Source organism: Tauraco erythrolophus, chromosome 2 (assembly GCF_009769465.1).
Source record: "Tauraco erythrolophus isolate bTauEry1 chromosome 2, bTauEry1.pri, whole genome shotgun sequence".
Taxonomy (NCBI): domain Eukaryota; kingdom Metazoa; phylum Chordata; class Aves; order Musophagiformes; family Musophagidae; genus Tauraco; species Tauraco erythrolophus.
Genome location: NC_141466.1, coordinates 13,452,338 through 13,596,516, shown reverse-complemented (window position 1 = coordinate 13,596,516; position 144,179 = coordinate 13,452,338).

Sequence of the window (144,179 nt, the reverse complement as noted above, 5' to 3'; positions counted from 1 at the left end):
AACATCCAGTTTCTTAAATCTAAAACTATTGCAACTTTATCCTTCTACAGGTTGCACATGGTAGGTGCCTCAGGCTGCAACATAAATGTTCAGTTGTTCCCTATGACTTTAGTTTTTCCTGCCTTAACTGACTTTTTCAAGCCTCTTCCCCAAATTAGAGGATCATTACAAGGTGCCAGAGTTTCTCCTTGTCCTATTCAAGCTAGCCTCTACGATCTCCTAAGTATATAGTGTGCCTAAATATATGCTTATTTGTCATGTTAAGGTAAGCACATGACACTTGTGCAGAAGTCTAGAATAATACCATTGCATTCCTTTAGATACAATCCATGAAATCTTATCTCTAGCAACTGATACTACAACATTCTCAGCAGTTTACTGCTAAATCTTCACAACTACATTACAAATCTCAATGTCACCTTCCTCTAAAATAAGGTAATCAACAGATTTTAGACAATAGGACCAGCAGAGGAGAGTCAAATAAAGACCTGGGGCAAACAAATTCTTCTTTTAAATGTTCAATGATGTAGAAAACTGTCTCTAAAACCCAGGTGCAGTTCACTTGCTCATTTTCTGCCTTCCTTTGTTACCAAGAAGCAGCAAAATCAAACACACATCTGATTTCCAAGGTGTCTTAAAATGACAGAGAACATCTGAAGTGGTGCTGCTCTAGAGACACCACAGGTCAAAACATTTCCAAATCTAGCTCTCAGTCGTCTTGAGTCACCCAGAAAACCAGTTCTTCCAATCAATATATAGGGCTACACAAATCTTAAATAGCAGAATATCTGTCTCTGATAAGCTTTCTGCTTTCACAGTGTTGCTGCATGGATTCGTTCAGTTTGAGCCCATTTTCATATAGAATCATAGAATGGTTTGAATTGGAAGGGACCTCAAAGATCATTTAGTTCCAACCCCCCTGCCATAGGCGGGGACATCTTCCACTAGATCAGGTTGCCCAAAGCCTCATCCAACCTGGCCTTGAACACTTCCAGGGATGGGGCAGCCACAACTTCTCTGGGCAACCTCTTCCAGTGCCTCACCACCCTCAATGTAAAAAACTTCTTCCTTGTATCTAATCTAAATCTCCCCTTTTTCAGTTTAAATCCATTGTCTTTTGTCCTATCACTACACGCCCTTGTAAAAAGTCCCTCTCCACCTTTCCTGTAGGCCCCCTTTAAGTACTGGAAGGCTGCTAGAAGATCACCCCGGAGCCTTCTCTTCTCCAGGCTGAACAGCCCCAACTCTCTCAGCCTGTCTTCATAGCAGAGGTGCTCCAGCTCTCAGATCATCATTGTGGCCCTCCTCTGGACCTGCTCCCACAGCTCCATGTTCTTCTTGTGTTGGGGACTCCAGAGCTGAACGCAGTATTCCAGGCGGTGTCTCACGAGAGCAGAGTGGAGGGCTAGAATCACCTCCCTCAACCTGCTGACCATGCTTATACATTTTCTATTGCTTTTATCAAAAATATCTGACATCTTGGCATTGCCTTAATTTTATTGCGTGTATCTCCCTCCAAGTGTCAGTTTGATAGTTAACCTGCATCAGTGTCCGTTTAAACGTGCTCTTTTCCAGAAGTTGCTTCAGTAACTTCAGAGTATTTAAAAAAATAAATGCACCTGGGTTTGAGGGACAAAGATCTTCGTCACTGAATATTTAGGAGGAGAATTTATTCAGCTCAGCTTTTTATTTGCAGTTGCCACTGCCCTACAACATCACAGTGGTGCTGAATCCTCTCTATCATACAGCCATACAATCCTTATTGGCCTCTGATGTACTGTTACACACGTGTACATGATGCACAAAATAAAAATACTGATTTGGCAAATATGAAACATTTACCAAAGGTACCTGTGCCTGCTATTCTATGGCTCTTAGACAATCTTGCCTAGGAGTGGAAAAGAAGGTCCCATCAAAATCTCCGTTAACATCTTTTGCCAAATTTTTGGCTGCTCAAAGTGTCCAATTTCCAGGGCTGCAAGACAATACAGTCCACAAACATCTCAGCAAACATCAACAGCAAGCTTGAAACCCTTGATTTCAGAAGAGCTGACTTTCGCCGCTTCAGGACCCTCCTTGGTAGTCCATTGTTGTTCAACATCTTTGTCAGCGACATGGATGATGGCATTGAGTGCACCCTCAGTAAGTTTGCCAATGACACCAAGTTGTGTGGTGCCGTGGACTCACTTGAGGGAAGAGATGCCATCCACAGGGACCTTGATAGGCTTGAGAAATGGGCCAGTGCAAACTGCATGAGCTTCAACAAGTCAAAATGCAAGGTCCTTCACCTGGGTCGGGCCAATCCTAGGCACAGATATAAACTGGGCACAGAGTGGGTTGAGAGTAGCCCTGAAGAGAAAGATTTGGGGTGTTTATAGATGAGAAGCTCAACATGAGCCGGCAGTGCGCTCATGCGGCTCGGAAGGCCAACCGCATCCTGGGATGTATCAAGAGAAACGTGGTCAGCAGGTCAAGAGAGGTGATTCTTCCCCTCTACTCTGCTCTTGTGAGACCCCACCTCGAATACTGCGTCCAGTTCTGGTGTCCCCACCATAAGAGAGACATAGATTTGTTGGAGTGTGTTCAGAGGAGGGCCACAAAGATGATCCAGGGGCTGGAGCACCTCTGTTACGAGGACAGGTTGCGGGAGCTAGGATTGTTCAGCCTTGAAAAGAGAAGACTTCGGGGGGACCTAATAGCTGCCTTCCAATACCTGAGGGGAACTTACAGGAAGGCTGGGGAGCGACTTTTTACAAGAGTGTCCACTGATAGGACAAGGGGAAATGGGTTTAAGTTGAAGGAGAACAGATTTATATTAGAAGAAATTCTAATTAGGAAGAAATTCTTCAGTACGAGGGTGGTAAGACTTTGGAATAAATTGCCCAGAGAAGTTGTGGATGCCCACTCTCTGGAGGTGTTCAAGGCCAGGTTGGACGGTGCCTTGAGTAGCCTGATCGAGTTGAGAGGTGTCCCTGCCCATGACAGGGAGGTTGGATTAGATGATCTCTGAGGTCCTTTCCAGCCTATGTCATTCTATGATTCTATGATCTCCAGGGTTTCCATTATATAATGACCTCAGGACAATGGACTGGCATACAGTTCTCCATTCCACAAACATGAGAAATTCTAAATTGTTGCTTTTCACCTCATATTGAGATAAAATCTAATGTCAAAATAGCAAAAAATCTCCACAACATGGAATGACTTTTTCCACTGATCTCCATCAAAATATCAACTTCCCAGAACTATGTTGGCTAACTGTTCCTTTGTCCAGCATGACCTTTATCCAATTTGAATCCTAAAAAATGTTCATCTCTGGTGTTCTGCAAGACAGTCTTTTTTTTCTACTGAAATGTGGAAGTAAAAACATGAGTGAATTTACCTAAATTACATTTCACTTCCAGTTTGAAGTCATCCAAACAGTGAAAAAGCCAGCGAAAATTCATTTTCAGGGTAACAGTTTTGGCCTCTAGGTTTGCATTTGCATAAACTCCAAATTAATATAAATGTATGCAGGAGGGGATTAATATTCTTGTACATCAAAGGTTCTGCTAGGTTGAATACTTGATATAGGCCTGTCATGATCTTTACTATTTTGATATAGCAATACCTAAAACACATAACTGCATCTCCAGATACTGTTATTTTCAAAAGGTTTCATTAAACTTCTAGCTTTTTTTTCTATTGCTTTTTCTCTCCTTTTACAAAGTCCCACTATTAGAAAAGCTAGATTTTTTTCTTGTGATGTGAATAAGCCTTGCCAAAAAGTTTTCATCAAACCAGATCTGTGAGCCTTGTTGCAGAGTTGGTAACATCTTCAGATTGCTTATAGATTTTTCTTGAAGAATCATTACTTCCAGTTCCTCACATCCATGTGACCTACCTCGGGCACAAGAAATCTTCTCAGGTGGAATTCTTATTGCTACTCACTTCTGCCATTAACCTAACCTATTTTTTCTTAGAGAGGAGATATAGCTGTGTCTTTGAGCTTTTCTTTCTTCATTTCATCCTTCTTTCTGAAAGGCTTCGGCTAATACTGGACATAGAAAATTTTACTGATGGTTATCATCCTATATAGACACTTTTGCCAATTCACACACAAATGTCCTGTGAGTACCTGCATTGCACTCTGTAGAATATTTCTGTATCTTCTGATATCTTTGGTACTCTCCTAAATTAAATATCCATTTTCAGTTGTATTGCTTGAAATCAGCTTCAATATCAAAGATGACATCATGATAAAAACCTGTTATTTCTGTAAAGATAGGGATAGAAAATTTAAGACAAAATACTTGCAGCCTTTCCTTCCTTCTCAGACATGTTTTTACATGCACTCTCGATGAGGAGCTGGAAAAGACAAAGAGAAACCCATAAAAAGGTGCTGAAGAAGACAAGATTATCTCCCGGATGCCTTTATTTGAGGACAATAAAACTGTTTATATCCTACCAGTCTGAGCAAACATCTCTTGCTTCACTGAGATGTGGGAGAGCATTGTCTGCCTTTCTGATACATGAATTTACATCCACAACTAGGAAATCACAGATTCAGCCTCCTAGTAAATCATGCATTCGTATGAAAGAAATTTTTATTTATATAAAAAGAACATGTGTAATTTATCTTTTTAATAAGTCAAGTCTCCCAAGACAATTTGGCAGGGAACTGTTATTCTAATACTTCGGCTATCTTTGCAAGATGATCATCTTGATAATTTAAAATGTCAGAGCATGTTTGCAGGAACAATAGGCCAGATTCCTGAGCTGGTATAAATTGGCACAACTCCACAAACATCAAAGAAGCAATGCCAGTTTACACCAGCCCATCAATGTTCACAAATTAAATGGATGTTTTGTGGTTTACTACATGTCAGAAAACTTGTAGTGCAACTCAAGTACTCATAAGCTATTCCGTGAAACTGTTTGATTTTTAATAGAACTGCAAAAACAAACTTTCGCATTGGAATACTGACCCCAAACAGTTCTTTAACATCAGAATGAAAAGCCACATCTTTAATGCTTTGAGGCTAATGACTGGATACCCTGAAGCACGGCCAGATTTGTTCCAAACACATGTGCATGACAAATGAAAATGCAATGCTTTTCAACACCTTGATCATGAGAAAGTATCTTTAAAATTATTCTGGGTAATGTTTATCTGAAGTTTTTTCTGAACCAGCTCCCTCTCTACTGACATTAAAATATTCTCTTAAGATGCACATTTTAGGTTTGAGAGTAAAGATTCCAGACTTGAAGAAAATCATCGGCTTTTAAAAGTAATGTATGTGTACACACATACACACACTCAATGTAGTATTTATGTATTTTAAAATAGAAATGACATAATGAGGAACTATGACGAGGGAGCTTTTCTAGTGTTAATTATACATGATACTTTCACACAAAAATAATAATGACACTTAGTAAAAAATTATTAATTGAAGGGTTGAAAACATCCTGTGAGCCTCAAAACACTCCTCTAACACAATTGCATATGATTAGACCCATTGATGGATCATTCAGCCATATTAAATGACTTTCCTACATTCAGCCATGTTAGGAATAAAACCAGCAACAAATACAGTTCATAGCATTTCCAACAGCACAGAGGAGAGGTGAGTAGAAGGATGGGAAGGGCACTGTGGGACATGACAGGAAAGCAAGAGCATGAGTTAGAAGAGAGGGCACAGCAGTTTTGTTCACAGCAGCTGAGCAGGAAAGAGGAAGATTTTTCCATACAGTAAGCCAGCTCCTCATAACCTAGAGTTGCTTGCACCTAGAAGTGTCTCATCTTTTTCTGAGAACCTCCAGTCCTGCTAATTCCCCCCAAAAAATCTTGAAGTTCACCTTATTTGTATTTTCCCCCGTCTGGCATTACATGTCCAGACATTCTGACTGCCAGTCCTTTCTCACTTTCCTTTCCACACTTTAACTGGTGACTGATAACTATTGTGATCCTCTGTAGACCACTTACAGCTAGCTGAGCTGGAAGCCTCACCTGGGGTATTTTGTTGTGGGTTTTTTTTTTTTTAAGAAACAAAATCCTGGCTCCTGCTTCAGTAGGGATTTCAAAAACATGAGTTGCACATGCTAAAAATCCATCTGTCTCAAATGTTAAGGGCAGAAAAGGAGTCATGTCTGGTGAAACACAAGCCATGGCAGCCCAAATCAAGAATCCTGGATCACCTTATCTTTACCAGTCCCTTTCATTGTTTCTAGATGGAATGAGATAAGGATGTTATTGTTTCCTTCCGCATATTTATTATGATAGAAAGCTGTGCAGAAGTTGCTTTTGTGTTAATCCATCATATGTTGGCTCTCACAAATGTTTCAAAACCTGCCAAGTAGAAATAGACTGCTACTATGACAGACTATAGTAGGCTCTGTAATATACTAGTCAAAGGACTTTCCAAGTGTATACTTTCATTAACTCCCACATAAGCAAAGAGAGGAAAATCTGGTCCTCATTCCTTTTCCTGTCTGCAAGAAGTAGAAAATCACACCCATAAATTTACAGCAGAATGGAAGTCTCACTCCATAGCTCTAGTTACAGTGCTCTCTAAAATCAATAGAAATTGAGTTGACAGAGTACTTGCAAAAACAGCAGTGTGCTTGGCACTAAAGACAAAGCTGAAAACTGAGGTAGTCCTCTGGAATAGCTCACCCCAAGAGATAACAGGCAGTAACATGGATAAGAGGCTGCAGAACAAGCACTGCTAGGCAAAGTCACAGAGTCTGCCTCAACCCAGTGAACAGTGTAGAAGACACTTTTTGATTTGGGTCAGATGGAAGTAGGTAGTTATTTTTCCTTAGAGCAATTGCCCCCAAAATGTGCCAAAGAACTGTAAAAGTTAGGAGCTCTAATAATGTGCTTTAGTAGAAAACTGTCACATTTACAGACAGTAATACAAAAAGTCTGTACAGAAAAGATTTCTTTATAATTATCACGAAAAATAGTCTGCCACAGCAATTTATGCAACTGAAAATACTATTTTTTCTTACAAATGTTTCTTTCTTATGTTTTGCTTTAAGATATATTTGCAGTGAACAAAAAGGGCGAGAAAAGCTCTTAACTTCCAGTTGAATAACAAGTAGTTCCTAACAGACTAATGAACAAGGACAACAAAAAGCTAGGCCATTATTCACAGCCACTGCAGCTAAAATGCATCTGCCAGCCCTACCGAGAATATTCGGTCTAAGATGCATGCACACTGTGCAGGGGTCTCAAAGTACAGGTGTTAGTAAAAGATATATATCTCCTGTTAGAATATATGAAAACATTTGAATTAACTATATCCAGCAAGACATTGCAATAAATTAGTAACACATTTTAAACACTATTTACACTGTTCCTTCTTCCCTTGGAGGAAACTCATTGTGTTTAACTGAGGAAAACATCTGAGATGCCAAGAATGACAGCAATTTATGGTTTCACAGTAAAAGTCAAACACTCCTCTGAAACTTGAATGACGAAATAATGCATGAGCACTGAGAATATATTCCAGAGATATCATTCAGCTTGGTCCTGAACTTGGAAGACGTTTCCTGTCAGTGGATCCTTGTTCAACCCAGAGTACTCTGCAGAGCTGTGGACTGAAATACTGGAAGAGCTATATTTCTTTCAGGCTGCTTTTTATTTCATCTTATCTAGCAAACGCACCAGGGAAACATCCTACATGTTTCTACACCATCTAATGCAGCGGAAGGAGCATCAGGCCTGGCTGGATCACTTGACCTCTAGTGCTACTTAATACAAAATAAAATGATGGTAATTGAAAACACCATTTGGCAGGTTGCTATTAAATATGTATTGGACTATTGCCTTAGACCCGTGTTTCATTTAATGCTCTTGTTCATAGGTTCTGGTTTCTATTATGTTTTCATTTATTGACTGCGGACCAAGTATGAGTTGCAACACTTTCCGCAGGATCCCGTTCAGCAAGGCTGCCTGCCGCAGGCAGCGGCAGCACTGGGTGCCCACCAGCCACACCGTGCCACCGTGCCAGCCACACCATGCTGCTGTGCCATGCCAATGCACCATGCAACACTCGCCCACACAGCCCAAACCCAAGGGTCAACCCTGAGCCTCCTGCAAGGAGGGTAAGGCACATCTCCTCTGCCCATGCCAGCTCTGCCCACTGGCCCTGCCTCCACAGCCCCTGAGGCCCTTGAGGGCAGAAGAAGGAGCTGAGAGGGTGAGGGACAGTGAGGGGATATGGACCATGGGTGGCAGACCTGACCTCCTGTGGTCCCAGCCTGGAGATGAGGGCCCAGTGCGAGGCTGACGCCGGGTTTTTGCAGGCATGCAGGGCACGTAGCACACCAAATCATTAAAGCGATGTGCAGCGAGTCACTTGGCACTAGATTTACACCAGTCTAGCCACATCTTCTCAGTGCATCTGCACTGTCCCACCTATAACCACAGAGGGGTAGAAAAGCCTAAAACGGGGCTGTTTTGTAACTGAGGGGACAACGAGAGACTGTGCTCACCATTTGTTCTCATGGCAGGGAATGGGAGATGGTAAGGAGCATGGCACTGCTGAGCCTTACTCAGCCTGACTTATCCCCGGCCCCTCTCCATGGACCAGGCAGAACAGGACTCAGCAGTGAGGCTGCTCAAACATTGCCCCTCCAAATGAGTTCTGCCATTGACTCAGAATTTCTGGTTTCATGTCCTAGTAATTCAATCAAGTGTCCTTTGGGGCTTTCACAGAGGGGCTTTGATTTCATTTTCTTCCCTTTTTTGCTATTTCCATGCTTCTTTTTTGTTTCAAAAAGTGAATAAAAGCCTTTCATTAAACACTTAAAGAAACCTCCAGGAAATGTATCAAGAAATGTTTCTTACTAAAGAGCTCTACTCTTCTGTCCCAGTTATTGGACATCACTGACAGGAAACATAGTTTCAGTTTCACAATACTCTAAATCGTGAAATGTTAGTATCAGCTGAAATATTTGAAGTTAATTCTAAAAAATCCCCTCAACTTTTTCCTATGTGGCTCTCACGCTTGGTCGCCATGTGGCTGTGGACTTGGGGAACCTTTCTGCTCAATGGGTGGGAGGAGTGAGGTCATGTAGATTGGAATGGTCTCACACCTCATCTTCATCTTTGACATTTACACGTTGTATAAGATAGTTATATCTCTTCTGTTTGCTCATTTTAACAAATTTTTGCCTGTCTCACCTTCAGGAGTTTACGGTGGAACCCACTTTCCTTTTAGATAATTTAATAGACTTTAGCTACTTTAATAGATATTGTGTAGTCTTGGTTAAATATGTTCACCATAACCTATAAAATATGTTGTCATCTATAGAAGCAAGAAGCTCTTGTTCTATTCTTTAAACTTCTCTGAAGAAAAGTTGGACCTAGTTTAAAAGCTATGTGTCTCAAGAGTGTGGAGAGAGAAAAGTAGAGGAAGGTATACAACAACTGTAGCTCCAGGATGATCAACTTCACAGCTCCTTTCTGAGAAAGCTTATATCAGATTAAAGAAAACGTGAGCCATTCTAATCTGTTGTAATCCAAACCACAGGCAACAGTAGTCTGAGGTCCTAAATTGGTGATGCATTGTTATAAAACTGTAAACATAGCAGCTACCCAGAGAGGAGGGAGGACCTGGGAGATTAAATTCTGGCTGGAGACCTGGTGCCCATGTCTCTTCTTTCTGCTATGCTTTGGCCTTTGTGAAGCACCCACATTTACACAAACTGATAGCTATCCTGGGCTGTCTGGAGTAGGAAATCTCTCAGTGCTGAGGTTCTGTTTATAAATTGCTATAGATCTTCTGAGTACAATGCAGCTTTTTTATTACAACTTTCTCTTTAAAATCTTAAATTGGTTGTATAAGAAAGGCAATAAAATTACAATGTTTGCCAGAAGACTATCTACCTAAATCCACTGACACTGCAGTGCAGGCTTTCAGGCTCCAGGGAGCTGCTTTGGGCTGGAGAGCTGAGAAATAGTGGATGCTGCATACAACCTGATTTCCCAAAGGAGACAATGCTCTGATCTCTTTAATTATATGGGATTATCACCCTATCGGAAGGTAGAATATTTAGAAGAACAGATTATTCTTGTTTGATGGCATAATCTAAGTTTTGAAGAGCCCGTAACATTCAGAAGAATTCATCAACCACCAATTGTATTTCTTGCTGTAATAAGTCTGTTTTCCCCATTTTTTTCATCCAGTGCAATTCACATATTCAGTAATCAGCCACCTTTTTCTCTGGGTGTGGTTTTTTTTTTCTTGCTTTTTTTTTTGGACTTCTTTCGATATTTATTGGACTTTGACACTGGTCATCAGAATGTATTCCTGGCACAGCAGCCCAGTCAGCAATCACAAGGCACAGGGCATGCCCCTATGCTGTGAGTACAGAGGCACTCATCCTGGCAAATGAAATGCACTGCAGAGTCACTTTAGCTTCTGCTTTAGAGCAGACAGAGATCGAAGCCTCCTGACTGATGCTTTGCAGCATAACATAGATTTCATAGATTTCTAGGTTGGAAAAGACCTTAGAGATCATCGAGTCCAACCATCCCTAATCCCCATTAAACCATATTCTCAAGTAGATCATCCACCCTATTCTTAAACACATCCAGGGATGGGGACTCAACCACCTCCCTGGGCAGCCTATTCCAGTGGCTGACAACCCTTTCAGAGAAGAAATACTTCCTAACATCCAACCTGAATCTCCCCTGACTAAGCTTATACCCATTTCTTCTTGTTCTATCACCCAACACTAATGTAAAGAGCCCTTCCCCCACCTCCCCACCATCTTTTCTCAAGTATTTGTAGGTCGTAATCAGGTCTCCCCTCAGCCTCCTCTTCTCCAGGCTAAACAGCCCCAACTCCCTCAGCCGCTCCTCATAAGTTTTATTTTCCAGCCCCTTGACCAGTTTAGTCGCCCTTCTTTGGACTCGCTCCAGGAGCTCAATATCTCTCTTAAAGCGAGGGGCCCAAAACTGGACACAATATTCCAGGTGCGGCCTCACCAGTGCCAAGTACAGTGGCAGGATCACTTCCCTGCTCCTGCTGGTTACACTATTCTTGATACACGCCAGTATCCCATTGGCCTTTTTGGCCACCTGGGCACACTGCTGGCTCATATCAAGCCGGTAGTCAACCAACACCCCCAGGTCCTTCTCCGCCAGGCAGCTCTCCAGCCACTCTTCCCCGAGCCTATAGCAATGCTTGGGGTTTTTACACCCCAAGTGAAGGACTCTGCACTTGGCCTTATTAAAGCTCATGCCATTGGCTCAACTGCTCCTGAATCCAAGTTAACATTCCATTAATCCTACTTAGGTGCAGGTGGGTTTACTTTATCAGGTGTCTGCTCCACTTTGCCATTTGATATCATGAGGGATTCCCACCTCACCCAAGTTTCCAGCCATGGGTCTGTTATCCTTAAACTGGGTCTGTGCATGCAGCAATACAAATGTGATCTGGATCCCTCTTGGGCAGAAGACTGCATTGCTCTTAAATTAATGAGTGTATCTAATAGAAAGATCAGGCTATTGGTAAACTTTTATTTTATTTCTTGCTGGGTGTGATAGAGCAAATACCAGAAGCGGCATAGTAGTTTGAACAGATGATATATGATACAGCACAGAAGCTACCTACATTAGGATGATCCCTCCCAAAATTTTGAGCACACTAGGACTGACAAATTGAGTTTATATTGTTTTATTCATTTCCATCTTGTAGTTACACCTGTTTTAATATAGTTCTCAAAGCCATCAAGTATGATTTACTGTATTGCGGAACCATGATCTCAGTTTTACCAACTTGCTTCTCCTAGCAATTTCCTTCTCTTGAAAGTCTCAAAGCACTAGTAAAAGATAATTTGTGCTTTGCATAAATCTTTGAAAGCATATGATATTTCTGTATCATGTGCCACCTCATTAGCTGTCGTAAATCCATTAAAAACCAAGGGAGCTGGTTCACAGCTTACTCCTGATGAGGACGTGACTCCACGTATCATACCTTTTCACAAACCAGCACTGTTTCAGTTCTCTTTCTGTTAAAGGTTTCTGTCAGGGGAACAATAATATCAAAACCTATTATCCACATTCAAGCAAAAAAATTATGTTACAGAACTGAAAACAACTCAATAGTTTAAACAACTAAAGGATCTACAATGTTTTCCAGAAAGTAAAAGATGTCATTAATTTAGTGCAATGAAACTCCTTACAATGATTAGTATTAAATTAAGCTGATTTTTAATGGCATATTAGCTGCTTTTTTGAAGGAGCTGGTGGTTTATTCTTTCGTTTTCGTCTACTATGGTGTCACTTCAGGACAAAGACAAGTTTGTGCAGATGTCCTGCCTCTGCATTTTCATGCCGTTAAATGCTGTGACTTTTTTTTAATCACATACTTATCTCTGAATTTCCTGGAATTTTAATGCTAGAGAACAATTACAAGATCCTATTAATGTAACTTTCTCCCTCCAAGGGACTGATGCACACATTCCAATATTAGTCCTTCTTTGTTTTTTGCCTTTAAGAATGTTTAGTAATATTTGTTAAAATCACTATATCGATGAAATAGATTGTATCAGAGCTGCGAAATATATCTAACGTGTTTCATGAGATTTATAATAATAGAGTTAATAAGTGGCATGATCACTTCATCTTAATGGGCTGTTTATGATGGAGAGGACGCAAATTTACTTGTAAATTACCCAATTTTTTTCTTGCCTTCTATAAGGTCATCCTTCTTTTTTAATTCTGTGCAGAAATCATGTAATGTTGGTGTCTGGTGACTCCATTACTGTTAGCATCTGAGCATTCATCATCCCATCAGCTTTCCCATTAGCTGTGCACACACCTACAAAACGTAACAATTCTAACTGTGATGGGCCATTAAAGGTTTGAATGGTTGGTTATGTTCCCAGGATTGTTGAAATCAATAGAACCAGCTATTCAGCTTAATGGGGATAACTAACACCATTAAAGCCAGTGGCAGATGAGCCAGTACTATTGTTCCCAAGCACATGTTTTCAGATAGGAGCATCTAATAATTTAAAAATAGGACTGCCAGTACACATTTAACCAGAATATTCTGTAAATCCATGTAGTATTATTTCATTTATTGGAAAGCTATGGCTTTTATTATTGTCTTTTCTACAAACATTTCATCTTTCTACTGTGAAACAAATCTGTTTTCTTAAAATCACAGCACCATGTACTACTCCAAGCATTGTTTTTATTTAAACGTCATTCAGGCCTTGACAATACCAGGCCTCCCTCTTCAAAACCCTGTTTTATTTCAAAGGTAATGTAGCAGAAAGACTTGCTTTGGAGAGTTCTGGTACTGTACTACAGCAGTCAGCTTTTCTATTTGTGACTCTTTTCTTAACCAGCATTTTTAACATCGTAAGTCTTTTTATCTCTCTATTTTAACTTTATAATAGTTCTTAGTGTTACAGGGAGAATTACACTGATTCAGACTTAGTCATAGACTATAAAAGGCTGCAATTCCACTGTTCTTCCATTCTTGCATGTGCAAAAATTAAATTCTTCTGTTACTTCACAAAAAGCGTACTTTACACAGTTATGTTCTATAGCTCCTGATCTACATCACTGACATAATTTGTTTTTCTCTTGAATATCCCGTCTCTTTATACTTGTACCATCTCACAAGTCAACACTTTTCATAATTACAGTAGTGTTAATCTTTTTGTGTTTGCCTTATAGTCAGTGCACAATTTGAGGCATTCATCCTGCAATTTATTATCTGTCTATCAAGGAAAACCATCACACTAGAGTCCTCGGTCTCTTATAAACACCAGCACCTTTTTCAAGCATCTTGCAGAATTACATCTTTTTCAATTTAAGCTCTTGCTGCATTGTGTACTGTAAGGCATTTTATTAGTTGTTCTTATCAACTTTGACAAGAGGACTCAAATATTGGAGGTTCACAGCCTTGGAGTTCTAGTTAGCACAGTCAAATTGGCACTGGCCTGGGTCTTATGGTATTTCCTAAAGAAATATTTAGAGAAACTATGAAGAAAAACATATAGAATCACTAGCATAAGACATTCACATTTGTGACCTTGCACAAGCTTTCACCAGTTAAAATCCATTTCTCTTGAAATCATGAAACACTCCTTGGCAGTTCGCTTTAGTTGTGTGCCCTTGTAACAGCGTTGCTAGCCTAGGAAAAAGCAGTCAGGGCTAATTTATTAGTGACCACGGATCTACTGTTATTTAGACTCCAAGAGTATCTAGAGAAAAGTATTGCTCACCAGCACAGGCTGCAGCTCCAAGGATGTCATTACACCTCCCACAGCCAGGAGGAAATGGCCCACCTTTTGTAGGCAGGGTCTCAACCTTAATTAGGAAAATCAATCAATTCAACTCAGCTGGGCAATCTGGGCAATAGCCACAGTTGCAATAGCCATAGAAAAGTACTGTGAAAACTTTTAAATTAAAACCCAAAACAAACTAAAAAACAACTCCTACAAGAAACTATTTTTTTTCCTGATTTCAGAAACAGATTTTGTAGATAAGAAGACCTCTGTAACTGTCTGTGGGTCAGGCAGCTTTCAAACAAAGTTTCCCACCCTGGTTGGCAGTCACTACTCATATCTCAGCATGTACCTGGTTAGGCTCAAACTTTTGTCCATGTCAAGGCCCTCCTTTTGCTGTGTGACACTCTTCTCTTGACAAGACTTAGGTGATCTCCAAGACATTAAAATAAAACCTGCTTATGGTATGTAGGGAAGGGAGAGGACTGGCCTGCATTTTAGGGATACCTTTCAAGTTGTATCTGCACAGATCTTTCAGGGCTGGAATGATGCAGGCCTGGCATTCAGACAACCCACAATGCCTATCTGAGCAAATCATATTAATTGGTTACTGTTAACTTTTTAAAAAAAATGCTTTCTTTTACTGAAAAGTTCCTAACCTTTGCAAACTAAAAATTGGGAAAATAGCAGCTTACCTTCCTCCTGCTGAGTAATTTTTCTGTTTATTGGTATTAGCTTTCAAATGACAGTACTAAAGAGCTATAATGATCTGTGCTGAAGACACTTAGCAAAGGGCTCATTAACAGCTGAGATGAGCTGTAAAAGAAACACATAAAATGTCAAGCTAATTTAAAAAATCACGCTACACTGGGGAACGGGCAATTAAACAATAACACTTACACAGCACAGGAAGGTCTGAAAATGAACATAGCAGAGCAACAGACACTGCTATCGCTAGAAATCCAGCTCAGCTCCCATAGCGCATAACAGGAATCAAAGTCCTGGCAATGTGAGAAGAGAGGCATGCAGATCCTACATGAAAACTCGGTAACGACGGCCCATGCTTCAGGCTTACCATGTAGATTGTGTAAGAGGGCACTCTGTCTTATAATAGACAACATGGGATGCCAGCCTGTATTCCTCAATGACAGGCCATCCAAACAGATGTATAATAGCAGAGCAGGGACAGCTGTAAGCCATCGTGATACTACTGCCAGCTCTGTGGGGAAACCTGTGACAGAGTGGAGTTGGCCAACAAACATGGAGTCTTGAGCTGAACTCATGAAATGAATTCTGACTTAGGTACCTTGTGTTTGCTCAGATTTTAAACATCTACGGAGGCAGTTCTAATGTAAATACCTATATTCCCTATACAAACAATGGAGAACTCCAGATGGGTGACCCTGTTCCTGCTGAAGTTTCAATAAATAGGTCAGGAAAAACAGACGCCGCAGCACGTTTTTTTTGCTTGCAGTGCTTGGACTATCCCTTGTAAAGTTCTAATTATTTCTCAAAAGAATCAGAAGTATCACAGAAAGACTGTGAATTACAGAATCACTAAAAAGGGAGAATTAAAAGTGTTGATATTTAGTCCTTGCAATTTGGCTGTTAGCTCACATTCTACACCCAAGTGACCTTTCTGTTTCTATGTTCATAACCCTTTCTCATGGTAATTTTTTAATCATCATGAAATCTCTGTAGTTCAGAGTGCTTCTATCTTTTATTTCACTGCTCAATTGCTCATATGAGCGAGCTGCTTCATAGATGTTCCGAAAAAGTATTTGAATAGTCACAAAATCTTTTGGAAGTACAGATAAAGACTTTAAAAAATGTGACTCATGTTCCTGAACTCCCACCAAAAGCTTGGATACCATTCTGATTTTTTCACAGATTCCTATTGCTTTTTCAGCCCTAATTCACTTAAAGAGTGATTATGGATTTCTATGGAGCTGCTGAAAAATTAGAACGTACAGAATAGGGCTTCTTGTCAAGAAAAGATCATTCATCTGCCGCTGAAACATTAAGAAGTGCACAGTTACGCTTCCCTGTGATTTCATGAGTAATCAAATTCAGAAAAATGCAGTAGAAGTACTAACTTTTTCATGGCTTGTTCACTTGCTCACTATCTGTTCAGAGGTTGTTTAGGGTTTTATTTCTAATGTTTCTTTGCTCAGGAGAAGCAACTACTTAGAAGGATAAGTTGGTTTTATTTTCCATTTCCATTTGAGAAAGCAGTAATTAAAACATAAAAGCAGCATTCAAACTCCTCAGTCCATAGGTCATGCCTATGCTTTGAGAAGAACTTTGTCACTCTTGAATCCCCATTAGTATCAAGGGGCTGAAACATCATGTTTAAGTTGAAGCCAATTTCTAAAGTCCCTTTAGAAAAACTGATGGATGATGTGATATGATACTGTAACCATTCATAAAAATTTCCACTGAATATGACAGAGAAGACAGGATGACAGCAGAAAAATTGCCTTAAAGAAATCAACTTTAAAGCAGAGTAGAAGTAGGAGTGTGGAATTGGAGCACTGAGGATAATAAGGGAGTTCACCTCCTAAGTTACTTCTAGTCATACTGATCTCACACAGCTGGAGAACAATCAGGTAGTTATGGCAGTTCTTTATGTACATTTCTATTCATGTCCCAGAAACTCGCAGTCACTTAATACAGTAGTGGTGGTGGAAAGGAGGAAAGAACATTTATCATTACTAAAAAAGAAGCTAGGCCTCAGAAAACATGTTCCTTTTTTAGTTCAAGGATGGATTGGACATTTTTGGAAAGCACATATTCTAAAACAAGGAAAATAACAATGATTATGTCAGCTGTTCTAATAAAAATTATTCTGACAAAAAAAGTTTCTGTCATGGAAAATAGTCTTGAAACCAGATTCTGTTTGGTTTTTATAAATAATGGATTTATTAAGGGTTTTGTTTTTTTCACTTCTCTCTTTGATGGCAATGTGGAAACTCAAATCCAATATTCAAACTGAAAAAATGACATACAAAAATAAATATTGGTGCTGTTGAAGGAAGATATTTTTGAAATAGTTGTATGGCTCAGGCAGACAAAAGCTCATCTTGAGCCCATTCTTAAGCATTTGCAACACATGGGATACATTTGAGCATTCTTCATAAAGTACCACCAGCGTGTTAAAGTGCACTCCAAGTTTAAGCCAACCCCAAAAGCTTTTCTTTTTATGAGCTTCCTGCCAGTTAAAATAATATGTTCTACCACACACACACATATATACATCTATACACTGTAATGTATATGAAACCAGTTTTATATGTTGAAGTATGGTTTTGTCTAAATTCTTTAGTATTTTAATGCACACTTTTAAAGTTCTTAATAGTGGAGTGAAGGTACCCTGGTGGTATATAAAGTCTGGTTTATTCACCAATTTGCTGTCTACCTTCACAGAAAAAAAAAAAAAGTATTCTCTTTGAGGCACCACATGGCAATTCACAAGTTATGCCTTCATTTTCTGGCTCCACCATTGGCTTCATGTATAACGCTTGGCAGAATATTGAATCCATTTGCTTCGTAAAATGGGAATAAGTCTTTTCTGTAACAGGAGAAGTATCCAAAGGAATTAGAGAAGACCACATACTTAAAAATAAAACAAATTTTGAAGGCAGCTTGTGGCTTTATACAGTAGCATCTCTCTGTCCCTGTGCTGCTGACACATCTTCCCACCCACCAGAGGAACATTTTATTGCAGCCCCTTCCTCGCTCCTAAACCCTGCTGCAGTTGGTGGGAGTGAGGCAAAAGACCATTAGGGATCTATGTTTCTTGGGGTTTATCCGACTTACCTACTTATATTACAAGACCCAGGCCATCATAACCACCTTCTTAGGCACTAACTTCTGTGAGAAGTAGGCACATAAATGTCTTTATGGCTCTGAGTCCTTAGGGTATAGCCATAGCCTCGCCATATGTCTACATGGTGCATAAGGCACTAGGACTATAAGGTAACACTGAAACAGGAGGGACATAAAGTAACAAACTTTATAATCAGACTAATTTAAATGTCACCCTCAGTGGCGACAAGTAGGCTGCAATTCTCATAAAATGAGGGTTGACTTTATTTTTCCCTTGTGTCTCTCTCTATCTCCTCGGCAAATGCAACAATGTTGCCTTGTAGTTTTAATTTATTTTAATTTATTTTTAAAGTAGCCCCTAGCACACTGCATCACTGAATGCCCCTCCCCTCTTTTTTGGTTTCTTTTATAAAACAATGTCGAAAAGTAGATATTTTACTGAATGTCTTACATTTGAGTATATTGAGGTATGCTTTACTAATATCTGGTTTTAGCAGCACTATTGCGTTAATATCTCTCATGTCATCTGAGAAGCAGCTGGTCTTTTAGAATATGATAGAAGAGAGACATTTAAGCAAAGGAAAATATATATTACTTGGTATAAATGTATTTCCTAATTCTGGATTTAATATTCTGATTCTCTTAGAGTCAAAAACCAAACTGGGACACACGCTCGAGATCACACTGGCAAACAATAAGCGAACAAATAATCCAGAAAACAAGCCTCACTTCTGCGATAACGTTTTGCACACTGTAGCTTGCTGCTGTTGTCCCACTTTAAAGCTGATTAATTTTTGTGACATTCATTGGGGAAACTCAGCATAGCCAGGTCACTGAAGTCACCAAATATATCGGGACAGCAGTGATGGTCGCAGTGTCAGAGCCATTCATCTGTGTGCTGGCTAGGAGAAAGGTGATATCTCTCATTCCTCTGATGTTCTGTTTAAGATACTGGACGAATGAGTACCTGTGAGGGTTCACCTGGGACATAGGCAGGACTCATTGCGCTGGGTCGGAGCAAAGGTTGACCTGGTTTGTTTTCCTGGCCTCAACAATAGCTGGAAGCAAAGGTTGAAGGAGGGGTTCAAGAACAGGGCAAGTGCATGAGTTATACTTTTCTAGGTGCTCTCCTGGCCTCTCAGTCTGTGTTATGTTTCTATAGGAAGAAGACCCAAGTGGACCCAGGGGGAAGGAGAGTACTCTTTTCCATAGAGTAGCACGACCCGCTTTGGAAAGGGGAGTGGGACAAGAGGGGAGAAAAAAAGCATGCAGCAGCAGCTGTGTGCGGAGGAAAGGAAACGAAAGAGTGGGAAGGAGCCGCAGCGGGGAGCAGGAGCCTGCTGCTGGTGGAGGGGGGCAGCGGGACTGCAGCGAGAGCAGGCAGCAGGCGGTTTTGGTTCGCTCAGTGACTTTCTTGGTCACAGCAAACTCTGCCCGGGCCCCTCTGGCGCCCAGAGGTTTGGGGTTTTTTTCATCTGCTCTAGGGTCTGGCTGGCTGTTCCCTGGTCTGTTCCCTGGCCAGACCAGACCACAGGGGACTGGTAAGAGTTTGTTGAGACTTGAAAAATCACTGAGTGAATTAAAACCAAGCCTGGAAGCAGGGATTTACTTGCAGGGTATGTAGGGGGAGAGTTAGCTATAAGCATTTCCTATTTCTGTTCCACCTGTCCTAATCGCTTGAGTTTTGTCTATTTACAAAGCTAATTGTCCTATTAGATATTATAATAAAAAATGACTTTCTAGTCATCTTTATTTAGGTTGCCAAAAAGAGAAGGTATGCATAGGTCTAGCACCAAGCTCTGGACAACTTGTCCCACTACACATTCATTTTGGTTTTTTATCTTATGTTTTTCCTTTGATTCACTACTGAGGCCCTCATAACAATTTCCAATAGTGCATTAAGCAGTATTATCACTGAAATGTAGCTGTATATAACAACTGCTGTACGCATCACATTCGATAGTAAAAGACATAAGTAAAATGCAGTACTAGATTCTGCTCTTAGTTGGACCAGTGAATTTAAACACATCATTTAGTGGCTTAGAGGAAAGCTCTATTGATTTTTCATATCCCAGAAGGCGCCCATTGCTATGTAGAGGCCTTGAATACGCTTGTCTGCTTTCTGATGTAGACAGCTTAAAGAATATTGAGTCCCCTGCAGCTGTGGGCTGTCACTTACCCCCTGCTAGAGAAGTACCAACTAGTATCCATCAGGGAAGATTCTCTTTTAATGCTTTCTCTGCTTAGTTCACTCAGTTTTCCCCAGCAGTTGCAGTTCTGAACGTGCACTCTCCCGACAGGTTTGTCAATAACTGCTGTGCTCTGGTTCCTCACGCCTGGGGAAACCTACGCATTTCCAAATTGCCAGTATTCTTTCTGAAAACTATACTAGCTTGAGAATGAAGCAGGAAGTTTGTTCTAGTAAAGAAAGATTTTTTTTTTCTTGTTGTCACTTGTTATTTGGTTTCAAATTAATTAATAGCAGAAGGACTTTTGCTTATAGCCTTTTCTATTCTAGATTATTTGTAACAATAACAGTTCTTTCTTGATTGTCCTTTGAGGAAAGTGAGAAACATTCTCATTTCACCTAAAAAACTTCAGATCTTCTCTGCCCTTTTGTTCTAGGAGGAACTTTCTACTCTCTCATATGGTTTCGTTTTCACACTGAATTTTCTACAAATGTAGCTAATTAAGGCCCTAATCACTGCCTAGAGTCCTATGACCTTCTAGGTGGTCAGAGTACTTTTAAGATTATTAAAACATTTTATGAAATCATACATCGTGAACAGTATTCACCATGTATTCAACTCCGGACCTTGAGTTCACGTTTAGTTAAGCTATGTTTGTACTGCACAGTGTGACCTGCCATACTGCTTTCTGACTCCTAACCAAGGATCATGTAAAGTGAACCTTCCTACCCACACACTTGGATTGCCATTGCATAAAAAACAGAACGTGGTTGTTCCAAGCAGACCCCATTGCGGCCCACATCTAGATCTAAGAATTTGGGGAAAGTCGTTAATAATATGAATGATAATCATATCACACCATCTCAACTGTTGCGTAAAGTAGAATTACCAACTGGAGAACCTGAAAATACCAGTGGACAGTGAAGTTCTTGAGATGCAGTGGCATTAGCCTTCGTGCTCTATAGCAGCATGCTCATTCCATGCTAGCTCTCTTAGCTATTGATCTTAACATTAATACTCTGCTCAGAAATGTGGTAAAGTCTTTTCTGATCCTTTCAGGACCAAGGATGAAATAAGTGTGGCTTTCATGGCCACCACAAGAGAATATTATAGGCATTTGTGTTGTCATTGTCCCTATTCTACCTTAAATACAGTATCATAGAATTCAAGCAGCTTGTCAAAATCCAGTCTGAGCAAGACGGGCTTTCCTCCAAGAATCTTTATTCCTCTGATAAATTTAATTTTACTTCTTGATTTCTTTTTTCCATCTGGAGTGCTCATCTGCCAGTTCAGTTCCCTGACTGTTTTGCCACTTGACGATTTCTGTCCTGTCTAGGGTCTTATTGTAGGTCTTTCATGTCCAGGCCTCTGAATTTCCCAGTGTTTTGGCAGTGACATAGTCTTCATGGTTACCTGCCTCAACTGCAGCACCTAAGTTCCTTTTCGGGGGGAGGTATTTCTTCTCACTCTGTCTCTTTTCTTAATCTCTTCTGACGTCTAATTTAACCTATTGTATAGCAACACTTTTCACCTCATACCTATTCTGTTCCTGTAGTCTCTTCCTCACCCTGAACACAGCAAGACAAAATGTAATTCAGGACAGGCTTCAGTCTTGAACTTTTTGGTCTTTGTTTTTTTTTTTCCCCTTGGAAAAAAACCAGAAAACTAGCAACAGAAAAACCCCTCTTCCCTCCTGCCCCAGAAAACAAATAGCTCCTTTGTATCTAAGACGGTGCTGTGCTATTGGCACAGAATTTCCTACTAACTAGTCCTTGGCTAAAGAAAAATGATACTCCAGGCCTGCTTCAGTTGCCTAAACATAGTGCTGTTTTAGACACCCTAGGAACCTTGCCTCCAGCTACTGACTGTCCAGAAGGCCAAAGTTTCTCATAAATCCTGTGTCATGCCGGCTAGCCCCATGATGATGTTTTGGATACTGTAGGGCATCTCAAATGGTACTGAACTCCTATATTTAGGCAACTGGATCATTTCCCCAGCAGCACAATTGTTCTGGGATGAAATGAATCACTCTCTGGAAGATGCATCCTCTCCATTGACTGAAGAGGGAACCTAAACTACTTGTTTACATGCTTAACTTTCAGACATCTAACAATGAGTGAGAACTACATCCTGAAACTATATCTGCCCAGCAAAACGATGGATGACTGTGGCAGATCCCTGCCATGGCTAGCCTAATCTTGGTCCAGGTGAGAACAGCAGGAGAAGATGGCATACCACGAGGCTAGCATATGAAAGCATCTATGCCACTGACCTAGATCTCCCAGAGAGCTCAGAATCTAGTTACTAGCATGTGCTAAGGCTGATACTGTCCTGTGCTAGTTTAGATTAGGTGAATCAAAGCATGACAGCACATGGTACCTTCATTTTCCTTATTGGCTCCTTATACCGGTTTAACTTTCTTCAGTGTAGTGCATTTTTTTTGAATGTCACAGTCATTTTTTTCTCCAGAGAAAATGTGGACATAGTTAATGATCCATTATTATCTTCCAACATTTTTTTGCATTTGTTTTTTATTATACTGATTTGCTTTCCCAGTCTATCCGTACCACTGTACTTTGGTTCATTCCCTATTAAAACAGTCTAAAACTTCCTGCAATAACATTCTCAAAGCATAGTTACTCAAAAAGGTTTTACTACAAGAGTCGTCATAATTACCCTATCAATATGACTATTGTACACCGCAGTGTTTGTGATGATTATTGAGGAATTCTGTAACAATTTTAAATAAGAGCGGTTGGTTTGTTTGTCAGTTTATTATGTCCTTCTTTTATTGCCACAATCACATCTGCAAACAATAATCCTTCTATTTTGTCCTCTGAGTGTTCAGTTATGGTTCATGAAAAGCTGCCATTTTATTTCTCTTTTCCCACTGCTCCCATATTATAAACTGCTCCATTATTTAGAGTGTCTTCAGTCTGCTTTGTTTTCACACATGTACCCCTGTAGTATACACAACAGTGATTTCTCTAAAAACAGCTATTCCTCTTACAATAATGTTAAGTGTTACAACAGGATTTTAGTCAGAGCCTTTTAATGTTATGTTCATATGATCTATTTTCATTTACAAAGAGACTTGCAGCATTAGCAGAGTCAAAATCTCTGTATTAAGGCATGCAGGGGTAAAAGAGGGCATGCTGGAGAGTGGGCTACACCACCAATGTTGACAATGGTAAGGGCATGTGAGCCGGATTCTGCTCTGTCTCAGGCAGAATTGTTCATTTCCACCGAACTGCAAATTCTTCCTTAATGCTGAGACATGAGTGGAAATTATATCATCACGGCATGTTTATACTGCACACAGAGACATGATAGCTTGGGTGAAAACCTAAAGTTATCAGTCCAAAGACATAGAAAGCCTATGGCCCAATGCTGCTGTTTGTTAGAAGTTGTGCTCGGATTGTGTGTCAAATAATAAGCTGAAACTGAAAACAGATCAGAAACGTGGAGGCATAGAGACAGACTAAAATGCAGTTAGGCTGAGGCATTTTCTTTTGACTTGCTATTATTATTTGTTTAGTAAATTCTGAAAAAATTGCAGGGTAACATCAATAGGAAAGTATTTGTGATTAACTGACAAAAATACGGTTGTGTTGATGGAAACTCTGACTTAACCTTATAAAATAACTCATTTCCAGAAGCCAGTATTTTCAGCTGATGCATACCTTCTCTCTGTTGAAGCCCAGTTTCCTCCCTATAGTCACTGAACTCATTCTTCTGAATTAGGTCTGCCTGGTTTAAAAAAGAACCAAAACCAGATAAAAATGTATCTGTGACTGTTTAGCTGCGCTTCCTGTAGATTTTACTGGGCAAAACCAGTAAAAAAAAATGAAGTCAGGCAAAACCACCAGGAGGCCTGCATGGATGAACAAGTTGCTCCGGGACAAACTCAAGCACAAAAGAGAAGCCTCCCTCTTTGTTGGAATGCACCACTCCTGAGCTTGGAGGAGGTGATCCCTGAATATTAACCAGCTTTCTTGGGCCCCTCTTCCCTCCAGGACTTTATCCCATGGTATTCTACCAAGCAGATCCTTGAAGAGGCCAAAGTCTTCTCTCCTGAAGTCTGGGGTAGTGAGCTTGCTGTGCACTCTTCTCGTTGCCCAAAGGATCTTGAACGCCACCATTTCATGGTCACTACAGCCAAAGTACTTAGAATGATGCTTATCCATTACACTGCCAAGAACAGCTTAAAAGTTAATAACATTTCTAAATCGTGAATTCTGGTCCAGGACAGATTACAGATACTGAGCATTATAAACTATGGTAACGAAGATGCCCAGTAAAATCTACAGGAAGCACAGCTAAGCAGTCACAGATACATTTTTACCTGGTTTTGGTTCTTCTTTTTTAAACCAGGCAGACCTAATTCAGAAGAATGAGTTCAGTGACTACAGGGAGGAAACTGGGCTTCAGCAGAGAGAAGGTATGCATCAGCTGAAAATACTGGCTTCTGGAAAGGAGTTATTTTATAAGGTTAAGTCAGAGTTTCCATCAACACATATTTTTGTCAGTTAATTACAAATATTTTCCATTGTCAGCTCATGTTGAGCTTCTCATCAGTCAACATCCCCAAATCCTTTTCCTCAGGGCTGCTCTCAATCCATTCTCCGCCCAGCCTGTACTTGTGCTTGGGATTGCCCCAACCCATGTGCAGGACCTTGCACTTGGCCTTGTTGAATTTCATGAGGTTCTCACAGGCCCACCTCTCCAACCTGTCGAGGTCCCTCTGGATGGCATCCCTTCCCTCCAGCATGTCCACAACCACACAACTTGGTGTCGTCAGCAAACTTCCTGAGGGTGCACTCGATCCCACCATCCATGTCACCGACAAAGATGTTGAACAGTGCTGGTCCCACTATCAATCTCTGAGGAATGCCACTCGTTACTGATCTCCATTTGGACATCGCAACTGATACTTCCAAAGTATTTGTGTTTAAAGAGCACCTGTAGAACTAACAGAGTTCAATCTGAAATACAGGTCTAAGGTAGATGGACACAAATTTTCTGAAAGGAATGATCTGCCAAGTGTTTGTTATATCTTGACACCAGCCTTCAACAGCTCAGATCAACAGCAGAAACGTATCACTAGCACAAATTTAGGCTGACTTTGCAGACTAACAAATTTGATACAGACTGTACTAAATTCTTCCAAGTTTTTAGCTTTGACAAGGGTAGGAGGAAAGATAAAGAAGGTTTCTTCTCCCTCCCTTATGACTTCCTTCATATCCTTCAGAAAGAAACTAAGACATATTCAGGGACTACCATTTAAACTGGTTTGTCCGTTCTCAATAGCCCTCTGAGAGGATTATACCCATGTAACCTACTAAAATTAGTAGGCTTCTTTTTTCTCTTTTTTTCTGGGAGAGGACAATTGCTTTCCAGAGATATAACCATATTGTTTATCTCATATCTGCTTGCAACCTCTATTTTCAAATGTGTTGTGAACCTCCTGAGCAATTTATTTAAAAGAGGCATGCAAGACTCAAAATTCCTACAAACTAAATGAGAGGTTAGGGAGAAAGACCCAAATTAGTGTCTCCACTAAGGAAAGGCAGGCAGAATTAGTTCCATTTGGCCACAGTTGCATGGCCAGAGGCTGTACATATTTGCCAGCAACCTGACCACATATAAATAGCTCCGTACGCTGTCTTTGACCATTGAAGTGTCCATGGGACAAAAGAGAGAGTTCACAGGAAACTGAACATTAATTTTGCTGCTTACAGAAAAACTTGCTATTATAAAGTAGAAGATAAAATTTAGAGAGTGGGGGGGGAAATAAGAAAGAGCATTATATAGTCTGGCTTCAGAACAATGGTCAATTTATTAATTTAAAACAGACATTCAGTTCTTGATACTTCATAAAGAGATAAAGAAGGAAAAGGGAAACTTGTGCTTGAAAAGTGGTGAACCTCTGTCCTAACACATTGGTTCATGTATGCACTTGAAGATTTGGATCCCAATCCATTTGATCTGCAGCACTGGTCTGGAAATCTCATAAAAGCACCCTCTTCATGATATAGTTCGAATGCTTCCCATTTCTGGTATCAGCTGAACAGCAGAATTGCTGAGACTTGAACATTAAAATTAATGGGTCATGGGAGGGGTTCGATCAATCACATTTAGACTCTTTTAAAAGTTTGTTTATTTTCACTGGCATGTTTTGGATTTTCAATATCCTTGTTTACAGAATCAAATTTTCCTTGAAAAGGGGTAGCTCAGCTATGCACCAACACAACTCAGGTACTATGGACTTGCCTTGGAAGTAGTATTCCACCAAGTTCGATGGAACTGGCGAATGGACACAGTGTTTTTTCCACAACTATTTCAAACTAAGTATCAGGGCCCTCTCTCACTTTCAGGCAAGCAGATTTTTGAGCAGATAAATTGTCAATTTGGGGAGGACAAGTCAAATCTGATGAGACTGTTGAAGCCAGCAAGTGATGTTCTCTGAGTCCAAGGGGCTGCGAATCAAGTACACATTCCCTCCATCTCAGGCAGAGGGACTGCAAGAAGCTGCCTCAGCAACTTTAAGATTTTGTTCTGAGTGGGAAACAAGGAATGCGAGGAGGCCTCCAAAGCAGACAGGGAATCAAAATTCCCAGGCTGCACTGTCTCCCCTCTCAGAGGACTTCACTCTAGACTCTTGCCAGAACAGATCTCTTTGGAAATGTGTTTTGCCAGATCATTTTGTTACTTTCTTAAAGAAAACTAAATAAAAAAAATAAGCACAGTCTTACGACACCAGGCACATAAGTGGGGTGAATCTCCGCTTACATAATTCTTGTTTCATATGAATTCCTCTAGTTATTTCATCCACACACATGTTTTTATCTGTTCATACATTTTTGTTAGGCATCTTGGGGCAGATTTTCAACTTCTCTGTGAGAATCTATTACACTATGCATTTAATGTAGTTCATCTATGAAGAAAAGTAGATGATGACTTTGGACTTGGATTATTTAGCTTGGGAATACACCTGACCCACAAAGCTGTTATCCACATTTAGTCCCTGAACTATGGGATCTATGAGATTATTCACAAGTTTGAAATTAAGCATATGCTTCCACACATTGTTGGATCAGACGTTAGAGTTATGGCTGATCTGTGCCAAGATTCATATTTGTTCTCTTTGGGAAATAGAAACAAACTACAAACCTTACATCTGGAGGCTAATTTGAGCTTCCTTCACATTCAGGAAACAAGGATGGGATTTGATTGAATCCTTTCTCTTATTCACTGTTAGAGGAATCTATCAGCTATTTAAGAATACATAATATTTTCCCAGCTTATACTACTGCAATTAGTAGAATTTGAGTTCACTGTGTTCATGACAATTTTATGCATAATAAAATACTGTCAGTAAAAGAAGCAGATAATACAGCAATCAGAATTTAAAAAAGAAAATTTCTTTTGTATTATAGATGTAAAGGTAAGCAGCTGTAAAGCAGAGCTTTCATTTTCTTTCATTTAATCCAGAAATACTTAAATAGAGTAACCTCTTAATTCTGTTTTTAATCAGCTTTTACAAAGGACATTTCAGGTGAACAAAGAGTATCAACTAAGATGGTGAGAAACAAATATTTATGAGCATTATGACTAAACACAGTGTTACGAAAATATTACTGAAGGTACTCTAGTGCCTTTTTCCTCTTCCCTTCCCTTCCCTTCCCTTCCCTTCCCTTCCCTTCCCTTCCCTTCCCTTCCCTTCCCTTCCCTTCCCTTCCCTTCCCTTCCCTTCCCTTCCCTTCCCTTCTTTCTTTTCAATAACATTATATGTACCTTATATGTTTCCTAGTCAGTAGACTATTGATTAAAAGAATATGAAGTTGTGATCTGAATTGTTACACTGAGATAGTGATTTAAGGAATTATTTTTTTAATGCATTCCATGTTTTTTTCATAATTAAAAGGAAAATGCAAGGAAAAGAGGAAGTCTCAGGCAGCCCACAACAAAGAATCCTGTTTCTAGCTCTGTAAGTAGAGCATTCAGTTAGTTTAAGTCCAGCTCTGGGGTCTCCAACACAAGAAGGACATGGAGCTACTGGAGCAAGTCCAGAGGAGGGACACAAAAATGATCTGAGGGCTGGAGTACCTCTCTTCTGAAGACAGCCTGAGAGAGATGGGGTTGGTCAGCCCGGAGAAAAGAAGGCTCCGGGGTGATCTTATAGCAGCCTTCCAGTACCTAAAGGGGGCCTACAGGAAAGCTGGAGAGGAACTTTTTACAAGGGTGTGTAGTGACAGGACAAGGGGCAATGGCTTTAAACTGAAAGAGGGCAGATTTAGATTAGATATAAGGAAGAAATTTTTCACTCAGAGGGTGGTGAGGCACTGGAGCAGGTTGCCCAGAGAAGTTGTAGATGCCCCATCCCTGGAAGTGTTCAAGGCCAGGTTGGATGAGGCTTTGGGCAACCTGGTGTAGTGGAGGGTTCCCTGCCCATAGCAGGGGGGTTGGAACTAGATGATCTTTGAGGTCCCTTCCAACCCTAACCATTCCATGATTCTATGATTCTATGATATGGGTACCATTAGATCTAGAAATAGGTTAATGTGTTTTTATGACATTTTGGTAACTGTTCTCCACTTCTGAAAACCAAAAGCATGTACATGGATCCTGTAAGATCATCTGGCCTGGCCTGAGGAAGAATTAGACTCTTTTATCTTTTGTTTGGGGCTAGTAATAGATGTTAGGGTTAAATGTAAACTAACTGGTGTAATTAAAATGAAGATCAAGTCATTTGTTTGGGACAAAGGAAAAGAGAATGAAGGTCGGCAAGTTGAACTGCTGATTCCAGGGAGCTGCATAAAAAGGATGAAGCAAAATCATCATAGAACAGAGAAAGTAATGCAGCAGCAGCAGTGATGGTGGAATGGAGAGGTTAGTGTGTCATGATTACTCAACTTTAAATGCCAAATGCAATGCACACAGAAAGCCTTCTGCGTTCACGGGCACAGATCTAGAAGCAGGAAAAAAACAAAACAAAACAATTTACATAGAGTTTGCGTCAAGGGTGACAACCACATTGCTACTAAGTATGACTCACATCTGCTCTTCTGTAAGATATTTAGGAAGTAATTTTACATGTGTTAAGCACAACAATACTTGTCCAGTAGCTAATATGTACACTTTTTTTCAGTGGGTCCAGAGCACTCAATGCTGTTAAGAACTGTGCCTTTACAATAAAGACTGCTGGGATTGTTCTGTAATACAGACCAGAGGCAGTCCTGTGCTGAGCAGGAAATGTTATAAATGAAAATGCAATCAAGATGTTGGCTGATTATTAGTGAATACATTTGAATGTAGAATGTGCTACAGTGAGTGCCCCCTTCATCAACTCATTTTGGTTTATTTCTCATTGTCTAGGTCCTGTCTGGACTTGATCATGCACAATAGAAGTATTGGTCTCGCACTTACAAATGAGAGCTTAGGGGACCTGGCTCTGCCAGAATGACCAGTCTCTGGAGAGAGCTGGGAGCATCATTGTGATTTCTCACATGGTTGTACTCAGAATGTCCACATTTTAACTTCTGGAGTAAACATCATCTGCTTGTTGAGGAGCAAATATGACCGTAACTGCCCTCAAGAATGTTCCGTTTTCACAAGGCTCAGCTGTGAAAGGACTGTGATTGATCGCCTGCAAAGCCTTATCCAATAATTTCTGCATTATTTTTCTTCTACTTGCTGTAGACCTTGTTTCAGGGCTCAAGCTTTAGGTGTTCAATTATTGCAAGTTACCACATATCAATAGAAAACACCTGGGTGCACAGTCTTAGCCCTCAAAAATAATCTTTGGATAAGGATGATGGAAACAAATTCTTTTTGCCTATTACTGATCTCTGCTGTTCAAATCAATCAGAAATAGTCCAAAGTCTGACTTTCTGGATACGTGTTCATAGAAGATTTCAGAACGGCATAATGTCCCTCATGCTAGAGGTAAGTGGAGCAGCCTACTTCCAAAACTAATCTACAGTAATCAGGAGGGATCTTTGAAAGACCCAATTTACTCTACTTTTCAGGTTGCATCTCTGTGGGGACCTGAATCCACAACTTCAGCAGCACTGCCAATTGTGGCTGGTCCAAGGAATGACATCTTGAGCTGAACAGCAGTACAAAGCACAAACACATCATCAGACTGGCTCTGACAGAAGTTTTCCATGTTTTCTAACTTCAAAGCAAGACCACTAATATCAGTCTGCGGCAGCAGTTCTAGAGAAGCTGTGTGGGTTTTTGTTAGCTATGGAAAAGATATTTTAAAACAAGAAGCTGTTGGCTCAGCTCACCCTCATAAGGACAATCAGAATGGCAATCTAGAGTCCAAATTCACCGTTTTATAAACCAGAATAAAATCTTTACAATTGACTGTAGCCAGAGCTTCATTTACCTCAGGCTTCTGGCAAGCATTTTCTACTCACCCCATTTCCATCTCTTGCATTTCTTTCCTCAAAAAGGAGAAAAGTGAAACTTGGCAAACCCTCAGTTAGCATGCTGGTACCCCCTTTCTCCTCCACCTACTACAGCTATCTGAAAGCGCTAACTGTCAGTGCTTGTAAAGAAGTAATGTGCTAACCTTTTATTTTGCAGTATTTTCATATATTACTAAATATGGACTTTTTTCTATAAGAAAAGTTCTATATGTTTTAACAGCTTGAGCTCAGAGCATTTTAGAAAGGAGTGGTTTATCCTCATTAAGTGAAAAAAAGAAATGAAGCTTACAGTTGAAAAGCAGGTTGGACTTTTTCAGCCAGTCAATTGATAGCAGAGAAATTCTTTGGAGTCCTCTCTTTGCTCAGAGACTGCTGTCTTCACAGTTCAAACACTCCTTGACACTGCTTGGTGACTTTTGCTATTCTGTAAAAAGATGTAGGAAGTCACGAATGGAATAATAGTGGTTTGCAATGGAAACTTCATCGCATATTTCAGTGAAATGAAAACAAGTCACTGCGTAATTCCAGACCTATAGAGTGTGATAAAATTCCATAAAAAGACGTGTCTGGTACCATAGGTTATCCAGGACATCTGCACGGGGATGGCAGACAAGACATAGGACATATGGGGAGACCTGTGAGCTTCTGGACTATCATCTGAATGCCATGCAGGGTATCTTGGGGCATCCAAAAAAGCAAAGCACACCCATATTTAACTAACTGCATTGAGATCATGACATCCGTCTTTATATTTCAAGGGTGGTGTGAAAGGAAAGGGACACAAAAAAAATCTCATGTCTGTGTTAAATACAGTCCACAACTTATGTCTACAATATGTGCTTTGTACAGTCAACATTTGCCAAGAATTAGCTCTGAGAAAAGACAATAATTGTCATAACTAAGATAGCTCTAGGCAAGCTTTGACTTTACAATGAGACCCACTGCAACTCTGCTGCCTCAGGGTTTTATTTTGGGTTAGTTTTTTTTTTGTTGTTTGAATTATTAAGTATCTTTTGTACAATACTGGGAGAAAAATCGAGCTCGGAAATGCCAGTGTGTGGGTTGCCCATGCAATCTTAAATCATCTTCCCCATTTTACAATGAAAGCTTTAATTACATGACCATGGAACATTCATGTCAGAAATCCCTTGCCTCATTGAAGAAAGATTACATATAACAAACAAGCAAGGCAGAGTTCGTAATGTTTTCAATACACTAGCTGATGTGCTTTCTTAAACTATTGGACTAGAACCTGGACTTGCTCTGTCACACCTATCTTCAGTCATGCAGGGCATAATTCACCCAAAAAGGGGTATCAGAATAAAATTGGATTAAGATGGTTTGAGAACCAGAATTCTCATATCTTCTGCCTCTAGGTCTTCAGTTTGAATCTGATCGTTGTTTTCTTCTTTAGTCCTTTTATTAGTAAAAACACAAAGCAAGAGTAGTAAAGTCTCTGCCAAAATTATGCAAGACTGGAGTATCACTGAATAATTGAGTTAATCTAATAGTTTAAAAACACTGGGTTTTTAAGTGTCTGCTTAGTGACATTTGGAAATTGATCTGCTTTAATGACAAAGTAAAGCCTAAAAGCCCTGTTACGTGAAGCTGATGTTACAACGAAACATCTTCACACACAGCAATGTAATCTTAATCACAACAGTTTTTCTCTCAAGTAGTATAACTGGATTTCTGTTGAATATGGTTCTTTTAGGTCATTAAGCTATATGCTGGCATTAGGCATGTACTTGCATTGTGTCATTATCACCCTGTGCATCTTTGCCATCCTGTCTTTACTCACTAATTATTTTTGGTTTGTGTATAGACTATAAAGCTTGATAAGGCAGACATCAGGCTTCTGTCTTATGTTTCCACAGAAATCAGCCTAAAGGATCAAGGACTTAGTTTGCAAGACATGGTCACAAACGATAGAAAAATCTCCTTCATCATAGCCCATACAGAAACCAATTTGTAACAGATCCTTCTCCAAAACTGCTTGAGCAGGGGACATCATTATTCAAGTTTTCTCTGAGCCTGAGCCTGACTGTTCTGCCTAGTGAAGCCTTCAAGAGGAATTGCTTTCCAATGGAACACGTCACTTGTTGCTTCTGCCCATATTGTAAAAGAGAAATTATGTTGCGCATCTAAAAGTATTGCCTATCTATAAAAGACAATGGTTACTAAATGACCAGTTAGTGTATAAATACCAACCAGAGCTACAAGAAATGGAAAAGGAATTCATATAAAGGGTTTGTATTCATCCATTCTAGATAAAAGCAGGTGTAGTGATCATATTGGGACTGATGGCATTTGGCTTGCAGAAAGCATAAGCAGCCCTCTGTTGTGATACTGCTAGTTCTGGCAAGGGTAGAGCTGCTTATTTACTGAGACCAAAGTCTTCTGAAACTGTGAGAGATTCGCTTCTCCAATTAGATGTGCTTAATTTACTCTCAATGTACTCTTTGTCTGTAAGGAATGGCCCATCCATCCAGAAAATCTTTCTGTTATGTTGAGTAAAACTCAACTGAATTTATACTAGGAGATGTTCTGCATCGGTTGTCCAGTTAAAGATGAACCAAAGAACTGCATTGTTTGCCAAGATCTGAGTTCAAGGAGCCTGTGTCCCCCATACAGTTGTTGATAGTGTTTTTAGCAACCAGAGTGGGAAGTTGTATCCTTTGTTCTTCTTCAAGCCATAAGCTGTGCAGATGTAGGTCTGGTGATGCTATAAAAAGGGTACTACAGCTCTCCTTATGATTTGAATTTAAATTTAGGATTGAGGACTAAATTGGCCAATGGAGTATTCCATATCATGCAACATCAGGCCCAATATAAAGATGAGGGTTAACCAGAAAGAAGGGCTTTGCTCTTCCAGGGGCTCTCACTCTCACACTCTCAGAGTGTTCTCTTTCTCTCTCTCTTCTCAGGCCTCTCGCTCATCCAGGTTTGTGGTGTTGGGACTTAAATGCTTTGGGATTGTTAGCTGGGACGGGACAGGCGCTGGTCACAGGGTGGTGAGCAATTACACTGTGCATCACTTGCACATATTATTATAATTATACATAACATATATAATCATATATTATTATAGAATCATAGAATCATAGAATCATAGAATCATAGAATCATAGAATCATAGAATGGTTAGGGCTGGAAGGGACCTTCAAAGGTCATCTAGTCCAACCCCCCTGCAAGGAACAGGGATATCTCCAACTAGATCAGGTTGCTCAGGGCCTCATCCAACCGGGCCTTGAACGTCTCCAGGGATGGAGCATCCACCACCTCTCTGGGCAACCTGTTCCAGTGTTCTACAACTCTCATGGTAAAAAATTTTTTCCTAATATCCAATCTGAATCTACCTCCCTCTATTTTAAAACCATTACCCCTTGTCCTATCACAACAGGCCCTCCTGAACAGCCTCTCCCCATCTTTCCTGTAGGCCCCCTTGAGGTACTGGAAGACTGCTATAAGGTCACCCCGGAGCCTCCTCTTCTCCAGGCTGAACAGCCCCAACTCTTTCAGCCCGTCCTCATAGGAAAGGTGCTCCAGCCCTCTTATCATCTTCGTGGCCCTCCTCTGGACCCTCTCCAACTGGTCCATGTCCTTCTTATGTTGGGGGCTCCAGAACTGGACGCAGTACTCCAGGTGAGGTCTCACGAGGGCAGAGTAGAGGGGGAGAATCACCTCTCTCGACCTGCTGGCCACACTCCTCTTGATGCAGCCCAGGATGTGGTTGGCCTTCTGGGCCTCAAGAGCACATTGCCGGCTCATATTGAGCTTCTCGTCCGCCAGTACTCCCAAGTCCTTCTCCTCAGGGCTGCTCTCGATCCATTCTCCACCCAGTCTGTATTTGTGCCTGGGATTGCCACGACCCAGATGTAGGACCTTGCATTTGGCCTGGTTGAACTTCATGAGGTTGACACGGGCCCACCTCTCCAGCTTGTCAAGGTCCCTCTGGACGGCATCCCTCCCTTCCAGCGTGTCGACGGCACCACACAGCTTGGTGTCATCGGCGAACTTGCTGAGGGTGCACTCCATGCCACTGTCCACGTCACCGACAAAGATGTTGAAGAGGGCCGGGCCCAACACGGACCCCTGAGGGACGCCACTTGTGACCAGTCTCCACTTGGACATCGAGCCGTTGACCACTACTCTCTGAGTGCGGCCATTGAGCCAATTCCTTATCCACCGAGTGGTCCATCCATCAAACCCATGCCTCTCTAGTTTAGAGAGAAGAATGTCGTGCGGGACAGTGTCAAAAGCTTTGCACAAGTCCAGGTAGATGATATCCATTGGTCGACCCTTGTCCACCGATGCTGTCACCCCATCATAAAAGGCCACCAAGTTGGTCAGGCACGATCTGCCTTTGGTGAAGCCATGTTGGCTGTCACCCACCACCTCCTTGCTCTCCATGTGCCTTAGCATGGTTCCCAGGAGAATCTGCTCCATGACCTTGCCAGGCACAGAGGTGAGGCTGACCGGCCTGTAATTGCCCGGGTCCTCCTTGTTCCCCTTTTTAAATATGGGGGCTATGTTCCCTCTCTTCCAGTCATCGGGGACCTCGCCAGACCGCCACGACTTCTCAAATACAATGGCCAGTGGCTTGGCAACTTCATCCACCAGTTCCTTCAGGACCCGCGGATGGATCTCATCAGGTCCCATGGACTTGTGCACCTTCAAGTTCCTCAGATGTTCTCGAACCTGCTCTTCAAGTACAGTGGGCAGTGGTTCATCCTCACAGTCCCTGCTAGTTCTTTCCACAGCTTGGGTGGTAAGACAAGAGGCTTTATCAGTGAAAACTGAGGCAAAAAAGTCATTGAGTAACTCAGCCTTCTCTATGTCCCGGGTAACCAGACCACCAGTATCCTTCCGGAGGGGGCCTACGTTCTCCTTGGACTTCCTTTTGTCCCCTACATACCTATAGAAGCTTTTCTTATTGCTTTTTATATCCCTTGCCAAATTTAATTCCTTCAGGGCTTTAGCCTTCCTCACCTGATCCCTGGTCACTCATACAACTTCTCTGTATTCCTCCCAGGCTATCTGTCTCCGCTTCCACCCTCTATAGGCTAACCTCTTCATTTTCAGTTGGTCCAGGAGCTCCTTGCTCATCCACGCGGGCTTCCTGGTCTTTTTGCCCGACTTGTTCTTCATCGGGATGCACCTCTGCTGAGCTTGGAGGAGGTGCTCCTTGAATGTGGACCAACTTTTCTGGGCCCCTCGTCCCTCCAGGGCCGCCTCCCACGGCACTTTACCCATCAGGTCCTTGAAGAGGTCGAAGTCCGCCTTCTTGAAGTCTAGGGCACAGAGCTTGCTGTATAGTTTCCTTGCTGCCCCGTGGATCTTGAAGTCCACTGTGTCGTGGTCACTGCAGCCAAGGCTATCCTTAAGTTTCACATTGTCCACCAGTCCCTCCCTGTTGGTGAGCACAAGGTCGAGCATGGCACCCCTCCTTGTTGGCTCCTCTATCACCTGCAGGAGGAAGTTGTCATCCACGCATTCCAGGAACCTCCTGGACTGCCTGTGCCCTGCCGTATTGTCTCTCCAACAGATGTCAGGGTGGTTGAAGTCCCCCATGAGGACCAGGGCTTGTGACCGCGAGGCTGCTCCTATCTGTCTATAAAGCTCCTCATCTGCTCTGTCCTCCTGGCCAGGTGGCCTGTAACAGACCCCTACTGTAACATCGCCTATCCGTCCCCGTCCTCTAATCTTGACCCATAAGCTCATTATTATTAAATTGTTCTTATCTCAACCTATGGGTCTCCTTCCCTTTCCCCCTTTAATTCTCTTCCCCATCTGCTGGAGGTGGGGGAGGATGAGCAAGAGGCTGTGTGGCATTTCGTTTCCAGCCAGGCTAAAGTACGACACTTGTCCTTTGCTCAGTGCATATAATCCATATGACTCAGCACCTACATCACATTGATTTGGTACACTAATCCCTTTGATTTCAGATGCTTTCCTTACTGCTGGTGAAAGCCACAGGAAGACCCTTATGGCATAAATCGATAGAGGGGATGATTGCTATGAGCTAAACCAGAGATTAAGTGGTTAATTAAAGAGCAGTTGCAAGATGAATATGCCCATTCACAAAAGTTGGCCTGCTGTTTCCCATTAATTTCGCATAGAAACAGGTCTCTCTTCTTGATTCCCTTTTGCATATCGTTTTCCTACTCAGTTATACAAGTTAAAGCAACTTCTAGGAACGTCGCACGATTATTAAACTTCACTGACATTTAAATCAAAAAACATTGATCTCGCCAAAAAATTTTCTTATACAGTTTATTGCACAACCATTGAAAATTATCTATGTACAAAAAAGTATCAGACTTTAAGATAATTAGATATTTTAAGTGTTTCTTCTGTTGCATTAGTCAAGGAATAATTAACACAGGCCCCAATTCCCTCCTCTATCTCAAAAAGATATAATGAGGTTGTCTCTATGCATTCAATTTACTTATCCATTTTTGACAGTGTCTCTGATTACAAAAGAAGAAAATCCTGTCACTTTGTGAAACAATAAGATACAATCTTTAATCTGTACCTGATATACCATTTTTCAGAGTCATCGTTTGGCATTTTCTCTCTTCCTTATGAGTGTTATTTCCTGAAAACTTGTTCCCTCATTAAAGAAATAATTATACATTGAGAGTGCATTTTAAATACCAAATGTATCCTAGTGATCTGCAATACATCCAAGAAGTTCAGAATAGTCCAGGAGTGTCCTCACTGAACTAGTTAAATTAAGCACACTAGGAAAAAAATGTGTATTTCTGCTTATCATGTAAGCTTCGCTGGAAGAATGACATTAGAAGTTTAATGTTAAAAATTAATATGGAGTCAGATCAGTTCATCCATGGAGGTGATCTCAGAGCCATTCATTATGACTATGATTCTAATCATGTTCTCACAGCGACAAAACTAATTTTTTCCTGCTTACCTGGAGCTGATTGTCAGATTAGAATTGGAACCTAATTATGGAGAATGTGATGCAACATATCACAATAGCTATGAATTAGTATCAAAACTGAGGTTGAATGCACCTAGAAGAACGATGTACCCAGGCCTGTCATCAGAGCAGACGTCCAGGTCCTTCATAACTCAAAGACACATTCAAATGAGGGCAGTGTCTCAGTGGAGTGTCAGTAGTTCTTGGTATACTTGTTCTTATTTCTGTTTTTTTCCTTGTTTCTTGTTCTGTGCTTATTTCTTGCTCTTTTGCAAGAAGCAGTCCACCAATCTGTGGGAATATTAGAGATGAAATCTTACTTATCTGATATTGACTTTGAAGTTTATGTGGGAATCTAGGATTACACCAGACCATCAAAATTGCATTTCTGAAGACACGAGGAAATAATATAGGTTTCATTTTTGGCTGTAGCTCAATTAAAATGGAAAAGTCTACAAACTGTTCTTTTGCAGCAAATCTGTTTTGGCTGTCAAAATATAAGAGCGAAAACATTCTTGCCCTGAGGAGAACACATGACAATATGGGGACTTCCATCCAACATTTCTCCATTTATATATTGTAGAACTGTAATCCTTATGTGTAAGTGCTGATATTCAGAAATATTGCTCCTTCATGTACTCAAAAGTAAAACTGCACTCCCACAGCTTGCTTCTCTATTTCTTTCTCTTCCCACCCTTCTCACAGCACGAAAGCAGCTCTGGAGAGTGCCTAGCTGTCAAGTTCTAAGAGCAACCTCAAAGAAGTGAAACAACAGGCCAAAACATGTTGTCACATCTGCCACAGCATTTTTTTCCTTTTTATTTTCTCTTCGTTTCTTTTCTTTTTTTTTTTAACAATAGCTTATGGCATATTTCTGACTCCCCTCAGACGCTCTTTTACTCTGTGTAACATATTGCTCAGTCAAGGCATAACCGTTTGTGCTGAAGGATGACAGAACACCCAACTTCTCCATTCAAATGATGAAAAGCAACATGTTGCTCTTCTAACAAACTTGTCTTTAAGTGCTTGAACTCACCTTCAGTTAATCAATACTAAGCCTAGCAAGAGAGAGAGGGAGAGGGGAAGGCTGTTGGTTTATCACTTAACTTGAAACAAAGGGAAAAATTATTTTCCTGCAAAAAATAATTCGCTGCTTTTCTGTGCTGAAGAGACACTGCTCTGAGAAGAATCATCCTTGTCTAAATAAAATGACCTTTATTGATTTAATTTAAAACTCTTTATTGTCTCAGTTAAAGTAAATCAAATGGAACTGCTACATCTCACAGGAGTTTATCACATCATCAGAGCATTAATTTCCTAGGTGACTGTCTTAGAATTACATTAAAATGTTTGTTTCAGAAGTCTTAAACATAGGAACGGACTTCAGTAGGACCATTGAGAAAAAGCTTTATTCCAGCAAAGAATTTCTGAAAGTGTGCAACATTGTCTTCCAAGCCGAAAACATCTCTAAAAAATGCAACTGTGGTACATATCTAACCACTGACATCTGGGTAAGCTATTAAATGGGAATACTTATTCTTTAGTAGCAGATCTTGAGCTTTTACAAATCAGATGCAGATAAAATTCCCAAGAAACTTGCCTCCAACATATGTACTCTCCTGTGGATTATGTCTCGTATAATACTCTGGAAGACATGAGCAGAGAGACTCGGAATTCCTTTATGCATTTCAGGGCATGTGTGCAGTTTTGTTTCATTTTCTCAAAAGTGACTACAATACAAATTATTTTTATATTTTTTAATATATTTATTATAGGTCTTAGAAGTGCAGGTAAGTACTGTTCGCTGTTGTTCTCTAATCTTAAGCTTGGTTGTTCACAGGGATAAAAAAACTTCAAACAATGTGTCTGTATAATATACGCTTCATCTAATTGTATCAGCTAAGAACAGCTCATTTACATGAATAAACTGCAACCAGTCTCAACTATGTCTTTTAGATAGATTTCATCAGACATTTGACTTTGGTTAACTACAAAATATTTGGCTTCATACTCTGATTTCAGGGTAGAATTTTAATGGACACTGAAATATAGTGAATTGGGCTATACTACATAGTAGTCTTTTCTTACCTTAAGTTTTAAGAGTAACTACTTTCAGGAAAAATGCTCAGATAAAATTTCTTCCTTTGTCTCACCAAATTTCTCCTTCATTTGAACCATCTGCTTTTTTTCTGCCTTCTTACTATTTTCTCATGAAAAAAAAATATTAGTGCTGGTTCACCTCATGAGTCATGAGCACTGGCATGAAGAAAGACATGTCACCATAAATTCAATGCTTTCTCTTCAGAATTTGTCTCATTTGCCTTTCCAGGAATGTATTTAATATATCTAAATAGAAAGTCGAAACAATGACTTCAGAGAACAGACTCTACTTCTGACATACTTGTCATCTAAAATGAAATCTTGACTGCACTTATCTTTAGAAAGATTTAACCAAGATTTATTTCTTATGCTTCCAGACAAACAGAATATCAAGGCTATCAGCAGCATCATCATGCAGCAAATCATAATGCTGTTAGAATGATGTCCGCTGCTCTGCTTGTAGTTTGGAGTTAGCTTAGTTATACTTCTATGCCTTTGTTTTTCAATGAACTGTACTTACTGCATCAGTATGTTTAACTAATTCTCAGCATATCAGGTAAGGTATTTCTTCCATAGGCAAATTGCATAACAGGCTTTGTACCTGACTCTCTTTGCGTACATGACATACATGACTCTTTGCATACATGAAAAGGGGGTCCAATGCTTCCTAGTTACCCTATATTCCCTGCACAGTACACAGATCTATTTTTTTTTTTGATAAAGAAATCTCAGCCTTGGTACATGGTACTAATTAGTCACATACCAACTGTACCTACCAAAGCCTCTGAATAGTCACCGAAAATATGCAAGATTTCCCCAAGAGGGAGCTTGTTTATAAATGAGATCATTCTTTCAGGTTAGAAAGTTTCTCGTACACTCCACTCAGTAACCACTCGGGCCTTGGTCCAAAGCCTATGAAGTCAACAGGAGGTTTTGCATTGAGTTCAGTGGCTTTGAATCAGGGCCATGATAAAATGCTGGTGGTAAACTTTGACCTAGCGATTTATGGGCCTATTCTAGATTAAATACATGAAGAAGTCTCTTCTTCTCCTGAAAGACTGTGTAGAATGACCATTAGTTGAAAAGAAATATTAAGGCATTTTCAAAAGGGTTTTAGCGAGTTTTGAACAAAGAGCACAAGGATTCGAGTTGCTAAATTACTCTTTCTCTGAAGTGTTCTGCTGTAAATGTGTAGAGGTATCGCACCATCAAAAGTTTTCTTCTATGAGTCTATCTTACTGCCCACATTTCATTGGTCATATAATGATGGTAGTCTTGTTTCAGCTCTTAAAAGGACTGGAAAGTTTTAAGGATGGTCTATTAATGCTTCATAGCTTTACTTTGCCTTTTCGTGGTCCAGTAAATGTTATCAGCTTCTTGTGTGCTAAATTCATTTGCTGATCAATTTGAAAATTCACCCTCATAAACGTTTCACCTTTATTTCTTTTCATATCGGCACCGCATGGGATGAATAATAATGTTACCATGACCAAGCCTGACTTCAAGGACCAGCAACTGTACAGTACTAATTCGGAGAACAGTGTTTTTCACAGGGAGAATTGGCTTCATAAAAACAAAGAGGCTGGAGCTTTGCCAGAAATTTGGAACAGCATTCTGTCCAGCAAGAACTTTTTCGTAATGTATCATACTTCAAAAAAAAACAACCCAACCTCAAAGGATATTTGGTTTATCTTTCGTTTGTCTCATAGGCAGCTCTTTACTAAGACCTTTACTTGATAAAGCAGTTCGCATTTAACCTAACATAATATAGAATATAAATAGTACAAATCTTTTAGAAACAATGAACTTCGCATTGGCAAAAAACTCTGATAATAGAAACTATGTTCTGGGATATGATATAGTGGAGTCCCTAACAGATATTCTAGTTTTCTCTGCACTGCCCCATCTTGTGACATATGCCAGCTCATTTAGAGAGTTTAGGGGTCCATATATTCAGTTCTTGATTTCTTTTGCTTACCCAATGAACTCTTGCCCTAATTGTCATTATCTTTATATTTTCTGGAGTTTTGGTGTTATTGTGACCCAGCAAGGAAATGATGATTCTCTAAAGTGAAGTGGAGCTTTAAAAGGCAAAGCTTTTCCAAAATGAGGTAACAATGATAATAAACCATTTGCCTGCCTCTCAAGGACAACAGAGGTAAGAAGAATCAAAACTTAAAAGAAGTAGTGGAAAAACTTGAAAAGATATTTTCCATTTCATATAGCATACATTTCTACTCCAGAAATATGAACCACCTGAAGAAGACCCTTGAGGGAACAGCAGTAGTACAGTTTGTCTATTAATGTCCTGGACACCCTCCTGTTTGTAGTACCTTTTTTTTTTTTTGTAGCAATCTTTTTCCTTATACATGTTTCATGACCTCTTACACTAATTATTTGGAATTCGTTTATAATAAATGCCTTATGTCTTCTTGCAGTGTGGCATGCACACTGAATGTTCACTGCTTTTGTGTGAAGCAGAATGACTAATACAATAGCATTCCAGACAGAGAAAGATAAACTTTCTTGTTGAGGAGTGTTTACTTTAAAAAGGCAAGGAAATAAGAAAAGCATTATTTGGGTCGGACTGTGTGGCCAAACATATTTCCATCAGGGGTGCTTTCATTTCCTATTTTGCTTACAACAAGGAACAAGTTAAAAAAAAATGTTATTGAGACAATTTAAATTATCTTTGGATGAGCAGTGATTTATTTAGAATCATCAGGCCTTTTGTCTGCTTACTTATCTTTTATTACTTACTGTAATAATTTATCTTGGTATTTGAGGAAGACTAATGAACCATTACCTTTTGGCTGAATTTTGTAATGTCAACACCTAGAGAAACTTCGAGAAAAAAGTTTCTTACAAGCAAGTATTGTATCTACAGATTACATATGCTAAAATGCATTAGAAGCCATTAGTTCCACATGAGAAAAGATGCAACAATGATGTCTCGTCTTCCCAGAGAACAAGTACAGTACAAAATACCAGCGTATTTATAGTATATTTCATGGCATAATTCTGACATGATACTGTTTTTTTGCTGTTTTGATTTTTCTGAAACCCTTTTGGCCATTACCAAATCTGAATTTGGACTGTTATGAGTATTAGTGAAACTCTGACTTCTGCGTCTCTGGAAAGAAGTAAGTCTTGCATATCATTGTTCCATGTATTGTTTCTATTCAATGCTCTTCACGGTCTAAAATGACTGTTTTGTCCTTTTCATGAGGACAATAGTAGTAGACAGGATAGACATGTGGTTTACTTTTCTGGTCCTAGCATAACGCTGTTCTTTTTGCATTTTCACAGGGATTTCAATGCTTTGAAAATGCTGCTATGCTATAGCAATAAGAAACATCCAAATCCTAATCCATATGGCTTTCATTGAAAAAAAATAACACAATATTAATTTGATTGACATTTCTGCTCCTTGGTAAAAGTAGAACAGTACAACAGTAAAGTCTGTCTAGGCCAAGACACAGGACACTCCTGGAGATTGGGCTGAAGCAACTCACAAGCCACATGTGCTTTCATTCCAGCTATATGGCATATATAGCTTTATGGTTCTTTCACCTTGACTTAAATAACCAGTGGACAGATATACATCCTAACCTGAAAAATTAAATCACACTTAAGAATACAAATCTAACTCCAGCACCCTGTGCACTCACTGAGGACACATGGAGAGAACAAGCAACATGTTCCACAGATATTTCCTGCACAAATGAACATAGTCATCTAGTTTGATGTTCATCCAAGACACCACCTGAAATAAAGTAGGGAATAGAACAGACCAGGCAGAAGAATGAGATCTGTTACAGCATCTCATCCAGACCTCTACCTTGAAATAATGTATACTTTTATCAAAGGAACTGATCGGTCCTATATTTAAGGCATTAGGGACCCCATGCATGGTGTTGGGCTTTGCCAGGTGCCAGGGCTTCTCATTCATCCCACAGTTAGAGACAACGATCTGAATCTTCTCCTCTTCTTAGCTTGAAGCCCGGTGTGAATCTAGTCCTTCATCTACTACTAAGTTGTTATAGTTCTGGTCATGGTTTTCCCACAAAAGTGTGATCAGACTGTGATTTGTTTTGGAAGATGAATTAAGCAAATGAATCCTGGCCCACTAGTCCTGTTATCTGACCTATCTTCTCCAAGATTCCTTAGGTCCCAAGAGACCGCGTCACCATCATATAACCAACAAGTACATTGTCAAGGACTTCCTATTCCTGTGGGGAAGGACAGAAGGGTCGTTGCAGCTGGGCTAGTTGTTAATTTCCTTATGCAAAACAACTTTAAAAAGACCAGAGTTTACAGAGTCTTGCAACTTGCAGGTTTGCCCTTCTGCCCCACAAAGAGTGCACCTTGAAGTTAATGCTCCACATCCTTGAAGGAACAAGGTTGCTTGCAATTATGTGCTGATTGCATCTAAACCAGATACTCAAACTATTCTTCCCAGGAATAAGCACTTGAAGCTTATTCCTTTTTTTAAATGAAAACCAGGATTTCTGATGAAATTCCAATACTGGCTGGAAGCACTAGGAGCCCTGGCACAGGCCTTGAGTGACTTTTTGTCCATCCAGTGTGAACTGCATGAGAACACATCCAGCCAGATTGCGTGAGAAACTGTGGAGGTTTCTTCCCAAATTATTTGCATGCAAAATTCTGTTGCTATCACTTCAGATTTACATCTGCATGAATGTGGAAGTCAAGGATAAAGTGTGCCAGTTGCTGCTTTTAGCTCTTAATGCAATAGGACATAATTCATTTCAGTGTTTGACAAACTGGGATCTTTAAAGGAAATTGTTTAGTTCTATATTATTGGAAGTGGCATTTATACATTCTGGATGTTTTCTTGCGGTTCTCTTTTTCTCTGTAGTTTAGTTCTCTGGTACTAATAAGTTTTCCAGAGCAGAAATGCAATAAACTCAAGCAGTGATTTATGTGTTAAAAAAGAGACTATCCTAATGCAGAAAACTGATATATTGCTTTTCTTACCTTCTTTGCTATAAACAATAAGGAACTTACTGGATCAATTTCTTAATCTTTGAAGGCTTTATCCAATGTGCACTTATATCAGTCAAATACCAAATGGATTTTGGATCAGATCTTTAACAGTCAAATAATGGGATGGTATGAAATACACAGAAATACACATATTTTCTTCTTGTATGATGAAGTTCCTGCCATTGTGAAAGTTCTGTTACTAACATCCAGTGGTATTATTGGCACATCTCCATCTTATTGTGCTTATTACCTCAAGATTTTTTTACCAGTACTGACTTTTTTAGGCATTCTTTCCATTGCTTGGTGTATCTGATATTATACTGTGGCACTACGTTAACCTGTTCGTAAGGTGCTCCTTCTGCCAGACCCAGCATTGTCTCCCTTCCCTGGTCTGCAGCTATTTCCACGCCCAGACCACAGTGCTAAACTCCCCAGTCCTGCTTTCCCCAGTGCCCATTCACCCCTCTCCTCCCAGCTCCCCATTCTCTCCTGACCCAATATCAAATCCTTCCACTCACTCCCGTCTCCTTGGAACTCTTTTCCAGAGCCTACACCCTACTTAGGTCCCCTCTTCTCAGCCCTCCCATAAATCCCTACTCCACCTACCATTTACAATTGTATTTTCTCTGATTTGCCTTTCTCTTAGACAGTATACTGTAAAAGCTAAAGAGAATAGCTAAAATGAGGGACATTGTCTTGCTGGAATGTGTTAATAGTTTTCTGAGAGTGGGCCTTTGATCTACAGACAATTAAAGAGCTGCTCTGTTGACTAACCAGATGCCAGGGACTTTATGCTTTTCATCCTTTAGCTTTCTGATTTCCTCCCAAAACCCTAGGATTCTGGTCGCTGACGCCCAGAACATCCCCTGGAATTGACTGGATGTGGCTTTCAAAAGTGGCTACGTTGGGTCCAAATGTCCAGAGATGCCAGACTGCAAGGTGTAATAAGCTCAGCCAAAAAATAGCACTGTGCCCCACGTTCACTGTCTTTCAATGATTCCCAGAGCAAATGTACTTTGTACACAAGCAAAAATATGGTTTTGTTTTTCTAACTACTGGCTTTACCATCACAGGCTGGACCCCAACACTCATGTCTGAATTCATTACTTCTTATGCATTAACAGCAGTGCCAGCAGTCCTGCAGACCAAACAAGGCCCTGTTCAGCCTTGCAAAAACCAATTTTCTTCCTGCTGTGTCCTCAGTGACTCCAAGTCTCCCCCTGTTCTTAACAATAACGCCTACTTCAACATTCAGCAATCACTAGATGGTCTTAAAAATCAACATCATGAGCTTAGCTTAAAATTAATTTGTGTGTTCCTTTATGTTTAAAACACATGGGCTGCCTTCTCAAAGTTTTTTTTGTCACTGTGAAACTAAAATAGAATTTAAATGTTACTATCTGTAAACACTTTATTCAGAGGAGTCTTTCAGAGCAACACCAAATAGTGTAAGGGGCTCGCGCAGCAATTCACAGGAGATATGGTAACTGCTTGCATTAATCTGTCATTCTGCGATTGACCGACTGGGTGAAATAAAATCCTTGGCTTGCTCTGGTTATAGGTCTGTGATCACTCTACAGTGACATAAGTGGTTGCTACTGCCAAAAAGGGGTGGTCTCATTTGTGCTATTTTTCTTGTGCTGATCCTACTTTTCAGTGGCTGCTTCATGAGCTGGATTAGAGAACTAACTAACTGGTATTCTGACTGGTTAATTATAAGATGGATCAGTTCCTGACCCAACAAATTACGTGGATACATGAATTCAAAAAGGAAATACTATTCAAAAAGGAAATACTATTCAAAAAGGAAATTCTGGAGGCACAGGAGCGAGCTGTCCCTGTGTGCCGGAAGTCGAGCCGCCGGGGAAGAAAACCAGCTTGGATAACAAAGGAGATTTGGGAACATCTCAAAAGAAAAAGGGATGTCTACAAGTCTTGGAAGAATGGGCAGGCATCCAGGAATCAATACAGGGAGGAAGTTAGGGCATGTAGGGAGATAATCAGGGAGGCAAAAGCCCAATTGGAACTTAGACTAGCCTGCTCCGTAAGGGACAACAAAAAGTCTTTCTATAAATATATTAATAACAAAAGGAGGGCTAAAGATCACCTCCAGCCCCTACTGGACTCAGGGGGTACGTTAGTCACTAGGGATGAGGACAAGGCTGAGGTCCTTAATGCCTTCTTTGCCTCAGTCTTTAATAATAAGGTCAGCAGTTCCCAGGTGAGCTGGCCTTCGGTGTCTGAGTGCAGGGAGGGAGAGCAGATCGAAGCTCCTGTGATCCAAGAGGAACGGGTCAAGGATCTGCTCCTTCGGCTGGATGCCCACAAGTCTATGGGGCCTGATGGTATCCACCCGAGAGTCCTGAGAGAGCTGGCAGATGTCATTGCCAAACCCCTGTCCATTATCTTTGGGCAGTCTTGGCTCACTGGGGAAGTTCCGCTGGACTGGAGGCTGGCGGATGTTACCCCCATTTACAAAAAAGGGCGGAAGGAGGATCCGGGGAACTACAGGCCTGTCAGTCTGACCTCGGTGACGGGCAAAGTCATGGAACAGGTTATCTTGAGTGCTATTAATGAGCACATACAGGTTAACCGGGTGATCAGGCCCAGTCAACATGGGTTTATGAAAGGCAGGTCTTGCCAATCAAACCTGATCACCTTCTATGACAGGGTGACCCGCCTGGTTGACGAGGGAAGGGCTGTGGATGTAGTTTTCCTGGACCTCAGTAAAGCCTTTGATACAGTTTCTCATAGTGTTCTGGTGGAGAAACTGGTAACTGCTGGCCTGGATAGGCACACCCTCCTTTGGGTTAAAAACTGGCTGGATGGCCGGGCCCAAAGAGTGGTGGTAAATGGGGCTAAATCCGGCTGGAGGCCGGTCACCAGTGGGGTTCCCCAGGGCTCAGTGCTGGGTCCAGTTCTGTTTAACATCTTTATCAATGACCTGGATGAGGGGATTGAATGTACCCTCAGTAAATTTGCGGACGACACCAAGCTGGGAGGCTGTGTCGATCTGCTCGAGGGTAGGGAGGCCCTTCAGAGGGATTTGAACAGACTGGATCGTTGGGCTGAGGCCAATGGCATGAGCTTTAATAAGGCCAAGTGCAGAGTCCTTCACTTGGGGTATAAAAACCCCAAGCATCGCTATAGGCTCGGGGAGGAGTGGCTGGAGAGCTGCCTGGCGGAAAAGGACCTGGGGGTGTTGGTTGACTACCGGCTTGATATGAGCCAGCAGTGTGCCCAGGTGGCCAAAAAGGCCAATGGGATACTGGCATGTATCAAGAATAGTGTGACCAGCAGGAGCAGGGAAGTGATCCTGCCCCTGTACTCGGCACTGGTGAGGCCGCACCTGGAATATTGTGTCCAGTTTTGGGCCCCTCGCTTTAAGAGAGATATTGAGCTCCTGGAGCGAGTCCAAAGAAGGGCGACTAAACTGGTCAAGGGGCTGGAAAATAAAACTTATGAGGAGCGGCTGAGGGAGTTGGGGCTGTTTAGCCTGGAGAAGAGGAGGCTGAGGGGAGACCTGATTACGGCCTATAAATACTTGAGAAAAGATGGTGGGGAGTTAGGGGAAGGGCTCTTTACGTTAGTGATGGGAGATAGAACAAGAGGAAATGGGCATAAGCTTAGTCAGGGGAGATTCAGGTTGGATGTTAGGAAGTATTTCTTCTCTGAAAGGGTTGTCAGCCACTGGAATAGGCTGCCCAGGGAAGTGGTTGAGTCCCCATCCCTGGATGTGTTTAAGAATAGGGTGGATGAGCTACTTGAGGATATGGTTTAATGGGGATTAGGGATGGTTGGACTCGATGATCTCTAAGGTCTTTTCCAACCTAGAAATCTATGAATCTATGAAATCTATGAATTTTACTGGTACCAACATTCCAGAAAAAGCTGAAATGTGAAACTGAGGAAAATAAGTTAAATAAGGAAATATTTTTCAGCCATTCTTCACGATATAAGCATACCTTCTACAATGAATCTTGCTGCAATTTCCACACCAACCTGAAAACTGAACTTACCCACAGCAATCAATCAGCTGCATTTCCTCGGCAGTTCCACCAAAGGCATCCCTCCTCTAAATGTCAGGCTTCTGTTTCTTCACTGCCATATGGGTCATGACTAATGAATGCTGGATGAGTTTCTTTCCGCATCATCTACCTGTTCTGTGGGTCATGAAAGCACTTGTGCTATACCTACAAAGCAGATGAAGAGCAGCGAATACTCCACAAGACTTTTCACCATTAGCTTTTGTTTATAACAGATACAGATATTATATAGATTCCACCATCAAGATATACACTGATGAATACATGCTAATAATCATAGAATCATAGAATCATAGAATCGTTAGGGCTGGAAGGGACCTTCAAAGGTCATCTAGTCCAACCCCCCTGCAAGGAACAGGGATATCTCCAACTAGATCAGGTTGCTCAGGGCCTCATCCAACCGGGCCTTGAACGTCTCCAGGGATAGAGCATCCACCACCTCTCTGGGCAACCTGTTCCAGTGTTCTACAACTCTCATGGTAAAAAATTTTTTCCTAATATCCAACCTGAATCTACCTCCCTCTATTTTAAAACCATTACCCCTTGTCCTATCACAACTGGCCCTCCTGAACAGCCTCTCCCCATCTTTCTTGTAGGCCCCCTTGAGGTACTGGAAGACCGCTATAAGGTCACCCCGGAGCCTCCTCTTCTCCAGGCTGAACAGCCCCAACTCTTTCAGCCTGTCCTCATAGGAAAGGTGCTCCAGCCCTCTTATCATCTTCGTGGCCCTCCTCTGGACCCTCTCCAACTGGTCCATGTCCTTCTTATGTTGGGGACTCCAGAACTGGACGCAATACTCCAAGTGAGGTCTCACGAGGGCAGAGTAGAGGGGGAGAATCACCTCCCTTGACCTGCTGGCCACGCTCCTCTTGATGCAGCCCAGGACGCGGTTGGCCTTCTGGGCCGCAAGAGCACATTGCCGGCTCATATTGAGCTTCTCGTCCACCAGTACTCCCAAGTCCTTCTCCTCAGGGCTGCTCTCGATCCATTCTCCACCCAGTCTGTATTTGTGCCTGGGATTGCCATGACCCAGATGTAGGACCTTGCACTTGGCCTGGTTAAACTTCATGAGGTTGGTACGGGCCCACCTCTCCAGCCTGTTGAGGTCCCTCTGGATGGCATCCCTCCCTTCCAGCGTGTCGACGGCACCACACAGCTTGGTGTCATCGGCGAACTTGCTGAGGGTGCACTCCATGCCACTGTCCACGTCACCGACAAAGATGTTGAAGAGGGCCGGGCCCAACACGGACCCCTGAGGGACGCCACTCGTTACCGGTCTCCACATGGACATCGAGCCGTTGACCACTACTCTCTGAGGGCGGCCATTGAGCCAATTCCTTATCCACCGAGTGGTCCATCCATCAAACCCATGCCTCTCTAGTTTAGAGAGAAGAATGTCGTGCGGGACAGTGTCAAAAGCTTTGCACAAGTCCAGGTAGATGACATCCGTTGGTCGACCCTTGTTGATTTAAAACACAGTAGTCTGTAAATCTTCCTTGGTTGAAGTATGAAAGCACGCATTTTCAGTGAAAAAGATCTCTAGGAAGTTTGTGAAGAATTTGGAAATTATCTGCATAAGTCTCACTCATATATTAATTATTTATTTAGATTTCAGAGTTGTAATAGTACATTTAATATTTTTACAATAGTATTTTTACTGTACTTTTCTGAAGTGGTTTTCAGATAATTGTTACTTCCAAGGCTGGAAAAATTCAGAGTTGTTATAAGGTTCTAATTATTATTTTTTTCAAAAGACCGATATTACCAAAGATTACTGTGATATCTAAGACTTTTTTTTCTGACAGGGTCACATTCGTATACACACATATAAAAGCTTGAACCATCCCAATTTAATTTTCATATCAAGGTAACTCTTCTTGAACCACAAAGTTATTATTTTCTACCACTGAACATATGAACTGTCTGTCCATGTTGACAAAGAACCTGACTCTTCCTAATTCTGAATCTTCCAGTAGGACTTTTGGGTGTTTGATTAATTATATCTGACTCATATACAGAAAATATCTGACTTGTACTTTCAAATTCTTAATTAAAAGTTCAAAGATTTCCCTCAGTCATGAACCCTTTGATGTACACAGATTTATTAACAAGCAATTGGTGAATTCTGAGCTTAGAACTGAAAAATCATTCAAATCTCAATTTCTACTGCAAAATCCAATAACAGCAAAGGCTCCTTCTAGAAAAAGTCAGAGATTATTTTTAATGTTATTAAAATTATCTGCTGTGCTCCCTTAACCATCTTCACAGAGTTGGCAAAAATGTGTTTCCTAAGTTTCCAAAGAAATTTAACCTGAAATGATGAGCAAGCATGGAAAATTTCAGGTTGCGTGATTATGGTAACATTGTAAGCAACTAAACTGAGGTATTCAGAGTATGTTAGCCTACCTTATCAATAACTATTGTTACCATTCTTACCTGAAAATATTAGGAGAGCTGACAGAAATCCTTATCTAAAATGCTATGTAAGTATGCAGGTATATCTGAGTAATGCAGGATTTGTAAATAAGGAATTTTAACTCTATGGACACACATGCTATCCTGGTGTAAGGGCTATGACATACACTGGGTTTGTTGGTCAGGGAGCAAGGCTGTATTCTTAATATATTCTTCAACTTTCATTGTTATTCAATTCAAGCACATTCTATACAATCTTCCAAGGAGATTTTTAAAAATTCGAGGAGATTTAAAAACATGTAGATACTATGCAGGCGTGGGTGGCATTTGTTTATAACAAATATAAAATGCATGGGAGTAATCCAAAATCTATTAAAATTTACATAAAAGAAAACCCTGCTAATTTTGACAGGATTTTGTTTAGCCAATTCTAGTAAATTAGCAGGGTGTAATATTAGCTTATTCTGACACATCCTTGGAGCTACAATCGTACAAGTATTAATCCATTCCAATCCTTGACACGTAAAAAACACTTCAAGTGTCATTCTCCAATACCACACAAGGTGACATTTAACAGTCCCTTTAAGTACAAGTATTCCATGGGGTTATAAAGCTAAAGAAACACAACTATTAAACCAAACCAGTGGCTTTCTTAACAGTTAAATCCATTTATACTTACCCTGGTGCAAGCGAATGCAAGACAACCATCAATTAATCAAAGTGTTAAGGGGCAATTTTATGATGTTTAAATGCTTTGTGCATTATAATATTGCAACTGAGAGTTTAGAATTGTTCCAGATGTTGAAAACATCATTTTATTAAAATGAAAAGAAGTCCAGAACTCTATTGTATCCCAACAGCCTCTATGCAGGCCAGCTCTTCCAGCACTGACTCTAAATCACTGATGTTTGGAGACATGCCAGGAAAACAAACCAGTCCCCTGCTAACATCTCCTTGTCTATGCAAAGTTAGATATTTACAATTAGAGAGTCTCCAAGAATGACATCAAGGCACCATTTATAAAATGAAAAAAAAGCAAAATAACTTTCAAATGAGCATTCAGGGTCCAGATGAAGAGAGTATATGAAAATAAATGTAAATATAAATGTACATATTAAAAATATATGTTCATATAAATGCGTACATATATATATGAATATTCCAGTGGGCTACAGGGCCCAGGTGGATCCTACGTGTCCTAGCCACAGGAACACAGGACTGCTGCAGTCCCACATCGCCAGGTACAGGGAGGAGAGTGGCTGAGCCTGAGCTCCTGATGGGCGCACACACACACACACACACACACAGCGCCGTGCAGCCCAGCACAGACAGAGTGCAGTGCCTTCACCAGCACCCACACAAACCCCAGCAGCACTCCTGCAGACAGGAGCTGTGCATACATCTCCAGCCCGCTCCGCCTCTCCAGCTGCTCAGGCTGGTGGTGGGTCCTGCACGCAGAGGGTCTGGGTCACACCAGCAGCTGCCCCAGGGTTCTCAGGATCCAGCAGCTGCCCCTGGGCCCCAGACTCTGCCTGCTGCTGTTCCACATGCCTCTGGGACCCTCAGTAGGTCTCCCACTCCATGGTTGGTGGGCAAGTCTCCCACTCCGTTCATCAGCCATTCTGGCTTGCACTTCATTAGCAGTTAAGCATGAGCAAATGCAATATGGGACTGTAGTAGCTGACCTGAGACTCGCAGCCTCTCCTGGTGCTAACCCTCAAATCTAAGGCCCCTTAGACCTGTAGTCCCTGTCTCTCTCCAGTTGCTTGTGCTCAGACCTCTTGTCACACCCACCACACAGTCCAGCTTGGCATTTGTTAATTGTTGTACAACGCATATAGGATATTGCTGAGAGCAGCCCTAAGGAAAAGGGCTTGGGAGTGCTGGTGGATGAGAAGCTCAACATGGGCCGGCAATGTGCGCTGGCAGCCCAGAAAGCAAATCGTATCCTGGGCTGCATCCAAAGAAGCGTGGCCAGCAGGTTGAGAGAGGTAATCCTGCCCCTCTACTCAGCTCTTGTGAGACCCCATCTGGAATACTGTGTTCAGCTCTGGAGTCTCCAACATAAGAAGGACATGAAGCTACTGGAGTGAGTCCAGAGGAGGGCCACGAAGATGATCAGAGGGCTGGAACACCTCTACTATGAAGACAGGCTGAGAGAGTTGGGGCTGTTCAGCCTGGAGAAGAGAAAGCTCCGGGGTGTTCTTATAGCAGCTTTCCAGTACCTAAAGGGGGCCTACAGAAAAGCTGGAGAGGGACTTTTTACAAGGGCGTGTAGTGATAGGACCAGGGGCAATGGCTTTAAACTGAAAGAGGGGAGATTTCAATTAGATATAAGGAAGAAATTTTTTACACTGAGAGTGGTGAGGCAGTGGAACAGGTTGCCCAGAGAAGTTGTAGATGCCCCATCCCTGGAAGTGTTCAAGGCCAGGTTGGATGAGGCTTTGGGCAACCTGGTGTAGTGGAGGGTTTCCCTGCCCATGGCAGGGGGGTTGGAACTAGATGATCTTTGATCATGATTCTATGATTCTATGATAAGCCATGTGCCCCCATTACTACCATCAACGCTCTATAGGAAAAAAAAAAAAGTATCACAAAGATGAACTACCTACATCTTGTATTAATAATGATCCAGCTGTGGCAGCATGGTATCCAGCACAAGGTAATTCATCTCCTCATGGTAGGTTTCACACATTCCAGCAGGCTTTGACCTGTTCCTACTAAATGCACTGAAACACTTCCATATTCCTCAGCTTTGCAAAACGTTGTTTCTAGAGTTTTTCCCTTCTTTCACTGCATTTTCATCCTTTATCCAAATCAACTCACCACATGTTTTTAAGCATCTGTCCTGTATGTGTTTCTTTCTTCAGATGAACATCTGCATATTTCTGTGTTTACATCCTCTGACTCATGTAAGTCTGCCTGAAATACGGTGCTGTGAAATCCAAACTCTTTCTCAAATGGCCTCCCTCTGTTTCCTGACAATGAATGTCAACCTCCTCCCCTAGTTCTGGTCAGTTTACAGTTTTGGTGACATTTTTGTATTCTCTCTCTGCTTCCTCTCTCTAGTGTGTCTTTCCACTTCGTGCTTGTCCGTGTCCCTGTATTCCTCCTCTTTACTTGAACTCATTCTGGCTCTTATCTCTTCCTTTTTGCTGCAGCAATCTCTTCTCCAGAGCTGCCCATGGATTTTGTTTCATTATTTCTACAATCTGCCCATTGCCTGAAAAATCATTCATATTTTCCAAAATCACTTCATATCTGTGGCTTCCTTTGTCCTGTACACAAAGCTACGTTTCTTTTAGCACTGCATAAGAAGCCAGTCACTGTCAACAAGTCTGATGTGATTCATAGGTCATTTACTAATCCTCACCCTTTTGTGTGCTACTCCAGTCTTCCCTAGTTCCTATTTAAATCTTGTAATTGGCTTCTTCTTGGCACAAAGTCAAGATTTTTCTCATCTCTGACATAGGAGGTAAATTTACATCCGTATTGATCGTAAAAGCAAAAATCTCATCAACAGCTACTGAGTCAAGATACCAATCCAGTCTTTGCTACAGAATAGATACAGTTTTATTTTCCTTTCATCTTTAATTATTCTTTCTCAGCCTTTCTAGTGCATCAAGATAACTTCAGTATCCATTCTCCTGCTTCTTCTGTTTCTGTCTCTCTGCCTGTTATTGCCATTGCCCTGTATCTTTGGAATATCCTAATCTTACCGACAGTCTAATTGTCCCTGTATGCTCATTCACTTCTACCCTGATGTTTGTAAAATTAGCCATTCCTACAAAGACTTTAAATCCTGCCCAAACATATCCTTCAAACTAGAAGTAAAAGTTGGTTTCCAGATATGGTAATCTCTCTTCCATCACTTCACATTTTTTTCACCATCTCCTCTTTCAGGGCTTGATATGGCCCAGTAGGCAGGGTGCTGACCATATCTACATCTCCTACTACTCTGTGTTTTTCTGCTTACAGCAAGGTAGAATTCAGGTAGGAACCTGGTGTCTTATGATAGAGCAAGAGGTTAGAAAAAAGTGGATGGCAGTTAATTTTTAAATTTTCTTTTTAAAATTCAATCCTTTTTCTTGTGACTAGCTGTGTCAATGGAGAAATCAGCAGGTAATGAGAATAATATCAATTCAGCATTTTGCAAAAGTTACTGGGACTTGAAGCATGCGTGGGATGGAATATGTCCCATGTTAGCTGATGCATTCTGACACCTCTTAGCAAACGTTCATGGCCCACTGTGTGGTTTGTCTTCTGCTGATCTTTGGCAAAAAGCACATGTAGAGACTAAGATTCATAACTGGACTTGGCAGCTTTCTGTAGCTGAGTGGATTAAGCCAGTGCGGTGAAGGAGGAGGTGGGCAAGCTGAAATTATTTCCATATGGGAGAAGAATTTCAATTTCCTAAGGGGATATTCAGCCTAGAGGCTGAGCCTTCAAAGCTTTCCAAAACTATAAATGCACCTTTGCACAAAAGCCTGAGAGTTATGACTGGAGTCCTCTCAGAAGCCTGAAACCAGTACGGTGCTGGCATCATATATCTCTAGCTGTGCAATTGCTGAGGTGATAAATCTAAAAAAGAAGAATTAAATGTTAAGAAAAATGATCTGATAAAGGGAGGGAGTAGCTAATATTTTGTAGTTAGTTGATAGTCTCTCAAACAGTTAAATATGGCATAGAGACTTCGGAGTCAAATTGTGGTGGTCACACACCAATGTGACTTTACTTTATTCCTTCCAAAACCTGGAAAGATACAGGTTTTTCAGGCATGAACCTAGTGTCATAAGTTTACTTGTTTAAAAAGGCACTTCCTTGACTAGTGGGGAGGATATAGGAGGATTTTCATGTGGAAGGAAATGCAGAATCATTATGTCATATTCAGCAGCAGGTGAGCCCTGAGAAGCTGAATATCTGCCAGATAAGCAATTTTAGAAATGAGGAATAGCATACAATACTATTTTTGATACTAATAGCCACTCACCCAGACGTATTTGTAGTGTCTGGGATCACTGTAACGCACACTGCAATTATTATGGTTTGTTCACACACCTTTTCCTGTATACTGAACATTTCAGCTTGTACACAATGAATGGTTCTTTGTCTTGTGCTGTCATCTAATGATGCTGATAGCTTGATCTTTGCTTCATTAGACTGAATATGTTTGTACATTCAGCCTTTGGTGTGATAGCTTTGTCACCTGCATTGATTGACTTTAAAAACTATTTCCATAGAAAATAGGGAAGCAAAATTCTCATTTTTGGAGAGGTAAAAAGACGCCTGAAAAATTCTGAAGGGAAAAATCAGTTTTGCATGAAAAGTCTTAAGTGTTTCATTTTAAGGCTTCTTTTTCTTCGCTTTTTCTTGTTTTACTTTGTCTTGCTTTGCTTTGCTTCTCTGATTTCTGGGGAAAAGGAAGAAAGAAAGAGAATGAGGCTGGCTATCTCTTTTTATTGATGAAATATTAATGCAGAATGGGAGAACAATTTTTAATTATTGCCTCCTGAGTAAAATTCATTTCAGGCTGTTGAAGGAAGACAGAAATTGCAGAGGAAAATTTCAGGATGAGACCTGGTAATTGTATAATTTAGCCTAGCAGTTATTTGTATAGAGTATCTTCTTGTCAATTTAATGTAGTCTGATTTGGGTTATTTTCTCTTCAGTGAACTCTGCTGTATAGCCTTGCATGTCTGGTGCTAATAGTAGATGTATGTCTTAACATTGCTTTGGATATTAATTCGATTTTATCTTTAGGAAATTATCATTTCTGCTGCCTCCATCAATCCATCGAGAGTGTTCAGCCTGTATCTGCCAGAGCCATGTACCATAGGGAAATCGTATGTACATAATGGGAAAGCTGAAAAACATTCCCAGAATTACTCATAGTTACATAGTGATTTTTTGTTCTGCCAATAAAGCTGAAAATGTCAGATATATCACTGGTTGCTCATTCTGATCATGAGGGAAGTTAATTAATTTAATTTAAGTTAATTTGAACAAGTGAAAATGCATGATGCAAGCTAGATCTTGGTGTGGGCAAATGTGCTATTTGAACTTACTATCTTCCTATATTTGAAGCAAAGATAAGTTCATTAGAGCTTGGATTTGGAACAGATGAAAATTTTCACATTACCCAAGGACTGGCGGAGAGAGACGCCATACATTGCTAACCAAACCAAACACATCCTTTCATGCTTCTTACCACATGGGTGTATCAAAATGAGTCAGGGAAAGAACTGCATTCTGTGAGCTGGAATATAAGTTCTGACATATAGGCTTGTCTTGGCTTACAGTGAATGTCCCACAGATGTAACTGAGATGTTTGGACAGAGTGAAGGCAGACTTTGTATGACTTAAATGGCAGTTATTTATGACCTGTGCAATAGCAGAGCTTCATAGTGATCACCTGACAATGAGGGACAGAGTGTACTTGAGTACAAGCAGTTTGCCTGGAGAGTGCCTCTGTCTCCCTTTACTCTTGACCTTACTCTGTTCTTTTATCTGGTTTTCCTCCTTTTTTCCTCTGGTGTTTTCTTTTTCTTCCCTAGAGCATTTGCAAACCACTATACTCACAGATTTTCCTTCTATGTTTTTCTCTATAATCAGTGCTGAAACTGGTTTCACAGAAAAAAGCTGTGACATACACAGCATCATTATACGGCTAGGTAGCTGTTATGGGACTGAGTTTATCAAACCACTATTTCAGGCTGGTGAAGACTACTGCATTTTTAAAGGTTTAATTTATTTTAAAGGTTTAATTTATGTATATGTTGTAGCTATGGGATGTAGGCAAGTATTTTTTTAAATAAAAAAGTACAGGAAAATGCAGAGTCTGCAAAGTCTTTGTAGTTGATACAGACTGAAACATCTTGTTAAGTTGGGCAGTACGCAGACTGAAGCTTGAATGCTAGATATCTGTGACTTAGAACAGAAGACAGTCTAGGAAGGTAGTCTTCAAACCACAGAAATTGAATCTCTCTGGATATCACATGCTGAGATCTAAATATATTCCCTTAGTCACCAAAATTTTCAAGTCTCATAAAGAGTCCAGTAGTGCTAAAGGACTGATTCCTAACATTTAGAAAATTCTAGAGTATCATTCTCTGAGAACTGGTGTTATTACTTTCAGTTAGTAATCTCAGGAGGATTCTTCATTAGTTCTCAGCAACAATGCTTATAGATAATAAAAAAGGTACACTTACTAACAAGCCCAGAGAATGACAAAAATAAAGATGAATAGTTGCAAGTAAGCTGAATCTACTCAAAAATGAAAAAAAGGACTGTTTCTCAGAAATACTTACGTTACCTCAAGTGAAGTTAAGTCCTACGAGGATAAACTTTGTAAGATGTTATATATTTCCCATGGGCAAGATGGCATGAATTATACAGAACAGTTGTGCTTTTGGCAGCAAAGTTTCAAATATCGAAGCATCCTTCTTAGACCAGATAAACACTACCAGTACCAGTCTCCATTCAAAGCTTTTGGGGTCACCTGAAGAGACTTTGATCTGGCTTCCTGTCATGGTTTAGCCCCAGGTAGCAACTAAGCACCACACAGCTGCTCACTCACTCCTCCTCCCATGGTGAGGTGGAGAGGAGAAAACACAACAAAAGGCTTGAGGGTCGAGATAGGGACAGGGAAGGATCACTCACTAATTATGGTCTCAGGCAAAGCAGACTTGACTTGGGGAAAAAATCAATTTAATTCGTTATCAATCACATCAGAGAGGATAATGAGAAACAAAGTCAGATCTTAAAAACAACTTCCCCCACCTCTCCCTTCTTCCCGGCTCTACCTCCTTCCCTCAAGTAGCGCAGGGGCATGGGGAATGAGGGTTGAGTCAGTTCATCACACATTGTTTCTGCTGCTTCTTCCTCTTCAGGGAGGGGACTCCTCACACTCTTCTCCTGTTCCAGTATGGAGTCCCTTCCCACAGGAGATAGTTCTCCACAAACCTCTCTGATGTGAGTCCTTCCCATGGGGTGCAGTCCTTCATCAACAGACTGCACCAGCTTGGGCTTCCCACAGAGTCATGGCTTCTTCAGGTGCAGCCACCTGCTCTGATGTGGGGTCCTCCACAGTCTCAGGTCTTCACGGACTGCCCCACTATTACACTCCATCTTCAGCACAGACGGCTTCACTGTTAACCTCCATGGGCTGCAGGGGGGCCGCCTGCTGTCTCACCATGGGCTGCAGGGGCATCTCAGCTCCGGCACAACTCCTCCTGCTCCTTCTTCACTCACCTTGGTGTCTGCAAAGTCATTTCTCTCACATCCAGCTCCTCTCTCTGCTGCAGCCGTGCCAAGCCCAAGCGGCCCAATGGACTCTGGCGGCCCTGGCACAACAAGCTAATCCAGAGGGCACCCTGGGAGCGAGGAGATTCAGAGCACTCCAAGGCATGGCCACCAGCCCCCTCCAAGCGAGGGGCAGTGGGAGGCAGCACAGCACAGGCCATCGACACCTTCATTCTCTTTCAGCTTCAGGACCCAAATGGCACAGGTTTCTTTGTCCCCTTTTAGATATGCCATTCACAGAGGCACTGATGGGTTTAGCCCTGGCCAGAGACAGGTCAACTTGGAGCTGGGGAAACTTCTAGCAGGTTCTTACAGGGCCCTGTAGCCCCTTGTCCACTACCAAAACCCCACCACATAAACCCAACACACTTCCCCAGGTGCAAGCACGCAGTTCACATATAAAAATAGGTGTCGTGGTTTTAGGCTGATCTAGCAACTAAAACTCACACAGTCTCTCCTTCTCCAGTAAAGTAGAGAGGAGAGGGGAAAAAAAAACAAAGGGACTGAGGGTTGAGACAAGAACAGAGGGAGCACCCACCAACCATGGTCCCGGGCAAACCAGACAGGGCTTTCTCAAAGCAAAAGAGTTTATTAATGAATACTTAGAAGGACAAAGGGAAACAAAAACCGATTACTCGAGAGGACAGAAAGAAACAAAACCAGATCTTAAAACCGACACCTTCCCCCCCCCCCCCCTTTCCTTTTCCTCCTGGCTCTACCTCCTCCCCCCAGCAGCACAGCGGACAGGGACTGGGGGAGTGCAGGTCAGTTCATTCCGTGCTGTTACTGCTGCTTCTTTCTTAAAGGAGGAGGAGTCCTTACACCCTTTTCCCCTGCTCCAATGAATCCCCTACCCACGAGGAAAAATCCACAAACTTCTCCAGCGTGAGTCCAGCCCACTGGAAACAATCCTTCCCCACAGATTGCTCCGGTGTGGGCTTTACCACAGTCTCGGGTACTTAGGGAGCTGTAGCCACTCGCTCCGGCGTGGGTCGTCACGCAGACTCCAGATGCCTCTCTGCCTTGTCGTGCGTCCCAACACAACCATCCTCAGGCTCAGGCATCTTCTCCCCACGGGCTGCGAGTGGGTCTCTGCTCCACCGAGGCCGTCCTGGTTGCAGGGGGGCCGCCTGCTATCTCACCATCAGCCGCAGGGGAAACTCGGCTCCGGCACCTCCTCCCGCTCCATCCTCACTGACCTGCTGTCGATGCGGCTGTTTCTCTCAGATCTCAGTCCTCTCCAGGTGAACTCAGCCCAGTGGGCACCCCGGGAGTGGGGTGCCCCCGAATTCCCCAGCTGGCTCCGCCGCCGCCATTCTCCGTGGGCAGCGCCGGCCCAACGCAGGCAGCTGCCCGGCCGGGAGCTGGGGAGCGGGGGCAGTGCCCTCCTCCCTTCTCTGCTCGATCCTGGGCGAAGCACCTTTTCCGGTTCCCTTGTCCTGACTTAAATAGGGCAATTCGCAGAGGCGCCCTATTGGCTCAACCCCGAGGGGGATGGCAGTGTGATCTGGTGGCCAGAACTAAGCCTAACCCGGTTCCAAAACCGGGGAGGTCGCAGGGAGCAAAACCCCTCTCCTGCCACCAGAACCACCCCCCCCTCAACATCAAACCATGACATTAGGAAATATTGTAAAGAGGAGAGAACATAGCATCTGCTTGAAAAAAAAATAGCAGGAATTAATTTATTAGTTTATCTCTCTGTCTACATTTTAGTTCAATTAATTCCTTTGTCCTATCAAGTTCACCAAAAGACACATATATAAAAATTACAAGTTCATGAAAATCTCTTACGGGTGACTAAGTACACAACTTTAAATAGACTTTGATTTGCTCTCTGACACATTTTTTATGGCATGAGATGACATTTTATGATACTTTATCAGTTTTATAGTCACTGTCAGATTTTTTAATCTGTTATGCATTTAAAGGTCAATAAATTCTCTCTGTTTGGGTCTTAGCAAGATTATAAAACAGGACAATTTGCAGTGGCTTTATCCACTCTGAAGCTCATAGGTCAGAAAACAATCTTTATAAATCCTGTGGGTAAGTACTGGAATACCTGTGAGTGATCTGTATGAGAAGTGACATTGGCACTTCAGCAGCTTAGAGTATCTGTGTGACAGAACATCAATATTTGTTTACAAAAACAAGCTTAACAATTATAAAAATAGTTGAGGTTTCCCTTTCAAGCCAGAGAGCTGCTTCTGAATAAACAATGTTGATCTCCATGACAAAAAGCCACTTGAAGGTCAGTACAAACAGGAGCCAATTTTTTGTCAAAAATTCACAGCAAAGTCCAGAGCTGTGGTCCACTACAGGACTAATATTGAGTGTTATAGCCAACCATTCAGTATACAATGTTCCTGAGCCACGTGAGATCTAAATACACAAATGTTGTCACTGTTGCCTTTCCAATGAGGTAGGCAAACCAAACATGTGACGAACTGTCAGAGACTACTTACAGTTAGAACTATCATAAGACAATCCAAAAAACCATGTAGCTGCTGCCTCAGTTTTTTCATTCTTCATTTAAAAAGGAATATTTCAGGCAGATGTCTGAAAGCTCTTTGTACCTTTGGTCTTTTACTCTTTGAAATAGATGAAGATAAAGAAGTGTCAAGAGTTTTCTGATGTGTGACCTTCCTAGACATCCTCTGAGCAGACAGCAGAACAAAAGAGGGAAAACCAGGCTTACTATTATTATCTGGTAGAAAAGGTTTCCCAGAATGCTGTTATGATAGCCTAAAAAATAAAAAAAGCTATATAATGTCTATAAAATATAGAATCATAGGATCATAGAATGGTTAGGGTTGGAAGGGACCTCAAAGATCATCTAGTTTCAATCCCCCTGCCACGGGCAGAGAAACCCTCCACTATACCAGGTTGCCCAAAGCCTCATCCAACCTGGCCTTGAACACTTCCAGGGATGGGGCATCTACAACTTCTCTGGGAAACCTCTTCCAGTGCCTCACCACCCTCAATGTAAAAAGTTTCTTCCTTATATCTAATTGAAACCTCCCCTCTTTCAGTTTAAAGCCATTGCCCCTTGTCCTATCACTACACGCCCTTGTAAAAAGTCCCTCTCCAGCTTTCCTGTAGGCCCCCTTTAGGTACTGGAAAGCTGCTATAAGATCACCCCAGAGCCTTCTCTTCTCCAGGCTGAACAGCCCCAACTCTCTCAGCCTGTCTTCATAGTAGAGGTGTTCCAGCCCTCGGATCATCTTCATGGCCCTCCTCTGGACTCGCTCCAGTAGCTCCATGTCCTTCTTATGTTGGGGACTCCAGAGCTGAACATATATTAAATTTTAATTTAACTGGGAAATATTAAATGGATGAAACTACTTCCCAAAATTGCACAGGCCAGTCATTAAAGGAACTTTAAGGAAGGACCTATTATAATTATTGCCACACTAAAGATTATTATTCCATGAAGAAATCTCTTTTAACGTCATCGACTTCACTGTGCTAAGTTTCCAGATAGAGTTTCATTTAACACATGTAATATGCATAAAATGAGTTAGGAAAGTCTTTCTGAGTACTGATTCTTTGTGTCCCCACATACTCCTTCCGCAGTTTTTGTAAAGGACTAGCCCAGTTCCCACCCTGGGCTATGTGCACCACTCGTACCTATAGCGCTAGAAAAGGCAGATGAGAAATGCTTGGCTCTGAATACTGTTTTAAGATATGAAAAAGGCTAATGTAACTCTAGAGTGAATTAGGAGTTTCTTAACATTAATCTGCAAAGAACTGGTAAAAGTGCATGGCTGTGGCCAGTCATGCTAAAGATAGTAATGGTCACATAAGATTCAAAAAAGGCTCCTGGGATGCTCTGAAAGTTGGAGAGACCGTCTATGAAAACACTTCAGACTAAGTTTGCTTAGCAAACAAAACAATGTCAGAAAAGGTCATCTTCTTGTCTATATTTATGCTTACATTGAGAAAAGCGTAAACATCAGGAAGACAAGAGAGTTGTTCATGATAACAATCAGACATTAATTGAGCTGGAAGTGATTTTTCTTTCAAAATAAAAAAAGAAACGGGTTTTTTGAATTGAAAATTAATTCAAGTTCATCAGGAATAACTTAAGTCTACATTCTCTTTCATTATGTGGGCCACCAGGAACACAGAATAATCTCCAGGATGCAGTCAGAAAATTTAGGCATTTTTAAATGAGGTTTAGGCAATTTAGGAACTGAATTCTGTCTGATAGCAGCTTCCGTTGGATGTCATACCGTTGGGGGAGCAACTCAGTTGCCCCACCATAGGCAGTAAATGCCACTGTAGAAATGCTAGGCTATCTGATGCATCCTCATGAGACTAACATACAAGACATATGACCTGCAGGAAACCTGATATAGAAGCAGAGACCAGGAAGCATGCTTAAAATGTCCAAGATGGTCCAAGACGTCTCTCTCTAAGCACTTAAACTGATCCCGAGAAATTCCCTCCAGTGTTGTGTTTCTGTTGAATGAATGTGTTCTTGATATCCTGGACTAGCTCTGGCTCTGACTTCCCTCAGAGTGCTAGAAAATATAAAGATAAGTCAAGCCTAGGTGTTTCCTCTAACTGTATTCCTATACATCAACTTTGACCAGACTGCTCCACAACTGGCCAAATCAGGATGCTAAGCATTCCTCTTGTCTGGGAACGGATGTGAAAAGAAATTTTATATTTATGTTAACATAGTTCTTACTGGATTACCACAGCCTGGATTTACATCATTATGATACCTAGGCTCTTTTTCAAAATTATTGTAGTCAATTATTTTATTGCTTTGTGGTATTTAACCATTTATAAAGCATTTGGCTCATGCAAGCACCTATTTAGGGCAGGACATAATGTTTTTGTGGGAAAAAAAGAAGACCTGAAAAGAAGTGGTCAAAAACACACGCTATTACTGGAGGATGAGGATTCTGTCTCTTGTTCAACAATCCCTCCATGGTTTCATGGTCTCAAAGAATCCAAGTTCATTGTCGCTAATGATAAATCTACCCTTGTTTCTGCTTACAATATTGTCCCAAGTAAGAAAACAGCAAGTAACATCCCAAGTAAGCAGGCTGAGGGTTAACAGAGAATGTACTGCTTTCCAAAAAACTGCCTTTGGGAGAGCGCCACAACATAAATAACACCTGGACTTCATACTTCATAGGTGCAAAAAGTGTAAATCTTCATAACAGAAAAAAAAAATCTCTATTTTCTGCACATAATTGTCAAGATTATCATCAGGCCTGACAAGAGAAGAAGTCATACCAACTGCCAGCCTTTGTTTTGAGCACACAGGACAGTGTAGGAAACTGAAAGTAGGAACTTTCAGAAAATGCACACTAGAAACAACAGAAAAGGTTTACTAGTAAAAGATTTGTAGGGTCATTTTCATGTCAAATTCTTGTACAGCTTTCTGTTCAAATAAATCAAACATTTCTAACAAAGAGTGCTCTTATGTTTAAGGATTAAAGCGTGCAATACAAAAGCTTTCTGACAGGCTATATTGGCTAAAAAATCCCACACTTCAAAGTGGTTTTAAAACATAGCTACTTTCTGCTGCTTATCTAAAATTAAAGAAGATATAGTCAATTTAGACTAAGGAAGCCCTAAAAAACCTATTTTGTCAATGAAATTATTTTCTATGGTTTGATCCACACTGCACATTAAGCTTCTTTGAATATGATAATGTCTTCGGCTATAGCTTCCACTCATGTTTACCCTTCCTCTGTGTCCTCCACTGACCCTTTTCAAGGAATCTCAGTCATTGTTTCCAGCTGGAATTGTCTAAGAGAAAAGACTAAGATCACACAGGGATAAGGTAGAAAACCAGTCATGCTACTTTCCTGCCTTCCCATAATTTCAACATGGAAATTTAGATGATGGCCCAACCAACTCACAGGTATGATGCTTTTAGAAATTTATTCCAAAGGCATCGCTCTTACAGGTTCCGGAGAGCACATGCAACAAGGGCATGTGCTGGAGACAGATACATTTTAGAGTATAAAGGGCAGGCAATGAAGTGGAGGTAGCCATCTGTAATGCTTGGAAACAACAGAGCAGTCCTTTCCTTGAAATCTGTGGATCTTCAGCTGTAAAGAATATTCATAATTTCAGTGGAATGTCACCCAAATGGTGGGAGAGTGTGAAATTCCAAGAAAGGATTTTCATGGACTACTCCTGCTTTCACCATCTCCTTTTATGATTTTGTCCACGGAGACACTGTCCAGAGCAAAGCCCTGAAATTGAGGAAAACGATGAAAGGACAAAGTTATGTGCATCGTGGAAGGATGAAGGGATGTAGTAGGGACTAACAGAGTTGTTAGATTTAGAAGTAAGACCTCAAAGTACTGTGGGAGGATTCAGCAGAAGGGAGAGAAGGAGGAAGAGACATTGGCTTTACTAGTTCTGCTCATACAATTGTTTTACATTCTACCTATACAAAAACCTTTCAGAAGTACTAACAGAAAGTCATGAAGAAGGGTCACAGTGCTGTGTACCTGCAGTGAATCCCTCCAGAACGAGAACTTTGTGGAACTGTGTGTCTTCATTTTTACAGGAAATAGAGAACCAGCTTTTGAAATATCAGGAAGCAGAAAGGAGAAAAGGATGCTCTTCTGCAGTAATCAATGGTTGTGCTTCTGTAACATCTGCCTGTGCTGTCCCTCACGGTCCCTGCTCACCAGCAGCCATCAGCAATGAGACCTGAAGCAGTATAACAGTACAGTTTCGTGCAAGTGGCATGATCTGTTTTCTCTTCACAAGTCAGTTTGGATCTTTCAAGCAGTGGCTGGTATGGTATGTTGTTTTCCTAGAAAGGTCATTTCATGTTTTGAAAAAATACCAAGAAACTTGAAAAACGCCCAAGAAGTATCCTCGATCCTACCAGTGAGGAGGAAAGACTTGAGGAGCAATAGACAAATCCTGTGAGACAACAACTGGTTGCACAGCTAGTATTGGGAGCAGAGATTCCATTTTTATGACCATAGGACTCTCTTTGAAAGCTGAAGACTGCCAGGAAGAGATCAGATCCACCTGATCAAGTGAGGAAAAAGCATTTTTGCAAACAAGCTGGCCAAACTCATGAAGAGAGCTTTAAAATACAAATGACAAGGGATGAAGATGACAACTCACAGTCAAGTGAGAAAATGGTGGTTTGAGTTGGCGAGCAAAGGGTGTCGGCTGATGTGTTCAAGAGACACCTCATAATCAACAAAGTAGGTCCAAAGGGGGCCCACCCCAAGTGTCAACACACAAATAAAGAAGTACTAATAGAGTTGGGGAAGCTCTCCCGCTTTTTCTGTGAAACCAGCGCTGTTGGATGCTGCTCTGAAGTCCCTGTACACTAACGCATGTAAGAATGGGAACAAGCAGGAGGAATTTGAGATCTGTATACAGTCATAGGGCTGCAGTCTCATCAGGGAGATGTGGTGGGATAGCTCGCATTACTGGAGCACTGCCAGGGATCGATACAGGTGCTTTAGGAAGGGCAGGCTGGGATGAGGTGAGGGGCAGGTGCTTGCATCTAAAGGCAGAGTTGTCCTTTAGATGCAAGCAGGAGCAACGCATGGAGCTTTACCTAGGGCCAGATGATGAGCTAGCTGATAGTTTATGGGTCAGGATTAATGGACATGTGAGGGTTGGGAGGGGTGAGGTCATGATGGGTACCTGCTACAACCTGATAAGGAAGAAGAAGTAGATGAGTTCTTCTTCAGACAACTAGAAGAAGCCTCACATTCACAGGCCCTGCAAGGGGGGCTGTTTCAAGGACGACACAATGGACACAAGCAATCCAGGAGCTTTCTGGAGTGCATTGATGACAACCTCCTAACACAAGTGATGGAGGACGTTATGAAGGGAGCTGTTCTGCTGGACCTTGTACTAACAAACAAGGAAGAACTTTTCAGGAATGCCAAGGTTGGGGCAGCCTTGGCTGCAGTGACCATGAGATAGCAGAGTTTAGGATCCTGAGAGGATAATATAAGGGAAAAAGCAGGATCACAACCCTGGCATTCAGAAGAGTAGATTCTAGGCTCTTCAGGAGTCTGCTTAGAAGAATGCCATGGGATTCAGCCCTGAAGAGAAGAGGGGTCCAGGAGGACACTGATAATTTCAAGGATCACTCTCTATGCCAAAGAGTGGTCTGTTCCCATGAGTAGGAAATCAAGCAAAGGTGGCAGAAGGCACGGCAGCACCTTATCAGTGTGTACACACACCTGATGAGCAAGTGAAGAAGTAGGAGCCAGGCCCTTCTCAGTGGTATCCACTGACAGGACAAGAGGCAACGGGAACAAATAGAAACACAGGAAATTCTGTTTGAACATAACAAACATTGGCACAGGTTGTGCAGAATGGTTGTGGAGTCTCCATTCTCGGAGATGTTTAAAATCCAGCTGGACACAGTCTGGGACAGCCTGCTCTGGGCAGTCCTGCTCTCAGCAGGGATTTTGGACTGGGTGACCACAAAGGGGCCTTGTGCCCTCAGCCGTTCTGTGGTTCTGCGTACCTGCCCTGAGGCTGCCCAGTATTTCACTGTCACAAAAGCCAGCAAGCAAAACAAAACCATACTCCTCCCAGGCTGTGAAATGTTATTTACAATGGTTTTTTAGTGAGATCAGTGTAATGAAGTACTCTTAATATTTATCACAACAGATGTTATTCTTAGACAATACTTATATGCATCCTTTTTTTAAAGTTTAGACATAATATTTGACTGGAATTATTTCCTGTGGTAATGGATTCTGCAGGTGAAGATCACACAATGCAGAGAAGAGACACTTACTTCACTTCTTTCTAAATATAGCCATCAGTAACGCAACTGGCTCCACCTAATCTCATGTTCTTTTGGCTTCATGATACCCCAAAATACACAGATGCTGATGCCAACACGCCCTTTTAAGCCTAGTTCATCTCTTTTTTTGTTTGTTTTTTAAATTGAAAAGAAATGCTTAGACATATGAGACGAAACAAATCAGAGTGCAATTATGAAATTCCAGGAAGTACATTTGGCAAATGTTGCACATCTTTTGACAAAACAGGCCACATAGGAATGTAAACAACTGAGACAGAGAAGAACTATTTGCTAATAAAACAAGTCTACGAAGAAACTCACTAGATGATTCTTGCATTTCATAAGTAAAAAACAGATCAAAATTAAATGGATCCTACTCAGCTGAACAGATTCAAGTTTGAAGCTCCTGAGCCTACATATGGGAGCTACACCTAAGTGCTCATTTCGAAGCTTTCCAATGAGGAACAGGAGTCCCTAATTTTTTTCAATTACTGCATAATTATCTGTGCTTTGTACACATTTGGACCACATATCTGGTTAGACCAGGGGAAAAAAAAGCAAAATCTGAAGGCATAATTTAAATGACACTTAAACAAAATATAGCTCCAGTGCAAATTTTGAGCTTCCTGATATTTTCTGATTTCCAAAGGTACTCAACATCTCCTCTTCCCCTGAAATGGATTGCAGGGTTTTAGACTCTTAATCCTCCACATATCCTACTGCATAAAATGTGTGAATTTAGTAGCCTAAACTCAGACTTTGAAAAGAGAAGAAGGGAAGCGAATGAGGTTGTTTTAAAGGCTTTCAATGAATCAACAAATAGTCAACATCTGTGAAATAACAAAGCTAGGTAATATTTCAATGGCAAAAGCAAACACCAACTGTTTCAAATGTGGCCAGGAGCATCCAAGACTAACTGAGTCATGGGACCAGAAGAAGAGTAAACAAGAGGGAGCTTGGTGGTTAGAGCGTGCTGCCGAGAATAGGGAATCCCAGTGCTCTGGATCGTTTCTGGTCTTTCTCCAGTGTCTGTCTCAAGTAAGCTGTCTTGATAATTCAGGGACCAAAGAGCAGAGCCTACAGCCTTTTCTTACTGTTTTTATTTGTAGCAGAATGAGTAGCAGCAGCAGTGCCACCAATCTTTCCTCTTTGACCCTGCTTCTGTAAGAAGTCATTTGCAACCACTGAACCCACTCTAGCCTGGGATCCAGATTTGTAAGCCCCAAAATGTACACAGGCAGAAAACATGCATCTAGATGCTCAGTTTATGGGCAGATGCACTAACACCATCCACGTACATATAAAGCTTAATTGCTTAAATGGTGTCTCAGACACCTACATGGTGGACACCTGCATTGGAAGGGAAAAGGTTGCCACCTTGAATTCAAAGATCTAAATTTCATCTAGTCTTTGCTTTAATTTCCTAAAAGTGATTATGGAAGTTACTCTTCAAAGTATTTAAAAATGCTATTAGAATGTCCACAGTTCAAAAATGAAATCCACAAAGCAGCCAAAGTGAAGTTTGCAGCTCCCATTGAGAGCAGTCAGTAGCTATGTATTTACATGTTAGGTAGAGGATGATAGCAGCATTTAAAATTGCACATATGCCACTGGCTTACCAGTAATAAGTTTTTCAGGAAAGGAAGGTGTATAACATATGGTAACACTTTAAGAAGAGGGTTAAAATGGTAAAAGAGAACATAAAAAATAATGGGAACCAGCTTTATGCTACTGGTAAGTAGCTGGATAATAAAATTATGATCTTTTTTCTATAAAGAATGAATCACTATTTAAAAAAACAACAACAACAACAAAAAACCTGTCCTTTTATGGTTTATTCATGATGTATTTCCCAACAGAGCAATAGAGCTTCCTATTAAAGAGCAGACAGATACAGTATCAAATTTTTCCCGATAGTCCTATCTTCTCCCCATTAGCTCTTGACTCCTCCTCCCAGTTTTCCCTACCACGTAACAGTAGTCCATTACACTGTTGCACCTTAAAAACATCACCTTTAACTCGACTTAGGTCATCATCAGCTTTAACCTCCATCTTCTTTTACTTTTTTCAGCTTTCAGCTCAATGTCAGTGCCTGGAGTTCTTCAATTCTAGATACTTCCCAATCTGGTAGTCTCTCAAATTCTTCTAACAAACCAAAGCTCAGAAGCACTAGTGCCTCTTCTCTCTTCCTGACCCACCAACTGCTGTTATTAACATCAGTGGTGCTCCTTTCCTAGCTCCTCTTCTTTCTTGGATATTATGCTTCTTTCATTTCTTAATTGCCTTTCTACTCCCAGTTTTTCCTTAGCGTCCTTTGTGTTACTCCCTTTTTCCCTCTTCCTTTGACGTCTATGTCTGCTCTTGTCCTTCATCACCTCCTCTTCTCTTCTGTGATAATCTCCTCCATAGAACAAAATTCAGGTAGCATCTCAACTGAATATCTCACAAAACTATTTTTTACTGGGTCCACAGTTGTTTCCATGCAAGCTCAAATCTTAGCCTCTGTCTTTGGCATTTTCTCAGGGATGCCTAGATGTCAGCTCCAATGTCTAGCTGTCAGCTCCAATGTCTAGCTGTCATTGTTAAAACGGAGCACATAATATTCCTCACAATGTTCCCTTTTTGAGTTGCTGTGGAAAATATCACCATTTAGCCTTTCATTTTGGCAAGTCACCATGCACAATCTTCAATTGCAGCCATGATCAGAGCTTCACATATGGATAACGAGAATGAGAATTCCTATATGACCTCCTGGAAGCATTTTGAATCATGTCGTGTCAAGGTTAGCACAGCATCCCTTTTTCTGGTTTTAATGAAGACAGGTTTTATTTGTATGTCTAATTCATCATTTCATTTGCCTGCTGTTTTGACCATGTCTCTGTTTTCCTTTATTGTGATATCAAACACAAGCTTCTTCCTTTTCAAATCTCATTAAGTCCCTGTCTTGCCCTTTCTGCTCCACATAAGTTTCACACACCTATCTTGGAACTCATAGTTTCTCAAGCCTGTGAGGAGGACATCCATATAAAAATATACGTTCTGATTTTTCCAGAACTAACCTAGAATTTTATGTTTGTACAGAGTAATTGCGTATTTTTACATACACATTTCAGATATACAATCCTCCTCTGTAAACAATAGAATAACAAAGCTATAGGTAATAGTTTATATGCAATAACTAACAATACACACTCATTTTTATGCCATAAATCATTATTCAAATGAGGGACTGTTCATTTTGGCAAAAGAAAATTAAAAAAAAATAAATTTGTCCATTCTGGCATTATTATTCTTTGTTCACAAATCATTTTTGTCAGTGTTTTAGACCCTGCTCTGCAGACATACTTCTCCACGTGTGTTTTCTGGAATTCTATGTGCTTAGGGAAGTCTTCATCCCACCTGGAAGTCAAGATCAAGGAAAATACAGGTATGTCCAAGATGCACAGTATGCTCAACAGCTCACAGTAACCTTCTGAATTCCCTTCTCGTGATGTTTATCCTACCCAACACTCCTTAGGAATGTAGAACTTTAATGCTATCTCTAGTCTCCAAAGAAACTATGTGTTAAGTGTCTTGCTTTTTTGGATTAGGATGATTTGCACTTTCTAAAAGAAAACCAGGGGGTTACAGGGTGACCAGAATAAATTGATGAATAGGAACAACTGCTGCTGCTGTAGTCCCGCAATGTTAAAAAAACTCTACCCCTTGTCTGTCGTAAGCTTCAAAAACTTACGAAATAAATTTCCTATAAAGGACACATGGAAATACAAACTCGGTCTTCGGGGACTTCTGTTGCTCTATGGTGATTTTCTCTCGTTTTTTTCCTGCTGAGGTTTTTAGACAGTTTTTGGACCTTGTATGCCCATATAAAGTGTCTTAGTATTGGACCTAGAAGAATGACGGTTCAGTGGTTGATTCTGCAATTTCCCTAACAAGTTCAGCTTTGCAAAAATAACAACAATGTGCTTTTTTTAATTTGGCACAAGCCACTTCCATGACTGTAAACCAGTTACCACGCTGCCGTTCAGACTGAAATTGGATTACAGAAGTGATGTGGGGACATCAAAATAAATTAGAACAAATAAGAATTCCAGTAAAATAACAGAACAAGAATGTTATGTCTTGCCTTAAGTGGATTAGTGGAAGATAAAAATATTATCATCAAAAAACAGCTGATGCTGTATGGAAAAGTTTGAAAAGCATTCTGTTTAGAAGCAGTCCTACATAAACAACTCGTTTACCCCACTCCTTAGTGTCATCACCATTTGTATGGAGTCAGGGAAGTCCAAACTCTCAAATTCTGACTTTGGGTCCTTTGGTGATGACTGTCAAGTCTGTTCTTAAACTGTGGTAGAATTATGATCTCAGCAGACTGGACATGAGTGATCGATTTTCCTTGCAGTGCTGGAGTTTTGGTGCTGTCAGTATGATCCTTAAATTCACATGTCATGATCAGATTTCTTACGTTATTGTAAGCCTAGAAGACAAAATATATACTCTAAAGTTCTTCTGAACTGATTATATATGCATTATACTAGCTGTCTAGCACTAGTAATCACTTAGTCACTTATAATCAATGAAACAAATGCATATGGATGGATAATTTAACAAATAGCATTTTAAGAAATGCCCATTAATTGCAGACGTTGAGCTGAAATGCACAGCATGCAATACTGAATGCAAAACATACTTTCCAAAGATACCTAAGCACTCACTGTGTTCCTGGGTTGCACCTATTTTATACAATTAACTGTGCAGGCATTCAGCATACGGTTACCTGTTACGAAGACGTGGATAAAGATAATTATTAAGATAAATGGGAACATACTGTAGGTAACTTGTATGACAAGCAACTACAAAAATCACAGTGTACTAAGAATTGCGCTGTGCTGTAGAGGAAGTCAGTAGCTATAAACAGAGATAAATCAACACAGTATTCAAAGTTACCTGCTGCTTAGATTTGGTTTGTTATTTTCTCATTACTATATCAATGTTTTTGTTCAAAATGTAATAGTAATTATAATAATTATTGACAGAGAACTTGCACATCATCTGTGTTCAACAAAGCCAAAATAATTAAGATAGATCACTGCAGTTATTGAATCATTCTTCTAGCACAAAGGCATTTAGTTTTAACTGACCAGAGTAGAGCCCAAAAATAAAGTAATAAGTTGCTGATTTAACATATGTGGTGTATGTAAGTGTATACTACTCTGCAAATATAAGCTAGTTGCATGAAAGCATTTGTATGAAAAATAGTAGTTCTACTCGAAAATATCTGACTGAAAAAGATTAATTTCATCTCCCATCAGAATATTATAAGCCATTTCCCACAATATCCATGGGAAAATTAACTGGGGGGGGCTAAGAAGCAAATGACAAAATGAACAAAAATATATCACAACGTTATGAAAATCAGACAAGCAAGGATTTTGAAATATTTGGGTTTTAAAGAATGTTACAGCATATGTAAGTCTTATAAAAGGTATATCTGAGTAGTAATATGAGCACCATTTTCCCTGATCTCCAGAGACATTGCTCACAGACTAGTCCGGTCTCAGACTGACAACATTGAAAGCAGATCTGATAGCTTTATCTGCAGAAGCAGTCTAGTGGAGGGGGAAGTCATGCAAGCTTTCCTCCTAACAACCTGCCAGTGTATCTCCACACAGCCACAGAGGAACCATTTCTAGAGATCAACAGGTAGTCTTTGTGCTCAGTCAGCCCGTAATTTTTCTGCTGAGAATGCCAGAATAAGTACATTTCCAAGAGTCTCTAAACTTTGAAGGGAGTTTTTGAAACAAGTAATTTCTTAGAGTTGCAGTGTAAGTTGGAAGGAAGGTAGAACACCCTTGGAGAGTCAGAGCTGAGAAAAATACACTAGAGTAGTACTTTGGCAAATGTTCCATATCGCTGCAGCCAAATTAACTCACTCTTTACTGTGCTTCCTTTCAATACAGTGCCACTGAACTTAATTTCAGACTGTTTTGTCTTCTACACATGTCTAGAAATTTCTTGAAGAACTGTACAAGGACAGAGAGTCTTGTTCTACTTTTTATAATCTTGCAGAAAGGCTTTAAGTTTTTGTAACATGTCTTACTCGCAGATCGGTTTCCAGATTCTTTCTTCCTTTTACCTTTCTTGTACGTGTCCCCAGCTGAGTTCACCCTCCATCCCTTGTCAAAGCCTCTGTGCTAGGATGGCACGCTCTCTTGATCACACTGCGAACACTGTGACCAAAAGCTAACCATCAGCAAAAAGTTGTAGTTCAGCTTTGAACCTCAATCCTTTCCACTCTTTTAGAACATGGAATTTTCTTTTGCTATCCAAAAATGAAATCCCCGTTTCCTTAAAGTGAAATTGCAACAGACGAAACCATGCACTCAGTCACTCTGTAGACAAGCGACTGAGAAAGGCAATGGTTATCTTAAATGTTGTGGCTTACCCTATAGCAAGACAAGTAGAAGATGGACCTTTATTTGGCAGAGGTGAAGTTACATTTGTCATTCAAGCTGGTATTTATGTTACAAAATGTACATATATGTATGGCTTTCTTTTCTTGCTAATTTTGGGAAAAGCCATGTCATACCATATTTAGGATGCCACGAGGAACTAGTTTTATCCCCCCTTTCTTTCCCCTTCTCTGTCTCCCCTTTCTTTCATTTTGATTCATTGCTGAAGTGTCAGGGTTAATAAATCTTCTCTTCATTTCACATAGTTGTCCTGTTGTCCAGTATCCAGGAAGTAACACAAAGTGTGATTTTGCCAAGTCACGGTATCCTCAGATCGTGTGAGTGGAAGAGTTTCCTGGGGAGAAGGATAAGCAAAACTGCATTACTAGATCTCCCAAACTTTAAGCTTAGCAACAGCTTTGTCCCAGAGAAAGTTATTCAGCTTGAGCTTCCCTAATGAATAATGCAGAGGGACTTGAAGTACCAGCACAATCTTCTTGCCAGTTATGGATGCTAAGTTACCCAAGACAAAAAGCAAGATGCTAGTTTTGTAAACAGCTATTCTTCGGTAAACATTTTGGAACACCTTCTTTTTCCAGTCATAAGCAAAGAAATCTTCAGTGTGCCTTTAAAAATAAAACAGTCTTAGCAGAGAAAGTCTGTGTTAAACTCCTTCACAGAAAGAGCCAGAAAAACTTTGAGATGCGCTTTGAATTGGGAAATAGAAAAAAAAATTCTCGGATTTGGTCTCCAGGGCAATATTTTGCCAGCATCCAAAATCATTGCGTACCCTACTTACAACAGCTTTGCTGATCAACTGGAGATAATGCGAGGGAAGGACATCGAATAATAACATGAAGCTTGCTGTGATGAATCAGACTCTTGATATAAGGCCTTCCTTTCAGTAGGCTGATATTTTCTTTCTGGAAGATGCCTCTTGAGGAGACGTGTCTTGAAACTGTAAGACTTTACTTGCTGTTGTTGCTTTCAGTCTTCATGGAAACTGAGCGTAGCCCATGCAGCTTGGCAATAGGAGCACAAAGACAGGTACAGAGTGTCATTGAGAAAAGACATATTCATCCTTGCCTCAGAGAAACGAGGTTATTTCAAGATCATCTCAGAAAGAGATGACATCATGTAGGCCATGTTTTCTTGACCCAGACCTCTATTTAACTGGAGTGTGTTTCTGAGCGTGGAGTAGAGCACACTGCAGGGGTGTGCTTAGCATGGCTTAGCATTCACTGTTCCTAATCCTGAATCAAAAGCTCACTTTGAACAGCCCTAACACTAAAATTTCATGCACCACTTGCACAGCATTGGCAGAGCTACACTAGTTTTTAGGGAACTAGTGCCAACATTCCTGTCTAGAAACATCCTGAGCCATAAGTTAACTGACACATTCATATTGTTGCCTGTTTTGATAACTATGATTTCTTTTCTCTCCCGGTTTTGGCTGTGCCACCAAATTACTGGAATGTGCTGACAGGACGTCCAGTACATTGCAAGTGTAGCATACAATGCAGTGTAAGAACGGGTCTCATGAGATGTTAGAGTAGCAGTAACACACCATCACTGCTCCGGTTTACAAGAAAACTTATCTGGCAAGCAGCAGGGCATTTTGAATGCATTCAGAAAGCGTGCTAAGCACTTAGAAAGCTGCTGGCAGTGGGCAACATGGCACATGTGCTTGACTGATCTTTATTGCTTCAAAACTTGTAACTTCTGTGGATGGATTTAATCCTGATCTACAGATTAATTCTGTACCCATGGTTTTCTGTTCGCATGTTTGTTTTTTACGAGCTGGTCATTCAAGTCAGATGAGAATAAGGCCCAGAAACATCCTTGAGAAACATTTCTGAATGAGACTGCCCCTTTGATGATAGATTCTCTAGGCATGAAGACAGCTTTCAGCTTTGCCAGAACCACCTACAGTAAGGTTCACCTCAGGATTTTGAAGTTTCTCAGGTTTCTCTCAGATGGCTGAATTCTTTGAGTTAGCTTGTAGGCAGCTGTGTATAACTATTATAGCTAGAAAATCCTGTTTTGATCTCATTTACATTTCAGTTAAACCAAAGAGATTTTGGAGAATTGAGAACAGGAGCTCCTCATTCATCTTAGAGAAAAGAGAGAAAGTTCTGGGAATAGATTTTCTTAATTTTTCACACCTTTTGGCAAATGTAAGGCTTCCTTAAAGAAATCCACTAAGAATTTCAAATGTCAATACTTCTTTTCTGGATATACCATAAAGAAAACTTCTTCCTCAAACATTGTTGAACATCTTTTCCCATTAATATAGAATTCTTTCAAGTATCTTAAACCCCATGACTCTAAAAAATGGCACACCAGAATCAACTAAATGGTGTTGAAAAACTCTGAGTCACTTTATATTTAGATTGTTTCTTTAAAGATTTCTTTAAAATTGCTGTCTGGTATCTGCCATTGGATAACTTCTAAATACATTGTTGGAGCTGTCTTAGGCAAGAAAGTTCACTGTAGTTATTTGCACTTGCTGGAAATTTAGTTTGAATTTCTGATTTTACATTTTTAATTGCTAGGATTATTTTTTATTTGCAAATGGATAGTTTGAGCTCAAAAACTCTGGGTGTATGGGTCTTCAAGTACTGGAACCATGAACTACAAGACATAATAAATAGCTTGGGTCTGTAATATACAGTCTAGCAGCAGATGACATGAGACAACTGTTGTTGTGCTCAGTGATCACTGAATAAAGAACTTACAAATAATCAAAAGCTTACAAGGAATCTCCCTGTCTCTGTCTATGTCTAAGATTAATAAAAGCTGTCCAGGAAACTCAGTTGTAAAGACAGAGTTATTAATACCACAAATACTTCCTTTTAAGCCTGAAAAAAAGTGCAGCATAGTGAGTGTCTATATATGGCAGAATAAACACAAATCAGAATTATTTAATGTTGAAAAGGAAAAAAATAATTTCCAATTAGCATGCTTTCTAGACAATGAGCTACTTCAAGGAACAAGTGTCATTAATATTATTATTGTTGCAAGTTTTTCATTTGCCCCCAGCTAGTACCAGAAGACTCCTCATGTTCTGAAGCAGTATCATCAATCAGTTTCAATCAGTTAAGCTATCCAAACAGAAAGGAATAGTCCCAAAATCAAACAGAGAATTAACAGAGAATTAATAGTAATGAATAGTTCCAACACAAGAAATTAACCAAAATCATGCTTCAATATGTAGAGTAACTTGTCTTTCACAGCAGAGATGCTGGGATGCTGTGGATTAACCCCGGTGGGCAGCTCAGCCCCACAAATCTGGTCATTCACTCCCCCGCAGTAGGATGGGGGAGAGGATCAGAAGGCTAAAAGTGAGAAAACACCTGGGTTGACATAAAGATAGTTTAATAGGTAAAGCAAAAGCTATGTGTGAAAGCAAAACAAGGAATTCATTCACCACTTTCCATGGGCAGGCAGGAGTTCAGCCATCTCCAAGAAAGCAGGTTCCATCTCGTGTAACAGTTACTTGGGAAGACAAATGTCAGAACTCTGAATGTCCCCCCTTCCTTCTTCTTCCCCCTGCTTTTATTGCTGAGCACTATGTCATATGAATATCTCTTTGGTCATTGGGGTCAGCTGTCCCAGTTGTGTCCCCTCCCAACTTCTGGTGCACCTCCAAGCTACTCACTGGTTGGGTGGTGTGAGAAGCAGAAAAGGCCTTGGCTCTGTGTAAGCGCTGCTCAGCAATAATGAAAACACCCCTGTGCTATCAACGCTGTTTCCAACACAAATCCATAACACAGCCCCATGCTAGCTACTATGAAGAAAAGTAACTCTATCCCAGCCAAAACCATTACAGATGAGCATTGAACGTTCCTAGCTATTGAACTGCTACATCTCTAAGCGATATTCTGAAAATCACTTCCTCTTAGAGTATTCTGTTGAATCAAAATGTCTGATAATAATTTATTTGCTCATGCATGGGGATTTGTAAAATATGCTTACATGTGTAACAAATTAGACTTCAATCAAACTTAGACGCTTCAGTTTTGAGGGGACTACCAGTTCGTCTCTGAAGAACCAAATATAAGAAATTGTATGATAAAGGTTTCTGTAGAAGATTTTTCTTGGAGGTTTGGACTCTCAAACTCTTCAAGAGTGCTCTCATCTGGTGTTTTGGTCTGAAAAAATGTATACAGAAGAGATAATCAGAAAATTCAGATAAGATGTAAAATTGCACAGCATTCCTTTCCTCCATTTGCAAAGTTGACATCTATTCAAAATGGTCAGGTTACTCTGGTTATAGTGTTTACTTTCCCATATTCATATACTGTTGTCTGTATTAGTTATACTTGTAACTCGTCTTTGTAGTTCATACTTGTAATTTTTACATTCTCTAGAATAATCAAACAGATTTACACTGGAGAAAAAGCAGAATATGTGAGAAGTGAACTGGCTCCATAATATATGTGTAGTGTTATTTCTCCAATGTGGACTGAAGGTGCTGTGCAAGCCAAAAAACTGGGCCAGTACTGAAGTTTAACCTGCACCATCCCACTAACGTCAGTGAACAAAGACAATTCTGCACAGAACGTAGAAGAGGCAATTACGAGAAAATCTTCCCAAGATCCATTCATGTGTTCAATTCTACAAAAGAAAGGGATTCTTCTAGTCCTGAGAGAGTGAATAGTTTTATATATCCAAGATTTTTACTCTTTCGTAAAACTGACAGCAGCTGTGTCAATTATTAATATCTAATGCTTTCTAGTTCGTAATATGTCATGCAGTACCATGCAGAAGTGTTTCAATTTAGGCACAGAGGACTTTAATTAGACATGCTTCCATCCAAACCTGTTACCTCGGCAAATACTTCTGCTTTATGGTATAGAAGAAAGGTTCTCAGATACATTTATGAAAAAATCAAATTGCTGTTTTCATACCATTAAAATTTCTCTGCTTTCTGACACCTGACCAAGGTATGGAAAATACTATCCCTGAGAGTATCAGAATACTCAAATAAGCAGAGATTTGCATGACTGGAAAAGCAAACAGCTAAGTAGGCCTTCTGGGCACAACCCTATTTTTTAGGATATTGGTTGCAGTTAAATAGATTATGGTGTGTAATAGAGTTGATTTGCAGTCGTCGTCTCCAGCGTTGTTCAAATTTTGCCTTTTGGCCGCTTTCCTACTGAATGAACTTCCACAAGAAATGTGCAGTGCTCAGCATTGTTGGTGTTCTTTTTCCCATTATCTCTGTTAACTGGATAAGGACTACCCATTTCATTTAATTGCTGAGAGCATCAGCCCACAGGCCAGAGATTTTTTATGTTCTCTGATATCTGTGAAATGAGCACCTTATGGCGCATGTACCAGGTTATCACAACAATAAGCCTGCCTTTCCATCTTTTTGACTGGGCCTGATACTATCCAAGGGTAGTTAATGAGTTTCCAGTGAATGAGTTCTGAAGTGGACCCAATTTTTCCAAAGCCTTAAAAGCTCTATTTTCCTCCTCTAGTAAGAGAAGGCAGACCTCAGACATCTTCAGACCTTTGCGGTTTCTAGAAATCATCTTTAGTTTTAGATAATTTTTATTTTTTGGCATAAGCTCTGTGAATGAAACTGGTTCCCAGGAATATAAAATCCAGATAGCTCAAATCAGTCTGACTGATATTGTCCAAAAAATAAACAAATCGACATGAAAAGCCTTCCGGGGATACAGCTCAATTTTAGCACATCTGTTCAGCTTCTCAGAGCAGGCGCATCTCCTGGTATCTCTTAGTGTTTATTAGATTCTGCAGATGCTGACTACCCCATCTGCTCTCCTCACTGAAAGTGAGAAAAGCTCGATAGCGATGGAGATAAATGACCCCGTCTCAGCACGTGGGAAGCGCTGCTGATGAGCCCCAGAGGGGCTGGCAGGGGTGCCGAACAGCAGCCTGGCCACACAGGGACCCCGGTGGTGCTTGAAGGAAGAGGGAAGTGCTGTTCCCTGGCACAATCCCAGCGCACTCCCTCACTGCTCAGCCAAAATTCAGCCACTCAGTTGGGATGTGGGCGGCTGCAGCGGGTGCAGAGTGCCAGGCTGCAGCTGCCCGTTGGTCAGGACAAGCGAGGGACCTTCTGCTGGGAACTTGTTGGAGCTCGACTCATGCCTTTCCCTTGGCTGCACAACACGCTTGCCTTGCAGAGTCTGCAGGGAATTCACACACCCAGTACGAGAAACACCAGCAGGCTTTCTGCCCAGACTTCCATGTGTCTTTTCCGCATAAGTTTTGTTGTTTGCATGTTGGCTCTTCTTGCTTAATGATTGTGCTTATAGAAACTGTTCTCGTTTCATCTGAGGTTGCCTACACTAAAATTTCTCTGAATCCTGTGGTCATTAGACTGAATCACTGCAGGACAGACTGACGTTTTTTGGTAACCTTATTTTTCAATTGACTTTTCTGGAAAAATGTGGGTTTTTTTCATAATAACCTTACCTCTGAAATCTCTACCTGGTAGTAGGAGCAACATAACTACAGTATGGTTTATCTTCAGTTCCTAATACCTGTTCTCATTCCTGTTGCTGTGCTAGTATTTTTTAGTTATTCCTGTATCTGTTTACCTAAGTATATGCTTCCACTTCAAACCTACTGTATTTGTAAGACAAATCAATATTTACAAATAAACTACTTTTGGACAGTAAGACAATGGACAGGATCCCATGGAACAGCTTCCAAGAGACAGTTATTCTGCAATTGAGGTTCAAAGGACAGTGATTTAAGAGAAGACACAGTTTACACTGGACTCGTCTGTTCACTGATAAACCAAAAGATACAACTGTACACTTGGATGTAAAAGTAGTCCCAAGAGCATGATGAATATGATATTGGGAAGCAACACGTTGCCTTCTTCATCTGCTTGTACCTTGTGAACCATGAATGAAACCTTGCGCTTACTGACAGCTCTATAAATAATCCATAGAAAAATCAAGAATAATGACAATTGATCATATATACCAGAGTGTGAGTAGATGACATGATACAGCCAGCAGAAATCATTGGGGTTGGTGGAATTGTGTCCTGCTGGAAGATATGCTTTATCAGTTTTGTGCAGTTCCCATTTTGTTTGAGGTCTACAAGCAAGAGGGGAATGCACAACTCCTTCCATAAAAGAAGCGGGATGCAGGTGAGAGGACGCTTTGGTCACTCAGTGTCCACTGACAGGCAGCATGGATGTGTGTACAAAATACTGCCTTCCAACATATTCCCAGCAGGCCACGTGCTCTCCTGGGGCCCTCGTTGCCCTGAGCCTGACATCAACCCCCCAACACAATCATCCCACAGTGGGACCGTCACTTTTGTTGCTTACAGTTTTGTCACACTTCAGGCATTTCTTCATCTGAGCTCAGAGCCCTTCCTTCCACAGCAGACATCCCCCAGGCAACACACTACCATTTCTATGCCAGTTCTCAAGTCGAGCATTGCCTCTGTCCCCTCTGTCCTCATCACATCTCTCATCCCAGACTGCTTGCTGAACCAATTGTAAGCATTGGGCTTGCTTCAGGCTACTATTAATCTCTTTTTTTTTTGTCCAATAACACTTCAATCGTTTCCAGAAACTAAATTGTTGGAGGAGAGACAGTTTGTTCCAGTCCTTGACATCTTCACTTCATAACGCTCTAACTTCTCCATGATTTGATGCTGTTACTTGAAAATCCTAGTGGGTGGCATGGTACCTCTGGTTGGAGAGATATAATTCTCGTCTTTACAAAAATCTGCCTAAGCTTGTTCAAATCTCTCATGACTCCTTGTGCTGACCACACCAAAATAGATGGTATTAGCCCAGGAAAACGAAACGCTAAGCATGCCTTTGTTCACGGAGGGTTGTTAGCTCCCCTGATGCAGGGTGAGAACAAGGTGTCAGACTCTCTTGAGCTTGCAGTGATTTTATGCTGGCATTCAAGCTTGAATTTAGGAGAAAGCTGGCTGATTTGAAAAACTTAGCGTTGCTCATAATGATATTATAAAGATGAGGGAAATGAGTCAATGAGCACACATAGTGACAGTGGGATCAGGTAAAGCAAGAACTAGAAGATATAGTAGAGGACAGAGATGGGAGTGGGGATGTGGGAACCAGTTAACCCAGAGCTTGGATGAAATACTATGATAGAAGAGGAGGTTGAGACCAGAAAATTGAGATACCAGGAGAAGACAGAGGAAGTGTTGAGCCTACATGGTAAGATTTTGGTAGTCAGGGGGCTGCAGGGAAGGCTTCTGTGAAAAGACAAGAGAAGCTGATCCCATGTCAGACAGAACCAGTTCCAGAATGCTCCAAGACAGACACTGCTGGCCAAAGCTGAGCTTGTCAGCAGCATTGGCAGTGCCTCTGTGATAGTATATTTAAAAAATGGTTAAAAAAGCTGTGCAGCACCAGCTGGGAGAGAAGAGTGAGAACATGTGAGAAACGACTCTGCAGACACCAAGGTCACTGAAGAATGTGGGGAATGAGGTGCTCCAGGTGCCAGAGCAGAAATTCCCTGCAGCCCGTGGTGAAGACCATGGTGACGCAGGTTGTACCCCTGCAGATATCCACCTTGTAGCCAATGGAGGACCCAACACTGGAGCAGGTAGGTGTGCTCTGAAGAAAGCTGAAGGCTATGGAGAGCCCATGTTGGAGCAGGCTCCCAGTGGGAACTGTGGCCCATGGAGAGGAGTCCACACTAGAGCAGGTATTCTGGCAGGAACTGTGACCCTGTGGGGGACTCAAGCTGGAAAAGTTAATTCCTGAAGGACTGCACCTGTCAAAAGGACTCATGCTGGAAAGGTTTGTGAAGGATTGCAGCCCGTGGAAAGGACTCACATTGGAGAAGTTTGTGAAGGACTGTCTCACTCCACACTGGAACAGGGGAAGAGTGTGATGAGGAAGGAGTTGCAGAGACAAAGTGTTATGAACTGACTGCAGCATCCGTTCCCCATCCCCTTGCACCACTCAGAGGAGGAGGTAGAAGAGTTGGGAGTGAAGTTGGGCCTGGGAAGAAGGGAGAAGTGAGGGGAAAGTATTTTTAGATTTTTTCCTATTTCTCATTATCCTACTTGCTTTAATTGGCAATAAATTAAATTAATTTCCCCAAGGCGAGTCTGTTTTGCCCATGATGGTAATTGCTGAGTAATCTCGCTGTCCTTATCTTGACCCATAAGCTTTTCATCATATTTTCTCTCCCTGTTCAGTTAAGGAGAGGGAGTGATAGAGTGGCTTGGTGGGCACCCGGCGGCCAGCCGAGGTCAACCCACCACAAAGACTAACATTGTTTTAGAAATCTGGGAACATTGACAAATAACGATGAGCACAAAAGACGAATTCACACAAAAATCTAATTAGTGTGTTGTTAATCAATTTTTTTAAAAAAATATGAATACATTAAGTAATGAAAATAGAATAAAAGCATGAATAGCCAGAGTAAATAAGCAAGTATACACATTGAGTGAGCCAAAGATGCTCTGAATAATTAGTGTCATCAAACATACACATCTAGGGGCTTGATTAAGCCACACTAAACATGTTGTTAATTCTACCATTAACTCTTGGAAATTTAACTTCGCAAAATTTATTGTATTTATATTATTATTTAAGGATTTACTTGAAGAAATATTTGTATATACATGGGTGCAGTAGCTGCATAGAAGAGCTGGGAATAAGAGTAAATGGCAAGATGGGTCATAAAGTCTCAATATAGGCTCAACTATCTTCATTGTATAATTACATCCCAGATCAACATCAGGCTATCAGCTTTTGTGCTCCCTACAGTGAGGCAAGGTTACTTATGATTCACAATTAGGACAATCCTATTGCCCATTAAAAAGCTTACACTGGCATGGTCTGTTGTTGAATCAGAAACAATATCTGTATAGAAGCTTCATGCCCTCCCCTTTCCCTAACCTAACATGTTTGGGTTTTTTAATATCAAATCTCAAATTTGATATCATCCTTCTTAAAAGATGAGAAATTAGTTTTTTAAACAGCTATAGAAAGTAAGATTCTTCCTTGATTTACATAGCACAGTTCATCAATGGAAAAGTGAAAATCATTTAAATAATAGACATTATGCATCCAGCATGTCTTTTTACACTACTCTGCCTCATTTCCCAACTTTTTCTCATTTCTTCTTCTTTCCTTCCCTTGCTGAAGATGTATACAAGTGGTTCTGTGATGCTAACAGTGCCTAGTTTCTTACAGATTTATGTCTGATGATTGATTGTCTATTTAAATTAAAATTTTCAGTTTGGTTACATAAGAGCTGCTGTGTCTTCTCCTTTACCTAATGATTTGAGCTTACCTTGTAGCTTATCCTTCAGATGCTGCTTTCTTTTCTATTGGCCATCCTAGTGTCAAACAACTTGTAATATTTTGTGAAGTTTACCCCTTTGATACATTTCTCTGATGATAGACAACATGTTTTTAATTTGCTATTGGCAATTAGAGAGTCTGACACAGAGAGGTTCAGACAACATGAAGAGATGAAACCAAGTTGGAAAAAAATTTGATCTGCCTCCACACTAGACCCCTACATTGGCTTATTTGTGATATTAGCTTTAGGTGGCTATCTATACGTATTAGACTCAATCCAGGAATGCTTTAAAATCATACTCAGAAAGCTGAAAGAGAGTGAGGGGAGTTTGTTGGAAGAAAAGCAAGATGACAGGAAGGAAAAGGGTAGTGGAAGCGAAGGAGCCAGAGCAAGGCAGGGACCTTGGAGGGGAGTAGCTGTCTGTAAACTGGTTGCAGCCTTCTCATTTAAGCTGCAGTGTTCCCTTACAGGCACCTCTGTGTTTTCCCAGGCCTTTCAGGATGAGAAGCACTACGTTCTGCCACAACAGAGAGCTGCAGGATCAGGACAAGCAGCGCTCATGCCAGAGGAGAACCTCTACAGAAACTGCAGCAGTGTTCAGAACTTGGCCAAGGGTGCAAATGCCTAGAACTGCATCTTACGTCAGCTGAGACTTGCACAGTGCTGGTACCTGTCATTAACGCTCTCCACAAAGGGACGCATTCTGATGGTGATTAGAAACGTGCTCTGATACAGCTGTTTAATAGGTGGCAAAGATTATGAGTGTTTTATCTCATCTCCCAGACGGATTTCACAAAATGATGGAACTAGTCACTTTCCTTCAAGCAATTCAGAGAAACCACATGAAAGCGCTTTTCCCACAGGCAGCTCTGCTCTGACTTGTCTCAAGGAATGGACACTAATTATTCAGCAGCTAGATAGCATGCTGCTGACATGCTAGCTTGTCAGCTTATTAACAGTTATTCAGTTATTCCACTCATTTTTATTTTACACATGCCACATTACACCATCTTTACTAATCCTTCCGTTTATCTCCTGGCAATTCAAAATAAGTTGAATCCATGAGAAATATCTATCTTAAGACCTGTGACACCCAGGTATTGCAGATACAGTAGGCTCTTTATGTGGTTCAGAAATGACTCAGAAGAGCTCTCACTCAACACCAGGTGCCACATATCTCAGGAAATAACACAGGTGGAATTTGTAGCTGCTATTGTGGTACTTCGGTGATTTTTTTTTCTTAAAATTTAAAACTCATTGTACTAATGCTAAGCACCAACTATGAGGCATAACTTGTGTTTCTAGTTTAGAGTAGCTTTATCTAAGATATTTAGATCCAAGTATTCAGCAGTTTTAAACATGGAGTGCCTGAACTGAATGGTGTGGAGTTTTTAAAAACAGAAGTTCTTGATCTGTACTGTTAGTATATCAAGCACTGGGTCAATATAGGACTGCTTGGTGGCCTTGAACACTGTGGTCATATCACTGCTCCTCAGTTTCCCCATCAAGAAAAATAAAATTGAGACAGTTCCACTGACTTTGTTGAGAAGGTATGATGATGTCCATAGATGCTGTATGAGCACCACAAGTCGAAGCCCAGATCTACAGGGTAGAAGTCCACACATGAGGTAATTGTTTAGACGCTCTTTGTAGTCAATGAAGAGAAATAGGAAACTCTAGGGGGTGATTTATCTCACCCTAAAATAGCAACCTAAAATAGGGCAGATGAATCCCATCTTAGAAGTGTCTGCTTGTCTGCAATGACTATAATAGGAGTCAAGGAAACCAGCTCTCAAGTAAACGTCAACACTAAAAACACGTGAAGTTCATTAAAATTATTCCATTTGAAGGTCTCTGCTGGTCACAGCAGGGACCTCAAGATGTTGTTATTAACCTCAAGCCTTTCCCTGTGCTATGAGCCTTCAGACTGAGAGGACCCTTTAACTCCTGCAGAAGGGCAACCAGGAGAGTGAAAGAAACTTACAAACTGCTGTCAGGCTGCTCTGCACAGAGATAGTGAGAAAAAAAACCTCTATCATAGCATTACTATGAATCTCTAAAGCTCCAGATTCAGGCTATCTGGCTAAAAACATGTAGTCTGCCATGACAAGGACAAGTGCATGCCATACTTGTTGCAAAAGTCCCTAGGGTAACACGGTTTGATCATAGCTCCACTGTAGTAAGTGCTGTGCTATCAGCTAGAGACAGTCTGTACCACAAAAATCTACACAGGCAAGACAATCAAAGTGTTGTGGTCCATCCTTTAAAGATGGGGAATTGAGGCAGAGAAGAATTAAAAAATTACTTGCCCAAATTATATAGGAAGTCTGTGGTGAGACTTTGGTTCTCCCAAAGCACAACCTATAGCCACATGCTTCTTCTGGCTTGCAGCAATATTACTAGTTTTGGGACAGAAGGATTCTTTTCTATCATGGCTGTGCTTACAGATGCTATGTGATTTGCATTTTCTGTAATTTAATTTAATTTCTTGTTAGTGAGATGTTTTACAGTCCAGTGCATACCTGCACAGTCTCAAATCCTATCATCAAGTCAATACTCAGCTCTTTGGCCAAGAAGGGATGGAAGAAATCACTTGAGTGACTTTAAAGAAGTTTCAAAAGACTCCGTCCCTCAGCCAAAGGATGTGGAGACAATCAAGGCTATAATAATGATAGCTTGAAAGCTAGTGGGTTGCTTGGTTATATTCTCAGCGTGAAGTTAAAAGCTTAAGGTCATACATATGTAGGACCAAGCAATCAACTGTTGCTAAAAAGAAATGTTCAGATTTCAAGCACGGAAAATTTACACAAGGTTTGTTCGCAAACTCATAAAGTTTCCAAAATGGTGGTTTTGGATTTACAATTAAAATCCAAGGTCATAAACAATAATTGTTGGTCTCTGATGAAAAACACATGAGAAACACTTTTCAAGAGAGGTGGAATTTTTCCCTCTATAACAAAAGAGAAGGAAACATCTCAGCTGTCAAATACAAATGAACAAAAGTTCAAGAGTAAATGGTGTTTTGTTGAGAAATGCTTAATAATAACATGATTCAATATTATTATGCCATGGTGATCACATACAGAGACTTAAAAAATACCAAGAGTTAATCTCTGCTTCCAGTACAGAGTATTAATCTTGTCCTTTGTATAGAAACTGCGTTAACTAGATCCCTGGCTTTCATGCTTTTTGATCAGCACGAAGGATCAGCAAAGGAATCAGCTGTTTTACCCTCACAAGTAAGTGACTTCTAATGGCTGTTGGTACTCCCGTGATTACCGGTTATTCATTCTGCAAGTTGTAGCTTCCAGTCCTGAAAGCTCCTTATACATGGAAGTCCTGTATTTATCACCAGAATTCAGAAGAAAAGCAATGTTTCAGGACAGTTTTTATACTGTGACCATACCATAGTTTTATGCATCTTCCTTTAACTTTCTGTAAGACACACTTTTAAATATGTTTTAAAATACATAAAATAAATGTTTTCTCTCTCACACAAATAACGGATTCATGTCCAGGTATCAGGATCAAATGTTATGTGTAGCAACAATTTTATTTGAAATCTGGGAAACTGTATCAAGCAATAAACAGCAAAGACAAGGTCAACATTTTCCGTTTCTCTTACCAGAAAAGATCAAGAAGGAACTTAAACAAAACCGATTCAAGGCTGATAAAAGGCAGCACTTGCATGTATTCTCTTTTATTCACAGTTAATCTCTTTTATTCTGTATCATGAGGTATGTCTGAGGCAAAAAATTTATCAAAATCTGATAAGAGATGGACTTTAATTTGGAAAATGAGAACTTCAGTAGTTAGATAGTAGAATCACAGGATCATAGAATCATAGAATGGTTTGAGTTCAAATGGACCTTAAAGATCATCTAGTTCTAACCCCGTTGCCACAGGCAGGGACACCTTCCACTAGACCAGGCTCAAAGCCTCATCCAACCTGACCTTGAACATTTCCATGGATGGGGCATCCACAACTTCTCTGGGCAACCTGTTCCAGTGCTTCACTACCCTCAGAGTGAAGAAGTTCTTCCTTATATCTAATCTAAATCTCATCTCTTTCAGTGTAAAGCCGTTATCCCTTGTCCTATCACTACACGCCCTTGTAAAAAGTCCCTCTCTGGCTTATTTAGAAGTCCTCTTTAGGTACTGGAAGGTTGCTGTAAGATTACCCTGGAGCCTTCTCTTCTCCAGGCTGGACAATCGCAACTCTCTCAGCCTGTCTTCATAGGAGAGGTGCTCCAGTCCTCGGATCATCTTCATGGCCCTCCTCTGGACTCACTCCAACAGGTCCATGTCCTTGTTCCCTTGTGTTGGAGTCCACAGAGCTGAATGCAGTACTCCAGATGGGGTTTCACAAGAGCAGAGGGGGAGGATATGGTTGGCTTTCTGGGCTGCAAGTGCACATTGCCATCTCATGTTGAACTTCTCATCAACCAACACCTCCAAGTCCTTCTCCTCAGGGTTGCTCTCAAACCGTTCTCCACCCAGCCTGTATTTGCGCTTGGGATTGCCACAACTCATGTGCAGGACCTCGCAGTTGGCCTTGTTGAACTTCATGAGATTCGCACAGGCCCAACTCTCAAGACTGTCATGTTCTCTCTGGATGACATCCCTTCCCTCCCGCATGTCAGCCACAACCCACAGCTTGGTCATCAGCAAACTTGCTGAGGGTGCGCTCTATCCCACTGTCCATGTCACCAACAAAGATGTCAAACAGTACCGGTCCCAATACTGACCCCTAAGGAATGCCACTCATCACTGGTCTCCACTTGGACATAGAGCTGTCAGCCAAAACCCTTTGAGTGCAACCATCCAGTCAATTCCTTATCGACCAAGTGGTCCATCCATCACATCCATGTCTCGATGATTTAGAAACAAGGATGTCATGTGGGACAGCATCCAAGGCTTTGGACAAGTCCAGATAGATGACGTTAGTTGCTCTTCTCCTATCCACCAACGCTGTAACCCCATAGTAGAAGGCCACCAAATTTTTCAGTCATGATTTGCCCTTAGTGAAGCCATGTTGGCCGTCACAAATCATCTCCATTCTTTCCACGTGCCTTAGCGTAGTTTCCAGGAGGATCTGCTCCATGATCTTGGTGTATTTGCTGGGCACAGAGGTGAGACTGGCTGTCTGTAGTTCCTATAGAAGTTTTTCTTATTGCATTTGATATCCCTGGCCAGATTGAATCCTGTCAGGGCTTTAGCTTTCCTAACCTGATCGCTGACTGCTCAGATACTTTCTCTGTATTCTTCTCAGGCTACCTGTCCTTGCTTCTACCCTCTGTAGACTTCCCTTTTGTGTTTGTGTTGGTCCAGGAGCTCCTTGTTCATCCATGCAGGACTCCTGGCATTTCTGCCTGATTTCCTTTTTGCTGGGATGCACCGCTCCTGAGCTTTGAGGAGGTGATCCTTGAATATTAACCAGCTTTCCTGTGCCCCTCTTCCCCCCAGGACTTTATCCCATGGTACTCGACCAAGCAGATCCCTGAAGAGGCCAAAGTCTTCTCTCCTGAAGTTCAGGGTAGTGAGCTTGCTGTGTGCTCTCCTTGCCAAAGGATCTTGAATTCCACCGTTTCATGGTCACTACAGCCAAGGCTGCCTTTGAGCTTCACATTCCCCACCAGCTCCTCATTTTTGGTGAGAACAAGGTCCAGCAAAGCATCTCTCCTTGTTGGTTGCTCTGTCACTTGGAGAAAGAAGTTATCATCAATGCATTCCAGGAATCTCCTGAATTGCTTATGCCCTGCTGTATTATCCCTCCAACCCAGGTATCAGGGTGGTTGAAGTCCCCCATGAGGACCAGGGCTCATGAACTTGAGACTGCTCCTGTCTGTAGAGGCCCTCATCCACTCGGTCCTCCTGGTCAGATGGTCTGTAGCAGACCCCTACTACTATGTCCCCTGTCCCTGCTCTCCCTTTAATCCTGACCCATAAACTCTCAGTTGGCTCCTCATCCATCCCCAGGCAGAGCTCCATGCACTCCAGCTGGTCTTTGAAATAGAGGGCGACATCTCCTCCTCTTCTCCCCTGCCTGTCCTTCCTGAAGAGTCTGTATCCTTCCATTCCAACACTCCAGTCATAGGAGCCATCCCACCATGCCTCCATGATGCCAATAAGATCATAGCCCTGCAGGCGTGTGCTCACCTCTAACTCCTCTTGTTTATTCCCCATGCTATGTGCATTTCCATAGGGGCATTTATGTTGGGCCCCCGATGAACCTGACACTGGCTGGAGTGGCTGGAATTTCTTTCTGCTGCTTTTCAGGTGCTCTCAGGTTGTCATGGGCAAGCCTGATATTATCCCCCTCTCCCTTCAAGTCTAATTTAAAGCCCTGTCAATGAGCCCCGCTAGCTCATGAGCAAAGACCCTCTTCCCTCTTTGAGAAAGGCAAATCCCATCTGGTGCCAGCAAGCCTCATGCCATGTAGGCCATTTCATTATCAAAAAACCCAAAATTGTGGTGGTGACACCAGCCACGGGGCCATGTATTAATAAACTGGGGGAATCTGTTTCTTCCAATGTCACTGCCCACAAATGAAAGAAGAGAGGAAAAGATAACCTGTGCCCCAGATTCCTTCACCAGCCATCCCAGGGCCTTGAAGTGTCTTTTCATCATCCTTGGACTACGAGTTTCGGCTTCATCACCACCCACATGGAAGCGCAGTAATGGGTAATAGTCCAAGGGCGATACAAGGCTAGGAAGTTTCCTAGCAATGTCCTTAACCTGAGTCCCAGGGAGGCAGCAAAATTCCATAAGAGGCGGGGTCTGTCTGGCATATTGGACCCTCTGTTCCCCTCAGAAGAGAGTCACCTACAACTATAACTCATCTTTTCTTCCTCCTGGAGGTGCTCATGATACTGGGAGTAAGCTTTTCTAACCCTGGCAACACCTCTGGTGTAGATAGACTGTCATCCACACCATCCATTGACTGGCCTTCCACATCCAGAGCCTCATAAGTGGTGTACAGAAGTACCTGAGAAGGTGAGATGGGCAAGGAGGGAATTCGCCTGCTGCCCCGAGCATGGACTTGCGTCCATTTACTCCTTTCCTTTAAGCTATTGCCTTCATAGGCTGAAGGGGAAAGGATATAGGATCCCCTTGATCTTGCTTTTTCTGGGGACTGTTCCTATTTCTGTCTCAGGGAGGACAGAGCATGGTTCCATCAGTCTATTTCTTTCTCAGACTCCTGTATTTTTGTAGCTATTGTATTGTGTTTATTGCAGCATCAGATAAGACACTACAATAATTTAAAATTGGAAACAAAATGTAGTGATTCCACCAAGAGACCCACATTTCATTTCGTGCTTGAGAAGAAACATTCAGCAGGTTATTTCCTAACTGCCTTTTGCACATTCATTAGGAATTTGATAAGTCTGCATAAGACACTAACCTGCTCATCTGATCCAGCACTGGAATAAGATCTAGATGGGAATGTTTTGATCAGGCAAAATCTTACCCAAAAGTGATAGTGTATTCAGCCCAGTTGCTTTGTTTGGAAGAGATTCTGTTGGAAAACATCTGTTGAATCCCTGGAGTGGGTCTGGGGAACCCCTACCTGGACGCCAGAGCATGACAATGCCTTGTCTGTGTTCAGCAGAGGCCAGCAATGCTATCCTTGGGGCCCAGCAAGTTGTCTGCCTCAAGTAAAAGGTGCATGAAGCAGTTATAACTGAAAATTTTTAAACAAAATATATGCATCTCCAAAAGAAAACACTGTTTCGCTGAAACGAAGTTTTAGTGAAATTATATGCTTTCAATTGTTGGGTTGTTTTTTTTTCTGCGAGTTTTATCAGTGCTGTGGTAAAACCTTGGACTGAAAGGCAGATTAAAAATTGCCAGAAGTGCAGGAGATTTTGTTCCTTTAGCTTGCATCCTGTCTAGCCTCAGCTGCCTGGGCCCTTGAACTTCTGATCACCTCTCAAACTGCATTCATTTGTCCATCAGATCAATCTCTCAACTTATACGTAGTCACTGGAGATGTAGTGGATTTTGCCACAGAAACATTTAACAGTCCTTCCTGTGATTATTAAACCCATTCTACCCTTTTCAAAGACAGTAATATCATTTCAAGAAAACCTCAAGCAGTTTCCATATATGGATAAAAAAATCATCTTTTTCCACTGCCAGTGCCCACGGCGGTTGCTGGTCTGAACTCCCTTTGTGATGAGCCACAGGTGCCTCCAGTCTTCTGAGCTCTGAAAATCCAAATTTTCCTCATGCCTACTTTATTCTCATTCTCATGGCAAATCTCTCCAAGGATGGCTTCATGCCGTGCCCTGTGGCATACTCTTTGAAGATATAGTACTCCACACCCTTTTCCCCAATTGTTCCCTCTCCTTCAACAGAGACCTCCACCTCACAAAAGCTGTTTCCCTTGTTCTTGCAGACCACTGAAGGTAATGCCCTGGAAAGACAAGGATGCAGGCTTTCTAATTACCAAAACATTGCCCCTGGGAAATTAGCCTACATCATTTATGTACAGTTTTTTTAGACAAGCATTTTCATGCCCTTCCCCTGTGCTCCCTTCCCCTATGCAAACAAGAAGAATATACGGAGTTACCTCGCTGTCTCTTTTCAGATACTAAAAAGATAAATCCTTTGCAACTGCAGGTAGCCAAGTATTTCACACTCAACGCAGCATCCAGAGACCTCTATGCTACATGATCCAATATATCAGAAACTAAAAAAAACCAAAAAAAACCACAAAACTGAAATCTTTGGAACATTATTAGAAGCATTCATACAACAAAGGCCACTAAAACTAGCCTGTCCCAAAGGAAGGGACCAGGCAAAAGTGGGAGAAATGCAGTGTCAGAGGTCCGTTCCATAGGCAGGGTTTTTTTTAGATGAAAATAGAACAGAGGAAAGCAATTGCCCCATCAAAATCCAAAGCCCAATCCATTAGCGGTTTAATAGAAAACACAATGCAAATCCTGAAACACAATGACTGATTTTAGCCTTAAGGACATGATTAAGGCACATGAGTCAAAATGATGTAAGTATCTCAAGGACTTCCCACTGATCTCTGACATATGAGAAGAAAGTAAAACCCCATCTTTCCCAGAAGCCATGTTTTGCATTGAACGGGGAAAAAGAGGACATTAGGACATACTTCCTTGTTCCTGCACTTATCTGGCAGAGGTCCTGAAGCACAGAGCTAATTAAGTAGAATATGAATGGAGTGCAACTAGGCAGGGTCACAAACAGCAGTCAAATCTTCCTCCAGCCCGTCTTGCAGATATCAGCAAGTTGAACAGTCGGAGTCTTACATGCCAAGTTGTAGATCCTAACTCCAGGGTCCTCCCTATCCTGTTGTAAATGTATCATGATCCATCCTGAAGCAATTTCATTTATTTCCTCTTACTTCCCATGTTGGAAGGCATTTTTGTGCTACCAGGAGACACAAATCTTCTTCTAGCTAACTTGGTTTAGGATGAAATTGTGTGCATTTTGCTTTGAACCATCCTTGAATTTCAACAGTTGTTCACTTTCCCTAATATTTACCCATCTCCAAAATGTATCTATGAATAGTACACTCGACCTTGACTTTGCTAGGTAAAATGAGCCTAGGTCCTTCCAATCTCCTTTCACAAGACAGGTTCCCCTATTTGTGTTTTGATGTCACAAAAAAAACCCTGATCACTAGTTACCTTGTGTTCTACTCTGTTTTTATCTTTATGGTCTCTGATTTTCCATTCAGATTGTAAACTACTTAGGTCCCAAAATATTTTTCTGTTTTGTCTCTATGAGCCTCACAGTGTTCTCTGAACTGTGATTGAGGTTCCTAGGTAGTTTACTGCATCAATACAAATTTTCACAATTAAATGTAGCAAACGCACCTGAAATCCCACTAGAAAATGAGACAATACCACCATTGTAAACCTAATTTTGCCTAGTTTCAAAAAGTCTCCATTCTGAATCCATTTGTGGAATGGGAAATATTTCATCCAGAATTTTCCTTTTTAACCAACAATTGCTCACTCTTTTTTTTTTTTTTATCCAGCAGAAAACCTGGAAAAGAGAGCAAATAAACTCGCCAGGTTCTTACTTTCTCTACTATATCCCAAATGTCCTGACATGTTTACTTTTTTAAAGGAAAGAAGATGAGTCATATGGATGAAAGAATACAAGATAGGGAGGTGGCTGAGAACAGTAGAGAAAGCATCAGATAAAATACAATGCATTTATTTTATTATTCTGAGCGAGTCATTTGGGAGAGGAGCTGGATATGGAAAAGGAACAAGGAATGATCTGAATGATAGTACTGTATACATTTCATTTCTTTTCCCAGAGAGTGAGTGCTAAGCATTGGTCTCAGCACGAGGACCATATTGCACCATTCCTGAGCCCTGTCTCCCCCCACACACTTTTGCCACACATATGCTGGTTTGATCCCTGGCCAGCACAGCTGTGCTGACAGAAACTCCTAATCTTCAGACAGTTATACCAGCAAAGTGTGTGTCTCCTTGTTCCAGGGAAGGGTGTGTTTCTGTGGCAGAACAATGCCAGGCTAACTGCACCCACACGAGAAATGCCTTACCTATCAGTCAGTTTATAAGTAAAGCAATCCAAGAATAAACTTGGTCTTAGTTACCACACCCCTGGGGAGAGATGTGTAGAATCAAAATGCATATCCAATTGAGGTAGTGTAGTGATAAGTATTGAAATTTCTGTCTACGTGCCTGCTCTGAAGCTCATTTACATTGAATGCTTTGTATCATTCTGGTTGTGCAAAGAGCTCCTTAAGTGGATGTAAGTTACATCAACCACTATATAAGTCTTTTCCCTGTACCGGAATGGTGGAAAAAATCCTTAGTTTTAACAAGAAATCTGCCCTGCTTTTAGTTTGTTGCAAGAGAAGGTAATTGTAGAATGTGGGGGCATTTGCACATACAAAAAATTGTCTTGCCTTCAGGTCAATAGCTAAGAGATTATATTAATTTTACTTGGGGAATTTATAGCTTCACTAATACAAACCTTTTCATGTGCTTTCTCCTTTGCCTTGTCTAGAAAGAAATGGAGCCATTGCTGTAGGTGCTTTTTCATGTAACCTGCAAAGAAATATCCTTTCCAAGAGCACTTCAACAATTCTTCCTGCCTTAGAATCTGTAAACAGTTTGATGGAGAGAATTGCAAACAATAAACGTACATAAGAAAATGAAAATAAATATTTAGTTTCACTCGGCTTTATAAAGCATGTATCCCTGAGCAATATTTCTGTAGTTAGGTGACAAAGGCTATATTACAAATACTCAGTAATGACATGCTCTGGGGCTTATGAGGTGATAATTACATGCGAAAGCATCAAATGGTTCAAAGGGTGATTACAATCGAACACATAATTCTTAGATCATACGGATTCAATTCCAAAGCCAAAGTAATCCATTAATTATCACATTGTTTATGATCAGTAGATGAACTAGATTCGCATCATTGTAGGAGATCTGATGGTTTAAAGGAAAATGGTCAAAAACTGTGCTGTGAGCCTATTATTTGTTCCCCAAGACTGCAGAACAACCCTATATCTCAGTTGCTTTCTGATTACATGCAGGATCTGCTGTTTTGGGATAGATCCCTACCCGAAACAGAAGAAGTAGAAAGAAGAAAAAAAACCTAAATACTTACATAATTATAGTGCATATAGTAGTAGGTCTTATCATAAAAGCAGGAAAAGACAACACTGGGTTTGCGCTACTTATGAAGTGGTGTTCCCCTCAAGCACTGAGATACTATGATTATGTTCATGACTCTGTGTTACTGGCATTTGCAAAGTCTTGTGCTCTTTATTCCCACAGTGATATCTGGCACAGGGAAAAAGGGTCTACTAAGGAGTCCAGGTTCAAGCAAAGGGACAGTTAAAAAGATAAGCAAGTAACATTTTGATGACAGGATAAACAGGCTTGAAATGTTTGTCAAGTATAAATGAATCAGCTACGAATGTCAAAAAGTCATAGACCTACATGAAATAGCTGTGTCTGCAAAAAAACTGGTAAACCATGGTTACCATTGCAGCAAGAAGTCTTTCTGCTAGTATAGATAGTTCTCTTTGTGAATGCCAACAAAAGAGCTCCTCCAGGCCTAAGAATGTCCCCTATAAGGACATTTTTTGGCAGTTATTGTATTACAGCTTTCTCAACCAACTCTTCTAAAATTTAGAGAAATTCCCAGACAGCTTCTCATAGCCAAGTAACACGATGACAGGATGTCAGGGGATAGCAGGAAGCAAGCTTACTAACTATGTATAATTACCAACATAGATTAGATACGGATAGAAAAGTCCCTGCCCCTGACTGTATACGTATATGTTCGACCTCTCTACCATAGGTTGCTAGATGGCTGAAATGCCTCTGAAACAGCTTCTGAACTGTCACAGTTACAGTAAAACCAGCACCGATTTTGAGTTGCCTTCATATAGCAAAGTATAAACTAGCAATAAACCTAAAATTGAGGAACTGGTACCGTTTCTGTTATTCTCGTGCGCCGTTGTTTTGAGAGTATGGGCTTTGACTCTTGCCATTATATCTGATAGAAAAGCTTTTGATGTAAGATCTCATTAAAATGATACTCACACAGAATTAGTCTCTGGCTGATGTGAACCACCATCCCAGCCTTGCTTAGTGAAAAAATGGCCATGGCACTAACTCATACAGTACCAGAAGAAACCTGAATCAAGTGGGAATGATCCATTGATTTATCAACCATTCACCCATTTCTTACCTTACTTTGAAGACTAACAGTCACGTTAGCCAATTTTTAAATAAGACTAGTCAGCTTGTTTTTAGTAAACTGAATAGATGCCAAAAACTAGATCTTAATCTGAGCAAAATCATTTTCAGCATTAATTGATTTTTAGCTTTCAATTTATTGGTTTGTGTTTTCCAGTGCAAAATGTAAATAACACAACACTCAGAAACAACAGAAAGACTGCAACTTTCCTGATACCGGGTAACTTTTTCAAAATCACCTTTATGGTTACATTTTGAATTCACTTGACTGCTTTTGAAAATGTTGCTCACTGATACTAAAAATCCACTCAAGATTTCATTTTCAGAGGGCTTCCCTCAGCTTTCTTATGACTTTTCATGTACATTCTCTCCACTTTCCTTTACAGTGCTGGGGAGTTATCTAGGGGCCCGGTCGGAGCTAGTTTTGACAAGCAGCACCCTCCCATTGACAAGATGGAGTTAGGAGCTACTGTTTCCAGTGCTGGTGCTGCAGTATTTCCAGACCAAACTAAAGCAGAAATAGACAGAAAAGCTTGCTTTTCAGAACAGCTCAGTTTTGAAAACTCAAAGTGTTTAGGTACTTTCGCGCTCATCTGACTCTAAGCTGCTCCCCCACTCGAGGTTTAAATAGCGTACTTGGATATATGCCATGAAGGAGTAGCTAAATGGGAAACTATTCAAAATATACCATGTATGCAGCCTTCATTTCATGATAATAATGTTTTAAAATTAAGGCTCCATCAGTGCAGAAACATGAGATCATTTCCCAGATTTTTGTTTTAAACCCTGAATTCAGTATAAAGAGTGTGCGTGGGTGTGATGTACAAACCACACAAAAACGTTAAAAATATAAATCTGTGAAAGATCGGTGAAGCTAAACAAGTGGAAGAAGTTGAAGCTAAAACCCAAAGAACAAAAGCATAAACAAGTCCTCCTTTACAATAGCAGAAAGTGCAATTTCCCACTTCTGGACTAAGAAAAAATGGCCGTTGTGCCCTTTAGAAGGAAATAGAAAGCAAAGAAATAGGCTAAATTGTGGCATAACTCCATTAAGCCCATCTACCTTGCCTCCATTGAGCCCAACACACAGCCTCTAAGGACTGCTGAATTTAAAGCAGAAAGGATTCAGCTGAATCTTTTGGGTTTTTTTTACTTTTGGATTAACATGTCTTAGTAAACTGTTTTATCCATTTGTAGTGTTTTCAGGTATGCTTTTCAACTACAAAATCCTGCTGGAGCCAGAACAGATCTTTGCTCAGCCACACTGTGAACCAGAAAGCTGATAGACCTTAAAAAGCATAAACACCTCCCTGAGATACAAAGGCCCTGCGTAATCCCGATCTCCAATATAATGTTCTCTGCTGCTAGAAATCACTTTAGCAGTTTTAATGGTCAATAAGCAGTAAACCTTAAATGGACCCAAGCTCCTCTTTACCCACATCATAAATCTGATCTGATAGCAGAGATCGGGAAGCGATGGGCCTCAGGGGAAGCTTGCGCCATGGCATCCATACATTCTGCTAATCGCACAAGGAGCTCAGTCTGGAAAGGTTCATTAACTGCTCAAACATGTTAAAAAAAAGAAAAAAAAAAAAAAACAAACAGAAACCCAACCCTGCTAAGTAGCTTTTACATTCTGCGTTAAGTCCAGAAATACTGTGAAAATTCAGTTTTAATTCCATCTTCTCTTGCCCGCAGTGCTTGGGGTAGACAACAGAGCACAGTGTTTGGAAGTTGCATAACAAAAAGCTTTCAAAAACATCCAAGAGTTATCAGATGGATTAAGACATTCATGTTAACCCTTATTTTACCTGATTTTCAGGATATAGAAAGGGAAAGAGTTAGATCTGCTGGGAGTATACTTGCAGTTGTTGTGACTGTAAATTCTTGACATCGTAAAAATTATGCTGAATTGGCTTTCTATGTGGACTTACTGACCGACCTTAGGTCTCTTTGTGGATCTCCTCCTGGTGAACTCGTGGCTTTAATACAATTTATTTTCATTTATTTTGGAAGTGACTTAAGTTAAGCTGAATGGAGGACATTTTAATTACCAGATCAAGTGTCCACACAGGCATGTAATATGGTTTGAGTTCACATATTTAACTTGTTTAAGTTAGTTTTTCCAAATATCCCTTAGCAGAGGATTCGTACCATAATTTGTAATTATCAAAAATTCTAGTAGATATTTAAACAATAAGAAGTATGCTGTATGCAATGAAAAAACCCATGAGAGTCGCAACAGTCAATAAAGCATTCTGCAACACAGCATAGGACTTAAACAGATCATCCTGATCTTTAGGCAGTCTTTTCTGTCTCAAAAGAAAGAATGTCACAGCTATGTCACTACTCCATGTGTAGTCAGTTAGTTGGGCCACATTAAGATTAAAACATCATGCTATCAGAAGCCCTGCCTAATAGCAAAGTTTCATAGTTATCTTCATGTAAAAACACACAAGCATACGCATACACACACAGAGGTGGAGAGGGTTGTGGCTTGGGTAAATTTTAACCATTCCTCATCCCATTTGGTTTTTCCTATTCATCTCAAACCTGGTCAAAGTTTCATCACTAAACACTCAAATTCATTTCCATGTTCACAGCTGACACCTAGATCTCTGTTTTGCCCAAATACACCTCTGACATAGCTCTGCTCACCAGGAACAAGTAGATCTTCAGTTTGTTTTCTCTTAAAGCTTTGTGGAATGGAGATGAACAGTTATAGAAGTTATAGTTTATATTTTTTGCAAGTACTATCCCCAGCTTAAAAATGAAATAGATTATGTTGTGACACTGAATATATAGGAACATTCATGCACATTCATTCACTGAACAGTTGTTCACAATATTTCAGAAAATATTAGCATTCACTGGAGAGCGCTTACCAGGCAGAATAAAAAAAGTAAAAGAAATTAATCTAAGCTCAGAACTAAAAAAACCACAATTCAAGTGTCAGTGCTGCAGATAATTTGCTGCCTCTTTGGTTTTCATCAAGGAAAGGAAACATATGGGGCACATTACAAAATTGTATGGGAACATATGGTACTGCACTGGAGTGGTAAGATAAGTGACACAGGGAAATCCATGATCCATTGGGTAGGAATATTTTGGGCCTCCTGGTGCTCAGCAGTCAACTTTTCTTTTCTAGTATGGCAGAATTTTTTGACTTAAATACATGACCGGATATTTTGGCAGCAGTTTTATAGTGGCTTGATCAAGACCCTGAGAGGTACATCATCCTGACTGTATAGATCTTCTCTGTACCACCAGGAAGGCAAAGAGAAATATAAATCAAAAGATTGTGTTCTGAAAGTTTTATAGCTAAAGTTTATTTGCTTCAGTACAGAGTTATTTGAGAGATCAGGGAAATCTGTTGCTCAGTAGGGAGATTCCACATTTAAGAAAACTTTCTGGATAAGTTGGATCCTATTTATAAGCACAACATACAAATACAATGGAGTGATGTTATCGTCCATCTTCCACGGTTTCTGTTTGCATGCACCTAAACCAAAAGAAGAGGATAAATTCTTACTTGTCCTGTGAGGTTTGTACTTCAAAGAGACTAAAAGCTATGCAAGCTTTCTTTTCTTCCCACCGGGTGGGGAGGCTAGTGTTTTCATCTAAGAAGAAAAGGTCTTAACTATAAGGAAGTTTGGTAGAATTCTCCTAATTTAGAAACTTCGTCTTTTTCAGATGGATGTTAAAGGCATACATTGATTGATACCAAGGGGTTTCAGCCCCTGGAGGACAACTTTATCAAACATTATGTATTGAATATCAGCATAATTCCTATAAAGTAGAGGATCAAAACAAAACCCCTGAATATTCCACAAAGCAGAAATAAGATTCCAGCATAAATCCTTAGATCTGGTTCTTCAGGTGACCTCTTCATGTTTATAGAGATAGTCATTGCTCTTGCACTCTGAGATTTTGTTCTCGTACAGATAATCTGCTTACTTGTAATTATAGGTATTTATTTAGCTATCATCTAATAACAGAGAACATACACATTTATCCAGTGCTTTGAAGCCTTCTTCAGTATCCCAGACTTTAACATTGTGTTGCCACCTTCTCAAGCTGCCTAGGACTAAATTAAAATATTTGGTTAGATAGGGAAAATACACAAACTGTACATCTAAACAGCCCTTCACTCCAGGATTGGGAAAGTTATGAGATATATCCTCAACCTAATTAAAACTTAGGGACAGAAGAGATTCATACCTGAGAAATGGGTAGACAAATTTCAAACTTTGAAGCATTTTGTAAAACACATCTTTGCAATACTCCACAGCACTCATTACACACACAAAAAAAAAAAGAAAATTCACCTATGTTCTTTCATACAAAGCCTCAAAATTCTGCTGCTCTACTGTTTTGGTTGCCCTGCTTTCTTTCTCTTAAGGACAGTAAAAAATTCCTCACCTCTCAGCAAATGTTTCCTGACATTGAGGGACTGGAGGGAAGCAGATGAGAACCGATGGATGCTGGGGTGAGTGGGGAAGAGGGAGGAGGTTACGGAATATAAGGAAAAAGGACCTCAAGATAATAAGTGAACTTTTACTATAGATAGCACAGCTTGTGTTGCTGTTTATACCTCCTGAAAAGGCTCATGTCCAGCATCTTCCCTAACTTTTGGCAGAGGCTGTCCATCATAGGGAGAAAGACGGGGACAAAGCATGATTAGCAGTGGACTGGGATCAAGCTGCTGGAGATCAGAGGCTGTTGAAGGAGTGAGAGTGTGGGGGAAAACTCACCGTGAAAGACTATGCCAACATATATTGTACATGACTCATCCATCAGTGCTTTTTTTTAGCGTGTAGCTGATATCTGAAAATATACCATCACAAAAAAAAAAAAAAAAAAGATGTCATTGGGTTTATGAAGTCTGACATTCACAAATTAGGAAACATCAAGTGCAAGCTGAAAATGCATTTTAACTTGGATTCATCCTGGTTAAGGCATGCAACAGCACAGACTTTTCATATAGTTGATGGAGACACAAAGGCATCCCTAGAAATCAAGACACTTCACTTAAAATTAACCTTTAGAAGTGTCTCTCACACTTGCTATGTGGAGAGACAAAGCACTGAACTAAAGCCCCAACAAAAAGTGCAGGAACATAAGTATGGTGAATACCAACTCTTTGGGTGTGTAGTCTGGCACAGTGTTTAATTGTGTGTTTAAATGTGAATCATTTTAAAGTATACTGCTATTCTACTAATATTAGCAATGCTATAGTGTTACAGTGATAACGCATTATGTGAAACAGATTATTTTATCCAGAGATCTTGTGTCACCAGCACAAGGAGAAAGATAAAAAGATATATGAACCTGAAGCAGGAGAGAGACTTCTGTGCCCTGGCTCTGTATGCACGCAGTTTGCCAAGTGGCTTGGCATGATTAAGAAAAAAGCATTGCTGGAACCTTATCCAAGAGCAGATTCAGTTCAGCAGCAGATACTAGCTTAGCTTAAAGCCACTGGATTAGAACTTGGATGGAAATTTAAACATGTACCTTGGTCTGAAATAAGATGTGATTTAGTAGCTTAGTGGAAACAGACACTGGCTGCTCTAAAGTTCTTTTTGTCTCTCCCTCTCTTAAAGTCTCTCATGTCTCAGATATGCTGTTATTACAACTATACTGCCAGATGAAATAGCAACCTTTTGCCTAAATGATTACTTTTATTACTGTTCAGTTTTATACAGTAGATTATCATGACACAAAGACTATATGGCATTTGAGTGATCTACAATGATTTTCATGTGAAGGGCATTGTCTGTGTAGTGTATCAAAAGTTTCAATATTTCTTTTAAATTATTAAGCATAGAAAAGTCTCCTACAAGTAGTGGCTTTTATGTAAAAATTAACCTCCTTTCTGTGATTTTTTTTCTAAGAAGCAATTCCAAGAAAAAGTGGAGAAAAAAGACATCTTTGTTAGCTGTCTACAAAACTAGTGTTTTGAAACTAAATCCTTTCATGTATTAGAAAGTTTTCACAAAAAAATACTCAGAGCTGACAAAGAATTCAGCTTTCCCATGTTCAGCATCTGAGTTAGCTGAAAAGAAACAAAAAACATGACAAAAGATAGCTGAAGAAATTATTGCATGTTGCTGGATAGAAACATTACATTTTGGGGTGGGGGGTTGTTTTTAGTTTTCCCCATCTCTTCAGAACGGACATAAACTCCATGTCCATCAAGTTTGGAGAAATGAGACATTTGCAAACATTAGATTGGTTCTTTCTGTTCATGCTACAAGAAAACATGGTGAGTCACCACAATTGAGCCGGTCTGGTGTTAGTCAAATAAATTTAAGTTTGGGCCTGGTGTGAATCTGCTCACTAGGACTGGTCCATTTTATACCTTGGTCACCTCCAGAACGCTTCAGCCGTCTAGTGTCAACTCGCTTTAAGTCCCTGCACGCTTAAAGTCCCTTTAAGGGCAAGGACTGCACAAGGCCCTGAATTTTAATTCTTCATGGTCTGAACGTGTATTTAAGCCCCACTGTGGCTCGCAGAGCACTGCATAAGCACGAGTGATGAGCAGTGATATGATTCCCTTTTGTGTGAGGTTCTTAAAGACCCATTGGGAAAAAGGCAGCTTAAGGTTAAGTATGCTAAATAAGGAGAACGAACACATAAGACGAGCCCCGATCTCTAGCTAGGCTGAAGAAGGCTTGAAGAGTGTATCATGCTTTGTGTTCACAACTCCTGTAGCCATTTCTGTAGACAGCGCATGCCAAGCATTTGCTACATTCAGTGTACCTTGAGATGGGAACATTGTCTTGCCTAGATAAAAATTATTTGTGGGGATTCATCTTACCCAACTTCTGCTACCAAAAAGTTACAGTCATCATCTAAGCTAGTCATCTAGGCTCCTCAGTAATGAACAGGAGGAGATGGGCGCCTACAGCAAATGATTCACTGTAGACACAGGCCAGGACAAGTTGTTCTCTGGAGATGGCCATCCCTCTCCAGTGACTATTAGTTAACTAGTTCAACTTGCTGCCTAAGTATTAAATAGCTAAAATTAGGTGAGATGAATCCCACACAGTGATGCTGTCTGGACTTGATCAAATTTCCTTAGGACAAGTCTAAGAAACAAAATGCCTCCATTTTGCCATCTTTGGCAACTCTAGCACAAACAGACAGACTCAAAACCTATCAAAATTTAGTTTGCAGAGATAATGATAGCAATGAAGATATACTGGGATAGATGTTAGCACTGACTGCAAATGACGTGTGGTACCCTTGGTGCCCAGAGGGCTTATGCTCTAGTTCATGCTGCAATCACATCTTTATTTTGCTGTGTAAACAAACAGTAACTCTAGGTATACGAAGCAATTACAATTTAGCATTTCTATACTGAGCCAATCAAAACCTGTGGATCATCAAAACAGAATTAAGACAGTAAAGTTTCAACTGAGTTCAACATTTTTGCCCTGAGTTTACTTGTGCTCCCACGCAAGGCAGGGAGCAGCTTCTTTTGGGAAAGTTACTATTTCCCAGCTGCAATGGCCTGCCCACTTCTGCTTCAGTCACATCTCAGGTAGCAACTACTAAACTGCAATGAATTTTAGCCTGGAAAACTGAAATCCATGTTGTTTTGTTCTGACAAATTGCACTATGCTCTTGCTTTCTGGGTAGCTGGGCTGATTGGATGACAGAACAGATAGTGGCAAGAAAAACTCTCTCAGTGCCAAACGGAGCCAGTTTCTGCTTCTGGATCAGAATTCTTAATGAAAGACAAAAAAATACTTACTGTGTAGCCATGCTTGTGTAATTGCAATGTATTTTTTGGAATACAGTTTCATAGCAATTCATAGACTTTGGAAAGGTTAAGTTACACTGAGAGCTGGTTTCTGGTTTTCAGCCATCAGAAATCCGTTGGATGTGTTTTAAGGAGGATTTCCTCTTTTTACTGTTCAACATTGGCAAGACCCTGACCTGAACTTTTGTGTCACACTATCAAGTACTGCTGCCATTCATGCAGGTCTGGTACTTTGCTGATTTCTCCATTTTATTAATCAAAACAAAACAAACCCACAGCAGTTTCTTTCAAGCTGAAAACCTCAACTCATTATTCAAGGAATTTCTGAAAAGTAAATGCCATTAAACTGAGTAGGTAGAAGGTACCCTCTTTCTGCAGCAGACGAGGGTGGCTTTGTGGAAGATAAATGTATAATCTTTACAAGTCTGTAGAATTTTATACACTGCAGCAGTTTAAGATGATAAAGCCCCTAGCTGCTTGCTCTGCCACCCTTCCAGAGTTTATTGTTCTACTGTCACGAAGAAGTTAGGAAAAATATTAAGTGGCATCAACGACTTCAGCCAAAAAAAAAAGCATCATATAATAGCTTCTGGCATAAGCATGAGGTGGACAGCTGGAGGCAGAAACACTATAATAAACCTCCACAGCAAGGTTACTCAAGCTGATCTGTTGGTTTCCCAAGTGAAGAGCTTTCAAAATACATTTTCATAAGTATATTAAGCATAGCGATGGAAACAGACTTCTTTTGAGGTGCCTGTCATTAGCTTTTGGTCTGATAAACTTAAGCTTTAAGTTTATCTTTATCAAAACAACCTGAATAAACAGAGGATGTGCAGAAAACCTTCAGCCTTCTCTAGACCATGAATGCTGTACCATTAAAACAGTCTAATAATTTACAGTGACGGATGATCTCAATATCTCACTGAATTCTACCGGTAATGTTACAAGGTTTTCTGTGGCAACGTATAACCAAATAAGAAGCCATATTAGGTCTATCTTACGATGAAAATGTGGTAGAGGAGAACAGCATTTTATAGCGTTTACCAAAGGGTACAAAATTGCCAAACTAGATACAAATCTTTCAACAACTCTTCAGATACAAGTTGGAGCTACTTATTCTTGAGTAAGCACATAGGTCTTTGGCTCTGAAGTCAAACAGTGATTATAAAGCAAAACTAAAGCACCAAAAGAAATCCAGAATTTTTAGAATGTATGCCAAGTCCACAGAGCTGACTGGGGCCAAGACTCTTACAAGAACTTTTTTATAATTATTTTTAATGGCTATTTAATAAAGCTGTCTTGGCAGTCATGTCACTTCACTACAGTTCCTAAAGATTTTCAAGAAAATATTCCATTTAGTTTTTCTTTCATATTTCATTTTTTTAAGCCACTTGTGTATGGATCATGTGGCTCTCACCAGTCTGAGTGATAAAAGTAAGACTAGATGTCCATGGACAAGCTCAAACACTCTTTAATTGCAGACCAGCTGTTATTCACATTTCCAGGCCACTCAAACCCACTTGTAACTCAGGACTTCTTGTTTCAGCTTATTGTTCAGCTCAAAAATCAACTGAAGGGTAAGGAGCAAAAGGGGGAAAACTGGTACGACGCAACGGATCTGACTGCAAACAATACATTAACCCCTGGAAAGGAAAACAGAAATGTCAAGACAGTCTGCACTGAGTGCAATACTATGATGATGTATGGAAATATATAAATGTGTAGACTGACATAGCTAGGAATCTGGCCGTCTATTTGTAGTGTTTGTACAAATAAAAGGTTATGAGTAGACTGCAGAATTGCTATATAATCTTCTGCTAGCTGTGGACCCACTGTGCCTGGACAAACTGGTGGCTTCCATTCATTTCACAGATTTTCACAAGAGAAATTCAGAAAAAGAGTCTCTGCACTTTCTCCAGGGAAACCTGGGACATGACTCACCCAGACCTGCATATGCCAGGCAAGCTGGACCACTAAGTCACAAGGGAAATTCTGTACCAACCTTCCTACCCAGGGAGAAACGCCCCTAGGAGTTGTGCTTTGAGAAGTAAAATCTTGCAGATGCTCCTTTTTAGGTGATGTAATTCTGCTCTGCCCCACATTCAGGGCTATGTTGTTAAAGCAATAACTTATCCATAATTGTCTTGGGTGAACTTGTCAACACCAGCCTTTTTTTGCTTCTTGTGTGTTTAGCAGATGCTCCCCTCTGTCTATAACAGCATGAAAAAATTACCAGCAGAAGCATGCATAGACCTATGCTCACAAGCTATCTCTATAGATCCTTATATTTTCCACTCATCTCAGACTTTTGAACCTCTATTTGTGCAGCCAGCTATGCCGAATTCCTAGAAACAATTTCATATATATCGCAAAGAGTTCTTTAATGCCAAGACATTCTTTTCCTCAGCCAATTATTTTTGTCACAAATGGCAGCATGAGTAGCTTCTGATATAATCACAGTCCTTTTAATTACTGAATCATCCATACCCTTCCAACTGCATTCCTAATTGTCATCCTCCTTGTCAGAGACAGGAACAATTTCTTGAACACAAGAGCACTGATATTTACTGTTGCCAATTTTTTTTCACAGCAATATATTTCCTCTCTCAATGAACAAAGCTGTTTGAAAAAGACTTAAGCCAGAGAGTAAGAATACGATCTTTTTCTGATTAACTTCTGCCTGAGGAAAAAACTGGTCAAAGATGTAAGTTGATGTAGCAGGTTTGATTTCAGCAGTAGAAGGGTGGTTTTATGAGATTTCCCCAAATAACTCTAACCAAGGCCTTAAAGAGGTCTTAATTTTTATGAGCCTAAATTAATTGGCCAGTGTTGTGGCCAGGCTACAAAATTAAAACTAAAGACAAAAATTCCTCTAAGCACTCCCATAAGCCTTATGGTCACAGGCAATAAGGTCTCACAAACAGCACCTGATACTTATAACGTTTCAAGTATTCACTACAGACAGTTGCTAATTGCCATTTAAACTTATTCTAATTACATACCAACACATGGGCTAAACAAACCAAAGAGGACGGGAAATTTAAAAACTGAAAACCAATTAGAGACCAGAACTAATTTTCACTTTTTAGTATTGCCAGTCTGTTGGATCCTGAGGAAGACATTTTCTAAAATCAAATGTTTTAAATATCTAAAATGTCTTATTATGTTTATTTTTCTTTTGGAGTCTAAACATTTTCTAATACCTATAGGAAATAATGAAGTGATGAGTTTTTTATTTGGTTTGGTTTTGCCTTTATAACTATTATCTTACTGTGTTAGCAAATTAGGATTTTCTTTGGCCAGCTTTGGTATGGTTTTCCCTCTCAGAGCATTGTTGAAAGGAACACACTTAACCCCCTCATTTTTTGTGATCAGCACTGTCCCAACTCCAGCTGGGACAATGAGTTAGGCATAAATGTTAGTGAGAACATTTTTTCCTTCTGGGATGTGCTTGTGACATTGATTCGTTAGTCAGAGACTCATTACTTTGGATAAAGCTACAGTGATTTACAGAACAAGACATTTGCATTTCTTTCGTGTTCCCATAAAACACAGACATTGGTATTGAACTAACTCCATAGTCAGAGATGCAGAAATAGAGATGCAAAAAATGGCATTTGCCCATCCACAGTTTTACCAAATATGTCAGTTATAACTTACTTAATCATAAGGGCCCGGATATATGTTTGGATATGTCTTTCTTTCGTCCCTGTTCTTGATATTTTGGTTCTATTTGTACTTTTCATCTTCTATTAAAACACAACATAGGAAATTAGATTATGAGAGGGGAAATTATATTAAACAAAAGGAAATTAAATTAAGCAAAATTGTTACAAGGCTGCGAAAGATTTGACTGAAACCAGCCTTTGGAAACGAATGTCTTCAGACCTCCTCTGGCATAGCGATAGCTCTCAAGTGGCCACCATGATGTTCAGAGAAGGCTATGCTTTCTCTAGTAACTAGAAGTGCTCTTGGATTCTGATCTGCATTTCTGTCCTGGCTCTCTGCTTCAAACTTAATACAAGTAAAATACTGGATGTCACCATGACTTGAGTCTTCTTGGTCTCTATGGAGTTGGTTATTCTGACCATGGTCTCACAGGCAGGCAATTCTTCCATTGTACCTGACAATAATTTACTTCTTGCCGTCATGAGAGTCAAGTCAAGAAAGAAATAAAACAAAAGGATTTTAAAAAAGCAAGTAGAGATTCTGATGGAGGCCCTGACCTGACGACGGATTGTGAGTTGGAGTTGTGGCGCAAAAGCCTTCTTTACACTCGTCTAGTTTTTCATAATCTTTTCCTAAGCATCCACTATTGGCCCTTCACTTTATTAAGTATTCCCAGGAGAAGGAGGGACTAGATCCCTTCTGACACTAGAAACCCTCTCCATGCTTGAGGGTGAGAAGAGAAGGACACAGATGTAGGAATCGAAATGAATGATGGCAGGACAGTGTCTCTATGGATGTTGCCAGCTGCTGGGCTTAGAGGAAAGAGGACACAAGGAAGAGCATGCAGGGCTGATGGTCATTAAAGGTCACTCTCCTCCCCTCGCTTCTCCCCAAGCTTCCACAGCATACTTTCTCAACCGCTAATGAAATCTAATTTTAAATTCTCTGCAGATGGAAAAGACTAGTTGTTTGTTTACTGTTTGTAATCAGACATTTTAAAAGGAGTTTTTTTGAAAAAATAATAAAAAGAAACCCAGCAGGGTTGGGAAAGGCAACAAGAATTACAAAAGATACCATCTGTCAGAACTCTTAGGATCGAAAAACATGAATGCCATGAAATCTACTTCCTGCATAACTAAATTGGTAGAAATTCATAGAATGTCACACAGAGAATTAGCTCATTCTCACAATTGGATTGGAACATTTTATTTTTTTTTCTGAGACACATCCAGTTTAATTTAAATACTCATGTGTACAAGAATAGCTTTGTAGCTTCTGTGGTATGCAGACATGGTCACAAAAGAATTGAGGCAGCTTGGAGATGTACAATGTGCTGCTCTACTCCAACCTGTAGAAAAGAGAGACCTGATGGTGCCAGGGATATTGCATTTACATCTCACTTAATTCATTAAAATGGATGGATGGAAGGAAGGAAAGAAGGAGGAAGAAAGGGAGGGAAGAAGGAAGGAAATAAGTGAAAAGGAAGAGGAAGGAAGGAAGGAAGGAAGGAAGGAAGGAAGGAAGGAAGGAAGGAAGGAAGGAAGGAAGGAAGGAAGGAAGGAAGGAAGGAAGGAAGGAAGGAAGGGAGGAAGGGAGGAAGGGAGGAAGGGAGGAAGGAGAAAGATAAGTTAGGAGTCCAAAAGGAAAAAACAGTCAAGGTGCTATCGAAAACTGACAGCTATCCTTTCTCAGCATTTTTTTGTGTACAAAAATCAGTGTGTGATTAGGGATTACATTTGAAAAAGACACAGTGAACTTGTACATTCCACTCAGACAAGGTACAGTTTTTTTGCCTTCTCATCCTTTCATTCATGCAGAGTCCAAACTTGTCCAGCTGAGTATGATGAAATTTGCAAACCTATGACTTAAAAAACCACAATTTATGATTGGTATATTTTACTCTCCATAACATTAAGTTAAAGAGTTTGTTAATATTTCAGTGGAAGACACTATTATTCTTTCATAAAACAGCTTGAAATTAGATGTTTGGACTTTCATAAATCAGATGCTCTAAAGTTTCACACTGCAAACGAGTTTTAAACCACGAAAAAATGCAGTCCATTTTCTGGCCTGACATCTACCTGCTTCATTTACCTACAAGATGGGGTATGGGAGGCTGTTGTTCCATTTTAGAATTACTATGATCAGATAGCTTAATATATAAAAAATAATGTAATAGCATTGTTAGTTTCTCATAAGATGATAAATATGGTACCAATCAGGAGGACTTTCTGAAACTTACCTTTGTGATTTCAATTAAAGGAAAAAAAAAAAAAACCACAAAACAAGACAAAAAAAGAAATCTGTTGAATAATACAATTTTCCTCCAAATGATTTTTCCACATTTGCTGCCAAAATAAACACATGGTACATGTTAGTCTGTCGGGTCCACATTAATCCGTCAGCTGTAGGAACTGCAGTGATTCATTTGCCAAAACCTGTTGCACTAAATCCCACTGTTTTTAAATTGTAGCTCCAAACATCCTTCTAGACTTGCAAAGGGTTTTAAGCACAACTTACACATACAGCATTTCTATAATCTCTAAAGTCTTGGCAAGGAGTGGTATAACCAGCCTGTCATGAGTTGGTCTTCTATTCCTTTTCTACCTAATTGCACAAGGTTTAAAACTGTCCCTGTCATCTGGGACACAGAAGGCAAGGATGTGCTAAACTGGTTCACTTCACTTCTGACAGGGAACTGTGCAAGCAGTCCAGGGACCAGCAGTGCCTTGGCATTGCTGTGTTCTAAGATTTCATCACTTTCTATGGAAAAAGAGACCTCATCACAGTCTCCTAACATGCAAGTGGACTTTTTTACATTCTTTAAACATACCTCAATTTTTTTAAAGGGTCCTCAATGGTGTTGTCCACCTCATATTTTTTGTAGTAGGTAATGTTATGATAGGAGCCCTCAGTGTGTGACTCTGAAATGCTCCATGGGTAATTAAAGAGGAGCTCACAGGCTCTCCACAGATGCAAAAGTTTTTGATATGGCACATATATATTGCAAGAATGGCTTGTGTCAAATACCTGGAAAAAATGATTCTTTTTTTAGTCATGGAACCAGAACAGTCATCAGTGTCTTTCCATATATCCCCGATATCATATCGGGGAAGAGTGGCTGGAGAGCTGCCTGGCGGAAAAGGACCTGGGGGTCTTGGTTGACTACCGGCTTGATATGAGCCAGCAGTGTGCCCAGGTGGCCAAAAAGGCCAATGGGATACTGGCGTGTATCAAGAATAGTGTGACCAGCAGGAGCAGGGAAGTGATCCTGCCCCTGTACTCGGCACTGGTGAGGCCACACCTGGAATATTGTGTCCAGTTTTGGGCCCCTCGCTTTAAGAGAGATATTGAGCTCCTGGAGCGAGTCCAAAGAAGGGCAACTAAACTGGTCAAGGGGCTGGAAAATAAAACTTATGAGGAGCGGCTGAGGGAGTTGGGGCTGTTTAGCCTGGAGAAGAGGAGGCTGAGGGGAGACCTGATTACAGCCTATAAATACTTGAGAAAAGATGGTGGGGAGGTGGGGGAAGGGCTCTTTACATTAGTGATGGGTGATAGAACAAGAGGAAATGGGTATAAGCTTAGTCAGGGGAGATTCAGGTTGGATGTTAGGAAGCATTTCTTCTCTGAAAGGGTTGTCAGCCACTGGAATAGGCTGCCCAGGGAGGTGATTGAGTCCCCATCCCTGGATGTGTTTAAGAATAGGGTGGATGATCTACTTGAGGATATGGTTTAATGGGGATTAGGGATGGTTGGACTCGATGATCTCTAAGGTCTTTTCCAACCTAGAAATCTATGAATCTATGAATCTATGAATCTGGTAAATCTTTAGGAGATACAGTAAACGAAAAAAAATCTCATCCTTATCATTAGTAAACTGGACATTAAAGCACTCTCCCTCAGCTCTGTGGCAGATGAAGACCACACAGAACGTTGGCTTTCTGTCATAACTGGGTAGCTTGATGGGCTGAGATGCCCAAGATGAAGTGAGAAACCAGAAGAGCAGGAAAAGCGGGCACAGGACCCTGAGACCAGCTGGAGAGCAGAGTTAGGGCATGAGAGAGAGAAGTTGGGGAGAAAGTAGCAAAGTCTGAGGTGGGGAGGTTTGGTGGTGCAGGAGGAGGGGCAGGAAAGGAGGAACGTATAACTGCACTTCTCCTTTGGCTCCTGCATCCTCCTGTCTCCCAGTTAGAAGCTGCTGCCTGCACTCTGGCACCCTGCTACACGCACACTGACACCAGGACCCACCACTGCTTTCCTCACCAGCCGTTGCCTGGCGGGGGGGGGGGCGGGGGGGTGGGGGCGGGCAGTGGGAAAAAAAAAATGTGTAAGAATCCCTGCAAACGAAGATTACTGGCCAGTCTGGAGGTTTTTTTGGTAGGAGAAGGGAAGTTGTAACCTATTATAATTGCAACAGAACAAGTCATTACCATTTCCTTCATTAAATTAGTACTTAGAATTTAAAATTCTCCAATGCACCAAGACTTTTCCGAGCAAGATTTTCTTTCTTTCTTTTTCCTAAAGCAAAAGAGCAACCGATTAATGAATTGCAGAGGTATATGACTTGATCTATAGGCTCACTGTAACTTTCTTCAGGGTGCCTTGAACAATCATTAATGCTTCCAATTCCAGGATGCAATAATGGCAAGAGGAAAGGAAGTGGTTGAGGAACCCCATTGACCCCATTGCTTTAGGTCGTTACAGCAAGTGGGATGGATAAGAAGAAAACACGGAATCTGCAGTGCTCCTAAGCAAGATTATTCTCATTCAGGATATTCAGCCAACACACTTCAACATTTCCTGTTCTTAACCTTTACACTCTCCGCTTCACACTGAAAATTCATTTTTAGTTAGGACTCTTCTAATAAATATGCATATAAAGAGCACTGAGGCACATTGTATTCCTTTATTAAAGCTATTTGAATACCTTTCAAATATTATTTTACATTTAAGTGATGCACTGAAATTATTAACAATCATTTCTTAACTATTTCTTCAGGTAATTAATTGACTCAGATTCCCTCTGAACAACAGATTGTATTAACTCACTATATTTTGCCCTGGAAATCTGTGTTCTCACACTATTAAAAAGTAAGGAGCCTTGATGATTTAGAAGACTGATATCAGTATTACGTGGTCTTTTACCTGTAGCAATTTTTCCATAGTCTTTTGAGATAGAGGTGACTTAAATTATATCATGTATCTTCCAACCCAGGAAAGAAGCCTGTAATCAACAACATGTGTCCTCTATTTGTTTGCCATTATGACTGTGAAATTAGGGCAAAAGAAAGGCATTGAACATTCCTTAAAAGAACAATAAGAAATAAACAATTATCATCTCCTTACACCTCCTAGTTTCAACAGAGATCAATGAGCCACGTGCAGCAGCAGACATGTTCTCAGGCACTTCTACAGAACGTGCTTCAGATGTTGCCCCTGGCAAGAGTGTGAATAGGTCTTTTCACTTCATCCATTTATATGTGGCCAGGTGCCATAGATTCATGTATATATTCATGATATAAATTTTTGTTCTTGAAAAATGACCAAAACTTTCTGGAGAGTGAGATCAGACTTTATTCACTTGGGCTGGCACTATGCAAGAAACTTTGGTCTTTGAAAAGCTCAGTGTGTCTCAGGGAAGCTCCCCTCCCCTCAACAAAATGATTCTTTCTGAAAGGAGACATTTGTCCCTGAAGCATCAGAAAGATCCCTCTAACAACATAAAATAATTTGTAGCAAATGTACGAGAAGAAGAAAAAACTGAGTTCTCATTGGCTTCTCAGTAGGGCAGACCATGCTGCAGAAAGAAAGGTCTCTCTACTTTTTTTGGTTTCTTTTAACTGTCACTGTTTGGGGAAAATAATCCTACCTGATTTCCATATTTCAATCCAACTCATCTATGTATCTTCCACCTGCAGCAGGAGTTTGAAACTCTGTACCTGCTGAACAAGGAATTCATTCTAGATGTTTGTTTTCATTCATGTTGAGTGGTCTTCTCAGACTGAAGGATTTTCAGATGAATCACAATCAAAAATGAAAATAATCTGCAATAGTTTATTTTATCCTCCGTTTCCTAAAATAACTTTTATGTTGTTTGCAATTCTTGTGTTTATTTACAAAACCCTTTTCAGTAAGTGACAGGATGGACTATAAAAATACCTGTTTAGATACAGATACAGATACAGATACAGATACAGATACAGATACAGATACAGATACAGATACAGATACCAAGTGGTGCCACGGTAGCAAATTTTAATAGCCACAGAAAAATGCTGATTAGAAAGATGTGCTGAGAACGGAGCAGGACAAAGCCATTACATGGAACTCCGGGTAATAAAATGGAGAGACTCTTCAGTGCATCTCCAATTTTGGATTGCATACAGTCACAGAGGGTAAAATCCTGGCTACATCTCAGCCAGTGGCATGACTCCCATTAACGTCAATGGGGTCATGATTTCATCTGCAATGCATGAAAGAGCCTGCCAGCTCTTCCGTGCTCCTGGGGAGAAGAGAGGGGCTGCACCACATTATACCTACTGCCTCGAAGTGACACTCAGCCATGACATACAAGATCGGTCCAACCTTTGCAACTTTTCTCAGGACACTGCAGTTGGTTTTGATTCATGTGGAATTCTGTGCTGTTTTACAGAATTTCCAAAGCCTGCATGTGTCGCCGGCTAATCACAGAAGTGGCTTCCAGCACTCCCTGTGACATTTAGGATGAGAGTCAGGCCAGCTCTGCATGGTTTTGAAAATCCCAGTCTTCACATAAAAGTTGTTTTTGGGAAAGAAGAGGAACCCTTGAGTGCCGCAAGCACAAACAGTTTCTCAAGAAGTTGTTCTGCTCTGTGCACTCAGCCAAAACAGAAAACCGTTAAATTACTATCTCCACCACAGACACACAAAAACTCCACTGGTTCAGAGAAAATAGCAACCCATGCCTGTGCTTCAGAAATTAGAGTCAAACTTTTTGTCCCGTCTCTAAATAGAACATAATTTTATTTCATAGCCCCTTTTTTACACTTTTATGTTTTCCTCCTGGAACTTACGCTCCTCTGCTAATTGAGGAGTCTGCTCCTGCGTACGGCCAAGTATGCTTTATGACTCATGGTTGCTATCTAGTGTTGACAAAATTCAACCTATTTCATCTTCGTCTTTGGGATGGTAAAATTTGGTTCAGGAACCAGAGGCTCTTTCTGAGATCATAAGGGATCACTAGTGTTCAGGGAGGTTTCAGGGAAAAGAGACCATCTGCTCTTGGGAATAAAGCTCAGGGATGAGATCTTGCCCTGGGCAGCCCTGAGGCTCCTCAGTGTTGCTTACAGTGTGTGAGGCAATAAGGATGCTGATCTGGGCCCTGTGGCAGCACACATAGAGGCGGCTTAGGGCTATATTCCACTGAGTAGCACAGGGACAAAGAATTTGGTGGCAGCTTGCACAGGTGAGACTTTGATTCAAATGCTGTGGTTAATCTCCTTCCCTTGGAAGGCTGGAGTTGGAAAAACACCTAGTTAGATTTTCACAACCCCTGGCTGAGATGAATCTCCCATAGATCTACAGATTTTCCTCCTCTTTAAGCCATTCTTTCTAGTTCAAAATGTCCCAAAATCATACTGCAAACTTGTACACCTACCAGTCAGGTATAACTCAACATGGGATCACGTCCTCAGCTCCCAGAGAGCCAGCCATTGTAATGCCTTTCAGCTAATGTTAAACGTTTCCTACTTACTGGCTTCTGCAATATCCTCGCAACTTTCTTTTCACAAGCAGGCACCCACTTATTCATGTAGCATTTGGAATATGTTATGGCTCAAGTCCTAGGAATGCTGTACCTTTATGCCATGACTTCTGTGTATGATTATGGCAAAGAACCTCAGAAAAGTAGCTTAGTGATGCCTGTCCTATGCTGTTGGCAGAACTTAAAAAAAACAAAAACATTGTTAATCAAGTACAACATTTTCTTTTAGATGGTACTGTGTGAAGGAAGAAAACATCTGCTCTTTAAGAGGTGTGACCCAGGACTGTCCTGTCAGCTAGTATTTAGCTGTTGTGGGGAAATAGTGCAGCTAGTCACAGCTTCTGATTCAATGCTTCTTACAATTGTAGTTTTCTCTTCCACAGGTGAGGGCTGAAGGTTGCCCACTCTTGCTCTATGAAAGAGGAGGAGAAGGAACAGACATGGTAGCTGGAAATACAGTCCAAAAGAGTCAGGCTTGTTGCTGCCATTGCTGTCATACGTGATGCGAAGGATAGAGGTAGCAATTACTGCTTTGAGGGTTTTGCTCGGTGTTTGTTTGTTGTGTAAGGGAAGTAGCAAACTCCATAGCTGGGATCCCATTGGAGTCCAGTCCATTGAGCCACAGCTCAACACACATTCGGAGCTTGGATCAACTGCCCTTTTCCTTCCTGCCCTAACTGCAGCTGTTAGCTATCCTCAGTTGATAAATATCTCATGAGGAAAGAAGCACAAGGAGGACGACTAATGAGCAATGTGAGGGTTGATGGCTCAGACATGGGTCCGAGGGGCACAGAGCAAACAATCAAGCACCACATCTTGAACTGCATTCATTGCTCCCAGAAGAGAACTGTGGACGAGTGAAGGGATAGATGATTGCTGGGATCCCTGCCAGCGGTGGGGATGACTTCTTTGGTGCTGGCCAAGAGAAGATCCCAAGAGGAGCTGAAAGAGGAGGCCCAGGCCAGTGCCCATTGGGTGTATATGCACCTTGGTATGGTCACACCCTGACCACAGACAGGGCATGGCCCAGAGAGCCCATAAATATGTCTGTGCCCAGTACTTCATGAAGGGTTTTCCAGCTGAGGGCTAAGTAGGGGCTGACACATTTGGGCTCTTCACTGCCTGTAGGTGGTAAGAAGTCCCAAAACAAGGACAGGGCATGGTACAAGAGATTCCTGTGAGCAAGACTAAAGATTCAGGTTTGAGCTGCAGCTTTTGCCAGGTACGTGGGACATATGGTATCCATGACCACTAGTGCTGCTGGGGAAAAGAAGATACCACCATTTTAATAGCAACCAGCATGTAATGGCCTGAAGCCAACTCCTAAGATGGAAGCAGCAGCATGTTATGGCCTGAAGCCAACTCCTAAGATGGACAAAGCAGGAACCTGGTTATGGGTATTTTGGCTTCCTTGGCCAAGGAAACCTTGCCTCCCTCGGTGCCCTGGGGAGATTTACTGTTTTTCTTCACTCTAGAGTCCGAGTTATCTGTGATTTGCTTCACTTTTCTCACCTACAACATGGAATTAGCCCAAGAAATGCTTCAGGATCCTTCCACAAAAAGATGGCATGGATGCTTTGAGAAAAAAAGGACTGAGCAAATTTCTTTGAAGACAAAAATGTACTATAACAAGATCCTTCCTTCAATCAAACAATGAACAGGTGTGCTCATCAGTTAGTCATTATAAACTAAAAAGAGATTGCATTTACTGTCTAAGTTTAATATCCGTGACCTTTTAAACTCAGCTGATTAGCATAGCCCACTTGGCCCATAACTGACTTAGAAACCTTTCAAGGAAAGGATCAAGGTACCAATGCACAATATCATATAGCGTGCTGAAGGATTTACCACCATTCTCAGTATGCCCTTCTCAAAGGCAAGTCTCCTTGTTTAAAATATATGGAGGTTTACTGGTTGAATTATAGGACCAGGTACTGGTTTGAGTTAACATGCATTTGGCAACAGTTCAATTCCATTCGTTTCCATAAAATAAATCTGTCTGGAGAATTGTACTGATATGAGGTGGTGTTGTATATATTGCTTTAATAAGTGTAGATGTTAACAACATTTTCACAGGTGTATGTTGTTAGATACCTGCCCTGGGAAGACGCAAATGAGTAAGACCAGTCGTACCAGATTAAACTAAATTATCTATGGCCAGAATAGTTATGTTTGGAATTATTATTGGTATAAATTTAGCACATTATTGTGAGGAGAAAACGTGTCTTACAGTTCAGCTGGATTTAGTATATAAATCAGATTAAAGCTTTGTTCTCTGTCCTGTGACAGAATCACTGTGTTACCATGAACTGAGACTTATGAATCTTTTTATGATATATTCAAATGGCTTCAGTTCCATTATTGTCTATTTCTGTCCTGTTTATCATTTTTCATTGATATTTAAAATAAGCAAATTTATCTTAATCGGCACCATAGGCAAGTCTATTAAAAATGCTATCTTTTATATAACTCTGCTGAACATAGCTGAAGATTCCCATGTTCCTGAATAAAATAAGGATCTGTTCCTTATAAAGGAGATTGAGAATTCACTAAAATGGTAAATCTCTAATTTCTAACCCAGATTAATTCTGAGAAATCCTATGAATCAAAAGAAATCTTCAAAACACAAGTTTTTAAATCATGATGCAAGAATCAGTAAAACATGGAACATTTGCTGTGGTCTGCAGAAAGTTGATCACCTAAAACCTGATCCAAATCTCTTTCACTTTGGTTAGTGCAGGATCATGCCACTGGTCCTCTTTCCCGCTCTTTAATTTCACAAAAGGCAGAAGATACCAAAACACAAAACACATAACTTCTTTCGTAACATTACTTTACAGAGGCATCAGGCACAGTGATGCTAAACAGCCATGATCATGGAGGAAAGTGAAGCAGAACTATTTCTTTAGTTAAGTCAAGAACAACAGAGCGTCAAAGCTGCAGACTCCTAGTAGAGGCTGCCCAGAGTTCACCACCTAAAAGATAATATGGTCTGAATGAAAAATATGGTCCTAACTTTATTACTGGAATGAAATTACTTTTACTGAAGGTAGGTTACAAACTTACCTTCAAGGAAAAACAACGTCAGGTCTAGAATAAGAACTCTCAACATAAAATGTCTGTATGTTTTACTCAACATTATTGTAGGAGAGCTATTCACATTAAATTACTTCACTTTTTTTCCAATTTTTATGTGTTACTTGCCCACAACTTCTACGAACCAATTATCTGCTTGGTAGTTGTTCTATAAATGTCTTATCCTTTTGTTGCAGCCTGGTTTGTAAATATCGAGGTGACTGATCTTCATTCAAAATGTGTACCATTAAATTCAGGGTCATATCACGTGTTTCTGTTTCACACTTTTTATCAGCGACACTTCTAATAGCAAAGGGGCCGCGGATAAGCTGGAACAGAATATTAAAATCTACGTTAACCAGTAATGACTATTTTCAAACCAGTCAAATGTTCTACTGCATATAGTTATTACAAACTGAAGCTGATGTAGGAGACTTATTAAAATTAACATATTTAAATATGATTCTGGCTTTTGTTTGTTAATTTTCAAACTTGAATACAAACTTTGTGAAAGTCGCCAGTTTTTTAATTGCTTTCAATGACAACATTTTTTCATAACAAGAAACGGAGCTGAGACCACCAGTTCATTTCATACACTAAACCACAAAGAAATGACCCCATATTTCACTTACGGTCCTATACATTTCTAATTTTTTTTTAAAAAAGCAATTCTAAAGCTATTGAAATTAGTCTGAATGAACACAAATAACATCAGGGCTCATTTCACACACCAAATATTTGTGGTAGGAAAATTTTGGAAAAAAAAATAAAAGAGGAAAGCAGATAAGCTTTCCTGTTTGGTGCACAGAAGGAATGCTGCAAGAAGTGCTTTCTTTATGTTATTCTTCAGCTGCATATTTCTGAGCTAAATATTTAGTAAAACAAAATCTCTTTTGCAAAATCTGGAAGCTTATTATTGAAACCAGCTATGAGTTTCAGTCTTGCTTCTTGACAGAGGAAGAATAATATTCTTTTCTGCAAGACAGGAATTTTAGTATCTTGACTGTCAAACCTTTTCTTCCAGAATAATAGATTAATTCTTTGTTACTGCTTTGAAAACACATCTTTGGTTATCAGGTAGAGTAATTTCACCAAACAAAACACTTTGCTACTAGAAGGATATAAACTATTGCATACCAAGTCCAGTGAATGTGTATTTTGCACATATCATTAAAATATATGCTATACAAGCATATATTCCCAAGAAAATATTTCATTTCTCCGAGAAGATATTTATTTGAACTTCTATGTTTTTTAAACTACACATCCTATCTCTTTACAGTGGATTAATACATTCTGTGGGCCTGATCAATAATAGGACATTGGAGTCTAAAATTTAAAAATTTAAATTAGGTAAGAAAGTGGTGCCTTGATCCATGCAGGTAATCCACAACCCCCTCTTCCCCAGCTAGGTCTGCAGGGGTCTGAGAAGCTCCAGCAAGGGCTGTGCCACAGCACAGCTCAGCATAGTCTGCACCCAATTGCCCCTTTGCAGGACTCACCAGCAAAGATGTTTTGCATCAAAGCTGGACCTAAAGGAAAATGGTCCTTCTTCGTTAACTGTGTTTACCAACACTAAAAGATCATGCTTAAACTCTGCCTACCAGAGACCGATGCAATTCTTAAAAATGAGTGGCAACACTTCTACTGCTGAGATGTACAATGCCATGACCAGAAAGGTTTCCTATTCCAATTCCTAAACCTATTCCTATTCCAATTCTTATTCCTATTCCTAAACACTTTCATGGAAAGTATTTAGCCTAAAGGTCTGATGTCCTAGCCAAGTGTCCTGGCCACTGGAGTACCATCTTAAATCTGGTAGCAACATCAAGTCTCCCCTCTTCATCTGAGTGAAGTCTCTATCTCCAAGCAGGTGAGTCAACTGGAACAACTTCCCAAGGAGCTTGATGGAGTCCTCACCACTGAAGGTTTTCAAGATGCAGTTGGACAGGGTGCTAGATAACCTTATCTAGGCTTTCTTTTCCACAAAAGGCAGGACTAGATGATCTTTTGAGTTCTCTTCCCAGCTGGGCTGTTCTATGATTCTATGAACTGTCTCATTTCCAGTAGGTGCTTGACTAAGGATTACATATCATTATCTAAGTACACCAAAGGGTACACTTCAATTAATTAGCCTAAGATTAAGTTAATTAAAAGATTACCCCAAATCTCATTTTTGGGGTATATCCACAGAATGCAATGCAATTCCATCTGAGCTGCAGTCCAACTTCCAAGAAGATCCTTAGTCTTCAACGTGTCACTGCTGGTGAGGGACCACCTGCTGTGCCCATGTACAGAAATAAATGATCATAAGACATACACTTTATTTTTAATAACCTAAGCCTCAGATCATTATCTGCCATTCCCTCGACACATTTTTTTGCTGTCACCATGTCCTCAGCCCCCAATTTGCAGGGCCTTCTCTTTGCTTTGACACACATGGTCCTACATCCAGACTGCATTCAAACGTACTGTTCAAATTAGGCCATGTGAGCCAGACAACTGTGGAAAAGCATACACCTACAGTCTATAGCCAAGCACAATATTTCATCAGAAATTACATCACATATTTTTAAAGGACCAGCAGGATTTGCGGGGGAGGGAAGGGGAATTGCAGGCAGGACTGGAGGGAATTCCTGCTCTTTACTTTTATTCATCCTCTTAACATCCTTTCAGCTTTTACTGGAAGGATCTCAGTACCGGCGTACTCAGTTAGCAAGACAAGCATGCTAACTAGTCTATAGCTGTGCAGAAGGTAGCAGATACTCCTTTGGCATGTTGGCACGACAGCCTTAGCTTTAACTATATCAGTAAGACCATTTTAAAGGCAGGCATTTTGCCTGACCATTTGGCTAAGATGAGGCCTGTCTTTCATAAGAATTTTTCATCTGCTCAAAAGATCAGTTAAGTTACAAATGAAGAAGTGTTTATAACTCAAATGCCCGAGGCTGGACCTGATTTAAATGAACTTTGAGCTGAAATGAAAACGTTCAGAGTTCTGATTTCAGCTGATAAAATCGGGCTTTGACTTTAATTTCCATCTCTAGGTACTGAGGTGCAAATATGGATTCAGAGTGACTCTTATGACTGATCTTAAATAGCTGTCTAGAAAGCCAGCTCCCCAAAAAGAAAGTCCCAGCATACTAAAAAGGGAGGAATTGCTCACGACTTTCAGCATAAAACCTTGGAAACATCAACCAAGTGCAAATTCATTCCATGTACTGAACTCCTGGAATCTAAGAACAGACAAAAAACGAGCATAACATTTCTGAGGTAAGCCCTCTGTTAAACACTTCCCAGACTTTTCTCCACTGGAAAACTTCTGCAGTAAGCAGAAGCAAATGGAGAAAAGCAAATGAGATTTGAGCATCCAAGTCCTTTAGGCATCTTTGGATATCCTAACTGTGATGAAAACAATTTTCACAACAAACAGGTTCTAGAAAATAAATTTGATGTTTGCATGTGTAAAGTGTAATGGAGTGGACTAATGCTAATTGCATTTCTTCCCTTTTCCTGATGAGATTTTATTCTGGTTAAAGGAAACACAGATTAGGTGTGCTATGATACATAGCATTCAACTAAATAAAATACATTGAAGCAAAATATATAGAGTTTTTGCAGGAGCATGATGGGCTTCTAGATAAAAGAATTAACATACAGATCATTATATCAAGAGATAATTTTAGGAAAAGAAACACCAAGTGGTATTCAACAAAAATGTAAGTGTCAACTTCGAAAACCAGGACCCTTGAAAACAGTTTTAAACAGAGGTCCCTGCAGTGCAGGCAGCAGCTAAAGAGCTTCAACCTTTTGTGTATGACCGTAGTAATTATCTACTGTATCATCACATTATATAAAATGACTTGCAATATCCAGGAATAGATCTTCCTGCTCTCTACTTTGTTTCACTACCCATAAAACATGAATATTTTGAACTTTAAGGCAGTAAGTGAAACCAGACGATTATTTATTAACAACATCCAGCTGGGGAGCACTTTGATGGCAGAAAGCAAACCTTTTTCAACATACACATGGCCAGATTCTTTTCACATTAATTGAGATTGACTGCTCCTCTCTAAGGCTCCCCTACAGCACAGCAGTGAAACACATTTTTCATTTAACAGCTCAACATGCCAACATGACTCTAAGCACACTTCAACAAATTCATGACATGCTGGGCAGTTCTCATCTAAGTCACGCAAGTCCGACTCAACCTTAAAATGACAACCTGTTGCTATTGCAGCATGTGGAGAGCAAAGCTGGAGCAGGAACCCATTTTTCCATAGGTCTGTATCGCTGGGGACACTCAGAAACCCCAAATGCTGTCCACTGCTGGATTTTGCGAGGTGTCACACAACTGTCTCCCTCCCAAGAGCTGCAGGCATGTTGAGCACGTACTCATGGCTTGTGATAAGGCCATAGCCTCCATATTCCACTGATAAGGTGGGAATAGTTACCAAATTGTGAAGGATGATAAAACACATGCAAATAGATCTTGGGTTATATATCAGGATGAATTCTACCACAAGCTTGCTGACAGTGGTTTAGTTTCTGCCCAGAGTGAGAACTGGTTTGTTCTCAATATCAAGTGAGATAGATTTATTTCTTTTTCATTGGAGTTTGTTGCTATGTTGGCACTAGTGAATCAAATGTTCCTTGGACCTTTCTCTGGCATTCAGGCCAACTAGCATAGGAGACACCCCCATCCACAAACAAACCCTCCTACCCCAAAAGTAGAACTAGTTTCAGTGAGCAGAAATCCTCTGTGCCACTGTGCAACTTAGTAGTAGAAATGTTGCCTATGGGAAGTGGATTGAACGTGCATCATAAGAATGCAATAAGATGTCAATTAAGGTAGAATTTAGCCAAACAGAGCTTATTCCATTTCAACTATGAACATAGTTGCCTTTCTATAAGATGGTTGAAAGACTTGGTTGAAACCTCTTTGCAGACATGCAGACTGGCAATGGAATACTCAGGGCAATTGCAAACAAGCAAAAGACATTTCCTTCAGCTTGTGCATGGCTACTAAGTTCAGCTAGAGAAATATCCCTTTGGATTCAGTAACTGCTCTCTCACTTTGATATTGCTGACTTCTTTGCATTTGGACTTAAAATATTTGCCTGGTGCTGGGCTTAGAGAAATGTCTTTGCTTCATCTATACAACACAACAGGCATCCCATTGCACAGATTATTTCCAGTCATCATGTTTTTCGACATACATGTGCATACACCAAACCCCACTCTCAGTTCTTCAGTCTTCATGCCACACGGACCTTTGTGCCAAGACATCGGACATCCCCAGGAGAACACAGATCCTATTCAATTAAATAAAAAAAACCTCAACACATAGAAATCAACTACACATGTTCAGGCTAGCAAAACAAGCCAAAATGTGCTTTCCTAATTTATTTTCTATATTTAAAAAATGCACTGAACATTTGCAGTCAATTTTTAATATTATGACTTCCTTTACCGTATAGTTCTAATTTGTTTGTCTTATAGTTAACCATTGTTGCCTGTTGTTGTCTCCTGCTGCTTATTCTTTTGCCCAGATTCAGAGTGGACCTTGAAGACTGCCTCACTCTTTTAAGATAGAATTTATTATGATAGCTGCCATGGGTATGCTCTGCTAGATGCTGATCTGTTTCAAGGAGAGATCAAGATTTGGCAAAATAAATGAGATAATTCCTGTCTTTATTTAAACAGATCTAACCCTCAAAGCACATTCCTATTACAAGTACACACATTTACACATTTTTATGCTCGACCTCAGCATGGAGCAGTGCAGCCTTTTGGTCAGATAATGAATGCAACACATGATAGAGTCCTGTAGTATAATGTTTTTTCTGGCATGAACTTAGGATGACTGCACTCATTAAGAGTGAAGCCATATTATTAAAGGACACACTCCCAGATTAAGTAGAAGAAACCAAAATAAGCAATCTAATTCATAACTATAGAGATACTGAAGTTAATTTAAAGGTTATCAATTATATACATGCAACACATATTTTTGCATATAAAAACAATATGTAGGTTATACATAGGATAAATATATGTATATAGGCTAGGATATATTTATATGTAATATAAACGTTGTAAAGAAGCTCCATGGACCTGATTCTGTTCTATAATTAGTTGTCACAACATGCTAAATTTCACTGGTACGTTATCATTTTGACCTTGACCCTCTGCATTCCATCACATCTCCCGTGTAACCAGCTCTGTCCTGCCACAAATGAAAGGTTTGAAATATCTGGAGTTAGGTTTGCTTTTTAAGGCTATAATACTTTCAGCACTGTTTATTACAACCGTGTGCAATTGCAACTGACCGGAGAACTTTAGCCCAATGATGCACGATGAAAACTGCAACATTCATCTGTAAAAGTACAACTTGAGGGGTTAGGAATGAGGACAACGGACAGAAATGCGTGTGAGAATCGACAGTGGGGCAGCGAATGAATGAAGAGGTCAGAAAATACTCAGAGGCTATGGTGACACTGTCTTAAAGAGTGAAGTTCCAAAACTAAGTTAAATCATGCTTTCTGCACCCAGTTTGCATTTGTCCTCCTGTCATGGTTTTAGGCCGATCCGGTGGCTAAACTCCACGCAGCTCTCCCACTCCAGTAAAGTGGAGAGGAGAAAAATACAATAAAAGAGCTGAGGGTCGAGACAGGAACAGAGGAGCACCCACCAACCACGGTCCCGGGCAAAAGAGGCTGTTTCCTTAAAGCAAAACAGTTTATTGACAGTTACCTAAAAATAGAAAAGCAAACCAAAATGGTTACTTGAGAGGATAACAAGAAAACAAGGCCAAAACTTAAAATCAACACCACTCCCCCCGTTTGCCTTTTCTTCCCGGCTCTACCTCCTCCCCCCAGCGGCGCAGGGGGACAGGGAATGGGGGAGTGCAGGTCAGTTCATTCCATGTTGTTACTGCCGCTTCTCTTAAAGGAGAAGGAGTCCTTACACCATTGTCCCTTGCTCCAGTGGATCCCCTACTCATGACGAAAACGTGAGTCCTACCCGCAGGAGGCAATCCTTTCCCCATCGGATTGCCCCAAGTGCGGGCTTTAGCACAGTCTCGGATTCTTAGGGAGTTGTTGCCACTCCCTCTGGTGTGGGTCGTCATATCGACCTTAAATGCATAAATGTGCCTCAACCTGTGCCCATGATTCACAATAGTCTCAGGCTCAGGCATCTCCTTTAAACAAAGCACCTCCCCATCGGCGGGGTTCATCCCACGGACTCTAGATGCGTACTGTACTCAGGCTCTGGCATCTCTTCTCGACGTGGGTCCTCCACGGGCTGCGAGTGGGTCTCTGCTTGCTCCACCGAGGACTGGCTGCAAAGGGGCCACTTGCAAGGGGACTCAACCATGGCATACGTTGTCCCGTTCCATCTTCACTGACCTGGATGATCTGTGTGGCCGTTTCTCTCAGATCTCAGTCCTCTCTGGGTGAACTCGGCCCGGTGGGCACGCCAGGAGTGGGGCTCTCCCTGAGCTCCACAAGCGGCCCCGCCGCAGCCATCCTCAGTGGGTGGCATCGGCCCAGCACGGGCCCGGCCGGGTGCCCGGGAGCGGGGGCTGCGTCCCCTTCCCTTCTCCTCGCTCCTGGGCAAAGGCACACCTTTCCGGTTCCTTTGTCCGACGTAAATAGGGCAATTCGCAGAGGCACAGATTGTCTCAAGCCCCGAGGGGGATGGGAGTCCAGTCTGATGGGCAGCTTCTGCCACCCGGACCTCCCCCCTCACATCAAACCATGACACCTCCATCTGTCCAAACTTCAAGATATTTCAGACCCTGCTAGGAAGGAGCCTGTCCAAGCTAACTGCCAGATGTTGACTTACAACATCATGGGACCTTTGACAGAAGACTTGGGGAGACAAGCATAACCACCTGCAGATTTGGATGTGCAGCAGCCTCTACTGAGAGTCAGTTCCAGTGCACAAGGTTTGTCTAATATTGGTGCCTGAAGGCAATGGGGCTTAATCATAGATTTGGGCTTACACTTCAGGACAATATAGGTAGATTTTCAGGGAGCAGCCAATGTAGAGTAATAAACATCATTCTTAAGAACTGATTCTCAGGCCAGTAAAGTCAACAGTGGCTTTTCCTGTAGCAAGCTTCATCCCACATAGCTTATCCCATGTAGGATCTTCCAATAACCTGCAAAGCAAGGCTCTGTCGATTACATGCAGCCATAAAAGAGTCATCCAGGTAAATTATACTGATAATTTAGTAACAGATTGCAAATATCAATGTTTGCATTATTCTTGGATGAGGAGTATTTTCATTTTCTGTCTGGATCTCAATGGTCATTAGTTTCCATGCGGAGGAGGTTGATTCCAGTAATACATTATATACATAAATTTCTTATTCGTGTTTACATGCAGGTTTGCAAAGCTGTAGATACGTCTATGGTACATACTCCCTACCCAGTAGTTGATACTGAGGCTCACAAACTGCTGAAGTGCAGAAATATGTGAAAATCCCTACTGATTTTGTGAAGTCTTCTCAGAAGGTACAACAGTCCTCCCACATAAATCTGATTAGTAGCTCTGCCCTTCGTCCTGCAGAGACCTGTAGTATCTTTGCAGATGAAAAATATTTGCTGCAAGCCATCATCAGTTATGCTCCTGGGGGGGGAAAAACCAACTGCTCAGCCATTCCTCATGGTAGGGAGGAGACAAAAACAAAAATTTTATTTAAAGCTGAACAAACAACCTTTTCTCAAGGATACCTTTGCTTTGCAGTTATTTCTAAGGGGAATTGGTTTCTGGCTCTCTCCTAGGATAAAAGACGGTCTAAAGGGGAATTTAAAAGCAATTTCTTTCTAAGAAAGACTAACAGCAAGGAGTACATCTTTAAAGTTATCTCCCTGTGACGATAGTAGAGATGGTTTTCTTCTGTCTTTCCAAGATGTTCCGTGACAGGCTGAGAGACAGCAATCTTGCCTCAAATTCCAGTCCTGGGCACTAAATAAACATTGGTCCAGTATGACAAAGCAGCATCTAAGCAAGTTAATGTTCTGAAACTTGATTTCCAGCATCCAAGTTCCTGAATACACTTATGGTAGTCTGAAAAGAAACATAGCGTTCACCATCTACCTCAAGGGGGCCTACAAGAAAGATGGGGGGAGGCTGTTCAGGAGGGCCAGTTGTGACAGGACAAGGGGTAATGGTTTTAAAATAGAGGGAGGTAGATTCAGATTGGATATTAGGAAAAAATTTTTTACCATGAGAGTTGTAGAACACTGGAACAGGTTGCCCAGAGAGGTGGTGGATGCTCCATCCCTGGAGACGTTCAAGGCCAAGTTGGACAAGGCCCTGAGCAACCTGGTCTAGTTGGAGATATCCCTGTTCCTTGCAGGGGGGTTGGACTAGATGACCTTTGAAGGTCCCTTCCAGCCCTAACCATTCTATGATTCTATGATTCTATCTGACAGTTGTGTTGGCATAGCTTATTTTGTTTCATATGTTTCACTATATACATCTATGTTAGCTAGAAGAACCAGTCAGGTTTTTATATCATTTGTTGGCTAATGAATATTCCACTTGCTTTAGCAGATGGCTTCATGAAAATACATGGAGGCCACCAGAGCAGGTGAACAGGCTCAGGAAAGCACTGGGAAGATCTAAATGAAAAAGAAAAAGAAAAAGAAAAAGAAAAAGAAAAAGAAAAAGAAAAAGAAAAAGAAAAAGAAAAAGAAAAAGAAAAAGAAAAAGAAAAAGAAAAAGAAAAAGAAAAAGAAAAAGAAAAAGAAAAAGAAAAAGAAAAAGAAAAAGAAAAAGAAAAAGAGAAAAAGAGTAGAACAAAATAATAGTAAAGTGTCTAAATAAGCACTGAAAGGAGTTATTTCCTAGAAGTGTTACTTGTGTCTATTCAGTAAAAAGTTTTTGGCAAAGCCGAATTGTGAATGCTGTAATAAGCAAAATTTGGTTCTGGCTTTACTGCCCAGATCAGTACTTTTTAATGCCCATGGAAATATGGATAAAGCCCACAGCAGTATTCTGGTTAGTGGGCCAATGCATGTTGAAGGGGCAGTAAACTTTCTAAGATGACCCCAAATAGATTTTCTTCTGCAGCAGAAAAAGCAGGATGAAGCAGGGAGGAGATAAAATGTCCAGACATGGGCAATGTTGTTTTGTTTTTGTTTTCACAGGAATTCTTATTTTGCCTTTCCCCTGAAATATAAACTTTAAAGTATTTCAAGAATTTCTTGATTATATTTAAATATGAATGGCTGAGCCAGATGCCTGAAGTAAAATGCTAAGCATTTAAATCTGGTTTATATCCCCTGGTCTGAGAGTCATTCCTTTGTCATGGCTCTTACAAGGTACAATAAAAGGGAAAAATAACGGGCCATGGTCAAGCAACTCATTCAGAAAGTTTAAAAGCCTGAACATCAGAGACTTTGTATCATAAAAGCAAGCATATTTTTAAGCACAATCAGTTTTCCTAGCCTATAGAAAGGTATAAGTTTGTTGCATAGGAAATGAAACATAACAAACATAACTTACAAGCAAAAAAGGACAAATGCCACTTAATGAACACCATTGTCTTCTAACAATGGGCCTATTTTTTCATTATTAAAGGAAGAAGGAACTGATTTTATATGTAGCAGTGGTCTTGTACCCATAATTTTAAGGTAAAAAGCAATATAAAGTTTGTAAAGAAAGCAAATATAGGCAAGTTTTCAGGCAGTTGAGACCTGAAGAAGGCCATGCGTGCACAAAAGTTTTTTTGTTTCTTCCAAATCCATCTCTTGGTCTAATACAATATATTACCACTCCGTTCGAACCTTGTGATGTTTACATCAAATTTAAGTATTACAAATTAGAAAGTATACTTTTGTCTATCCAGAAAGTTAGTTTGGACTAGGGTAGGACATGTAAAGTGGGTGTCACAGCTACCACATTCAAAATTGGACACACCTATTTCATATAGCAGCAGCTACATAGGAAGCTAATAGAAAATAATCAGTCAAGAACAGTTATTTAAGAATAGATTTCCATGCACATAAATTCTGCAGAATAATCTTAAAGCTGACAGAAGTTTTCCTAGTACTTCAGTGAAATGAAGTACAATAGAAAATTGATTATATATAGCACGCAACTGTGATTTTAAAACAAACAATTTTTTTAAAAAAGAAAAAAATGTCCCTAATTCCAGCGTGTGCTGTTTGGTGAGACTCACTGTCTTCCTACTTGGAACACACAAACTGCAATTTGGCAGGTTAGTTTAATCTGTTAATATTTACATTTTCTTAGTTCAAATATTTTGACATTTCAATGACGAAGTTGTGATATCTGTTATTTTAGAATGAAGTTTTTTTTTCCTTGACACAAGTTTCCTGGTTATACGAGTTTGATGTCTTTTATGGCAACTCTATTGCACTGCAAGAAGCTGGTAAATCAGAATAGCTACTTAACTCTGGTTTTGATCCCAAAGACAATATTTTATTAAAAAGTGGCATATCGGTTGTTTGCATTGTCCCTGCTTCATGAAAAACAAAGACATTTTACAGTCAAATGCGGTCTGCACCATTTATGATGAAAAGGTTTTCCCTAATGCTTGGTAATACATGGGTTTTGCCTATTAATGGTTCTATCTAGTCAGCCATTAGTAGGCAACTACTGCTAGGAAGCCCTGGTACATAAAGTGATTTATCCTTGGATTTCTGCTGCCAAGCTTTGGGACATAATTGCTTCTAGGAGGACAAGAAAAAATGTGCAAAGCTGCATTTATTCAATCTTTTCTAAGAGCACATTGTAACCAAAAGGGAGAAGCAGGTCATCCATAAAGAGACAGCTGTATGAGGAAAGCAGGCAAGGGAAAGCTCTGGAAAACTCTGCTAGCTCTGGAAAAGAGAAAGACATTAAAATCAACAAGTATTAATATAATGACAGACAGGAACACAAAATAATTTTTTAAAATCCACTTTCACTCTCAACCACAATTTAAAATTAAGACGAATTACCATTTAGCCCACATCTCCATCACAGAATCTTCTGAAATGCATTCAGTGAAATAGCGTTTATTGACCCTTTCTTTCTCTTTTTCATCTCTTCCGTCCTTTCTATCCACACTTACTGCATTCTCTGCTGGAGACGCTGCATAATGTCTTCTGTTGTACAACTGGGGTGGTAGATCTAAAGCCAGGACATGTCCAGCAGAAGGAAATCCACTTCGCTGTCTGCGAATGGCATAATTCATTTTTATTATAGTGTGAAAAATTAGATCGTTAATGAAACAAGAGAGGAACCATGGTTTCTGGTTTTGTTCCTTAAATCAAAATGAACCAGATGGTAAAGCTCTTCTAAATAAATAGGAGAGTTTTCACTTTCACTCACCCAACCTGCATGCTTTTTAAGGAGATAAACTATTGTTGCAGCAATAGCCAGGATGTTGTGTGTGACACTTCTTTCAAGAATTATTGAAATGCATGGGGTCCTACTGCATGGAATGTCTTGGTAAAATATGGCTTTTTACTGCCAATCAGAAGTGTTTATTGTTGTAAAACAATAGTGGAAGTTGTTATATTGTTAACATGGAGTATGCCAAGTCTCCAGCTTTAACTTGTACATTTTTATAATAAACACTAAGGAAAATAAATGAATTCTTGTACCTCTGTACAAATTCTGGTCCTTCCTTATTACCTGAAGGCACCAATGTCAATGCTGGCTTTGTAGGCAGGCACACCAGCCTTCCTACCATCGCTTCCTAGACGGGGCTCAGCCGCCACTCCTGCGGCTGGTTCGGACATTGGAGCCTGAAGAAACTCAGTATGTCAGCCTAAAACATATCAGGAATATGTGCTTTTTAGGGAACAAGTTCACCTTCATCTGAGACCTTATCTTTTGAAGTTTTAGATGTATTTCACAAGTGCTGCCTTATTATTGCTAAATCCATGCATGAGCATGCATTCAATTTTGTGTGAGTTCTACCTGGTCCACAAATGAAATGAGAATGGATAACAGCATTGCACGACTCTCTAAATGGAAATTTGCTATGAGATAACCAACAACATTTTTAAAATGCTTTTACTATCTGCTTATCAGTATTATGAATTATGTACCATGAACTTCAAGTGCTGAGCTGCAGATCCTTAAAGGCAATGAAATTATGATTTCTAGGTCAACCCAAGGAGTCAATCATGAAGTAAAGGAACTAGGAAGTGAATGGCACCCTTGATAAGCGAAAATGAGAGTCTAAACATATGTCCAAATTCCAACCTGATATAATTCAATTGTCCTGCCTAAATTTTCAACATTTTCAGTAAAATATTCTTCCATAATCCAAAAACAAGTTTAATTTTTCTCTGGAATTAAATGAGGATAAATTCAGTGAGACTTAACTATATCAAATATAGGTGCTTTTGACATCACATCTTATTAAACTACTCTCTCTTTTACCTTAGTGTACCTTTTCACATCTTTAAAAAAAGAAAAAAGAGCAAATTCTCAGTATATGCATCACAAAAGTTAAATCAGGACCCTTTGATCTCAAAAGATTTTTGCTTTTGAATTGAATCTGCAGTGGACCACTTACAGAAAGGGAATCTCTGATTTAAATCTAAATAAAATACTAAAACTCTTGAGCCATTATTTCTCTATAAAAACATGGAATTGTTTACTTTTTCAGAGGCTCCAGGCCCCACAGGATCTGATGAACACAGTCAGTGCTTCACCTGTGTTTTGAGCTGCGTGCTTCTGCTTAGCTGGTTATCCTACAGCAGAGCTCACCTGACAAGCAACACCACAAAAACATGAGACAGATACAATGTTGCAATAAATCTGATAGCTAATCAATAAAAGTGAGAGGAAAAGCTGAGAGATTGTGTCTTGTGAAAAAGCAGGCATTAGCAGCAGCTTAGAGTCAGTTCACTTAAAGATGACAAGCAGCAAAGTTGCTGCTTTTATTCTTGAAAGGCAGGGAGAAAAGTCGGATGACAGATGGGAGCTGGACATCTTCCCAAAGGCATTCTGATGTTTAAATTTTATTTTTTTTTTGAGGAATCTGGGACTTCATCACCCACAGTACTTCGTGTGTGAATCACATTAGATGACTATTCTTCGGTAGTATCAGATATGAAAAACTACAAAGTTTGTTTTACTTTGTTGACTTTCTGTGACAAGTCACTAGTAGCAGGTTTCATTTTGAAATGTTTAAGAGATTGAAATTCTTAAACAAACTAATAAAATAATTTGCTGTTAATGAAAAGGGTGACAATTCACATAATAGGAGCAAATAGCTTACATGCTGCCTCAGAAACCAAATACTTAACACTCAATCTCTTTATATTGTTTAGCTATCACAAAATCCTCTCAATCTTTGGCTTAAATTAGCTATATTTCCATTAGTCTGTGTTCCAAATTAAATTTAGCATAGGAAGCATGAGATTCCAGTTACAATTTTAAATGCTTCAGGAAACTTGAAGAGATGAAAATGAGACCAATGCTTAAAATTCTTCAGCACCGTTATTTTCATTTAAGCATAGGAAGTATAAATACAACAGAAGGTACTTAGAGTAGATCAAACATGTATTATAGAGATCACATTATATTTTCCACAGGATTTTGTCTGTATATGTTTATCTTTGTGGACATGTTTATCTGCAAAGTATTTTCACATATCTATAAATACATGGAGTTGCACGCAGTTCTGTTACACAGAAACCGGGCTTGAGCACTGCAGCAAGCTCAATGTACAGACCAGGTCCACTGCTACTTCATTAAACTTCTTGTAAATATAGACCTGGACTGAATTATTTTTTACAGTTCATACCTCTCAACATAGATGACAGACAAAATTTAGTTGCTGCAAAGAGTCTCTGAGCAGCCTAGGGACAAGTGGAACAGTAAGGCCTTCACTTCTCACTTCCAAAATGACTGGTTGGAGAGCAAGGGAGTGCCTTGCAAAAAGACTTTTCAAGAGTTTCTGGAGCTTGCTTCTTTGATTTCTTGACTTGGACCTTGTTTCTCCTTGCTCAGTGTTGGTCCTTAGTTTCTGGCTTTTTACATCCTACTTTCTGCTATCCTTGTCCCAGTGCCTGTTCCCAGTCCTAAGCTCCAGCTCTGTCTTCTTGGTGTCTGCTGATGCCATAAGTAATTTAAAATATCTGTATGATGAGATTTGGAGGAGTGGTCCTTCTTGGGATGAACTTTCCTCTACTTCTTAAGAAGTTTTTGTAACAGTTACCTCAAAGATCAACAGCTCTCCTTGCGGGCCTTGGTACAGACATAGTACATGTAGTTCATTTCAACAAATAGGATGGATATTTATTGTATTAAAGGTGTTTTATAAAGTTTCAATTACAGATATGATGGTTCTTGCTGTACTTTCACTGGCCTTTTGAAATTGCAGCTGTGTTTTTGCTTTGATTCAAATATTTATGTTTCTCAAATTCAAGACAAAATACCTTTTTTGGTCAGTGTTAGTTATGTTTCACGGCACTGAGAGTGTCCTCTGAACAAGCACATGCTGCTTTTAAAACAACGGTCTATCTTGTAAACTGTCTGAGTCATCAATATCTGCAAGCATTTCTTCACTTTAAGATATAATTTAAGCAGAATCCCTCCACAGCTTGGAGAAATAAGAACTTTTTTTTTTTGTATAATATAAAAACAATAGGCAAGCTAACTATGGAAGCTACTGGCATTTTTGATTCCATGAAGGCTCAAATCTTACCAATGTAATTCTGAAAGTGAGAAACCACCGGCAGTGCAGAAAACCGTGCCCTTTCAAGGCTCTTGCAGGAAATGTAAATTGCCTTACACCTGTGCCATGCTGGTATTAAGATGGGGTGGAGACCCCAGCCAGGCACACCTCGTCAGCCCTGTTGGCTCCAAGTGATCACTGAACAATAAAACCGGTTGATCTGTTCCTATGGAAGCCTTTCCAGATAGGAATGTAGGTTTTTACCCTTAGAAAGTCAAGTTAGCAGAGCCTGTCAAATAAACAAACCTGCCTGCAGCTTCCCAGTGCCAGCACCGCATTAAATGTTAGACATAACAACATTCTTCCCCAGACAGTGAAATTCCCGAACCTTCACCAGCACCAGGCAGAGCTGGCCTGATTCTCCACGACACTGCTGCAGATTTGGAGCTGTGAGAGGTCAGTAGCCAAGCGAGGAAGCAGGTAGCCACCCAGGTGAGCAGCAGCCCTTCGGCCGTCTCCCCTGGGTCCCATCCCAGGAAAAGGGACAGAGCAGAAAGACATTGATTTCAGTGGACTGCAGCACTGCTCCGACTTGGAGTAATTTGATATCGTAGAGTGAAGCCTGCAAACCTTTTATCTTTCCTATTGCTTTGTGTCTTGCAATGATAAAGTTTTAGACTGTAAGCTCCAGGATACAATCTGTATATTCCTCCCTTTCTAGGCACCACTGAGCTCACCGCCTGTACTTAGCACATAATACATTGTTAAAAGTATTTAGCAGTAATTTTTAGGATAATAATTTCTAAGAATAGATGTACTCTCCCCAGTGTACTCAGCCAAATAGACTTCTCTTCATTGTCAGAAAAATTGCTTCTCAAATCTGTCACCACTCAGCATCTTGCCCCAGTTTGGATTTTTTTTTCAAAAAAAAAGAGCAAAGTAGAACAGCAATTTTCAAGTTTGGTTTTTACTTGAGTATTATCTGCAAGGAAGGATGTGTTAGCCAAATTCCAGCTTGACTAGAACATATGTCACCTTTATGGAGCGGGAGACTGAGCCAATACTGCTGAGTCAGTGCCTTCGGCCGTTCCCACCGCTGTCCCGCCACAGAAGACCCTGGTTTCCCTCCCCCTCGCCCACTCCGCTCTCCCTTCCTCTCCAGCGGCGGTCGCGCCAGCTCAGCTCCCCTCTCACAAATGTGAGCAAGCTAATGAGCGTTTTGTTGGCTCGGAAAAGCACGCACCGCTTCAGCTGGGCTCGGAGACCCGGCTCAAGTCTCTGAAATCTGCTCCTCAGCCAGCGGCACGTGGTAATTTGTTCAGCTGGTTCTGGGAAAGTGAGATGTCTCTAAAACCACGAGCCCTTCTGCTCCCTGCACTCTCCAGCTGACCGTCTTTGCTAATCTTTTGCCCCAGGTTATTGTTTTAAATTCAGGAATGAAAAGCTGGACAGTCAGACCCTGTTTCTTCATCACTTTGTGTTTTCTTTGTACTTTGAGCGCTGCACAAAATGCTGGAGGGACCTGCTGTGCTCACATGCTTTGTGTCCTTTCCGTACTTTTCTTCCTCCCTCTCTGAAAGAAGTCTCTTGGCAAGCAGAAGGAGAAGCTGAAGGAAAAATGTTGTATTGTTCAAGAAAAAAACGCATTTATTAAATGTGTTATTTTCCTTTTTTGCCCCTCTTGTTCAAATCAGAGTTACTGTAAATTCTGAGTAAAGGTTACTTTTCTGGCCAAAGACCCTGTCATGCAGAGATACCCGTACAAGCTAACTAATCCGTTTCAGAAATAATTCAGCTATGTTCGGGCAGTGCTACTAGCACTACTCTGGGCTTAGAAAGATGTTCAGTGTTTCACAGCTTCAGTGTTTGATTGTTTCCAGTCAAACTGGCTGTCAATAATAGATGATAGACCACATCTCAATGTCATTATTTTGAAATTTTCTGATATGAGGTAGTGGCCAGATAGTGATTTCATGGATGTTAAAATGATGTTTTATTTTGACTTTTTTTCTAGAAATTGCTGTTTTATTCACACTTGATTGCAAACATCTATATCCCATTTTCAGTGTTTGCCATCTCAAGCATAACAGAATTTGCAAAAAATCATTTGATATGTACAATCCAACGTGGTAAGATTAGCTTACAGTAATGAAACAAAATAGTTTAGAACTACTACGCACATTTTTCCAGCTAACACGACAAAGCTACACACACTTGCTCCAAAAGAAAAGGTTGTTTTATAGGTTAATATGAGCAGTTTGGCTCAACTTGTTCTGTATTTTCAGTATCTCTGACAAGGCTTAACAGTTTTCTCAATGTCACTGTTCACTGAAGTCAGCAGGAAGTATCTCTGGACCCGCTCAGAATTTTCTTTCCCCGAGTGATCTTTGTGTTTCCTTCTAAATGCATTTTTCTGCATCACCTTGCCAATCACTAGGTGTGCCTTCAACAATTTCTCCCTTTAATGGGTAATACAGGTGGCAAAACACTGTCCAAGCCATTCATGCTCACAGCCTCAATGTTTTGCCAGCTGGGTTTCATCTGAGCAGTAGCTATGGCACTTCACTTGGCTGCACTCCACCTGAGGCTGAACAGGACTTTGGGATCAGAGTGACACAAACATAATCTAGGTCTATTCTCAGCTTCACTGACTTCTATTAAATGGCAAAGAAAATATACCTGCATCTACCAAACTTTCCCAGGTTCATATGAAATCTGAAATCTCATACTGCCAGAAGAAAACATTCTCCGTAGACATATATGTTAGCTGGGTAAGTTTTTTGCTTGGCAAATTCTAATTTTGTCAGGGGTTTATTATTGAAAACCAAGTAGTTCCTCTTTTGAGTGTCATCCTACCATCTTGTCCCATTTTATCCCCACCCAGCGTAATTGCAAAATAGATCTGTCAGCCTTAATTTAGTCAGACATTTTATCACACACCATATTACCTACATATTTCAACGTTACATGGTGGGATTTCAGTACTCCAGATCCTTCTGCAGTATGATTGCACAGTTATCTTTAGAATGTAAAAACATCCAGGCATTAGAAACAGCTATTATCAGAAATAAACAATCTTTTGTCAGTATACTATTTGCTTATGTGCAAATTTAACTCTCAGACGTCTTAAATGTTCTCTAGAGTCTCAACTGCATTTTGTTTTATTTGAGGGAGAGAGGTTACTGGTTTTCAACAAGTCAGTGTATAGCTGTTGTGTTTACAAAAAAAACCCTCAAAAATGTAGCCTACTGTCTGTCTGAATTTGTAGAGAACCTGAAATAACAAGTCCGAGGGTAAAAGGGTTTTATTTATTTCTACTTACACTAAATCTGATGGCAATAAGGACACTTTAAATGTCAACAATTCCACTGTTCATCAAAGCATGGAAGAAATGCAGGAACAGCTCGTACAAAAAGAGCTACTTAGTGCATTTGAATGATTATCCCTTGTAGCAGATCTTCAATCATGCCTTAATTAAGCGATTGCCAAGTAGTGCTGCAAAAGCAATATAACATTTTTTTTCTGAACGAGGATTCAAAGCTAAAAACACTTGGCTAGCAAGTTTTGCTTTTGTCTCTAATCTTTCTCCAATTATGCAAACATTTGAGTATCTAGAAATTAGTACAAGATTGCACTTTGAACTGAGTTTATGCACCACGCTTGTAAAGATCTAACATTTCTCTGCCATCAGAGAAAAGTTTTGTTTTATTTCAAGAAAGTCTGCCTGATAATATGTTTCTGTATGAACATTTTTCCCATGTTATTTTTCACCATTACATTGTACATGGGGTTGATTAAGGCCACTGAAATTTTATTAGCAATTTCTGCACATACAGTCTTGCCAAAATAAGTGCTTGTAAAAGCTTTTTTTAAATTACCTACGTTATTTAACCTTAAGCACAAATTGCTACTACTGGAAAGTTTAAAAATCAATGCATTTTACCTGAGATAAGTACAATTCAGCTGCATTCAATATGCAATTCAACTACACATACTATACTTTCTAGTCTTCTAGCTACATATATAGCTTGTGATTACTGGAGTGTATAAGAAAGCAATGGAAACATCGAGCACCTCTTCACTGTGCTAAATAATGACGGCCTTCCTGAAACATAAGGAGTCTGTATGCCAATGCTAACAATGCGGGAAGAAGACCTCTCCAGGAGCCATTAAATACCGCACCTCCAGAGGCTGCCAAATATTATAAAAGTATTCAGGTAACGCGTCTGGAAGGCAAATCCCTTATCTTTACATTAAACCTGTGCAAAACTCTAGAAGTTTTGTCCCAGCAAGAGCCTAGGAACAAGGAACATGATTGTGCATTAGTTATGACCAGTCACATGTGGCATACACAGAAATGAAACTAATGCGAGTGTGAAGCTTGGCCAGTCCAATTCACCACTCCATGAAAAAAAGAGAACTAAATAGCTGCCCCATCAATAAAGAGAAACATTCCTCTCCAGCATCTTACAGAGTGGCTTTTGATGGCTGCTGTTCATTTGTTGTGCCCAATTATTAGCAGATTTGATACCCCACAGACCGTTTTTCTCAAAAAAGGGTGGGGAAGTCTGCTGAACATTTTTAATATATCGTTATTAAAGTTAACTTTGCAGACCTAGTGTTTTATATGCTAATGGCTGCATGCCAGATGAATGATTACTGTAAAAGTGTCAGTTAAACAGTCCAGTGACAGGTCCATATGTGCTCTATAAAGAAACTAGTTAAGCTGACCCTGATCAAAACCAGAATGATTAACTCAAAATTTCAGGAGCTCAGAAATAGGAAGACTGGTCAGAGAGCTGAAATAGACCTAAGCATATTCCTATACTTGCTTTGATTTCCCTCTCCCCCTCTGGACTACATCCATGTACATGTCCTCCAAACCCATACAACATCTGTCCCTGGCTGTAAAAGTTCATACTTTCTTTTGCAGGTGACCAAAGAACTTGGAGATGCTGCTGCCACTGGATTTCTTTATGATCCTCCAGGCCGCTGAAGTCGCCACTGGTGGGGACTGCAGGAACAATCAGACAGAGACTCTTCTGCAAGCTCAGTGCAAAACCACACATGGTTTCGACGGTAATGTCTTCAGCTGCTGCAGGGGCCTGCCCTGGAGTCACATTGCTTTCTCCAAGGGCAGCACAGCACGGCAGGATGGTGACCCTCAAAGCAATGTCTCAAACACACAAAAGGGCATCAGTCAGATGAATGACCTCCCTGTACACCTATACTATTCTCAAACATCAATATCTACTGGTAAGCACTTCAGACAGAGAGTGCATGAATCTTAGGTCTGTTCCATCTCCACCAACAGAAATGAGAGATTTTACAAAGATGGCCTTGCTATATATTCTGAGTCCGTTTGGGGTTCAGTCTTTGAAACAGAATAGGATATAACATTAACTGAAAATAGTTTGGTATTGGTTTCAGAGGTAATTAGTTTCCCTCATATCCTCAGCTTCAAGAGCTTCAATATGTTACTAATTTTCAGCCACAGAGCACGGCCTTTTTAAGCAATCAGATGATGAAAGAGAGTGTGCGCATTGCTTTTTTCAACAGCAGACCTGACTTTGATATTCTTGAAGCCATTTGTACTGCAGCATTTATTTTCACAATTTTCAGACTCTGCTTTTCAAATTACGGTGATCACTTTAAGGTTAATACCCTCTCCATTGTCTCCTGAAAACAGTTGATTTATATTTCATCTTAGCATAGAAATGAAAGAATAAAGACTGACTCCATATTCTTTACCATTACTGTGCATGCTGGGTTTAATCCAAAAAAGCTGCAGTAGCTGCAAATCACTACTGCAAGGCACAGATCAATTCAAGGTAAGTTTCCACAGACTGATCAGACTTGACCACAGGTTTGACCCTGACCAGTCACAATGGACTGGGCAGAACCACTTTCTCTATATGTACCTTATCATGTAGCCTCCATCAGCCTTCTAGCAACTATTTATATTGGCTTGATAAACTCTCTTAAGAATCAGTCTTCTCTATCTTCCTAACTCATTTCTGGAGAATAGGCAGTAAATACAGAGTATAGAAGGACAAGAAGTCAGGAGCAGGTCATGGTGGAATTGTTATTAGTGTACCTTTAAAGGATTAAAGGCTGCAGTGCAAGAGTGGGCTCTATACGAGGAGGGAAAGGGTACACCAATGGTGGGCTAGAAGCTGACCTTCAGGTTGATCTTAGTTTCTGCTATGGATATATGTCAAGTGTCTTCTATCCACTGGGATCCAGGAGAAGCAACAGAATAGTTACCTAACCAAAAAAAGTGAAGAACTAATTAAAATCCTATGCATCTCCAACTGGTAACAAACAGCAAGTGAGAAACATATTCTCCTGGGTCATAGAGGGACCTAATGAAATAGTATCCTGAATAAGCACACAGCAGGTAGGAATGGTTCTTCACTGGCCTGTAGCCTGTTTGAATTGAAGTTTTCTGAATCATTACGGATGCTAAATGAGCTGAAGTAATCAATTCTAAAGTGTCATCGTGGTTCACTTCATTAATAAAATAACACCATGAAGCAGGAGTTTGCTGCCACTATGCTCACTATAGCCGGAGTCTAAACAGATAAGTCATTTCTCCCTAGGTACCATTTTGCAATGAGCAAAGTATTGCTCTTTTTAAAAAAACCCACCGTATTATTAAAATAGATACACACTTGACTTTTGTACTTTGTTGGCGTATCTTCAAGCGACATGTCTTCCAGGACTGTGAAATTACCAGCTGCTACAACTATAGACTTGTGGCTTGGCTTGTTAAGATTTCATGGAACTGCAGTTTTTCCAGCAATGTCTCCCTTTGTGTTTGCTGATTATGGTTTCCTTTGAGGTACTTCCACATTTTTATGTCCATTCCTTTAGTGTCCAGTCTTTCTTTCCATGTATTTACTTAGCTGTGGTCTCTCACATTTTTTACTTATTCTGAAAATTGACTTCTCACCCTCTCTAAGCAGTACTTTTATGGGTTTTAAAGCAAGTTCAGGTGGTGTTTAAGTCTCAGGATGTATAAATTTTTGAGTTCTTTCTTTTGCTTTCTGAATTCTAGCAAAGAACAGTCCTCTGCTTCTGACACTGTTGAAAAAATAACAGCAGCAAAGAGCTGGGTTATTCTGTTCCATGTTTACTTCCTGAATTATTTGAGTTTTTGTGTAGTGCTGCAGTAGTATTGAAAGGCCCCAACAAAAAGATAGTCTCTGAACTAACGAGCATGTAAGTGATTGCATCAGGAGTCTGACAAGGTGTATATCAAATAATGTCAAAACATGTAACAGACAAGTTGTGAGAGAACAGTACCATGAAAAATAATGTAAAAGGCAGTGGATGAAACCTTGATTCTGTTAAAAATTTATCATGCCAGGCAACAATGAAGGCAGCGGTTCCCTTTTAAGGAGAACAATATCACTAAAGCAATGTGCTCATAAAAATGCTAACATCGTCCTTAAAATTATTCTAAACAGATACTTTTAGATAAGATATGGAAGTATTAAGGCTGTTGTGCTTAGCAGTGGTGAGGCTTTATCTAGAGTACTGAGTACAGTTCTGTTTACAAGAAAAGAACTAAATTATTTAGCTTGTTTAGGTGAGCAGAGAAAAAGCTGAGAGGGTATATGCGTGCTGTCTGAAATGTATGTTGTCATGAGCACAGACATAAAGGAGAGGATATCTATTCAACTGGACAACGATGGATTATGAACAAATGTACAAAGACAAACAGGACAAGTTGCAGGCTGGAGGCCAGCAGAGATTCCCCAGGCAGCAGAGCGGGTGGATTCTGCAACCATGTTGGCAGGACCAAACCCAGAGCACTGCTAGGAGGAAGCTGGAGAAGTTTATGAGGGTCATTGTAAAACATACTGCTGCAACAGCAGATGCAATTTCAGCCCTGATCTAGAGATCGGGGGAAATAGGATGTCTTCCAAAATCTTTCTTTGTCCCACATGTAAATTTTGTTTTCATGAGCTCTAAATTCAATGGCTCAGGAGATACTCTCTAGTCTTGTGATCCCATTTTATGCAGAAATCGTCTAATGCTTGAAGGGCGGTGAGAGAAAGCACAAAAGTATTTCAGGAAAAAATTACACCGATAAGCAACAAGGGATAGTATCAATAGTTCCTAAATGGAGGGGCCACACAGCAGTCAGGTTTTCACGAGGCTGAGACTAACCCTATGAGCTAGTGGGACACAAAGGTACTCAGTATATCACAGAAAGAGCTCAGTGTTTTGAAGATTTAGCATCTCCTAAATAAATAGATTATTTCTGTGGTTTACAGTTCAGTCCTGGTATGCTGACATGAAAGGCAATGTTTTCACTGATATCAGCAACACAGGAACAGGACAGGTTTTTAAGTGAACTATGTACCCAATGAATCAAGTGGTTCGTCCCCATCATTCATTACAATTTCAAGCCAGATGCGATGTTCATTCAAACACGATTTCTTCTTCTGTGATAAATGGCCTGCTTCT